The 143,830-nt window shown below is 44.6% G+C and overlaps 3 protein-coding genes across 3 annotated transcripts; all 3 read right to left on the bottom strand.

Moving 5' to 3' along the window:
- Positions 1 to 76,380: 76,380 nt before the first annotated feature.
- EPYC (epiphycan) lies at positions 76,381 to 94,916 on the bottom strand. The gene is made up of 7 exons (XM_009905993.2): positions 94,664 to 94,916; positions 90,595 to 90,775; positions 80,876 to 81,029; positions 79,739 to 79,897; positions 78,972 to 79,174; positions 77,741 to 77,836; positions 76,381 to 76,585 (listed from the first exon to the last, which is right to left on the bottom strand). Exons 2-7 carry the CDS (start codon positions 90,760 to 90,762, stop codon positions 76,415 to 76,417), a joined length of 951 nt encoding a protein of 316 aa, XP_009904295.2. The 5' UTR covers positions 90,763 to 90,775; positions 94,664 to 94,916; the 3' UTR covers positions 76,381 to 76,414.
- A 13,898-nt stretch (positions 94,917 to 108,814) lies between these two features.
- On the bottom strand, positions 108,815 to 114,415 carry KERA (keratocan). The gene is made up of 2 exons (XM_009905991.2): positions 113,525 to 114,415; positions 108,815 to 109,492 (listed from the first exon to the last, which is right to left on the bottom strand). The coding sequence occupies exons 1-2, from the start codon at positions 114,408 to 114,410 to the stop codon at positions 109,320 to 109,322; spliced, it is 1,059 nt and encodes a 352-aa protein (XP_009904293.2). The 5' UTR covers positions 114,411 to 114,415; the 3' UTR covers positions 108,815 to 109,319.
- A 13,613-nt stretch (positions 114,416 to 128,028) lies between these two features.
- LUM (lumican) lies at positions 128,029 to 138,999 on the bottom strand. Its single transcript, XM_054167836.1, has 3 exons — positions 138,780 to 138,999; positions 134,074 to 134,977; positions 128,029 to 129,097 (listed from the first exon to the last, which is right to left on the bottom strand). Exons 2-3 carry the CDS (start codon positions 134,948 to 134,950, stop codon positions 128,943 to 128,945), a joined length of 1,032 nt encoding a protein of 343 aa, XP_054023811.1. The 5' UTR covers positions 134,951 to 134,977; positions 138,780 to 138,999; the 3' UTR covers positions 128,029 to 128,942.
- Between the last annotated feature and the right edge of the window lie 4,831 nt (positions 139,000 to 143,830).

The following is a 143,830-nucleotide window of genomic DNA, read 5'->3' as shown; positions in this document are numbered from 1 at the left end:
GACCAGCCATCTGGTGTCTTTTCAAAGAAAGATCTCTGCTGAAGCCACACAGAGCCAGAAGAAAAGAAGAAAAGATTCCTTGCCTCCCAAAGACAACAGCCAACAGTGGGGTGCTGAAAGAAAAGTAATTCAAGGGGAGCACAAAATAAGGAGACCAAGAAAGAAAATGGTCTAGCCTGAGTGATTTAGGATGGGGATGATTTAGTGCCAGCCTCTTGTGAGCTGAAGTCAGATGACAGTGGACTTGGCTGGCTGTCTTGTTTGATTATTTTCTGGGCTGCAAACCTTTTGAGGAGAGCAATATAAATTATAACAACAGATGTTCATTTCCCAGCATCTTAGCTTTTGACATTTCACAGTTCTGCACAAAAGGCACCAGTCTGAAGCCACCTGTCTTGTGCCACCAACTTAGCAAACACTAAGGCTGGCAAAGGCCTGAGGGGGAAAACAGAAAAACACAAAAAGGAAGGAAGCTTCCTGACCATTCCTTTAGAAGATGCTGCTGAAGTTATTGTGAGAAGCCATTGAATCACAGAATGGTTTGGGTTGGAAGGGACCTGCAAGATGAACTGGTCCCAACCCTCCTGCCCTGGGCAGGGACACCTCCCGCTAGATCAGATTGCTCAAAACCTCATCCAACCTGACTTTCAACACCTCCAAGAAGGGGACATCCACAACCTCCCTGGGCAACCTGTTCCAGTGTCTCACCACCCTCACTGGAAAGAATTTCTTCCTAACCTCCACTCTGAATCTCCCCTTCCAGCTCAAAGCCATTGTCCCTCATCCTACCACCACAAGCGCTTGTAAAGTGTCCTCGCTTTGTCTGGACTGATTTCTCATCAGGCAGCAAGAAGTGCAGGATTAAATAAAACAGTGAAGCATTGAAATGTCCTCAAGCCTGCTGTGCAATGCAAACCCTCCTCTGACCTCCCTTTTTGCTCCTACGAGACAAGCCATTCCTCTAAGCTGCAAAACCTCTGAGGCCTTGACATTAAATCAGGTCCCTGTCTGGAGCTCTCTTAGCTGGGGCAATGTAAATCAGCTGCCCATTTGACTGGGCTGAGGAGGCAGAGCTGCTTTTCTGGCACAGCTCCAGGTGAGAAGCTGCCTCAGGAGTCCAGCAAAGTCCCTTCCAGCACAGCACAGAGAGAAAGATGGGAAACACTTTTCCCCAAGCCATTGTCATCTTCTTCATATCTGCTTCCTTAATGAACCTTAGCTGAAGGGCTCTTTATCAAGTGACGTCTATTTCCTCTGGCCTGAAGGAGCTTGACCTCTTCTGTTGCAGGGAAGGGCACTGATCTTCTTCCACAGGATGTGATTGCTCTGCCCATGCATTGCTGCATGCATCCCCAGCACCATCCTCATGCACTGCTTCCTGGAGATGGAAGCAGTAAGGCTCTGGGCTGGGTCTTAAAAAGGGGCTTAAGAAGGGGTGACCAAGCACTTGATGAAATGCTCCACCTTGATGAATTCTGCTGCTGGGCTGTAGGGGAGCATTTCTCTCCTGGGGGTGCCTCTGTTGGTGCTAAGGGTTTTCTGGCCTGCCAAATCTGTGTTTTCCTAAAGGATTTGCTCCTCCCAGATCTAAAAGCCTCACTTCTGAGTGGTTTTTCCCTCAGTGCTGTACCCTCACATGAACATTTCATAAGAGGGCAATCCTGGTTTTGCTCCTCTTACTGGGAAGGACTTTTCAGAGCAGCTAATGAATTGGTTTATTCCTTACTGGCTATCAATTTGATCCATATTTAGGCAATAAACCATGTTAGATTCTGAAGTTTCAGAACTATAGACAGCAAAAGGAGCACAATTGATCTGAAAAAGCCAAAATGAGGCATAAAGAGAGGAGCAGGGAGAGTTGTAACCTCTTTTATTTAAGAAGTCCAGGGCTTTGTTGGTGGAAGGGCAGTAGAAATGGTCAGGGAAAGGAGCCAGAGGTCCAGGGCTTTTTTTGGTGGAGGGGCAGTAGATATGGTCAGGAAAAGGAGCAAGAAGCCAGCACAGAAATGATCAGCAGACCTTGGGAATTCTCTGAATAAGATGCTCTGGAGAAGACAGAGCTAAGAAAAACCTCTTGAGAAGATAGAGGGGAAGTGGGTAGGTGCTGGTGGGAAAGGACTTGGCATCATGACTAGGGAATTCTAACCATTTTAAGATTTGAAAGGCCAGATTAGAGCACTTCTTCTGCTTCTGCATGCCAGATAAATGTCTTGCTGGAGAGGAGCTGATGCACAGATCCTCTGAGAGGCGCAGAGCTAATTGACCCTGATCTGCCAGGACCACACCTTGGGAAAACAGAAGCAAAAGTTCATTTTTCTGTTATGCCATTTAGTGTGATTTACTCCTTTGATCTGTGCATGACTTTGTCTGTGCTGGGCTAATTTACTTAAGTGTTTGCAAGGAAGGGGCCAAGGGGAAGAAGCTTTCATTAAAACTAGAGAACTGCTGAGTTGTTTGACAGTAATTCTGTTTGGAATTCATTTATTTAAGTACAGGCAAGGTGGGGTTGAGGAGTGAGTGCCTTATTTATTTATTTGTTTGTTTAGTGTTGCTGGAGACAGGATAAATGGTGGGATGGAAACGTGTGCTGACGACTGGAATCGCTAAAAGCTTATCCCTGAGCAAAGTTCACCTAATGCAGCGCTCCTTGGCTGACTTGATTGGACCTCCTTGTTGTGCCTGGCACCCTCAGGCCTGCTTTAGACCCAAACCAGGCAAATAGTTGTGTGTACAGGCAAATAAACATGCAGGAGAAGTCACAGTGAAAGCTTCACCTCCGTGTTTATAGTTGTGATGCTCATTGTTAAGATGCATTTCATTTCTGCAGCGTGCTGAGAGCGTACCAAACCAGCCCACAGGCTTTTCACTTGAGGAGCAGTCTCCTGGGAACAGGTTTCAGTTGCTATTAACCTAAACTGTGTTTAAATCATTGACATGGAGATAAAAGGCTTCATGTCTTGTTCCCAACTCTTCAAGCCATCTGCTCCTCCATTCTGTTGAATAGAGTAGAATTAACTGGATATGAGCTGTGGTGACAGTTTGGGGTTTTCTCTTCTGAGAGGAAAAATGAAGGATAGTGATAGGATGAGAGGGAATGGATAGGAGCTGGAGGAGGGCAAATTTAGACTGGAGATTAGGAAGAAATTCCTTTCAGTGAGAGTGGGGAGACACTGGAACAGGTTGCCCAGGGAGGCTGTGGATGCCTCCTCCCTGGAGGTGTTGAAGGTGAGGTTGGATGAGGCCTTGAGCAACCTGGTTTAGAGGAAGGTGTCCCTGCCAGTGGCAGGGGGCTTGGAACTAGACAATATTTAAGATCCCTTCCAAGGCAAACCATTCTATGAATCTATGACCAAATGCTGAATGTTTGATGTCAAAAAGCCTCTCTGTGCAGAGCAGTTGTGATGTACCTCTGTGCTTTTCCACACTGTTCCATTTAAGAGGGAATTTTGTGTGGTCATTTCTGGCTGAGGTGACTCCACTCAGCGAAAGAAAGAGAGATGAAGGAAAAACCAGCACTGCATCAAACACAGGGCTTATATGATGTCATGGTGAATATCCCACTCAATGCCAGCCTTTTCTCACAGCATCATTAGACCTCTAAGAACACTGAGTCCAACCAGCAACCCAACACCACCATGGCCATTAAACCACGGCCCAAAGTGCACATTTCCTGAACACCTCCAGGGGTGGTGACTCCACCACCTCCCTGGGCAACCAATTTCTAATCAAATAAGAGCTGAAAAAAGGCATTTCTAACAGGAAATTACACCGAGTTTAATCCTTATGGAAGGAAGTCATATAAAACAAGGTATAAAACAGATATTTTTTGATTCAATATATGTTCTTCAAATGCTGGCCTGGCATGATCAAAGTCTCAGTGTGTATTAGCAGTTAGAACTTGAAGCATCAGTTCCAGTGGAGATGGATAAATATGCCACCGTGGATTCTTTCCCTCTTACTGCCAATGAACTTTTGAGTAGTCTAATTAGCACCCATGTAAGCTGAAATTATTATTCCTGTGCATAAGGCTGAAATAATGGAAGCTCTGGAGCTGTTTCAACATACACCTTTTAAAAGCCCTTATTTAGAAGGAGTTTATTTGGGTGGAATTTAAACACCCAGTGATCTCAGGGAAAGGTACAGCTGGTGCTAAATTAAATCAATTAAAACACTAACCCAACAGGCAGTAACTTATTGTAAAGCCTCTGCCCAGCTGCAGGTAGGAACTGTCATTTCTCCCAGGGTGTTTAGAAAACATCAGTTTGCACTTCAGCTGCAGGCCTGGTTTGCATGGGCTCCCAAGGCTCCTTATTTGCTTCAGGAGCAGCATCCATTCATCTTGCAAGCCATTAGCTTTGCCTCAAAGACTTTGAGGTACATTTCCCACATCTGGCTGCATGGAAAGGTGAGGACGTTCCACATCTGGCTGCGTGGAAGGTCAGGATGTCCTCAGCTTTATTTAATGACAACCAGATTCAGGCTGTTTTTCCAAACCATTGAATTTTTGCTGCTGTCTGTCATCCTGCATCACTCTCGAGACAATCTTCAGGCTAAAACTGCTCTGCTGACGGTGATCTGATTTGCACATTAGATTAAAGCACAGCGACACAACACAACAGCAGCAACTTCCATTTCCATCTTGTTCCTGGCAACAGCCTCAGACTCTTTTTATAGCTCCATCAGCAATGGAATGTGCATTGGAGGGGAAATCTCTTCAGATGTTGACACACAATGGTGCAACTGCTTTAGCCAGGTGGATCCCAGCCTGAGCTGCCCTGCTGGGGTCTCTTTTCCCAGGTGCAAGACCCTACACTTGTCCCCATTGAACTTTGAGGTGGTTTTAGGCTATGCCTGTAAAATTTAGTTCCAGATTTCAAGCAGAAAAGTAGGAAAACATAAATAAATCACTATTGGGTGTGATTCTCTGGCATCCAAAAAACAATATTGTCAACAAATTCCTTCACCAATATCTAGGACTACCTGAGGTAACTTTAGCAGGGATATTCTTAGCCCCATGGCAGAATGGCTTCTGGTGTTCCCCATCATAAGAAGGACAGAGAGCTGTTGGTGTAAGTCCAGAGCATGGCCACAAAGATGATCCAAGGGCTGGAGCACCTCTGCTATGAGGATAGGCTGAGGGAGCTGGGAAGAAGAGAAGACTCTTTGGAGACCTTAGAGCTGCCTTCCAATACCTGAATATATCCTAGAGGAAGGCTGGAGAGGGACTTTCATAAGGGTGTCTAGCAACAGGACAAGGGGGAATGGTTTGAAGCTGAGGGAGACTAGGTTTAAACTGGATCTTAGGAAGAAGTTCTTCAGTACAAGAGTAGTGGGACTCTGGAATAGCTTGCCCAGGGATCTTGTGGATGCCTCCTCCCTGGGGGTGTTCAAGGCCAGGCTGGATGAGGCCTTGAGCAACTGAGCCTAGCTGAAAGGTGTCCCTGCCCATGGCCGGCAGGTTGAAGCAGAGGATCTCTGAGGTCCCTTCCAACCTGAGCCATTCTGTGATTCTGTGAGTTTCTGAGCAAAATTGCCTTGTGCCTTTGAAGGGGCAGTGATAAAGAGAAGCAGGAGGGTAGAGAAAGGCACTGCATTTAGATCAGAGGCAGCTGTGTAGGTACCATGTTCATTGAAACGGCTGCTGAGGAGCAACCGGGGCACAGCACCATGTCCTTCAGGAACTGGACATCAATACATGAACTCCCTGTCCTGGCAGCAGCAGGGAAGCAAGCTCATCCAAAGGGAATATTTCTGACAAGTGAAGCTATCTGCTTTCCCCCTCTTTATATTAGACTACAGCTGCTGGGAAGCTGACTGTGCTAGGCCTTGCTGAGACTCGAATAAAAATAAACCCACAGAGAGCATTCTGCCTGGAACGTGGCGGCGTTCCGGAGATGCCTTTCAGCTGTGAATGACTTGATGCAGAATGAGCATTTCCCAGGAAAGCATAAAGGCCACCACCAAACCATATGGGCACGATTTCATTCTCAGGAAACCTCCAAGACCTTGTCTAATAGCATGCTGCAGGAGAATCCCCACTATGCCTTTGTGTAAAACACTGTCGTGACTGTTTCTTGCTATTTCGGCTGCCTTCCTCACTTGTTTGGATTTTCGAGTTCCAAAGGCCAACCACTTCTATCATTTGTGCTTGTTTTCTTCTGAAGTTGCTTTCTCTGCTGTGATTCAAACTTCTTTTGCAGTCACTTACCCCTAAATAGTTTGCTAAGAAGCAGTTAAGCGCTGACTAACTACAAGAGGCTCCGTGCAAACACGTGAGCATGGGGAATAAAGGAGAGGGGTTCGGGAGGTGCACAAACCTGGCCAAACTCAGACATCACAGAGAAGTCTACTTAAGGTGGAAGCAAGGCCAGGCAGCCTAGGAGGAATACAGAGAAACTGCCTGAGCAGCCAGGGATCAGGTTAGGGAAGCTAAAGCTCTGATAGCTCTGACATCTGACAACAAGAAAACCTCCTATAGGAGCTTCAGGGACAAAAGGCAGAGGGAGCAGGGGTTGTGAAGACCTTGGGGGACCTCAGAGCTGCCTTCCAATACCCGAAGGGATCCTACAGGAAGGCTGGAAAGGGAATTTTCATGAGGGTGTCTAGAAACAGGACAAGGGGGAATGATTTGAAGCTGAGGGAGAGTAGGGTTAGAGTGGAGCTGAGGAAGAAGTTCTTCAGCAGGAGGGTGGTGAGGCTCTGGCACAGGCTGCCCAGGGAGGCTGGGGATGATCCATCTCTGGGGGTGTTCAGGGTCAGATTGGATGAGGACTTGAGCAACCTGGTCCAGTTGAGAGGACTTCCTACCCGCCGCAGGGGGTTGGGGTAGATGATCTCTGAGGTCCCTTCCAACCTGAGCCATTCTGTGATTCTAAGCTTTCCACTTTGGTGAAGCTGGAAGTTCAAACCCTTCAGCAGCTGCCTGCTGCCTGCTTCCCCTGTGCTGGATCTCCCAAGAATGAATTTTTCTGTCACTAGCACCACTGATGATTGGGTCCCTGTGCAAGGATGTGGCCACTGCTAAGACAAGGCAGGGGACTTAAGAGAAACAACAGCCTCTGCTGTGAAAACAAACCATCCATTCCCTTGGGAAAACAAACCCAGCAAGCTTGTCCCCCCAGGGCTGACTAATTTCATCCATATCCTTGGGACAGTAGCTTTCAGTTTTGCCTACCCTCCTGCTAGGAAGCTTTGAGTAGGCATTGCCTGTGGCTGTTGTTCAGCTTCCAGAGTCTCTGGGGAGAGATTTAGACAGCAGTTAATGTTCAGCTTAAAGCCTTCTGAAGTCAACAGAGATGAAAACATTTTTCCTGAATTAAGGGCTGGGTTTAGCTTGTTGTACTGAGTCTGTGTTTTGAGCTCAGGGAGAGCAGGGTTAGAGTGGAGCTGAGAAGAAGTTGTTCAGCAGGAGGCTGCTGAGCCTCTGGCACAGGCTGCCCAGGGAGGCTGTGGCTGCCTCCTGCCTGGGGGTGTTGAAGGCCAGGCTGGATGAGGCCCTGAGCAGCTGAGTCTAGCTGAGAGGTGTCCCTGCCCATGGCAGACAAGTTGGAGGAGATGATCTCTGTGGTCCCTTCCAACCTGAGCTATTCTTGGATCCTTTGATTTTTCTAATTGAAAACAAATCTCTCAACTCTTCCTAAGCATTAACCACAGATAAACACTTCTGCACAAGAGCAGACAGAGATTATCAGGGGCACACTTGAGGCTTTGAAGCCCCAGGTGGGAGTCTTTGATGGGAGTCAGGCAGACTGCCTTGAATGCTGTCTTGGAGCTATTGTCCCTCTGGGGAAAGATTCCTCAGCTGCCCAGCTGGTCCATGATGCAGATACACTCCATGGCTCCCAGTTATCTGTTTGTAGATGAATGCTGCTGTGACTCATTTGGTGGCATAATATAGGACACACTAAAATGAATACATGCCCCAGACTTTTGTGTGTGTGTGGTGTCAGTGGCTTGGGCCAGGCTGGATGGGCTGGATCCCAAATGGTGTTCTGGCAAGAAGACAGTCATTTCCAGATGGATCATTTATGCCACTTTCATTTTTCTAGCTAAAACTGTGCCCCTGCTAGCTGAGCATGCTGTGGCTGTTTACAGCTGGAGGGATCAATAGGCCATTTAAGAGAGGAACAGTGGAAGCTTCCCTCAGAATATCCTTCAGGATTCAAGTACACACAACCAGAGAGAAGGGAAAGCCCTTGCTCTGACTTCATCTGTATGAATACCTCATGGAATCATAGAACTGCTCTGGTTGGAAAAGCCCTCTGAGATCTTCCAGTCCAACCAGCAACCCTACACCACCACGGCCATCAAACCATGGCCCCAAGTGTCATGGCCACAGACTTCATGAGCACCTGCAGGGATGGGGACTCCACCACCTCCCAGGGCAGCCTGTGCCAATCCCTTGCAGCAAAGAAATCTTCCCTCCTTTCCGACCTAAGCCTCCCCTGGCACAATTCCAGGCCATTTCCTCTCCTTCTATCACCTGATCCTAGGGAGAAGAGCCCAAACCCCCACCTCGCTCCAACCTCCTTCCAGGGAGCTGTAGAGAGCAGTGAGTCTTCCCTTAACCCTTCTCTCCTCCAGGCCAGTTGGCAATGAAAAAACCAAGAGGTGGCACCAGATTTAGACATCACTGAAAGTCTTCTAAATTCCCTATGAAGCCACATGTGCTCTGATCCCCTCAGTGCATCCAGGGGAGATCACAGTAAGATTAATTTGAAACTATAATTACAAATCACATCAGTTTCATGTGGTGGGTATTAGTTTTTATGATCTCATCTTTTTTCCCCTGAATTGTGGCAGCTACCACTACTCTTCGTAGATGAGATGGCTGGAGACAGCTATAATGGACAAGGTGATTTTCTTGGCCACTAACTGAAATGCTTAGGTTAATTAGATGATCTTTGAGGTCCCTTCCAGCCCAAACCAATCTATGAATCTTTCCTTGCAAGAGGGAGATGTGGAAGGTGACAAGAGGCAGTCAGTATCAGGTGATAGAAAGAGAGGAACTGGCCTGAAATTGTGCCAGGGGAGGGTTAGGTTGGAGTTCTTCAGCAAATCAGCTCTGCTTTGGTTCAAGATCAGGAGTGGTTTCACTGATGACTGAGTCCACATTTCCCATAACATCCTCTGAAGTGTTTTAAGTGACTGCATGGTCAAAGAAGAAAGACTGAGACCTGGGACTGTTTAGCCTGGAGAAGAGAAGGCTGAGAGGGGAGCTCATGAAGGAGGGGTGTCAAGAGGGAGGGACCAGGCTCTTTTCAGTGGTGTCCTGTGATAGGGCAAGGAACAAGAGGTACAAGCTAGAACCCAGGAGGATGCACCTCAACAGGAGGAGAAACTTCTTTGCTGTGAGGGTGCTGGAGCAGGCTGCCCAGAGAGGCTGTGGAGTCTCCTTCTCTGGAAGCCTTCAAAAGCAACCTGGATGTGTTCCTGTGTGAGCTGCCCTGGGTGACCCTGCTTTGGCAGGGGGGTTGGTCTCAGTGATCTCTGGAGGTGCCATCCAGGCCCTACCCTTCTGTGATTCTGTGTCAATTTATTTTGGGAGCCACTAGAGCGAAAGGAAGCAGGATGCTGGTTCATAGTTTCTCCTTCTTTCTGAAACTTTGATGCAAAATGATTAGTCAAAGAAGACCAGCTGTCTTGGCTTTGCCAAGGCAACTGGGTTGGTGGTTTTTTTAAGACCCTATTTTAGCATTTCAATTTTGACTGCAATGTTAAAATGAATTTTTTTTTCATTCCCCCCCCCCCGCTATTAAGCAACTCCCACCCTGAAGTGCCATCTGCTGAGAAACACTGAATGTCTTTTCCATTCCTCAGGACTTCTATGCATTTACAAAAAGGAGAAAGAAATCGTGGTGTGTAGAAGTCTGTGTGTGAGAATGTGTGTGGAGAACTGCAGGAGAGAAAGGAGATGTTGGAAGAGAAGGCTCTGGGGAGACCTAAGCACAACCTTCTAGTACCTGGAGAGAAGGATGCAGAGAGACTGCTTACAGAAGCCTGCAGTGATAGGACCAGGGGCAACGGCTTCAAACTGGAGAAGAGCAGACTCAGACTGGATGCTAGGAAGAGTTCTTTACCGTGAGGGTGGTGGAGGGCTGGGATGGGTTGCCCAGGGGAGGTGGTTGAGGCCCCTTCCCTGGAGGTACTCAAGGTAAGGCTTGACAGAGCTCTGGGCAACCTGATCTAGATGAGGATGCAAAGGGGCTTGAACTAGGTGAACTTTGGAGATCCCTTCCAGCTCAGCCCATTCTATGATTTTGCTGTGGTTTGGCTGTAGGAAGTGATTAATGTGAAGTACTCCCTGAGAAGCTCTGCTCTTGACTGGAGCAGTCTGAAAGGTAAAAAGATATCAGCAGAGAATAATCCATTTGACATCTGATTTATTATCTTTTTTTATATCACCTGATGACTGTCCCTTAACTGTTCGTATAAATATCACTTAACTATTTACATCACCAGTTTCAGAGACACTAAACTTCTTGGAAAGACAGGGAAAATAGGAAGGAGATTGCTGGTGAATGTCACTCAATCTGTCAGTTGTATTTGTGAGTGCATGACTGGCACTGTCTAATGAATACAATCACTAACAGAAAACTCAAAGCAAGAAGAACCACACAGAACTGTCAGGATTGGAAGGGACTTCAAGGATCATCCAGTTCCAACCCCCTAGGTCAGGTTGTCCAGAGCCACATCCAGCCTGGCTTGAAAAGCACCCAGGGATGGGGCTTAAGAAGGCTCTTCCTCAGCTAAGACAACACTCACAGACGTTCTTTGGGGAACTTTGTTTCTGGGGTTCCTCAATTTTGCAAACCTCTGAAGTTCTCAAATTTCATCCTCTGTTCTCATTTGCTGCCACAAATGTTCAAAGGCAAAATATTTCTTTCTGAAATACCAGCAGCCTCAAACAATTAATAACAGCACATCTAACCATCTGGCCCAGGGAGGAACTTCAAGTTGTAGCTTACAGTGCAGAGATAAAACACGATTACTCAGAGAGTCTGAGGAGCTGTTCACACACACGAAATCAGCAGAGAACCCAAAACTTCCACCTCCATCAACTAGTTTCATGGCCCCAGGCAAAAGCTTGAGTTCATAATGTTCAATTTTGAGGATTAAACATGTAAATTAAGAGCATGAAACAAATATTAAAAGGAATCTTATTGAGCACACTTAACCTTTACTGAATTCTCAGGAATTGCTGTTTGCTCAGCTTCTTTGATTCTGCTGCTTCAGTCCATCTGCTCTCTGCAGAACAAAGTCCAAAATAAATAAATAACATTTCCCTGGCAGAGCTCAAGGAAGTAATAATCATCCCAATTCTTTATTATGAGGGTGGTGAGACACTGGCACAGGCTGCCCAGGGAGGTTGTGGATGCCCCCTCCCTGGAGGTGTTCAAGGCCAGGCTGGATGAGCGACCTGGGCTGGCAGGAGGTGTCCCTGCCCATGGCAGGGAGGTTGGAACTGGATGATCTTGAAGGCCCCTTCCAACCTAAACCATTCTATGATCTTTGAGGTCCCTTTCAACCCAATCCATTCTGTGATTCTGCAAGACACATTTCAGAGGTGATCAGCAGCACAGCCAGGTACACAAATGCTGTGTTCAGAATCAGACACAGTGGTTCCACCCCCCACACCTCCCACTGCTCACCCAGACCTGAAACCAAACATGAGCTGGCTCAAACTGTGTTCCTCTGTCCCTCAATAATATATTGGTTTACCACCTCCTAATCTTGAATGTCAAAGACTGCTACAAATCTCTTTCCAGAAGGGTTTCTCCATCTTTTACCTTTAGCAGTCTTCAACAGGAGCTTTTTGGCTGTTCACTTCAAGGGGTAGATACAGAAAAGCTCATTTCTTCCCCAAAATAGAATCCTTGATATCCTACATCAGGATCAGCTCCTCTTGAAATGCCTGAATCTAATCTGTATAATGTTTATTCTAACCTTACTCACAAACCACAGCATCACACAGGATCACAGGATGTTAGGGGTTGGAAGGGACTTCTGGAGATCATCGTCGAGTCCAACCCCCCTGCCAGAGCAGGGCCACAGAATCCAGCACAGGTCACAGAGGAACACATCCAGATGGGTCTTGAAAGCCTCCAGAGAAGGAGACTCCACAACCTCTCTGGGCAGCCTGCTCCAGGGCTCTGTGACCCTTACACTGAAGAAGTTTCTCCTCATGTTGAGGTGGAACCTCCTGTGCTGGAGTTTCTATCCACTGCCCCTTGTCCTATCACAGGGTGCAACTGAGCAGAACCTGTCCCTTCCCTCCTGACCCCCAGCCCTCAGATATTGATAGACATTGATTAAATCCCTTCTCAGTCTTCTCTTTCTCAGACTAAAAAGCCCCAGGTCTCAGCCTCTCCTCACAGTGCAGTGCTGCAGTCCCGTCCTCATACTCATTGCCCTTCATTGGACTCTCTCCAGCAGATCCCTGTCCTTCTTGAACTGGAGAGCCCAGAACTGGATGCAATATCCCAGGTGAGGTCTCACCAGGGCAGAGTAGAGGCAGAGGAGAACCTCCCTTGACCTGCTGGCCACACTCTTCTTAATGTACCCCAAGATCCCATTGGGCTTCTTGGCCACCAAGGCACATTGCTGTCCCATGGAGAACTTCTTGTCCACCAGCACTCCCAGATCCTTCTCCAGAGGGCTGCTCTCCAGCAGACAACCTCCCAGCCTGTATCATCAGATTCTTTCTTTGTGAGTTTTTGTGTGTTTTGGTTTTGTTTTGGGACTTTTTTTCCCCCTGTCAAATGATTGAGGAGAGTCTAAGGGCTGAGTTTTGATTGAATGTTTTGTTGGTGGTGGTTTTGGAACTGAGTTGTTTCATTATTCTTAGTCAAGGGATGAGCTCCTCAAAAAAGAAAAGGCACATTGGAACAACAACAACAACAGAGAAATAGCTTGAAAAGAACAGAAATAACCTTACAGTTAATGATGTTAAAAATACCAAACACTTGTCAGCATTTCATTAACATGTTAATGAAGGGAAATTAACCCTCATCTGCCTTTAAGAGAAAAAAAAAAGGGGGGGGAAAGCTTTAAAAAGAATAAAATCCCAACCTAGTTTGAAAATTGTACACCCTGAAAGACTTGGAGTTTTTTTTTTTCCTCCTCATTAAAAACCTATTAACAGGGTACCTAAGAGTTGCAAAGTGTGAAGAGAAGAGTGAGGCTGATGTTCTCCTTGTGTCCTGGAGGAAAGACTAATTAAATTGAAAGACCATCTATTAATAGACTCATTAGGGCAGGAGATGTGTAAAGGAAGGGAAGGGAAGCTGGACAGCTCTGAGCTGTGGGGTGATTTGTTCCAAATGACATAGAAACTGCTCTCCACCTGCAATGGTTTTTTGTTGTATGGTCTAGTAAGGTAAGGCAGGTGAGGAGTCTGAATCCCAGGCCAGAACTCTCCTTTGATAGTGGAGGGTCAGCAAGACATGCTCTTGGCTGCAGGGATCAGAAAATGTAAGGGTTTAGGCAAGGGGGAATGGGTTGAGACTGGAAGAGGGGAGGGTGAGACTGGAGATGAGGAAGAAATTCTTTCCAGAGAGGGTGGTGAGACTCTGGCACAGGTTGCCCAGGGTGGTTATGGATGCCTCCTCCCTGGAGGTGTTCAAGGCCAGGCTGGATGAGGCCATGAGCAATCTGTTCTAGTGTGAGGTGTCCCTGCCCATGGCAGGGGGGTTGGTACTAGATGATCTTTAAGGTCCTATGGTTCTTGCAGGAACTGAGAGCAGGATGAGACAAGCACTGGTCTAGAAAAAGGCAGCAGCTGCCCTGATGATTTAACAAGGTCATCAAACACTTTCACTCAGCTATTGTGGTGCTGGGATGTTGGTCTTTCACTTCACTCTCCTTCAAGAGGTTACCATTCCTCCTAATTCTTCGAGTGGTGTTCAAAACCTGCAATTCTTCAGCTGCACTGTCAGTGCTACTTAGCTAAGGAAAAGATTGTGGAGGTTCAGGTGGGCAAAGCAGGAAAAAGTTCTCTCTGAAAAAAATGCAATGTTGAGGAGTTCTGATCAGCCTCAGTTCTCTGTGACCTTAGTGAAGGGTTTGGGTTGGAAGGGACCTTAAAGATCACCTAGTTCCTACCCCAACCTACTTTTGCCCATAGTTAGCCACAAAGGGTTCTGTTATTTTCACTTGAAAAACAGCCTAAAACCACACAGTGCAGGGTACTCACTCATTAGTGCCCAATAATGAACAAGTTGCTGTCTCTGCATGTCTCTGCAAGGAAGTTTGCTTTCCTCCAGCATCTGCAGCCTCCTGCTGAGGCACTCACAGCTACCATCCAGACAAGCAAGAAACGAAGGCTTTATTGCTTTAATTTTCCAGACAAGTTCCGTGATGGGAAATAGCAGCACATGAAATACTTTTGGAAAGCTGCAAAGGGAGGCAGGCTTTACATTTTGATGGAAGGAGCTACCTAGGTTTCCAAATAAAAGGCTTGGTTTGGGCTCCAGCCCCGGTGCTTAACTGCTTGACTGCGTTTCCAGTGGTTTAAGTGGTGCAATGCACAGCTCGAGTCGAGCCCTGAGATGCCCAAATGAAACCAGTAAATATCCTAATGAATCCAGAATGCCACTCACAGCCCTTTATGACCCCCAGCAGCAAGTTCCCCAGCCTGCCAAAGCCTCTTGCTTTCAAACTGAATGTCAAAGCTTTATCTATATTTGCTCTTGAGCGCTCTGCAGGAGTGCAATGGCTTCTTTATTTGCAAACTGTAGGGAAGTTTCTGAGTAAATACATAAATTGGCCAAATCTAACTGAATGGAAAAGTCATTATTTCAGTTGCTAGGGGGGTGGTGTACCCCTTTGCTTTTAGCTATTTCTGAGTTAGTAATTAATGGCTTTGTCGTGGAAAGCATTCAGGGCTTGCGTTTCAGGGCACTCAAATGAAGAGGACTAATTTTAGTGAGGGTTCACCATCACCCCAGCTTTACCCAAAGGACAAACAGTGCCATAAGGGATCAGGAGGACAGGAGGTAGTTTAGGAACAACTGAAGTCAGACTTCATTGTGAAATAAGAATGAAAGAATGAAAGAATGATTTGGGCTGGAAAGGACCTCAAAGATCAGCTAGTTCGAGCCTCTCTGCCATGGGCAGGGTCACCTCCTGCTAGACCAGGCCCTGCCCAGCCTGGCTTTGAACACTTCCAGAGTTAAAACCTGAACAAACTGCTCTGGGCAACCTGTACCAGTGCCTCACCACCCTCAGGGTTGAGTTTTTTTGGAAGCCAGTTGAACAGGGCTATGTTTTTGTTTACCTTTGCAGGGACAGCTCATGCAAATTACTCACTGAAGTGGTGCCCATTCACAGGCTCACAGGATGCTAGGGGTCGGAAGGGACCTCCAGAGATCATAGAGTCCAGCCCCCCTGCCAGACCACATAACCAGAGAATCCAGCACAGGTCACACAGGAATGCATCCAGATGGGTCTGGAAAGCCTCCATAACATCCCTGGACAGCCTGTCCCAGTGCTCTGTGACCCTTACAGTGGAGACATTTTTCCTGTGCTGTAGTTTCCATCCATTGCTCCTTGTCTTATCCCAGGGTGCAACTGAGCAGGGCCTGTCCCTGTCCCCTCCCTCTTGACCCCCAGCCCTCAGATATTGATAGACATTCATTAAATCCCCTCTCAGTCTTCTCTTCTCCAGACTAAACAGCCCCAGGGCTCTCAGCCAGTGCTCCAGTCCCTTAATAGAATAGAATAAAATAGACTAGACTAGACTAGACTAGAATAGAAAGAACAGAACAGAACAGAACTGAATTGAATTGAATTGAATTGAATTGAATTGAATTGAATTAACTTCACCATCTTCATAGCCCTCCACTGGACTCTCTTGAGTAGACCCTTGTCCCTTCTGAACTGGGGAGCCCAGAGCTGGATGCAATATTCCAGGTGAGATCTCACTAGGGCAGAGTACCTTCAGTAGTGATGCATTCACTAGGCAAACATTATGCTGATAGGAATTGAAGTTTTTCCCCTGTGTTTGAAATGGAAATGAGTCTCTATACAAGATTTAACTGAAGCAGGTAGACAAACCATTGGGGACCATAAAATAGTGAAAGAAAGGAGCCTGAGCAGGAGCTTGTCCCTGTGCTTGTCAGGGGGGTCGGAACTAGATGGTCTTTAAGGTCCCTTCCAACCCAAACCATTCTATCTTTCTATGATTCTACAACCTGCCCCCAGCTCAGCAGCTCACTGACAGCAATGTCACATCTGTACTGTGAAGCTGAGGGGGATGCCTGCAGGTTCTGTCATCCATGGGGACCATCCACACTGGAAATGCCTGTCTGGTCTCATGATGCTCTCAAGATGTTGCTTTCTGTAAGAGATTATGTAAAGAGGAGTAAGTAGAAGCTACTTACAACATGCTTGCAGCATGAAGAAATGGTGCAATACCTTTTCTTTTCTTTTTCTTTTCTTGCAAGGACAGGGTAGTGATTCAAAGGATTGCTTCATCCAAAGCAGCTCCTGCTTATTGCCAGTTGTGGTTTCAGGACTGAGATCTGGGAGAGAGCAGCTCAGGAGTCCAGCTCTCTGTCCATTCAAGCCTATGTTAGAACTATCTCAAGTGAAGAGGAAAGTATTTCTTCCTTCATCTCCTTCTCAAGTGAAGAGGAAAGTATTTCTTCCTTCATCTCCTTGATATGATGATGAAAAGATCAGATCACTGCTAGCAGGTCAAACTTTGGAACCCATTTAATTAATTACAAATGGACTTTGGTGTGTAGATAACCAAGTGGTTTAAGAGGGAATGAGTTTTCATTTGGGTCTTGGGACTAAAGTGTGAATTTTCAATCACCTTTTCTCATACCCCATACATCAGGGTTTGGAATGGAAGGTGTCAGCCACTAGCAGTGTGTGGACTCTCTGAGGGTGCCAGGAGCTGATTATGTTAAAGAAATTTGTACAAAAAAGGAGAAAAAAATATCCTGTTATTTCTCTTTCTGCTCCTCATTCCATTAGCTGAGATGAAATGGACACAACCTCCATTTCTATCTGCTTACGATTGCCAAAGCAGCAGGAGAGTCAGAGTCATAGAATGGTTTGGGTTGGAAGGAACCTTAAAGATCATCCAGTTCCAACACCCCTGCCATGGGCAGGGACACCTCCCAGCAGCCCAGGTTGCTCAGGGCCTCATCCAGCCTGGCCTTGAACACCTCCAGGGAGGGAACATCCACAACCTCCCTGGGCAACCTGTTCCAGTGTCTCACCATCCTCACTAGAAAGAATTTCTTCCTAATCTGTGGTCTAAATCTGCCCTCCTGAAGGCTCATTCCACCTCATTCTGTCACTACAATCTCTTGTAAGAAGTCACTCCCTAGTTTTCCTGTAGGACCCTTCAGGTAGTGGAAGGCTGCTCTAAGGTCTCCCTGGAGCCTTCTCTTCTCCAGCCTGAACAATCTCAACCGTCCCAGGCTGTCCTCACAGGGGAGGTTCTCCAACCTCTGATCATCTTTGTGACCACCTCTGGACCTGCTCCTGCAGTTCAATGTCCTGATCATCCAGCTCAGTCTTCCCTGATCACCCAGCCTTACTTTCTTTTCTCCTTCCTCTTTCTTTCTTTCTTTCTCTTTTTTCCAGAGGAGCCCAGTGGATGGTGCATATGCTGTTTTTACCACAACATCATCATTTGCCTGAGGTATCTGTTGGGTCAGGGCTGTGAAGAGCACCGTGCAGCACACCTGCACTGCAGTGCTTCTGCCAGAGACATCTGTTCTGGTTCCCATAATTATAAACACATTAATTGGCTTCATCAAGAGGCCACACAATGGCTGAATCTGAGAGCAGCCTCTCACTTTTCATATTGTACCAGTGTGAGTTTCCTACAGAAGCATCAGAGGCTTTAATGAAGCCACCTCTGCAATCTGTGTCCCAGAGCTCCTCAAGTAAGATGCAAGACAGAGCTGCAGATATGTGAAGAGAGCTCACTTTGGCTGACTAAACTCCCTGGAGATCTCAGCCCTTACAGGCAAGCACAGTGCCTGTCAGTTTGCATCAGTTTCTGATCTGAGGACACCAGAAATAACACCACTAGCCTCTTCCCACAGTCTCAGCTTGCTGAGTTCTCAGCAGCCCGTGTGTGTCTTGCCATGAACTGGGACAGAGATGAGCAAACTTCTTTGTCCTTTCCCTTGCCAGGGAATTTTGGGACGTGGTTCAATGGCCTTGGTGGTGTTGGGTTAATGGTTGGACTTGATGATCTTAGAGGTCTTTTCCAACCAAAACAACTCCATGATTCTCTGACTCTCTGATCATGCCTTTGAATAGTAGGAAGTGAACATCAGTGGACGTCTTATGAAGGTGCAAATAAAATGAGTCCTGATGCAGATCATAGAATCAACCAGGTTGGAAAAGACCTCAGAGATCAAGTCCAACCTACTACCTAACCCCTCCTGACAACTAAACCATGGCTCCAAGTGCCACATCCAAGCCTTTTTTGAACAGCTCCAGCGATGGGGACTCCACCACCTTCCTGGGCAGCACATCCCAATGGCCAATCTCTCTTGCTGGGAAGAACTTTGTCCTCACCTCCAGCCTAAACTTCCCTGGCACAGCTTGAGACTGTGTCCTCTTGTTCTGGTGCTGCTTGTCTGGGAGAAGAGACCAACCCCCACCTGGCTACAATCTCCCTTCAGGTAGTTGTAAAGAGCAAGAAGGTCTCCCCTGAGCCTCCTCTTCTCCAGGCTAAGCAACCCCAGCTCCCTCAGCCTCTCCTCATCATAGACCAGTTCTTGAGCCTGGCCCCACTTAGTTTCTTCATGAAGATATAATCAAGAATTACTCAAGCAGCAAAACTCAGTTTACTAGTGAAAGAAAAAAACCAAATCAGAGGAGGTGATGCACACACTCCTGATACCTCCCTCATAAAACCAGAGATCAGCTCCTGCAGTCATGTTTGCCTTCTGAGGAGGAACTGCACTGCTACTGCTACAGGAACATTAAACAAAGCAGAAGCACAAAGGAGCACAGAATCACTCATGCTCGTGGCACACAGATGTCTAACCATGCAGAGCCTGCAGTGTGAGACAGAGGGCAAAGACCCTCAATTATTTACTCATTTCATAATCCAAACAGCTATTGACGTGGTTAAAATTGGTCAATTTCTTCTTGGGGGAGAAAATGGCTCTCTAAAATTAGTTGCCAGGGCTGTCTTTAACCTGAAACCCATGCTCCCTTTTAGGAAGGGCATGCTCAAAGCAGATTGGCAAATATTTCACTGTTTCTTTCCTTTCTTTTACTTGCAAATTCAATGGGAAATCCATATTCTAAACCTGAGGAAAACCCCAACTGGCCAGCAGTGTAAATGTCACACAGGGGCAGGAGAAATGTCATAGAGGTCTCTGCTGAATAATGTCCTTGTTCGAGCAGCTTCTGGTGCAGCATTCTTTTGGTGGTGCCAAATGTTATCAACCACCCTTGACATTCCATTAGAACAGAACAAACTTGCACTGCTTGTTTGGCATTACTCATCAGTTGCTAAGTAATGGAGAGGAAAGCCAAGCTGCTTGTTTTGACTAACACCATTGGTAGGCATCATTTGCTATTCCAGGAGAACATTCAGTAATAAAGACAACTCCTGTGGTCTGCTCTGTCCTCCAGCATGGTGAATATTTTGGCTCTGCTCTGGTACCTTTGAATACACAGGAACTCACATGGAGATTAGTTGACAATTCAGACTTGGTTATGACAATTCAGACTTGGTTATGACAATTCAGACTTAAATATAGCAATTCAGACTTAATTATGACAACTCAGACCTAAATGTGACAATTTAGACTTGGTTATAGAATCATAGAATTGTCAGGGTTGGAAGGGAGCTCAAGGATCAGCCAGTCCCAACCCCCCCTGCCATGGGCAGGGACACCTCACACTACAGCAGGTTGCTCACAGCCACATCCAGTCTGGCTGCAAAAACCCCTAGGGGTGAGGCTCCTACCACCTTCCTGGGCAACCTGTGCCAGTGTCTCATCACCCCCATGGGGAAGAACTTCTTCCTAACACCCAATCTCAATCTACCCACTTCTAGTTTTTAATGTTAATTCAGACTTGGTTATGACTATTCCAACCTCTCTGAATCACAGATCTCTTGGGGAGGAGAATGTCCTCTGTAGAACACAATGAAGGATTGAAAGACATCTTGAGAATAATTTGTTGATGTCAAATATACTTGGTCAAGTTTCTCATACTTCCAGGAGCACATTTTGGCTTCTCATATGACTTTGCTCAAACCAAAATGAGTTTTAATTTATTCTGAACCTGATAGAAATTAAAATGGGGTTAGATAAATATTTCCATAAAATACTAAGAGTGATCCACAAGTTCTCTGATCTATCCCAATAACAAACCCATGTCATTAAGAGTGATCATTCCTATAATGAACTTTCCCTTATCAGTATGAAGGAAGTTGGACTTGATGACTTCTGAGGTCTTTTCCAACCTGCTTGATTCTATGATTCTAAGTTCATCACCAGCATTTGTGGCCTTGTGAGCTTGCAATGCTTTCAGTGTTGGAATGGTGTTGGAATTAGCAAGAGAAAGAAGCAAAAACATGGAAGTAAAAGCAATAAACCCCCCCAATAACTGACTTTCAAACTTTTTCTTGTAGTATTAGTTTGGCATATGTTAACTGCTTTACAGAACTAAACCATAGACTCACGAAGGTTGGAAAAGACCACTAAGATCACCAAGTCCAACCTTCTACCCAACACCTCCATGACCACTAAACCATGTCCTGAAGTGCCACATCTGCTTATTCTTTGGACAGTTCCAGGGATGGTGGTGGTGACTCCATCACCTCCCTGGGCAGCCTGTTCCAATCCCTGACCAGTCCAGCAGCAAAGATATTTTTCCTCATCTCCAACCTAACCCTCCCCTGGCACAATTTCAGGCCATGTCCTCTCCTATCACCTGAGGCTAGGGAGAAGAGACCAAGCCCCACCTCACTGCAGCTTCCTTTCAGGGAGCTGTAGAGAGCCATGAGGTCTCCCCTCAGCCTCCTCTTCTTCAGGCTAAACAATCCCAGCTCCCTCAGCCTCTGCTCATGAGAAATGCTCTCCAAGTTTCCCAGCAAAGCTCCAAATTTCCCAGTAAATAATTATCTAAGTCACAACAGCCACCAAGAAAATGAAGCACTCTCAGGGTTACACTGAAGCATATCTGTACTTAAACCTCATTTCATAATTCAGTTGGACAGTTGGGTGATTAGGCCAGCATAAATGTGGCCTTAATTAATGTAATTACAGAAACTCAAGTAAAAGGCTACATTAATACTCCCTGGATTAGCAAGCTAATTAAAATTTTTAACCTCACCAGTGAAGTTTCCTAACAACTGCAGGGAAAGCCAAGCCTTGCATAGAAACCACAGCAGTGTCCTAGTCCCAGCTGAGTGCTCTGATCACCGGGCTGCAGAGTCAGACCTCAGTTTGCTCACTGCTTTCCTACCCTCTCCCCACCAAAGAGCAAATTTTGTGGAGCTAATGTGTAGAAATGAATGTTTCAGCAGAAGTGGTGAAGGATGTTCCACTTGTGGCTCTGAGCAACCTGATCTAGTGTGAGCTGGACAGCTCTGAGCTGTGGGGTGATTTGTTCCAAATGACATAGAACCTGCATTGGTTTTTCTTTGTATGGTCTAGTAAGGTAAGGCAGGTAAGGAGTCTGAATCCCAGCCAGGTCTCTCCTTTGATAGTGGAGGGTCAGCAAGACATGCTCTTGGCTGCAGGGATTAGAAAATGTAAGGGTTTAGGCAAGGGGGAATGGGTTGAGGCTGGAAGAGGGGAGATTGAGACTGGAGATGAGGAAGAAATTCTTTCCAGTGTGGGTGGTGAGACACTGGCACAGGGAGGTTGCCCAGGGAGGTTGTGGATGCCCCCTCCCTGGAGGTGTTCAAGGCCAGGCTGGGTGAGGCTTTGAGCAACCTGGGCTGGTGGGAGCTGTCCCTGCCCATGGCAGGGGAATGGAACAAGGTAATCTTCAAGGTCTCTTCAAACCCAAACCATTCTGTGTCTCTAGGATTAAATGTCACCTCCAAACCTCTTTAATGCTCATGATCCACCTCTCCTACTTCCTCTTGCTTCAGTGTCCAGCTGGCTTTGATCTTTTTTTGCTTCATAATTAGCAAAGACTTCGTTTAAAAGTGTTCATCCTGTGACATTTGAAGCTAAGATGGGGGACTGCTGTGTATATCAACTGCCTAATTAAAGACAAGATACAAATTCAAATTGATTTAGGTGACTGTTCCTGCTGAAGATGATTAAAAATGTCTTGGTAGGGTTTGTTTCTTTCTGTAGCCATATGAATCAGGGTTTGGGGTAAAACATACCAGAAGCCTCTGTGTAAGAGATGCAGAACTGCTGCAAAAGGAAAGCTGATTAATGGCACCATCAGTGAAATCAGCAGAGTGAGTTTTGGTGCCACATTTTAGAGGCACAAAGGAGTTTTGTTTCTCTCTTCTTTTTTCTTTTCTCTTCTTAACTGCTAGTAAAAGTCCTGTAGTAGCAATTTGAATAAAGAACTAAATAAATACATAGCTCTAATAAATCAGGAACACTTCAGTGATAAGGCCATTATGATTTACTACATCCAAATGATCCTTTTGCACATTTTAATTTAATCCTTGGCTCAGACCCAGTTCACTTACTGGATCTTTGAAATAAACTATCAGAATGTGTGATTAAAACAGAAGCCAATCCTTGACCTCCTCTGCCCATCTCTTCAAATGAAAGTCTAAGCCTCTTTATTCTCTTTAAACTGTTATGAAGCCACCTAGCTTATTTCAGGGCTGAAATTACAGAGCTTAATACATTCAAAGCTAATTATAAAGTCATTCTGAAGCAGAACAGAGACAACCAAAACAGATGGAATCCATTACCAATCATACTCCTGAGACTCTCTGGCATTATTAGAATGAATAATATTTCCATGTAGCAATGTCTCTTTTAATCAGTTTCTCTCTGGGTACCAAAACTAAGAGCTACTTGGTTGAGCTTTACATAGAGGTCACCTGCACTCATTGCAGCAACAGGTGCTAGCAGGCTTGACTCTTTCATTTGAATTAAATCCCAGAATTGTCAGGGTTGGAAGGGACCTCAAGGATCATCCAGTTGCAAACCCCTGTCATGGGCAGGAACACTTTCCACTAGATCAGGTTGGCCCGAGCCACATCCAGCCAGGCTTTAAAAATATCCAAAGGAATTTGGAGATTGTAGAAACATTGAAGCAAAGAATGATGGAATCAAAGAATGAAGGAATCAAAGAATGAAGGAATCAAAGAATGAAGGAATCAAAGAATCAAAGAATGAAGGAATGAAAGAATGAAGTAATCAAAGAATCAAAGAATCAAAGAATGAAGGAATGAAAGAATGAAGGAATTAAAGAATCAAAGAATGAAAGAATCAAAGAATGAAAGAATCAAAGATTCAAAGAATGAAGGAATCAAGGAATGAAAGAATCAAAGAATGAAAGAATGAAAGAATCAAAGAAGGAAGGAATCAAAGAATGAAAGAATCAAAGAAGGAAGGAATCAAAGAAGGAAGGAATCAAAGAATCAAAGAATCAAAGAATCAAAGAATCAAAAAATCAAAGAATCAAAGAATGAAGGAATCAAAGAATGAAAGAATGAAAGAATCAAAGAATGAAAGAATGAAAGAATCAAGGAATCAAAGAATGAAGGAATCAAAGAATGAAAGAATGAAAGAATCAAGGAATCAAAGATTCAAAAATGAAGGAATCAAAGAAGGAAGGAATCAAAGAATCAAAGAATGAAGGAATCAAAGAACAAAGAAATCAAAGAATCAAGGAATAATAGAATCTAAGAATCATAGAATCATAGAATCAAAGAGTCACAGAATCAAAGAATCCAAGAATCAAAGATTCATGAATAATAGAATCTAGGAATCATAGAATCAAAGAATAGAATCAAAGAATCATAGAATCAAGGAATCCAAGAATCAAGGAATCATAGAATTGAAGAATCATAGATCAGAATATGACAGAATCAAAGAATATCATAGAACTTTTGGGCTCAGGAGAGACCTTTGAGATCATCAAGTCCAACCACTCACCTTGAGCTCACAATCTCACCACCACTGCTAAGTTGCTACCACTAAACCCCAGCCCTAGGTGTTTAAATAAGGACACCCCCGCACACTGGAGTATATACAAAGTGTGGGTGCTGCTAGGATAGGGTTAAGGTTTTGGTTTCCTTCACAAGAAGCTGGGAGAGGACACAGCAAAGCCATCCATCTGAGCCAGCCAGAGGGTATTTGATACTATGCTGATCTCTTGCCTGCTATATAAGGGCAGGGCTGGCCAGGGCAAAAGGGGGGACTTTGAGCTTGTAATTGTGATATGTTGATTATTTTTGCTTCTTCACTCTCTTCCCCTTTTTCTGCAAAGGGCCAGGATGAGGCAATTCATGATACCTCCTATTGTTCTGTAAAGCTTTCTCTCTACCTCAACCCACAGGACTTTTCACCCTGCACTTGCAGCACTGCTGTGTTTATTGGCAGAGAAACAACCATGAGTGCATCCCACTTTCATTCTCCCAGAACACAACTGAATTAATGCTGTCATGTTGCTCAGTGTAACAGACTCCCACCTGCGTGTCCTCCCACAGCAGGAGATCAGTGGGACCCTGGAACCTGCAGCAGAAAGAAATGAGAATGTGCACCAAATTGTGGAGGCTTTGATAAAGGAAACACATTTGCCCTTCATGCATTTTTAAGGAGGTTCTCTTTTTTTCCCCCCTTTATGACTTGTAGATGACTCCTCTGTTAGCTGCACAGAGAAAACCAAACCAGGCTTTTTCATCCCTCGCTTCTGGAAGCCTGCGTGGCTCCTGTCCTGAGGATGCTCATGTTTAAGGATCACAGACTGAGCTACCACACTTCCCCGCTCTGAGTCAAGTATAAATGAAGCCCTGATAGATGTTTGGCTCATATGTTAGTCACAAAACCACTCACACAGAGCTTCAACAGCCCCCCAAGCGATGCCCTCTCCTGTTAGACAAATCCTTACAATTAAGGATGTTTTCTAATATCTCATTAACTGTTGAAGCAACCTTAAATTAAACTCATTCCTTCCCCCCACTCCCTAGTCCTAGGCTCTGCAACTGTGGAATGTTACTCATGGCAGTCTTCTTTGTTATAACATTTAACATGCTTGAAACATATTCCTTGCTCTGCTTTCCTCCCTGATGCTGCCCTCCTACCTTTTCCTCTCAAGCTTAGAATCATAGTTATAGAATTATAGAATCAGAGAGTTATAGAATCATAGAATCACAGAATCATTGAATCATAGAATCACAGAGTTATAGAATCATAGAGTCATTGAAGCATTGACTTATAGAATCATAGAATGACAGAAGCATTGAAGCATTGAATTATAGAATCATAGAATCATGGAGTTATAGAATCACAGAGTTATAGAATCATAGAGTCATTGAAGCATTGAATTATAGAATCATAGAATCACAGAGTTATAGAATCACAGAAGCATTGAAGCATTGAATTATAGAATCATAGAATCACAGAGTTATAGAATCATAGAAGCATTGAAGCATTTAATTATAGAATCAGAAGCATTGAATCATAGAATCACAGAGTTATAGAATCATAGAAGCATTGAAGCATTGAATTATAGAATCATTAAATCATTGCATCATAGAATCACAGACTCAAAGAAGCACTGAATTATAGAATCTCAGAATCATTGAAACATAGAATTACAGAATGCTAGAATCACAGAATTATTGAGTCATTGAATCACAGAATCATTGATTTGTTTTGGTTGGGAAAAATAAGATTGAGTCCAACATCAATCCAACACCTCCACGGCCACTAAACTCTGTCCCCAAGTGCCATGGCCACAGGTTTCTGGAACACCTCCAGGGGTGGGGACTCCACCAGCTCCCTGGGCAGCCTGTGCCAGTCCCTGACCACTCTTTCAATAAGGAAATTTTTCCTGCTGCCCAACCTAAACCTCCCCTGGCAGAGTTTCAGGCCATTAAAAGCTTTCACACCCCCAGTTCTGTCAGGCTATAGATTGTTTCCAAATTTCCTTTCTTGCTGATCTTCTCTGACTTTCCCCTTATTTATTTAAAAACACTGGAAGCTGAACTTTATCTACCAGAGAGACCTTGAAATAGATAATTAATGTCTTAACAATAATGCACCTGACAGTGACCTCTGTCTGTAATGGAAAAGGCAGCAAGTTAAAAATACATCTCTGGACTTGGTGTTTCACCACTTTCTGTTTTACTTCTGTAGCATTGTTCTCACCTACCTCATTCTCAGTTTTCACAGAGTCATAAAACAGTTTGAGTTGGAAAGGACCTTAAAGATCATCTAGTTCCAAGCCCCCTGCCATGGGCAGGGACACCTCCCACTAGACCAGATTGCTGGAAGCCTGGCCAGCACCTCCAGGGAGGAGGCATCCACAGCCTCCCTGGGCAACTTGTTCCAGAGTCTCACCACCCTCACTGGAAAGAATTTCTTCCTAATCTCCAGTCTAAATCTCCCCTCTTCCACCTCAAAGCCATTGCCTCTTACCTATCACTACAAGCCCTTGTAAAAAGTCCTTCCCCAGCTTCCTTGCAGCCCCTTCAGCTACTGGAAGGCTGCTCTAATGTTTCCCTGGAGCCTTCTCTTCTCCAGTCTGAACAACCCCAACTGTCCCAGCCTGTTCTCTCCAATCCTCTGATCATCTTCATGGTGTCCTCTGGGACCCTCTCCAGCATGTCCTTGTTGTGTTGGGGGCCCTAGAGCTAGACGCAGTACTCCAAGTGAGGTCTCACCAGAGCAGAGTAGAATATGAAAATAGAACTTCAGTTTTCATCTAAACTACCAGGGATTGTTTCAAAGTCCATCCACCCACCAGAGGTCCTAAACCACTCTTCATTCAGCCCTAACAGTCACGTTTCAGGTGTTCCCATGGCTGTTTCTGTGTTATGCTCTTCTCTTCTGAATAATGAAAGTACTAAGGCAGATTGGCACTCGGCAATAACTGAGGATGGAAAGGTTAGGGAGGTAGTTTAGAAGACAAACAAAGCTTACTGGAGATTTTGGGCAGGTTTGATATAAAAGCAGGCTTGGTAGGGGGAAGGAGAAAATTGCTTCTGCAGAAGTAACTTAGCCACAAGGGAAGACAATGGTCCAGCTGTCTGGTTGCTCTATGACTAAAGAGCATTGCAAATTGATCAAGCTTTTAGAAGTATTCAGGTAAAGGGCATTGCTAATCCTGTGACAATTTCAGTGTTAACATGCTGCTGTGGCATGCAGTGTTAATTATCTCTGGAAGTGTGAAGTTTTCCTGAGAATAAGGTTTGTGCAGACCAGAAAAATAGGCACCTGCTGCTCCCTTCAAATCTTGCAGTTATTTGTCATTGCTTCTGCAAATCCATTTTGTATGCCACAGAAAGCACAACTGGCAGAGCCCAACAGCAGCCCAAAAGGGGAACACAGGAAACATTTTGACTCTCCAGCAGCATCCGTTTATTGCCCATTTCTGGTTCCATAGCTCGACTCCAAGTGTTTGGCAAAAGAAGCAAACCTGAACTAAGCCATGAGTTAAAATCTCAATATATAGAGATAGGAAAATGAAGCATTTCTCTGTCTCTGTTCCATCATCAGAGATATGCTCGAGGCTCTGTTCCTGGAAGCATTCAAAGCCAGGCTTGATGGGGCCCCGAGCAGCCTGGTTTTACAGGCACAAACACAAGCCACTCTGAATTTGAATGTGAAAATTGGCTAGCTAGCAGTTAGCCAGCTGGTGGTTGTGTCACTGCCTGGGACTTGGTCAGGTAGGCAACTCAATGGCAGGCATGGGATAAAAAAGTATGGATCAGGATTTGTATTGTCGATGAAATATGTGGTGGACACTCAGCAGCGGTAGTCCAAACTTCAGCCCCAGGAAGCTGCAGTTGGTTTGGTTTTTCTCCCTGTCTTACTTAGTGAAGCTCTGCTTAGAACTTAAGCCTCTTGCAAGCCCTTTGAAGGTGATGTTCCTGCCCTAGCTAAGAGATAATACCAGAAATGACAGCGTTCATTCTTTCCACTCAGGAGCCTCCTGCTCTGCTCCAGGCCAAGGCAGGACCTGGCAAGAGAGTCTGTGGTTTTTTTTCTGGTGCAATGCTATTAGCTGGAGAAGAATGTGACAAATCATCTCTTAGTCCAATTACCCAACACATGAGTGAGGGGAGGGTTGGCTCAGGCATTCTGTCAATGCTGTGTGGGTGAACACTAAGCAGTGTAATTGTTGGATGACCCTTTCCTCAGCACACAATTCACCTTGAAGAAACCTTACTGCTTCCACAAAACAAAGGCCAAGATTCTCCTTCTGTACCACCTCAAGAAGGAACTCAGTGGTTTTTTTCACTCAGTATATTGAGAATAAAAACTAAGAATAGAGCTTTCTCCTGAGGTTTTGGATGTTTAAAAGGGATATTCCTCTGCTTTTGGCATTCTAATCCAGGTATGGAAGTAGGGGAACAGAAGTAAGGGAATAAGAACTTCTGCTGAACTTCATCTGTAACTCTGTAGACCACAAATCCCTACTTGCTATGGCTTCTCTTGGTTTTCCTACAAAAGTTTAATGATTCCTTTCTGCTTGGAAAGGCTTCAAAATATGGCTCAAAGCAGCTTATGCCAGGAGGCTGTGGACAGCTATGAATGATTTCTGCAATTTATCATCTGGGCTCTGCAGCCCATAAAGGAAACAATCTTTATGGAGCTTCACTGACTGCATTCACAGTTCCTCATTAGAAGATTTCAGAAGCCTATGACAGACACTGGAGCAAACTGTGAGGTTGGAACAAAGAAGGGATGAGGATCTCTTTGAGAAAGAATCCATCAGTCCCTCAGGATGACCACAGCTTGAAGGCTGAAGTTAGGGAGGGCCCTAATTTGGGCAAGGTGAGAAGCATGGAGACAACTCTTAGGACTACTTCCCTCCCCTTGGCTTCTGAGCAGCTGGTTCTGAGCTATCTTCACTGTTAGGCACCTCTAAAACGTGACTGTCTGGGGTTTTCTTTTCCTACAGACTTCTGAAGGAAAAACCTAGGTACCTTCAGCAACCTCTTAAGCACTGGTTGATGCTTGAGATACACTTCTAGAATAGCTCTGGTTTGCCTGAAAATAATCTCAAACAGATTTAGTCTACATACTCAACATTTGAGAATGCAGGGAATGATTTCATCATCTATTTTTAGTGCAGGGTTCAAATGGATTACAAGCAGCAGATAGGATGTGTGGAGTCCATTGATATTTCCCAGTCTGTAAGGACTGCTCCAGTGACAGTAACCAGACCTGGGGCATGCTACTCTAAAAGATGTTTGTAGGCAGAAAAGGTTTTGCATGTGATAGAAGCTGTGAAGAGGTGACCCTGGATCAAGCAGGGGGATTAGTTTTCATGGAATGGTTTGGGTTGGAAGGGTCCTTATTGATCATCTAGTTCCCGTCCCCCCAGCCATGGGCAGGAACACCTCTCCCTAGACCAGCTTGCTCAAAGCCTCATCCAGCCTGGCCTTAGGCACTGTTAGGGATGAAGTTTCCACAGCTTCCCTGGGCAACCTGTTCCAGTATCAGCTAGAAGTATACATCTGGCATGCAACTAATTCAACTAGAATTATTCTGCAGTTCTGATTCTCCTTTCTGTTGTTTGCATGAAGGAGGAGAGCAATGACTGATGCTCCCTCTTCAGCAGAAATGGGTTTCTCAGTTGTGTTCAGTGCATGCTATGAAAGAGTATATCACACAAATGTTCCTGTGTGTCTTGACTGGAATTACTGCCACTAAGCAGCAGAAGCCCTTCCAAATCACACACAGAACTACAAACAACCTGGAGGAAACCAATGGTATCTCAAGGGAAATTAAAACAATCCCCCCCACCCCCTGCATTTACTACCTACACTTAACCTATTTTGTATTGGGTTGTAGGAGAGGTTTTTTAATGCCATTAAGCAAAGGGGAAATAGTGCTGCCAGTAGTTCAGACCCCCAGGCTCCCATCAGAAATGGGCTGCTTTGAAATCTGTATTCAGCAGTGAAGTATTTAAACTGTGCCCAGATCATTATATCAGTATCACAAAATTGGCTCCCAGTGGAAGCCTGAGGTTTTTTTTTCTCTCCTGAGGAGGGAACCCCTACACAGTTCATTAACTTCTTTTCTGTATCCTATTGCAATAGAACAAGGAAATAAGGGGGAAAAAGCCACCCCAAAAGGATTAATTTTAAGTTTCCCATGGCAAGGGGGGAGGAGGGGGGAAGTTGGAACTTGATGATCTTTAAGGTCCCTTCCAACCCAAACCTTTCTATGATTCTATAAAATGGGTTCCACAGAATCAGCCTGTTGGTGCACAGGGGCTGTAAAATGTATACATTCAATAAGCCTTGAAAAGAAATCCTAATTATTTTCCTCAGCAAGCTCTAGTTCAGAAGCAGTTTTCACTCACCTGTGGATAGCCAACTTGATGAGGTGGGAATGAAAAACACAACAAAACAAAAGGTTTCTGAGCATTACTTGACTTCCTGAACCTCATATTTGCAAAAGCCACTAGGCTTAAACCTTAAGTATCAGGAAGGTTGACCATGGTCATTGCCAGTAAACAACCAGCTATCAGTTTGAAATGAAGAATGGAATGGAATGGAATGGAATGGAATGGAATGGAATGGAATGGAATGGAATGGAATGGAATGGAATAGAATAGAATAGAATAGAATAGAATAGAATAGAATTAACCAGGTTGGAAAAGACCTTTGAGATCATCAAGTCCAACCTATCACCCAACACCATCTGATCAACTAAACCATGGCACCAAGGGCCTCATCCAGGCTCTTCCTAAACACCTCCAGGGATGGTGACTCCACCACTTCCCTGGGCAGCACATCCCAATGGCCAATCTCTCTTTCTATGAAGAACTTCTTCCTAACATCCAGCCTGAACCTCCCCTGGCACAGCTTGAGACTGTGTCCTCTTGTTCTGGTGCTGGGTTCCTGGGAGAAGAGACCAACCCCCACCTGGCTCCAACCTCCCTTCAGGGAGTTGTGGAGAGCAACAAGGTCTCCCCTGAGCCTCCTCTTCTGCAGGCTAAGCAACCCCAGCTCCCTCAGCCTCTCCTCCCAGGGCTGTGCTCCAGACCCCTCCCCAGCTCTGTTGCCCTGCCCTGTTCCCTTCTGCCACCTCTGAAACCCTCCTCTCTTCAAAAGGCTTCGTGGTGGCAGCTGTGCAGAGGAGTTTCCCTGGCTGATGAGCTGGCTCCAAAGCCTTCTCTCTTTGTTTATGAGCCCACAAAAGCGACGAGGACGCAGCGAAAAGTGTTCACCTTGCACCTGCAATTGCTGCCCCCCCTCCCCACACCCAGTGCATAACTTTTGCAGCACTCCCTAAACCATTGGACTGTTTCCTGCTAGTGCTGATGATCTGATGCCAATTTTGGTAATTAGATCATTTTTTTAGATGCCTTAATAACAGCCTTCAGTAGTGTACATTAAGCTCCCGCATGGACAACATCATTAATGCCTTGATTTTTTCTGGGTTTTTTTACTTCTTGAGGAAGCAGTAGGCTGGCAGTAAAAGTAGGAATTAGTCATGTTGCCAGGAAGAGTTTTATTTCTGCAGCAGAGAAGGCTGAGTGGAGATCTTATTAATGTTTATAAATACCCAAAGGGTGGGTGGCAAGAAGCAGGGGCCAGGCTCTTTCCAGCGGTGTCCTGTGGTAGGACAAGGGGCACTGGACACAAACTGGAACCCAGGAGGTTCCATGGCAACATGAGGAGAAAGTTCTTTGCTGTGAGGGTGCTGGAGGCCTGGAGCAGGCTGTCCAGAGAGGCTGTGGAGTCTCCTGCTCTGGAGACTTTCCTGTTCAATGTGCTGTAAGTGATGCTGCTCTGGCAGGGGGGTTGGACCTGATGATCATAGAACCATAGAATCAACTGGGTTGGAAAAGACCTCAGAGATCATCAAGTCCAACCTATTACCTTACACCTCCTGACAACTAAACCGTGGCTCCAAGTGCCACATCCAAGCCTTTTTTGAACACCTCCAGGGACGGGGACTCCACCACCTCCCTGGGCAGCACATCCCAATGGCCAATCTCTCTTGCTGGGAAGAACTTTCTCCTCACCTCCAGCCTGAATCTCCCCTCGCACAGCTTGAGACTGTGTCCTCTTGTTCTGGTGCTGCTTGCCTGGGAGAAGAGACCAACCCTCACCTGGCTACAACCTCCCTTCAGGGAGTTGTAGAAAGCAAGAAGGTCTCCCCTGAGTCTCCTCTTCTCCAAGCTAAGCAACCCCAGCTTCCTCAGCCTCTCCTCATCGGGCTTGTGCCCTCTCCAGAGTTCCCTTCCCACCCCTACCATCCTGTGATTCTGTGTTTCTGTTCTAGCAGGCTTGGGTATATAAATCCCTGCTGATCCTGCTGAATACATCATCATAGGTCAGAAGTTTGCAGGATGACTGAACAAGCAAGAGGAGTCAAAGCTCTATAGCTCAGTGATTCAAACACTTATCTGGAAGCACTTTCAAGGATTTCCAAAGCATTTCACACTAAGCTTTACTGGATGAAAGTAATTGCTGGCCTTAATGAACTACAAGAGGATGGATCTGTGAATTTCAATATGACATGTTTGTTTCCTTGTAGGCTAAAGACAAGTCATGAGATATTCATTATGGGAGGATTTAAACCTCCCACTTCTGTTCAGCATTTCACAGATTCAGAGCTTGCACCCTCAAAGGTCATCTTGTCCAACCTCCCTACAGTCAGCAGGGACATCTCTCACTAGAGCAGGCTGCTCCGGGCAAATAGAATCATAGAATGCATGGGGTTGGAAGGGACCCTCAAAAGTCTCTTCAAACCTCTATAGTTCTAAGATCCTTGAAGAGTAACACATTCAGGGGGTTGAAAAACAATCCCTCAAGTTCCAGAGATTCACAGGTTGCATCAGGTTGGAAGGAAGCCTCAAAGATCATCTTGTCCAACCCCCCTGCAGTCAGCAGGGTCATCTCCATCTCGATGATCAGGTTGTTCAGGCCCCCATCAAGTTTGTCCCTGAATGTCTATGCTTAGGGGTTGTGATGGTGAGAAACACAGGGCATAAATCACTTTGTGAGAGTGCTCCTAAATGCTCAAGCCTTCGAGTAGCAGCAAAAATGAGAGCCTGGATAACCAGATTTCAGCTTTGGATTGCTTCTACTGCCTTGCCCAAATTCTGACTTCAGATGTGAGCAACTGATCTTGATGCAGCTTCAAAACCCCCCATCTGTATACATGATCCTTCTCTTTTTTAAAATGAAATGCCTAAAAAGCATCTTTCTGCTGAGGTGAGGATAAATATTTGGTTTCCTAGGGTTGGAAAAGTCCCCTGTGTCTGAGTCATGTTTCTGGTACAAACTCTCCACAATCTGGGAAATCTGCAAGAGTGCAAACAGAGAGGAATTTTCCACAAGCTGGTGCCACTGTAATGTGCACTCTGTAAAGTTCAGTTTACAAACATGTAGGGGAAAAAAAAACCAGCAGCAGAGGTCTGGATGAGGTCCTTGAAAGGTTTCTAAGATAGACAACTCTCTGGAAGATCATAGAATGCACTGGGTTGGAAGGGACATCTAGATGCCATCTAGTTCAAGTCCCTTTCAGTCAGCAGGACATCCACAACTAGATCAGGTTGTTCAGAGTCCCATCGAGCCTGACCTTGGATGTCTCCAGAGATGAGCCTCCACCACCTCCCTGGGAAACCTGTTCCAGTGTCTCAGCACCCCCATAGCAACAAACTTCTTCCTGATCCCCAACCTGAATCTACCCTGCTGTAGTTTCAAACCATTGCCCCTTGGCCTGTCACTACAATCCCTTGTGAAAAGTCCCTCCCCATCTTTCTTGTAGGACCCTTCAGGTACTGCAAGGCTGCTGTCAGGTTTCCCCACAGCCTTTTATTCTCCCTGTGCTCCAGCCCTCTGATCATCTTCGTGACCTGCTCCAACAGCTCCATGTCTGTCTTGTGTTGGGAGCCCCAGGGCTGGATGCAGTGCTCCAGCTGACTTCCCAGAGAGGCTGAATCATCTCCCTTTGATGCAGCCCAGGTCAGGTTTGGCTTTTTGGGCTGCCAGGGCACATTGCCAGCTCATGGCAAGTGCCTCTTCAAATGCCTTGTCCAAACCTAGGTCCTAATCCTGTCTGTGTGCAGCCTGTGAGGGCAGTGCCTTACAGTTGTGTTGCTTTCCATATCTGAATGCCTTTCAAAATGCAGTTTTGCTCTCTGGGCTTAAATGACTGCTTGTTAGAAGATGGTAATTAAACACAATTACAAGGATGTGCACATTCCATGCTGAACCACCACAGGGCCCCTCTCCAGCAACCTTTTTGTTCTTTCCTCAGCATCTGTAATTTTCCCAGCTTCTTATTTAGGCTCCTCAGTTATCAACCAGGTTTTGAGTGTCCCTGGCACATTTTTGCTAGTGTTGCTGCTCTTACAGATCTCCACTACACTTCTCTGACCTGTAAAAGAGATAGAAACCCAGCAAGGTGAGAATCATAGAATGGTTTGGGTTGGAAGGGACCTCTAAAGGGTCATCTAGTCCAAACCCCCTGCAGTGAGCAGGGGCATCTTCAACTTGAATATCTCTAGGGATGGAGTCTCAGCTACCTCTCTGGGCAACTTGTTGCAGTCTTCCATCACTCTCATGGTTCAGGACTTGCTCTTAACATCCATCTAAATCTCCTCTTCTCTAATTTCAAACCATTGTTCCTTGTCCTATCCCTTCAGGCCTTTATAAACAGTGCCTCTTCAGCTTTCTTCTAGCCCCCTTCAGGTACTGGAAAGCTGCTATGATGTCTCCCCAGAGCCTTCACAGCTCTCAGTCACAGTTTCCATTGCCTTTGCCAGCTCCTACTCAGGGTAGTGTTTACAAAGGACCTTATGCAGCCACATAAACAATGTGACTTGACCTAACTGCTCCAGATCCATCATGAAATTGGCAATGGCTTTGTGGGGACAATCCTTACAAAATGAAGGCCACATCTGAGCTGTTAATGTTGGGAGGAAGTTGGCCTCTCCAACAGCTGTGATATTCAAACGTCACAGATGTCAATATCCCAGAAAGGCTTCTGTGAGACAAGGCTGTGTCCCCTTCAAAGAACTTCACTGCCAAACCTGCAAGTCAGTTGGCCAGGTATGGGGTTATTCAACAAAAATCTGATGGGCTCCTGGCACTCATGTTTTTTGTAATGCCATCTGGCAGAAGTAGTAATTTTGTCCCCAAAAAATCCACAGCGTGGAGAAGAGAAAGCAGAGAGGGGACCTGAGCAACGCTTATGAATGGCTGAAGGGTGAGGGTCAAGCAGAAGGGGCCAGGCTCTTTTCAGCCCTGTGATAGCACAAGGGGCAATGAACACAAACTAGGACACAGGAGGTTCCACCTCAACATGAGGAAAAGCTTCTTTGCTGTGAGGCTGCTGGAGCCCTGGAGCAGGCTGCCCAGAGAGGTTGTGGAGTCTCCTGCTCTGGAGGTTTTCAAGAGCCACCCGGATGTGTTCCTGTGTGACCTGCCCTGGGTGACCCTGCTCTGGCAGGGGGGTTGGAGTAGATGATCCCCAGAGGTCCCTTCCAACCCCTCCCATTCTGTGGTCCTGTGCTTCTCTGACAGTTTGCACACTTGCACTCTTCTTTACCCCAGAGTGCATTGTGAAAGCTTTTTATAAGCTCAGCATCCTGTGGGAAGATCACAGATTTTCAAACTAATTAATAACAACACTCATTTAAAACCCAATTAATAATAACCTCCCATTTGCCTCTTGTCATCTCCCAGGCTGTTGATAGATGCTGGGAGCTAAGAGACAGTGCAAACATTGCAACAGGATTCTTGCAGAACAAAATTTGCTTGAAAGTACAGGAAAGGGGAATAAATCTATTTACTTTTGGGTCTCACTTGATTCTGACAAAATATTTAGCTCACAGTGCTGAAGGGAAATTTCCAGAGAAGCTCCTCAGCAAAAGGAAGCATTCAGGTATTGCCTTTGGCTTTGAATCACACACTCAGAAGTCTGCCTCCTCTGCTCACATCATGTTCTAGCAAAAGCTTTCCTGAAACCAGCAGAATGACTCATGGATTAAAGACTTTCTCAGTGTGAATAAAAGTAGCTCTTGATCTTTACTTCAGCTGGTTTCTTGCTTTTTGTGGGCACCCAGATGGACCATTATTTCCTTAGCCTTCAGTTAGCATTGATTAGTCAATCAGAACTTCTTCCTGGGAATGACTTCAGTGAAAATTAACTCTAATAGGTGATCCTGGGCACACTTTGATTCAGGTTAAACAGCCAACTCATCCTGCTTTTCAGTGAAATCACCTACACAAGGCTGTGAGCATGGCTATGTCCCTGGAGTGATCCAGTCACAGGAACCTTAAAAGAGTAAATGCTGAATGAAATTGTGTCTAAACTTTTATTTCTGTTTGGGCAGAACCAGCTCTTTACCTTGAGGGTGGTGGAACACTGGAACAGGTTGCCCAGGGAGGTGGTTGAGGCCCCATCCCATTCAGGGTGAGGATCAACAGGGCTGTGGACAACCTGATCTAGTGGAGGATGTCCCTGCTTAAGGCAGAGCGGGTTGGAGTGGATGAGCTTTGAAGGTGCCTTCCAACCCAGACCATTCTGACTCTGTGACTATGACTCCTTGATTCTGTGACTCTAGGACTCTATGATTCTATGGCTCTGTGATTCTATGATTCTATGACTCTATGCTTCTATGATTCTATGGTTCTATGATTCTATGATTCTATGACTATGATTCTATGGTTCTATGACTATGACTCTATGATTCTATGACTATGATTCTATGGTTCTATGACTCTATGATTCTATGACTCTATGCTTCTAGGACTCTATGCTTCCATGGTTCTGTGATTCTATGCTTCTATGATTCTGGAGAACCATTGGAATGAAACTAAAGAAGAAGTGGTTTTCTTTGAAGAGATTCTTCACTTAAACATAGAAGACTGAGGGGAGACCTCATCACCCCCTACAATTCTCTCAAAGGAGGCTGGAGCAAGGTGGGGATGGTCTCTTCTCACATGCAACAAGTCATAGGGCCTCAAATAGTGCCATGGGATGTTCAGGTTGGATATTAGGAAAAAGAAGTCTTCCCAGAAAGGATCCTCAGGGATTGGCAGAGGCTGCCCAGGGAGGTGGTGGAGTCCCCATCCCTGGAGGGGTCCAAGAAACCTGTGGCCATGGCACTTGGGGCCATGGTTTAGTGGCCATGGTGGTGTTGGGTTGACAGTTGGACTCAATGATCTCAGAGCTTTTTTCCCAGCTGAAACAATTCTATGACTCTAGGAATTTCCATTTCCTTAAGGTCAGCCCTGAACCAGGTTCCATTAGCTGCCATGAGAACATTTCAGTCCCCTAAGAGGCTTCTGAAGCAGACAAAGTCAGAATGGTATAAAAGCAAATAAATATACATGGAGTGTTTGGAGCCAGCTCAGCATTAGTGGTTTCCAATTGCAGGCAGTTGCTCTCAGGCAATAAATCACAGCACAACAGAAAAAAAGGAAATAGAAGAAATTTAATGTGGAGTTGACCTGAGCCAATTCTTTATTTTTCCCTGTGTGTTTGTTTGACAAACTGAAAATACAGCAATTTGGAACTCAGAATTCCTTCTTGGCAATCATACCAATGAGAATGTCCTCAGGAGTCTTCAAAAGTTGCTCAAAAAGTGTTAATATTCCAGATATTTTGGGTGGGGTTTTTATTGGGGGGGAGGGGGGCTGTCTAACTTTGACTGGAAAGAAACCAGAGGATTTCATGAATGGCAGGAATAATAAACTGCACTAAATCCTAGGAAAAATGTTTAGCAGGCTGTGCTCTGATGACACAACCCAAAGGGCAGCAGCCTCCAGTCTCAAACCATGGGATCATAGAATGGTTTGGGTTGGAAAGGACCTTAAAAGTCATCCAGGTCTAATCCAACTGCCATGGGCAGAGACCCCTTCCACCAGCCCAGGTTGCTCAAGGCCTCTTCCAGCCTGGCCTTGACCTCCTCCAGGGAGGAGGCATCCACAGCCTCCCTGGGCAACCTGTTCCAATGTCTCATCACCCTCCCTGGAAAGAATTTCTTCCTAATCTCCAGTCTTAATCTCCCCTCTCCCAGCCTAAAGAGATGGTGCTGCCTTCTGGGCTGCAAGTACACAATGTTGAGTTGTTCATCAACAGACACCCCCAAGTGCTTCTCCTTGAGCCTGCTCTCAGACCACTCCTTGCCCAGCTTGGGATTGCCCTGATTTGTGCTTGGGATTGCCCTGACCCAAGTGCAGGACCTTGCACTTGGCCTTGTTGAACTTCATGAGGTTGGCTTGGGCTCACCCTCTGCACGCTATCCAAATCCCTCTGGATGGCTTCCCCTCCCTCCAGGTACTGATGGTACACTACTGCAGCTAGCTAGGACTTTTCCTTGGATTTGAAAGGGAGCTGGATTTGTCCCATGACCCTGAGAGTGTCAGAGTGCTCAGGATATACTGCAGCAGGAAAAAATTAGATCCTAAGCCAGCGTTCCTGGGAGGGTTTCATCAGCCAAATCTGACAAAACTTCAGCCAGCCAAAAGCATGACTGCCAGACATGGGATGTAACCCCACTGCTTGGATGTTGATGAAATGCTCCATGTCCTGTCTGCTGAGACACATCCTCCTGCTCATCTCTAAAGGTACAAACACCACAGTTGCTATCAGAGATGCAACGTAGCAGACATTTGCCTTAAGCCTTTGTTCTTTACCTTTGTAAAATGTTTATACTCTAATTTGCCATTTACAGTCTCTGTGTTCACCTCAAGAGTGGTCAGGGGTTGGCACAGGCTGCCCAGGGAGGTGGTGGAATCCCCATGCCTGGAGGTCTTCAAGAAACCTGTGGCCATGGCACTTGGAGCCATGGCTTAGTGGCCATGGAGGTGTTGGGTCAATGGTTGGATTGGATGATCTTGGAGGTCTTTTCCAACCCAAACCATTCCCTGATTTTGTGATTCATATCACTCTATTTATTCCAGTTTTCTCCCAGAACATACAGCACAGCCTTAGGAGAGCTGTAGGACAGCTTTTTGCATAACAAAGTACCAGACCTGTTCTGTGAACAATGGTCTCTCTTGGCACCAAGCCACGGCTGCTCAAAGCTTTTATTACAGGCAGATGCTGAACTGGAGGCCTGTACAAATTACCCAGATCTTTGATTCATTTCAACATTCATTCAACATGAGCCAGCAGTGTGAGACTGCAGACCAGGCCAACTGTGCCCTGGGCTGCATCAGGTGTGACCAGCAGGACTAAGGAAGGGACTAAGGATCCAGTTCCAACCACCCTGGGCAGGGTCACATCCCACCAGCCCAGCCTGCTCAAAGCCTCATCCAGCCTGGTCCATGAGCTGTTTGAAACAGACAGAGATGAAGGCAGAAAAATACACACCATTGCCTTCATGGGGAAGGGACTGGAGAATAATAAATCTTATGAAGAGTTACTGAAGGAGCTGGGGATGGTTAGTTTGGAAAAGAGGAGGCTGAGGAGAGACCTCATTGCTCTCTACAGCTACCTAAAAAGATGTAAAGAGGCTCCTGCTGGTCTCTTCTCAAAGGTTATTAGTGATAGAAGAGGGAACAGCTTCCAGCTGCCACTGGGTAGGTTTTGACTGGACATTAGGACATTAGGGTGGTGAGAGCCTGGAACAGGTTGCCCAGGGAGGTGGTGGAAGCCTCATGCCTGGAGGTGTTTGCAGCCAGGCTGGAGGTGGCTGTGAGCAACCTGCTGTAGTGTGAGGTGTCCCTGCCCATGGCAGGGGGCTTGGAACTGGTTGATCCTTGAGGTCCCTTCCAACCCTGACAGTTCTGTGACTCTATGATTCTGAAGAAAATTTTGGACAGCAGGACAGATTTTTTGTGCTAAGGAGAGTGGAATGCCATGAACCAATAAAGGTGATTAGGGTAGCCCTCTGGTAACATTGAGATTTATTTCAGCTGCAAAGTAACTCCAAATCTTTGCATTTTTATTTGTTGGCTTGTATAAAAGAACAGCAAAGAAAGAAAGAGAGAGGAATCAGTACTGAATTGGCAACTAACCATCACAGTTCTGAAGCTTTACCTGCCTGTCCCTTTTTTGTTTCCTATTTAAGCTCTTCATAGAATGTAAGCATTTGAGCAGGAGATTTATGTCTTCCCAAGCTTTTGCAGCAGATGGGAGACGGAAGCATAAATCTCTGTGTGGTTCTGTGGATGCTATCTCAACAGAATCAATAACACAGGGCAGGTTGGTTGAAGACTGCCACAAACAGCAATCTGGTTTCCTGTAATATTGTCTTACCTTGATGATTATGTGGATTGCTTGCTTCCACAAATCTGTTTCCTATCAGAGGAGTGGCCTGTGATCCATGGTTAGAAAAAGTAATAAGCTAAAACTCTAAGACCTTACCAGAAATCTCTTTGCTCAGTCCAAGAAAAAAACTCGTCCAATACATGTCACAGGTTAAAAACGGGCAAATGTTACAGGAAGGGCCTGGGGGTGCTGGAAGGTGTCCAGAGAAGGGCCATGAGGATGAGCAGGGGGCTGGAGCTGCTCTGCTATGAGGACAGACTGAGGGAGTTGGGGTTGTGCAGGCTGGAGAAGAGAAGGCTCCAAGGAGAAATAATTGTGGCCTTGCAGGATCTGCAGGGGGCTACAAGAAAGCTGGGGAGGGACTTTTGAGGGTGTCAGGGAGGGATAGGACTGGGGGGGATGGAGCAAAACTAGAGGGGGGGAGATTTAGATTAGACATTAGGAAGAAGTTGTTCCCCATGAGGGTGGTGAGAGACTGGCACAGGTTGCCCAGGGAGGTGGTGGAAGCCTCCTGCCTGGAGGTGTTTGCAGCCAGGCTGGAGGTGGCTGTGAGCAACCTGCTGTGGTGTGAGGTGTCCCTGGCCATGGCAGGAGGGTTGGAACTGGCTGATCCTTGAGCTCCCTTCCAACCCTTATGATTCTATGAAATATAAAGATGGATGTTCTGTCTGAAGCTTCATGAACAATAGAGCAGACAACCTGGATGTCAAACCTAACCTGTCTTTATCTCTATCTTTCTGGAAGACATATCTATCAAGAGAGAAAAATGGACCAGAAAATTGCTGAGCTTTCTTTTCAGGAAAGGAAAAGAATCTTTTGGTTTAGATTCTTAGCTTTAGCCTAATAAAGAAGAGCTTAACTTCAGAGAGTAGGACCAAAGAGGATCAGTATTAATGAGATTCACAGTTGTGACACTTCACCCTTACATGTGGACACTGCAGCCTAAGCTCAATGTTTCTTAATGAATGGATGAATGTATTTCTGGATGGGTCTTTTCTCAGCCATGTTTAGCATTCAAGGCTGTATTGGAGAAGAGAATGGAGCACACTTTCCCATGTGATGGTTATGAAACCTTCTCTGGATGGGTCTCAGCCATGTTTAGCATTCAGAGCTTGATTGGAGAGCTGAATGGAGCAGACATTACAGAATCACACACAGAATCACACAATCACCAAGGTTGGAAGAGACCTCAAAGATCATCAAGTCCAACCTGTCACCACAGACCTCATGACTAAACCAATGCACCAAGTGCCACATCCAATCCCCTCTTGAACACCTTTTAATGATTCTGAAAACTAAAGTGTAGAGAGATTCTACAGGATCATAGAATGGTTTGGAAAAGACCTCTAGGATCATTGAGTCTAACCATTTAATTCAGCACCACCATGGCCATCAAACCAGGGCTCAAAGTGCCCTGTTCACAGGTTAAGATCCAATAGAAGCTGTGCCTGAAATCCTGCACCATTCTAGTACTTAGGCAATCCAGGTAGCTACTTGGGTGAATACTTCCATGGCAATCCAGGTAGCTACTTGGGTGAATACTTCCATGGCAATCCAGGTAGCTACTTGGGTGAATACTTCCATGGCAATCCAGGTAGCTACTTGGGTGAATACTTCCATGGCAACCCAGGTAGCTACTTGGGTGAATACTTCCATGGCAATCCAGGTAGCTACTTGGGTGAATACTTCCATGGCAATCCAGGTAGCTACTTAGGTGAATACTTCCATGGCAACCCAGGAAGCTACTTGGGTGAATACTTCCATGGCAATCCAGGTAGCTACTTGGGTGAATACTTCCATGGCAACCCAGGTAGCTACTTGGGTGAATACTTCCATGGCAACCCAGGTAGTTACTTAGGTGAATACTTCCATGCTCTGCAATTTTAGAGCCCCAAATCTGTTCCTGAAGATAGAGTAACTGTTATGTGAAATATCTAAGCAGTGTTCACCATCTCTTTCTGGTTTTAAAGTTAGTTCTGCATTCATAGATTCCAGAGCATTCCTTGTTTTATTTTATTTTATGGGGTTTTTTTTGGACTCTAACTATTCTCTCCCCATCATAATCTGACAGAATTGGTTCTTCTCTTTGAATTTCTTCCCATCTGAAGTATCTGATTTCTTCTAACACTTCTGCAGAGGGGGGGGAGAAAAAAAATTCTCTCTTCAAGTTTGCTTCAATACACAAGAGGAAAGATAAATATAAAGCTGAAATTTTGATTTTTGTGTGGGCTTACTATGGCTCTCATTAAAGTAATTCCAACATTCATTTATTCATCTTCCCAGAATTTTGATAAGGTAGACAAGTATTATAATCCTTTTTATAGAGTAGAGATGGTGCTGCTGTCAAACAAGTTAGTCACTCACCCAAAAAGTTTTATAGGCCTGTGAGTAAAATCTGGACACACTCTGCAATGCAAATGTGGAACAATTTAATTCTCCTGGCAAAGAAACTTTCCTCAAGTCCTGAAGAAACTGGAGCAGGGTAGCTCTAGGCCAAGGGCATCCTGGCCTGCATCAGGAACAGTGTGGCCAGCAGGAGCAGGAAAGTCATTCTGCCCTCTGCTCAGCACTGGTCAGGACACACCTTGAGTCCTGTGTCCAGTTCTGGGCTCCTCAGGTTAGGAAAGATGTTGAGATGCTGGAAGGTGTCCAGAGAAGGGCAACAAAGCTGGGGAGGGGTCTGGAGCACAGCCCTGGGAGGAGAGGCTGAGGGAGCTGGGGTTGCTTAGCCTGGAGAAGAGGAGGCTCAGGGGAGACCTTCTTGCTCTCTGCAACTCCCTGAAGGGAGGTTGTAGCCAGGTGGGGGTTGGTCTCTTCTCCCAGGCAACAACCAACAGATCAAGAGGACACAGTCTCAAGCTGTGCCAGGAGAGGTTTAGGCTGGATGTTAAGAACAAATTCTTCCCAGCAAGAGAGATTGGCCATTGGGATGTGCTGCCCAGGGCAGTGGTGGAGTCACCATCACTGGAGGTGTTTAGGAAGAGCCTGGATGAGGCCCTTGGTGCCGTGGTTTAGTTGATTAGATGGTGTTGGGTGGTAGGTTGGACTGGATGATCTCAAAGGTCTCTTCCAACCTGGTTAATTCTATTCTATTGCATTGCATTGCATTGCATTGCATTGCATTGCATTGCTTTGCATTCCATTCCATTCCATTCCATTCTATCAGGAGGGAGTTCTGCACCATGAGGGTGGTGAAACACTGGAACAGGTTGCCCAGGGATGTAGTTGAGGAGACATTCATGATCAGATCCCATGTGGCCCTGGGCAGCCTGATCCAGTTGGAGGTGTCCCTGCTGACTGCAGGGGGTGGTACAAGATGACCTTTGAGGGAACCTTCCAACCCACAGGAATCTGTGAGTCTGTGAACCTGTACTGACAGCTTAGCTGGAGCTCTGTGCACATATTAAAAACATAAATATAATAGCTCTAAATCCTTCATTCCAATTACTAGGGAATTGAGGGATCAGTGGGGTTTAGTCCCTCCTGTGGATTTATTGCCTCTTGTGGATTTGGAGTCTGGCTGGCTAGCTCCTGGTAAAGCACATGGTCACACAGTACTTAGAGTATTGTCTACAGAGGCTACAGTTGGGCACTGAGTAAGTCTGTGCCATTAGTTTTCCTCCAAGAACTCACCCCAAATCTGTCCTACCTAACTTCAGCTCCAGAAAGCTCTGCTCTTCGGGGGCAGGCTTAGGAGGTTGTAAAAGAAAATGGGCAATCAAAGTCTGTCTAACCTAACTTCAGCTCCAGAGAGCCCTGCTCTTAGTGGGCAGGCTTAGGAAGAGGTAATAAAAGATAATGGACAATCACAATGATTATTTATATAGTTCTTGAAATTTATTTGAGGCTTTACAGTGTGCTGGTGTGAGAGCCTCTGGCCAGGAAGTCCTACAGTTAACCAGCAAGGGCCTGAAACAATATGTTCAATTATGCAAATAAAGACCGAGTGGCTCGAAGGAGCAGATGGTTGAATCAGCCAAGTCCTGCACGCTGAAGTGGCAATTTACAGCAGTTGAGGATCTGCCCTAGGATCCCAGCAGACGAGAGGCTTCGCTGAACAGCTGTGTTTGCAGCTGGTTTGTGAGCCAGGGCTGAGAAGTTTCACCAGGAGAATGCTGTCCAGGCACACAGGAGGAGGAAACAGGGGAGGCAAACAGAGTTCACGTAGTAGAGAGGAGGAATCTGTGTGGTGTAATTAGGGACATGTTTGTGGTCACACTTGGTAGGTTTAGAGGAGCTGAGATGTCTCTGCTTTCTTGCCAAGTCCAAGGCTATTTCAGTGCCTTTTAGAAGCTGCCCATTCAAAGGAGAAAAAAAATCATAAACTCTCAGATTTCCTGCAGTAGATTTTGGGTTGGTTTTCTTCTCCTGCAAGATGGAAAAGCTTAGAGGCTCACAGAATCATAGAACTGTTTGGGTTGGGAAAGACCTTGAAGGTCCTCGAGCCCAACCATCAACCCAACACCACCATGGTGGCCATCAAACCATCACAGTATCACCAAGGTTGGAAGAGACCTCAGAGATCATCGAGTCCAACCTGATTCAAGTTTGTCCTTTCATGGGAGGAAGCTGTAGCAGAACCACCTCCCAGCTGTCCCCCAGGGCTTCACCTAGGGTCAAGCTTGGCCAAGACACAAGCTTTCCCACTGCTCTTCAAGGGTTAAACCACGTCCCAGCGTGCCATGGCCACAGGATTCTTGGACAAATCCAGGGACAATGTCAACAGAAAAGGAGTCTTTGCTAACTGAGAATTTAGCTGGCAAATACAAGTGTCACTATTTTAAGCCTCCTATGAAAATCCTCTTAATTGAAAAAAAAAAGAAGATATATATCAAAAGTTAGAAGGAGCTCAGAGGAAAAGATTAAGGAATTGATAAATAATTGCCATCTGGGTTGATTTGATTGAGAAGAAATTAACATTACAGAACTTGGAGTGAATGTCACTAAACAGACAGCAAATGGGGGAGGCTCTAAATACCTGTAGGTAGCAAAACCAGTGGGAGGAAGACAAATGCTTGCTTTGTGTTCTGGAACCAGCTCGCTGGAGAAGATGGGTAGAGGCATGGCTGCAATGCAGCTTCTTCAAGAGCAAGAAAGATCATTCACTTCTCTTTCTGAAAGGTAAAAAATTCAGAGTTGGGAAAGTAAAAGAGTATTTGTTTTCTTTAATCTTACATAGTCCTTTGAGGAGATTTACACTGATTTTTCTCAGCTCACAAATTATCCTCATAATTTAAACACAGCAAAGGGCAAGGTCCTGCACCTGAGTTGTGGCTGTCCCAGGCACAAATCCAGCCTGGGCAAGGAGTGGCTTGAGAGCAGCCTGGAGGAGAAGGGCTTGGGGGTGTCAGTTGGTGACAAACTCCCCAGGAGCCAGCAACGGACCCTGGCAGCCCAGCAGGCAGCTGTGTGCTGAGCTGCAGCCAGAGCAGGGAGAACAGCAGCACAGGGAGGGGAGTCTGCCCCTCTGATCTGTTCTGCTCAGACCCCACCTGCAGCACTGCCTCCAGCTCTGGGGCCCCCAGCACAAGAAGGACCTGGAGCTGTTGGAGAGGGTCCAGAGGAGGGACACAAAGATGATCAGAGGGCTGAAGCGACACTGTTATGGGCACAGGCTGAGAGAATTGGAGCTGTTGAACCTGGAGAAGAGAAGGCTCCAGGGAGACCCTAGAGTGGCCTAGAACTGGAACTAGCTGATCTTTGAGGTCCTTTCCACCTCCAGCCATTCTATGATTCTGTGACCCTGATTCTATGATTTCTGCTCTTTTCTTCTGGGAGAAATTCCTTTCTATTTGTCTTTTTTCTGGACACAGGCACAAGTTCATTCACAAGTGAGCACAAGAATAAACCAGGGATTCACTTAGAAATTTGTTCTGAAGGAAGGATTAAGGAAGGGGAAGGCATTAGGGAGAAGGTAGGTGCAGAACAGATGCCTTTGGCCATGTGAGGAGAGGCTAAGACCAGAGGTCTTCTCACTCTCCAAACTTGGCAGCTGAAATCTCTCTTTCTGCCTCTCTGCATCCCTTTGTCTGTCTCCTTCTCTCTTCTGTGCCATTAGTGCCCAAGCTAAGACAGCCTGCTGCCAATCAGTCCCTGATAGATCACATTACTGTAGACAAAGTGCCACGTGAGTGGCTGCTTAATCAGCCAGGCAAAAGCAATGGATTCACAGGCACAGGCCTGGGAAAGCAAGGCTTTGACCCAAATACTGCAGCAAGGTAAACACCAGGGAGAGAAAATTAACATGCCCCAAGAACAATATTGGCACAACAAATATCAATAAGCAGATCTGGGAAGAAGAATGAAGGTAAAGATGAAACAAGTTTTGCAATGACCTTCAGGTGAGTACAAAGTCTACTTCACTGCTCTCCACAACTTCCTGAAAGGATGTTGTAGAGAGGCTGCTGCTGGTCTCTTCTCACAGGTAATTAGTGACAGAACAAGAGGGAATGGCCTCAAGCTGCCACTGGGTAGCTTTAGACTGGAGATTAAGAAGAATTTTTTCCCATCAAGAGTGGTCAGGGACTGGAATGTGCTGCCCAGGGAGGACTCCCCAAGCCTGGATGTGTTTAAAGGTGGTTTGCATGTGGTACTTGGGGATGTGGTTTAGGGGTGAGCCTTGCAGAGTAGGGGCAATGGTTGGACTTGCAGATCCTGAGGGTCTTTTCCAACCTGAATGTTGTTGTGAATCTGTAATTCAAGGTGAAACTTCCTGTATCTATCTGTGGAATCCTATGAAGCCTGTGGCAATGGCAAGCTAGACAAAATGCTGAACTAGAAGCCCCTGGGAGTCCTGCACAAACACTTCTAGCAATGGATTTTAACACTGGACATAAAGGAAGACTTACTAGCATTAGCTTTCATTAGACTGCATAATAACACCACATTTAAGCTGGGGCACTGCACTTACTTATTGCATCAAAAATACAGCTGGATAAAGCAGCTCTGGAACCTACCAGCTGGAAATTGCTTTTCAGGATCAGATAAATTTTCTTCTGCTGGAAAGAATTCCCCTTCTTGAGTTTTATATCTATACCCATATATGTATGCAGTGCTACAGGCTGGGGACAGAGTGGCTGGAGAGCAGCCAGGCAGACAGGGACCTGGGGGTACTGGTTGATAGTAGGCTGAACATGAGCCAGGAATGTGCCCAGGTGGCCAAGAAGGCCAAGGGCATCCTGGCCTGCATCAGGAACAGTGTGGCCAGCAGGAGCAGGGAAGTCATTCTGCCCTGTGCTCAGCACTGGTCAGGCCACACCTTGAGTCCTGTGTCCAGTTCTGGGATCCTCAGTTTAGGGAAGATGTTGAGATGCTGGAAGGTGTCCAGAGAAGGGCAACAAAGCTGGGGAGGGGTCTGGAGCACAGCCCTGGGAGGAGAGGCTGAGGGAGCTGGGGTTGCTTAGCCTGGACAAGAGGAGGCTCAGGGGAGACCTTCTTGCTCTCTCCAACTGCCTGAAGGGAGGTTGTAGCCAGGTGGGGGTTGGTCTCTTCTCCCAGGCAAGCAGCTCCAGAACAAGAGGACACAGTCTCAAGCTGTGCTAGGGGAAGTTTAGGCTGGAGGTGAGGAGAAAGTTCTTCCCAGCAAGAGAGATTGGCCATTGGGATGTGCTGCCCAGGGAGGTGGTGGAGTCACCATCCCTGGAGGCGTTTAGGAAGAGCCTGGATGAGGCACTTGGTGCCATGGTTTAGTTGATCAGATGGTGTTGGGTGAGAGGTTGGACTGGATGATCTCTGAGGTCTTTCCCAACCTGGTTATTCCTGTATGCTGTATTTTATTGTCTTGCTTGTCCTTTGTGTCTTGCCTACAACACAGTTCACTGGACCTTGCCAAAATGAACTCTTAATCCATTTCCCTCTCCCTTTTTCCCTCTGGGTCACAGATTGAATTTACTGAAATCTTCCTGAGTTGTTGGAAGAGAATTGGATTTTTTCCCTGGAGCAAGGACCTTAAAATCTGAGTGGAATATGAGTCAGTGTGATAGCAACAACATAAACCCTTCCCCATTCGATTCTGATTGTTCTGGATTGGAAATGAATGGAGAAAAGTTAGAGTTGATACAGCATTCTGGTGGCAATTACACCAATTCTGCCTCAGCAGGGCTGTGGGGTTCTGTTATGAAATAAAAGAAGGGGGAGCATCAGAGGAGAGTGATGTGTCTTTAGGTGCTGCCTGTTAAAACAAAATGAAAAGAATAATGTGTTAAATAGGATTTATGAAAATCAGATTATCAGGCTTTCAAGTCAGGCAGCTTTCCAGAGGTGCAAAGAAAAATGGCCCTCTGTATATCCAAGTAATCAGCTTTTGCTTGCAGACTCTGTTTGCAGATTCTTGTAGGAGACATTCCACTTTGCTTCCCAACTCAGCTAATTACTTTAAAGTTCTGGATCAGTGGAAAATAATTATTCTAATGCTTATTAGCTTGCTTCAGCTTTGCTGGAATCATAGAATCAAGCAGGTTGGAAGAGACCTCCAAGATCATCCAGTCCAACCTATCACCCAGCCCTAACCAGTCAACCAGACCGTGGCACTGAGTGCCTTATCCAGGCTTTTCTTGAGGATCTCCAGTGATGGTGACTCCACCACCTGCCTGGGCAGCACATTCCAAAGGCAAATCACTCTCTCTGTGAAGAACTTCTTCCTAACATCCAGCCTGAAGCTCCCCTGGCACAACTTGAGACTGTGTCCTTACTTCTGTCTAGTGGAGGTTCTAGTGGAGGGTGTCCCTGCCCATGGCAGGAAGGGGGGGGAATTAGATGAACTTTAAGGTCCCTTCTTGGCCATCTGAGCATCCTGTTGGCTCATGTTCAGCCAGCTGCCAACAATCACCCCCAGGGTTCTTTCTGCCAGGCATCTTTCCAGCCCCTCTGCCCCAAGCCTGGAGCTGTTGTCACCCAAGTGCAGGACCCAGCACTTGGCTTCATTAAACCTCATACAACTGACCTCAGCCTGGCCAGGTCCCTCTGCAGATCCTTCCTACCCTCCAGCAGATCAACACTCCCACCCAATTTACTGTCATCAGCAAACTTGCTGAGGGTGCACTCAACACCTTCCTCCAGATCATTGATTAAGACAGATGGTTCCATGATTTTTGGACTGGCCAAGTGCTGCTTTCCATTTGTATCAATAAAAGCCTCCTCAGTATGACCCTGGAAATGAAAATGCTCTCCACTGATCATAGGAGGGAATCATAGAATCAACCAGGTTGGAAAAGACCTCAGAGATAATCAAGTCCAACCTATAACCTAATCCCTAACACCTCCTGACAACTAAACCATGGCTCCAAGTGCCACATCCAAGCCTTTTTTGAACACCTCCAGGGACGGGGACTCCGCCACCTCCCTGGGCAGCACATCCCAATGGCCAATCTCTCTTCTTCCTCACCTCCAGCCTAAACCTCCCCTGGCACAGCTTGAGACTGTGTCCTCTTGTTCTGGTGCTGCTTGCCTGGGAGAAGAGACCAACCCCCACCTGGCTACAACCTCCCTTCAGGTAGTTATAGACAGCAAGAAGGTCTCCCCTGAGCCTCCTCAGGGGATGGAGGAGCAGGGGATGGATGGATGCAAAGCATCCATCAGTGGAGAATCAAAAGCGTTGTCAGAGCATGAAAACTCATTTAAAAAACCCCCAAACAACAACTCTGAAATAACCAAACAGTGGAAGCAGTGTGAAGCTGCTTGAGGTCCTGGTAAAGCATACATATAATTCCAAATAGATAAGAATTGAGCCCTGCAATCTTTCACAGTCAAGGGGCAGATATAAAAGATGTCAGCATCTCTGCAGATTAGTGCTGCAGTTCTGCTCTGAGCAGAATTCTGATCCCTGAATTAAGTGTTGAGGACCCTTCACATTAAAAAAAAAGAGAGACTCAGGAGAGGTAGATTCTTGAAGACAGCAGCCCATAAATCTCACCCAAGGAAAGGGAAGCCAAGCAGGGCGAAGCACTGGGAAATGCTGCCTGTGGCTGACATCTCAACCCTTGCAGAACCAAAGTGAAATGCTGTCTCCTGAGGGGGGTCCTGAGCTTAGCTTTTCCACCTCACATTTCCAGAGAATCATAGAATGATTTGGCTTGGAAGGGACCTTAAAGAACACCTAGTTCAACCCTCCCTGGGATCATCCAGCTCCAACCCCCCTGCCATGGGCAGGGACACCTCCCACCAGCCCAGGTTGCTCAGGGCATCATCTACCCTGGCCTTGAACACCTCCAAGGAGGGGGCATCCACAGCCTCCCACAACAACTTATTCCAGTGTCTCACCACCCTCAGGGTAAGGAAATTCTTCCTTCTTTTCTCTTCAGAAAGGTTTTCTGCAGAGTTACCCTATGGAGGGAGTTAAACCCAGGAAAGGACAGAGGTACATTGCTGGTCCTGCACTGTCCTAACACAAAGAGCAGCTCAAATCGGTCCAAGATTGTATGAATGATACAACACAAGACTTCTACAAGGCAGGTTGTGATGCTGCTTTCTCTCTAGGCACTCTGGGCTTGCTCTGAGAACCCTATTTGAGTATAACTTCTGCAGCACTATTTTTTAGGTCTCAGCTCAGGTCCTTCTGCTGTGGCTTAAATCCTATACTGTCACCTTATGCTGCCAAAGCAAGAGACTGAATCCAATTTTTCTTTCAGTTGAAGCTGGAAGAGGATAAATTCAGACTGGAGATGAGGAAGAAATTCTTTCCAGTGAGGGTGGTGAGACACTGGAACAGGTTGCCCAGGGAGGTCATGGATGCCTCCTCTTTGGATGAGGACTTGAGCAGCCTGGGCTGGTGGGAGGTGTCCCTGCCAGTACCAGGTGGGTTGGAACTGGATGATCTTCAAGGTCTCTTCCAGCCCAACCCAACTTATGAATGTATGTATTGCAAAACCTTACAGCAGCACTGAGAGTATGTAGTGAGATGTCTGCTATGGCCATGAGCTCATCTGTCAGAGCCTGCATGGAGTGTGCATGCTGAGTGCTGCTCTGTCTGACTCATCTGGGGATGCAAATGCAGACACTTACTCAGCTTTCCAAAATCCCAAATATACATCTAGGGCATAAAACACAGCTCTGTCTTAGGTGCCACCTTTGGACCCTCAAATCATCTTTCCAGAGGAGATGCTGCTGACCACTTCTGAAGCCTTAAAATAGCCCTGGTCAAGGCACAGAAGGGTCCTGTGGCTGCGATTTCTGCTGCAGCTGATCCAAACCCCAGCCTGTGAATGTCAGAGGGGGATGAAATGTATAATTATTGCAGAAAGACAATAACAGTGATGGCATAAAAGCTTTAAATACTCACAGTGCTTTTCTTACTTGCATGTCTCTAGCTGTCACCTACTCACTCAAGATAAACACAGCTCTGAGGTGCAGCTTTTAGTGGCTGAGTCGAAATGCAGATCTTGGTGGGTCAGGGGCACTGTGTTCAGAAGTTAGACCTTGACCTGGCACTGTTCATTTGCTGTTTATTTTTATGAAGCCATTCTAATCACGCTTTAAACTTTGTGTTCCTCTTGACAATGGCTTGATGACAGCTTCCTGAAAGACCCTAAGCTAATTAGGGTCCAACAAAAGCACATTCAAAGGATTTTTAGCTCCAACTGTAAGCTTCTCCCTCCTTACTCCCTCCAGATTTGTGACGGTTCGTGACATTAGCTTTGATTCCCTTGGATTTGTTTCTCCTTATACATTCTAATATTTGCTTAGCTTGTACAAATAACTCTGATATTTGCCTTGAAAATTCCTCATCCTAAATGAAAATGGCCTGCTGGTTCTTTATTTCACATTAAAAGCTTTTAAAGGAATTATCACCTGGGCTAGGGAAAGCTACCCAGCTAACAGAGGAGCGACCTCAACCCTTTCCAGAGGTTAGAGAAACTCGTGCCTGTGCTGAGCTTTTATTTATTTGCCATTTAGGTGCTTCTTTGCAGTGCTTTCAGCTTTTGCTTTGAGGAAAGAGCCACAGGCAGACATGCAGTGGAAATGATTCTGCCTCCGAATTTCCTGAACAGATTAAACCAGGAAAGACTGAAACACAGGGGAAAGTCTGTTCCTGTAAGGCATCCAGGATGACTCTGCTTGACAAACTCATTTTTCACATTTACTTTTATTTCTTTAAGCACAGAGACACAGACTGCTGTGCGCTCTCCAGAACCTCTTGGGCTTTTGGAGTTTGCCATCTCCATAAGGTGATTTCACTTTATTTCTCCTGCTCAGAACGCAGCAGTACGTATTGCTCCCAGTGCTCAGAAGGATGTTTCAGCTGCTTATTGGGGGTCAGGATATAGCTGTGCATGCTGCAGCAGCAGGAAGGATTCAGAAGACAAATGCTACAGCTGTAGAAAGAACAAACACACCAACAACCAGGATTAAAGGCACAGAATCACTTTGCAAGTGTTGCTTGTATGGACTGGATTGCTATTGTATGTGATTTTAATTTTAAGTTTAGTTTAGTTTTTTATTTATTTCTTATTTTTTTTTATTTTTCTTTTCTTTTAATTTTATTTAAAATTTTTTTTTCCTTTTCTTTTCAAATTTCTTTTTAAATTCTATTTATTTATTTTAAATGTTATTTATTTTTGCATTTTGTTTGTTGAATTTCTTTCTTTTATTTTGTTATTTAGCTTTAAAAGTTCATTGAATTTACGTTATGTTATTGATTTTTAAATCTCATTTTATGAATTTAATTTTATTTATTTAATGTGTTTTATTTTATTTCTTTTTTAATGGTATTTTATATTTTATTTTATTTTATTTTATTTTATTATTTTATTATTTTATTATATTTTTAAAATTTTATTTTATTTTATTATTTTATTTTATTTTTAATATTTTGTTTTATTTTATTATTTTATTTTTAATATTTTATTTTATTTTATTTTATTATTTTATTTTATTTTATTTTATTCTATTTTATTTTATTCTATTCTATTTTATTTTATTGTACTTGCTCTTTGTGGCCAATTTAAATGTTACCTGGACCTATAATCAGATCTGGCTTACCTTCCAGGTCCCTGAGGGCATGCCCAGTCCTGACTGACTCTGCTCACAGTGCCCCAGCACCTCAGGCCTGGGGAGCACACAGCCCTCAGTCACAGAGTCACAGAATCCCCATGGTTGGAAAAGACCTTTAAGGTCAAGTCCAAGCATTATCTAACTCCACCAGGGCCATTACTACAGCACACCCTTGGGCACCACATCTGGATGGCTTTTAAACCCACCCAGGGATGGGGATTCAAGCACTTCCCTGGGCAGCCTGTTCCAGTCTGTGAGTTTTTCCTAATGTCCAATCTGAGCCTCCCCTGGACTTACTGGATGCCATTTCCTCCAGTCCTGACAGCTGTGACTTGTGAGAAGAGACCAGCACTCAGCTCTCTACAACCTCCTCTCAGGGAGTTCTAGATAGCAATGAGGTCTTCTCCCAACCTCCTTTTCTTCAGACTGAACAACTCCAGGTCCCTCAGCTGCTCCTCACAAGACTTATTCTCCAGACCCCTCCCCAGCTTCATTGCCTTTCTCTGGACACACTCCAGCACCTCAATGTCTTTCTTACAGTGCAGTGCCTAAAACTGAACACAGTACTCAAGGCACAGCCTCAGCAGTGCTGAGTACAGTGGGACAATCACCTCTGTAGTCCTGCTGGCTGCACTATTCCTCATGCAGGGCAGGATGCTGTTGGTCTCTTTGCCCACCTGAGCACACTGCTGGCTCATGTTCAGCCACTGTCAAGCAGCACCCCCAGATCCTTTTCTTCCAGGCAGCTCTCCAGCCACTCTGCCCCAAGCTTGTAGAGTTGCCTGGAGTTGTTGTGACCCAAGTGCAGGACCCAACACTTGGCTTCATTAAACCTCATACAATTAGCCTCATTAATTGTATGTACATCACACCTCAGCCCATGGATGCAGCCTGGCCAGGTCCCTCTGCAGAGCCCTCCTACCCTCCAGCAGATCAATATCCCATCCAGCTTGGTGTCATCTGAAAACTTACTGGGGGTGCACTCAGTCTCCTGAGGAAGATCATTGATAAAGATATTGAGGAAAATTGGCTCCAAAACAGAACCTTGGGGAGCACCACCTGTGACTGGCCACCAGCTGGAGTTAACTCCATTCCCTACCACTCTCCAGGCCTGACCATCCATCCAGTGTTTGATCCATCAGAGCATGCCTGCCCAGACCTCATTCCTGCAGCTTACCATACAGCCAAGAGCTATCACAGTGGCGTAGGGGAGAAATGGAACCAGTCCCCAGTGCTTACTGTAAGCACTTCCCTTTTGTAATTTCAGTTCCAATCAAGAGCTTTCAGCTGGACTGCTTACCTGGGGAGGGACTTTTTAGGGGGGCAGGTAATGATAAGACTGGGGGGAATGAAGAAAAACTAGAAGTGAGTAGATTAAGATGGGATGTGAGGAAGAAGTTCTTCCCCGTGAGGGTGGTGAGAGCCTGGCACAGTTTGCCCAGGGAGGTGGTGGAAGCCTCATCCCTGCAGGTTTTGAAGGCCAGGCTGGATGTGGCTGTGGGAAACCTGCTGTAGTGTGAGGTGTCCCTGCCCATGGCAGGAGGCTTGGAACTGGATGGTGCTTGAGCTCCCTTCCAACCCTGACAATTGTCTGATTCTATGATTCTATCTCTTTACATTTTGCCTGCGACTGACCCTGGTAAATGCCAGGTAGATAGATGGAAAAAAATGGAATCTCATAAAAGAAGGTATTACCTGACAGTGAGAATGGACAATCTTTATTAGGTAGTGATTAGGCAAATAAATATGTGGGCTTGCTTCTTTATTTCACATAATGACCTCATCAAAGCTTTCTCTATGGTTCTGCAGGCAGGGAAGGAGGGGGAGCGAAAAACAGACACCAGGAAGAGCTTTATGTGAAGCAATGATTTCTACAGTAGCTGTGGCTGAAACGGAGTGACAAGAAGACAGGACAGTTTGAAACTTGAAAAATAAGGAGAAAAAAGATCCAAGGTAGACAGCCCAAAAATGAATCAGGGATCATTGGTGTCTGCCCAAAGCTTAAGGGCGTTGTTATTCTGTCTTAAGACTAAGCTGCTGCTTTTCACCCTAAAATAATGTTCCTGTTGCTGTGCTTTGCCTTAGAGGTATCTGACTGCATTCTTCGTGCCCAAGCCCTCACTGAGCAGCCTTTAATGATCACTCAGGAGGCTGACTTTTGGCTGCCTCTCCCACTGCACACTGAGTATTAAAGCTTTTGGAGCCTCAGTGAAGTGCAATCACGGAGCCTGTCTTTGGGCTTTTATATATGGTGTCTTGAAGGTCCTCTGTTTAACATCAGCCTTGAGGATTAGGAATTTCTAATCTTCCTGCCAAGCTCCCAGGACTAATGTCTCTCCTCCAGACACATACCCTGAGGGCACTCATTTTCCAGAAGTCCAGGCATGATTTACAGTGCACCTCTGCAGGGATACAGAGTAATTGAAGCCCATGTCAAGGGGCTCAACAATTTCTACTGCTGTTTCCACAGTTAGACCAAAAGCAGAGTGCAGAAAACCCACACATCCTCCTCTTCTTTATTTTCAGAGAATCACAGAATGGCTCAAATTGGAAGGGACCTCAGAGATCATCTACTCCAACCTCCCTGCCACGGGCAGGGACACCACTCAGCTGCACTCAGCTGCTCAAGGCTCCATCCAGCCTGGCCTTGAACACCCCTAGGGAGAAGGCACCCACAGCTTCCTTGGGCAGCTTGTTCCAGAGTCTCACCACCCTCATACCGAAGAACTTCTTCCTAAAATCCAGTCTAAACCCACCCTCCCTCAGCTTCAAACCTTTCCCCCTTCTCCTGTTGCTAGACACCCTTATGAGCAGTCATCTCCAGCCTTATGACAGGAGCCCTTCAGGTATTGGAAAGCAGCTCTAAGGTACCCCCAGAGTCTTCTCCTCTCCAGGCTGAACACCCCCAGCTCCCCCAGCCTGTCCTCATAGCAGAGCTGCTCCAGCCCCTGGATCATCTTTGTGGCCCTCACACTATGTCTTGTGTGGGGTTTTGTCTTCTGAGGTGTACAGGATCAGCCTTTTCTGCTGGGTCTCACTCTTCCCTTATTGTCCCTTCTTGCAATCAGTGACCTTTTAGTCTCTGTGAAGTGGCTGCTGCTATCTCCTTCCTTTCATGTGAGGCTTTCAGGTAAGTCTGATCAATCTCAGCAGCTGATCAAAATGCATAACTGCTTCATCTTGGTTGGCTCCTTCTTTACCACATGGACTGGATAGCCTTTGCAGCCCTGTTAAAAAATGCATGATCCTCAGCAGTTCACCCATCTGATCCTCCTCCAGCCATATGAAATAAACATGCCTGCCTATTATTCATCTGTACCCCACTTCCAGGTGGAGTATCCTGGGCAAGGTGTTAAAAACCTTTGAGGACAGGCAGCAAACAGAGCAAGGTCGGAAAGAGAAAATGTCAAGGATATACTGAAAGGTTAATTCAATTTACTGGGTCACACTTTACATTGTAACAGGAAAAAACCCCCACAGCAATCCTGCCTTTTGTTCCATGCATTGTGAAAAAGAGCAGAAAAAACCCTTTAGAGTGGTCAAGATTACTGCTTGCAGGGGATGGTTAATGAAACAGAGAGTTAGCTGAAGCTTATCACAGTGACAGATGTTTCATACTCCATCAGGAAAGGTAACAAAACTGAGAAGAAAGATCTTAGAAGAGACCAAGAGGGAAGCCTTCTAATCCACTCTGTTATCACACTTGAATTACCCACTGAGCTGAACTGAAATGCTCCAGTGCTGCTCTGCTGCAGCCCACATCGCTTAAAGCATCAGTTACCTACACAGCCATGGTCAGCCAAGGAAAGGTAATTTCTCCTTCCTGAACAAACCATTGATTTTTCTAGGGTCCTTTTTACTCAGGATCCTCAGACTGTGTCCAGCAGATGGAGGGAGGTGCTCCTCCCCCTCTACTCTGCTCTGCTGAGTACTGCATTCAGTTCTGGGCTCCCCAGTTCAAGAGGGACAGGGATCTGCTGGAGAGGGTCCAGCAGAGAGCTATGAGGATGATTAGGGGACTGAGCACTGCCTGGTGAGGAGAGGCTGAGACCTGGGGCTGCTTAGTCTGGAAAAGAGAAGACTGAGAGGGGATTTAATAAATGTCTATCAATATCTGAGGGATGGATATCAGGAGGGAGGGGACAGGGACAGGCTCTGCTCACTTGCTCACTGTGATAGGACAAGGAGCAGTGGATGTAAGCTGCAGCACAGGAGGTTCCACCTCAACACAAGGAGGAACTTCTTCACTGTAAGGGTCACAGAGCCCTGGAGCAGGCTGCCCAGAGAGGCTGTGGAGTCTCCTTCCCTGGAGACTTTCAAGCCCCATCTGGATGTGCTCCTGTGTGACCTGAGCTAGATTGTATGGTCCTGCTCTGGCAGCGGGGGTGGACGGAATGGTCATTTTGGGTCCCTTCCAAGCCCTGACATCCTGTGAGCCTGTGATCCTGGCTCCACTGCAGAAAATAAGAGTTTTACTAGTATCTTTGATGTGAATATGACTTCTCACTAACATTGCAGAAATTTGGTGGGATAGGAACTATTATTTTGGAATATGGGGAAGTAATATTGTGTAGAGCACCCAGTAGGGCTCAGATGGCTTCCAGCTTGCAAGATCACAGAATCACAGACCATTAGAGGTTGGAAGGGACCTCCAGAGACCATTGAGTCCAACCCCCCTGCCAAAGCAGCATCCCCTAGGGTGATGAGTAAAAAGCATTCTACTTCCTTTGACATGTAAGGAAGAGCAGCACCACAGGGGCATTTCTCAGTCTTAATAGCTGCTATGAAGGAGAATTGGGGTACAGTGTTCCCTAAGGGAAGCAAGGACCCCTCTCTGTGTCACTTAGGAACGTGCTGCAAGGTGTTTTGGACACAGGCTGTGACCACAAAGAGGGCAAACTTCAGCCTGTGATGATCTGCTAAAAGAGAAAGAGGAAAGGTGGTAAAGCAAGTTGCTTGCATGGGCTTTGGAAATGGCTTGTGAGAAAAGCCAAAGCCAGCAGTGCTGCTTTGAAGACTCATTCTAAGGGGGTCTCCACAGGGTTACGATCTTTAGAGCACTCTAAATCTGGATGGAAGTTTACTGAGTTTATTGAGGATGAGAGGGAATGCCCTGAAGTTTGAGGAGGGCAGATTTGGTCTAGGTGTTAGGAAGAAATTCTTTCCAGTGAGGGTGGGGAGACACTGGAACAGGCTGCCCAGGGAGGTTGTGGATGCCTCATGCTTGGAGGTGTTCAAGGCCAGGCTGGATGAGGCTTTGAGCAACCTGGGCTGGTGGGAGGTGTCCCTGCCCATGGCAGGGGGGTTGGAACTTGATGATCTTTAAGATCCCTTCCAACCCAACCCATTCTATGCTTCTGTGAGTTTTCTGATTGAGAACAAAACCCCCACAACTTGTTTATAGATTCTGCCTGAACCTTTTCTCCAGCATTCTTCATGAGACTTTTACAAGGTCACGTAGTGATAGGATGAGAGGGAATGAATTGAAGCTGGAAGAGGGGAGATTTAGACTAGAGATGAGGAAGAAATTCTTTCCAGTGAGGGTAATGAGACACCGGCACAGGTTGCTCAGGGAGGCTGTGGCTGCCTCCTCCCTGGAGGTGTTCAAGGCCAGGCTGGGTGAACCCTTGAGCAACCTGGGCTGGTGGGAAGTGTCCCTGCCCATGGCAGGGGGGTTGGAACAAGGCGATCTTGAAGGCCCCTTCCAACCCCAACATTCTGTGATTCTATTAGATACATTGCTCCAAAGTGTTTGTAACCTCAACAAAAACAAGTACAGAATGGCAAGAGGATTGAATTTGCTACCAACTCTCCAACCCATGTGTCAACAGAAGATGCTTTAGGACTAAAGCCTTGAGGCTGACCCAAAAAGAAGTATCTGCATGACAACAACATGCAAGGAAGAAAGTCAGCATAGTTCCCACTTGTGACCTAAAATGCAGTCAGTTCCAGCGCAGCTTTTAGTCCCCTTTTAATTAACTGTTTTTATCAGTGCTCTATTTCATCTCCTCCTAACATCCTGCTTCCCTATGGAAGGCCTTAGCTAATAATCACAATGATCATTTTCTAAATAGAACTCTATTTTATGTGAGGTTTTTTTTTCCCCCCTCAAGTAATTACTACAGCAAAGGGAGCTGGAGCTGGATTTTTAGGGCAAATACAGAGGAAACAAAACAAAACAAAGCAACAAAATAAACCAAAACAAACAGAAGGAAATGTCTAAAATTCATGGAGGATAAAAGCTACTTCAAGCCTGAGAGGGAGACAGTGATTAAAAGAACTGTCACAGCAGTGGGCAGAGTCAAGGGGTGGAACTGGTGTAAGAGAGAGCTTTAGGAACAAGGCAAGATGAATATTCATCCAGCAGCAGCCTGGTACATAGCTGGAAAGGAGAACTTTGGCAAGGGGTGCAGTAGAGCAGAAGGTATTTAAAGCCTTTCTCAACTGCAGGCTTTAATAGCAAAAAAATTCCACTCACCACATGCATGTACAGGGGGAAAAATGATAGGAAAATAACAAACCAGAAAGCCTCTTTGAAATGAAAGTTGGACACACTTTGGCAGGAGAAAGTGCAGATCTTCGGGTGAGGTTTGAAATGAACTACTCAAGTTTATGCTTTGTGGTTCATTTTGGCTTTTTTTAATCATTATTGTCTGAAACAATGCACTTAAAGAAGGCAGAGGGGGAGAAATTAGCTTAATCTGCTGCTTTGATTCATCTTTTGTCATATTTAGCAATTAGATAGGGTTGTAACTGAGCTGTGCCTCCCATCAAAGCAATGTTGCAAACCATCTACTCTGTGAGATCAAATCTGGAGCATTGTGCCCAGGTCAGGGCTCCCCAGCTCAAGAGGGACCAGGGAACTACTGGACAGAGTCCAAGGAAGGCTACAAGGGATTGGAAAATCTGTGTGATGAGGAAAGGCTGAGAGCCCTGGGACTGGTTAGCCTGGAGAAGAGAACTTTACTGAGAATGTGAGGCAGTGCCTCAAAGTTTGAGGGCAGATTTAGACTGGAGATTAAGAAGAAATCCTTTCCAGTGAGACACTGGAACAGGTTGCCCAAGGAGGTTGTTGCTGCCTCCTCCCTGGAGGTGTTCAAAGCCAGTTTGAGCAACCTGGGCTGGTGGAAGGTGTCCCTGCCCAAGTCGGAGGGGTTGGATCTGGATGACCTTTAAGGTCCCTTCCAACCCAACCCATTCTATGAATCTATGAATACTAGAATCTGATGTGCTGAAAATGGAGTTTAGGAGTTTCTCATTAGAAAAGCAAATAATGTCCCAAGCTCACAACTCTGCTACAATTTTCAGGGCATTTTTTTCACAAATTGCCCCAAAACTGCAGCTATGGTTTCAGAATTTCTGCTAACTGCAGAGTGGGTTGGAGTAGGTGACCTTTGGAGGTCCATTCCAACCCAGACCATTCTATGATTCAATGATTCTGTGATTCAATGATTCTATGATTCAATGATTAAATGATTTAATGATTCTATGGTTTAATGATTCTATTCTATGATTCTGTGATTCTATGATTCTATTATTCTCTGCTTCTGTGATTCTATGGTTCCATGATACTGTGATTCTGTTATGATTCTATTATTCTCTGATTCTATGCTTCTGTGATTCTCTGATTCTATATAATTGCCCTTAACTGGGCATTAGAAAGTGTACATGAGGGAAATAATAGAAACAGGATAGGATAGGATAGGATAGGATAGGATAGGATAGGATAGGATAGGATAGGATAGGATAATAGAATAGAATAGAGTAGAATAGAGTAGAATAAAATAGAACAGCATAGCATAGCATAGCATAGCGTAGAATAGAATAGAATAGAATAGAATAGAATAGAATAGAATAGAATAGAATAGAATAGAATAGACCAGACCAGGTTGGAAGAGACCATCCTATAAGAAGAAAAAAACCCCAGGTTGCATTTTGACCCTCTAAATTATCACCACAATTACATCACTGAGAACCTAAATGCTGCCCAGGTGTCCTTACAGTGATTTCCTTCAAGAGAGGGAAGCCCACCAACGTTTATAACAAGCCAGTGCTGCCACCTATAGCAAAAGAGACCGTGGCTTTGAGCCAGTGTCAAGCACAGTGCAAACTGAGTTTATGTTGGGAGGAAAAGAATCTATAGACTTGCAAAAGGGAGGTAGAAAGTGGGTGATGGATGAATAGAAAATAGTAGATTAAATCTGTGTGCAAGGAGAATAATCATTCAGAGAGGTTCCTCTTCACCAACTCAGCTCCTGGCTGTCTCAAAAAAGAAAAGTAATGGTTTGCAAAGCTGTAGTAATTGCATTCTTTGCCAAGTCACACAATTCACAGTCTTCAGGACAATCATTTTAAAATCATAGAAAATAATCATAGAAAGGTGTGGGTTAGGGTTAGGGTTAGGGTCAGCTAGTCCAACCCCCTCTGCAGTAAGCAGAGGCATCCTCAACTAGATCAGATTGCCCAGTGCTTCATTATCATGATGACCCCAAACATGCCCTTACCACTGGGCTAAAACTTACTTCCTCACTACATATTTCAGATGTCCTCTTCTAAGTTGTCTGGATCTGAGCTGAGAAAGCTTAGAGTTTTCTAAGTTGTAAGAACATGGGTGATGCAGGATAACAACAGTAAAGAAAAGATAATTGTTACATGGAACCATAGAATCATAAACCATAGGCTTTTGAATTAACTCTCATCTAAATTAATCAAGATGTGACCTCAGAAGCACTTGACAAGCAAGTGAAGTTAAGAAGCCACAGGGAGGTTTGAAGACTGAAATGCTGAGTGTTGGCAGGGTCAAGCATGGTACTTCTACTGTGTAGATCCCTGAGGATATGCTATTAATTATGTCAGACCCACAGACTTTCCAGCATGAGCACTATTAAACAACAAAAATATCCATGATAGCTGATAGGGGAGAGTTAAGGAGCTCCACTCTAAAATACATATATGAAAGACTACAAAAATAAAAAGCAATCAGTCTTTAGAGACCTAGGAATGGCAGTGACTTTCAGGCACATAGAATCAACCAGGCTGGGAAAAGACCTCAGAGATCCTCAAGTCCCACTTATTACCTAATACCTAACACCTCCTGACAACTAAACCATGGCTCCAAGTGCCACATCCAAGCCTTTCTTGAACACCTCCAGGCACGGTGATTCCACCACCTCCCTGGGCAGCACATCCCAATGGCCAATCTCTCTTGCTGGGAAGAACTTTCTCCTCACCTCCAGCCTAAACCTCCCCTGGCACAGCTTGAGACTGTGTCCTCTTGTTCTGGTGCTGCTTGCCTGGGAGAGGAGACCAACACCTATCTGGCTACAACCTCCCTTAAGGGAGTTGTAGAGAGCAAGAAGGTCTCCCCTGAGCCTCCTCTTCTGCAGGCTAAGCAACCCCAGCTCCCTCAGCCTCTCCTCCCAGGGCTGTGCTCCAGACCCCTCCCCAGCTTTCTTGCCCTTCTCTGGACACATTCCAGCATCTCAACATCTTTCTTGTTCAGCTCTCATTGGTGTGCATGGCTGAGTTCAGACTCCATTCCAAACTAGAAAGTTAGCTTCCACAGTAATTGCCATAAGGCAGGGTTCATAGTATGGGGTAAGGAGTTAGACCATAGAAGCTTATAAAGAGTTGAGATCATCCAGTTCCAATCCCCCTGCCATAGGCAGGGTCACCTCCCACCAGCCCAGGCTGCTCAAGGCCTCATCCAGCCTGGACCTGAGCACCTCCAGGGAAGGGACATCCACAGCTTCCCTGGGCAACCTGTTCCAGTGTCTCACATAGTCCCTAAAGCATATAATGAGGATCCCTGGGAGCACTGGAACTCTTGTTTACTACTTCAGTCTGAAACACAAGTTCAGCACTCATGCAGCTCTCTGTGCATAGCTTCTTCTTTTTCCCCAGGCTTTAAGCTAGGTAGACATGATTTCACTACATCAACTTCAGAAAAGAACAAGCTCCACAGCTGATGCACTGCTACCTTCTCTGTCAAGCAGATGTCATTCCATAAGCTTCTCCTAATCCTCCAGTCAGACATGGAATTGATTTTTCCTTTTTTTTTTTGTTTCTTTCTTTTCCCCTCCTTTTTCTTTAACACAGCCTTAGGGCTTGTTGCTTAAGGCAAAAGTGTCAGAATTGTGCTGTCTTCAAGCTGTTTCTCATGTATCTCAGGACATGTATGAAATATAAGCTACAGTTCCCCAAAGGTAAGGAAGTACACAAAGAGAGTTTTCTCAGTGAGGACAGTGATCCCTGCAAGGTGGCTTGGATGAGAAGGCCTTTGAGGGTCCCTTCCAGCCTGATGCATTCTGTGACAACACCACACTATGACACATCCCAAAATACACTCTCAGCTGGTGCAATCTTTTGTACCTCCTGTATTCAAAACAGAGAGATGTCTTCCTTGAGCAGGCAAAAATGCATCAGAGTAGGTTACAGACTGGTGCATTAGTTGGTTGTTGCTCCTTGGGTGTGTCTTCAGTAACTGGTGCACAGCTGAGATGCTACCATAAACAAAAATGGTTCCAAATTACAGAATCAGAGAATTGTTTTGGTTGGAAAAGACTTCCAAGATCATCCAGTCCAACCATTAACCCAGCCCCACCATGGCCATCAAACCCTGTCCCCAAGTGCCTTGGCCACAGGTTTCTTGAACACCTCCAGGGATGGGGACTCCACCACCTCCCTGGGCAGCCTGTGCCAATCCCTGACCAGGCATACAGCAAATCAATCTTTGCCTAGTCTCCCAACCTAAGCCTCCCCTGGCACAGTTTCAGGCCATTTAGAAGATGTTCCATCAATTCTTCACACCTGAAACACTCACTGAGTTTTTCACCAACCATTAGTATGGTTGCATCTTGGCAGCCTTTACTGCCTCAAATCCTTCTTCCTCCTCCTTTCCCATTCCTTCCCTTCACCATACATATTTTTGTTCTCTTGAGAAGAAAACTCTTCTCAATGTGTCTAAAAATCTTCCTTATCATTTTTCCACTGGGGATCCAGTGCTACCTGCAGCCAGGCATCTCAGCACATGTCCATGATTCGACACCTTGGATAGCTCGGCGCTGGCAGACATGTGCATGCCTGCTTCCCACTGAATTTACTGCAGGGACAGTGTGCAAAATTAGTCCTCAATGAAATTATCTGCAGGCCTGGCCACTGGTTTCAGTGAAGCAGAGTTTCACCCTTAACTTCCACATATAACTTCAGTCAGAAATGAAAAAGAGAACATTTCATTTATTACTGTGACCTTTCCAGTCTCTTTTTCTGTGGCCACTAAGTCTGTTTCCTAAATCAGTTTCATCCAGCTACCTAGCACATAGATTCTTTCCCTAGGGGTTGGAAGACTGATCTTTTGCACTCATGATCAAAGTTTTAATGGTTCAGCTCTGATAGTGCTTTCTGACCATATCTAAGTGCACTACTGCTCTTGAAAGAACTGGCTAAAGAAAGTAAGGGTCTACACTGGGTTCAGTTTTGGGCCCCTTGCTGCAAGAAGGACATTGAGTTGCTGGAGCAGGTCCAGAGAAGGGCAACAAAGCTGGGAAGTGTCTGGAGAACAGGGCTGGGGAGCAGCAGCTGATGGAGCTGGGGGTGTTCAGTGTGGAGAAGAGGATGCTGAAGGGAGACCTCATTGCTCTCTACAGCTATGATCCTGCACTGGCAGGGGGGTTGGACTCGATGATCTCCAGAGGTTCCTTCCAATCCCTTACATCCTGTGATCCTGTGAACTCCCTGAAAGGGGGTTGGAGTTAGGTGGGGGTTGGTCTCTTCTCCCTAGTCTCAGGTGACAGGAGAGGAAATGGCCTGAAATGGTGGCAGGGGAGGGTTAGGTTGGAGATGAGGAACAATTTATTTACTGAAGGAGTGGTCAGGGATTGGCACAGGCTGCCCAGGGAGTAGGTGGAGTCCCCACCCCTGAAGGTGTTTAAGAAAGACCTATGGCCATGGCACTTGGGGACATGGTTTATTGGCCATGGTGGTGTTAGGATGATGGTTGGTCTCAATCTCAGAGGTCTTTTCCAGCCTAAACAGTTCTTTGATTCTATGATGTATCAAATGTTAGTTTTTCTGACTACAGCAGGGTGATTTTTTTGCCACCACCACTGGTCAATAACAAGGTCTTAAGGAATGACACACATGGGCATGTTTATTTACTGGAAGTTAGGAAAACACATGGAACTGGTGACAGAGCATAAACATCCCTGACTTAAGCAGCCACACAGAAGGTATAAATGAGTAGGTTCATTATCCTCTGTTGTGAGCAACCATGTTGTTACAGATAGCTGCCCAAGAGCTATAGCCCAGGCAAAAAGGGAGCATCTGGGTCCCCAGAAGAGACTTCAGTGGTACACATTGAGGAAGGTTTGGGAAGCAGAGACTGCCAGTCAGAGAGAATAGAGACCAAGACAAGGAAAAGCTGAGAGACCTGGAGACCAAAACAAGGAAAGGCTGAGAGACCTGGAAACCAAAGCAAGGAAAGGCTGAGAGACCTGGAAACCAAAGCAAGGAAAGGCTGAGAGACCTGGAAACCAAAACAAGGAAAGGCTGAGAGACCTGGAAACCAAAGCAAGGAAAGGCTGAGAGACCTGGAAAGCAAAGCAAGGAAAGGCTGAGAGACCTGGAGACCAAAGCAAGGAAAGGCTGAGAGACCTGGAAAGCAAAGCAAGGAAAGGCTGAGAGACCTGGAAACCAAAGCAAGGAAAGGCTGAGAGACCTGGAAACCAAAGCAAGGAAAGGCTGAGAGACCTGGAAACCAAAGCAAGGAAAGGCTGAGAGACCTGGAAAGCAAAGCAAGGAAAGGCTGAGAGACCTGGAAAGCAAAGCAAGGAAAGGCTGAGAGAACTGGAGACCAAAGCAAGGAAAGGCTGAGAGACCTGGAAAGCAAAGCAAGGAAAGGCTGAGAGACCTGGAAAGCAAAGCAAGGAAAGGCTGAGAGACCTGGAAAGCAAAACAAGGAAAGGATGGTTAACCTGGAGAAGACTGAGAGGGGATCTGATCAATGTCTATAGATACCTGAAGGGTGGACCTCAAGAGGAAGCAGCAGCAGTTAGGCTCTTTTCAGTCATGTCCTATGATAGGACAAGGGGCAATGGACACAAGCTGCAACCCAAAAAGTTCCCTGAAGTGAGAAGATCAGCCCCAAACCTGTTCCTGTGAAGCTGCTATCCAGCCCTGCTTTGAGAAGCTATGAAGAGTGACTTCTAATAAATAATGTACTGGAAAATAAGACTCTTCTGCTGTACTGGAACAGATGCTTCACAAAGGTAAGTCATTTTCCACTTCACAACAGTACTGAGTCAGCCTCTTTTTCTCTCTGAAATCCAGTGGGAATATAGAGACTGAAGGGCTAATTGCATAGTTTCTCTGCCTGTGAATCTACTTTTCTTCCTTTTTGTGTCAGTATGCAAGCAGAAATTTGCATGTGAGCCTGCAGCTCTTCAGTGCTGGGTAGTCAAAATGAAAATCTCTTTGCAGTCGAGACAGCTATTTTGAAAAGATCTTCTCACATGTAAAGCATTGGGTGTGAAACCCAAGCCTTGGCAAATCTATTGGCCTCATTTCTTTGAGATGCATGTACTCAACAGAAGAGCACTTTTCAGTGGGGAAGGAAGTGAGCTGGAAATGGAGCTTTATGAATAAAAGCCTTAAACATTCTTCATAGAACCAACCAGGTTGGGAAAAGACCTCAGAGGTCATCAAGTCCAACCTATCACCTAATACCTAACACCTCCTGACAACTCAACCATGGCACCAAGTGCCACATCCAAGCCTTTTTTGAACACCACCAGGGATGGTGACTCCACCATCTCCCTGGGCAGCACATCCCAATGGCCAACCTCTCTTGCTGGGAAGAACTTTCTCCTCACCTCCAGCCTAAACTTCCCCTGTCACAGCTTGAGACTGTGTCCTCTTGTTCTGGTGCTGGTTGCCTGGGAGAAGAGACCAACCCCCACCTGGCTACAACCTCCCTTCAGGGAGTTGTAGAGAGCAAGAAGGTCTCCCCTGAGCCTCCTCTTCTCCAGGCTAAGCAACCCCAGCTCCCTCAGCCTCTCCACACAGGGGCTGTGCTCCAGACCCCTCCCCAGCCTCGTTGGCCTTCTCTGGACACATTCAAGCACCTCAATGTTCCCTTACCCTTGTAAATACATTGAACTAATTCAGCTACAGCTTATGCTTGTCTTCATCTCTCTTCTGTTGATAACTATCTCAAGGATAATCTCTTTCCTTGGCATTCCTGGACATTACAGTTGTACTTAGCAAACTTCATATACAAATGGAATGCACTTGATTAATTTGATACAAGAATGGCATTCAACTACTCCGTTGTTCTGAGTAAGCTTTTATGACCTATGAGATATTTATCACATTAAGCACTGTCAGGAGCAATTCACTCATTTAGCTAATTTCCTGCCTTCTTCTGTGCACCATTCATTCTTCAGCCTCAGCACTATCAAACCATCAAGTCTGGCTGTGAGATGTGCCTCTTATAGCTGCATTTTTATGGCAGTGCACTACAGAATTTCTCTCTTTTAATAAACCCTTACAGAACTGATTGCAGAAGACAGAGTTTAGCTGGAGGCTTTTCCAATGCCATTGTTCACTGTGCTTTCTTCGAAGGGCAGATGCTCTGTTTGGCTTCTTGCTAGAATTTGAAAGGGCATTTTATTGTCATTATACATCTACAGTCCAAGTTTCAGTCCTTGCTGTTGTTTGCCTTGATGTTTCAAGCTGCACATTCCAGTGGCAGCAGGATGCAGGCAGGTGAAGTGAGGAAAAGCTATGGGGCAATAGCACATGAATAACCTGTGGGGGTACTTCAGATGTCTCTGAAGACATGGTGGAACTAATGAGCTACTAATGTTCTCTGCTTTTCTAAGACACATGTTTAAAGCCATATCTGTCTTGTGGATCAATACTTCAGAGTGACAAGAAAAAGGGGGAAAGAATTTCAATGATGAGACCAAAAATCAATTGCCTCTCTGTCAGGCTTGATTTATAGCAGGAAGATCAATTGAGATGCTCCAAAATGTAGACAGGGTATCTCTGAAGAGAAGCCATAGCCAAAATAAAACACTGGAGCTTGACATGGGAAGATGACAAAGCCATCACTGATTGCCATGTTAAAGTAGAGGAAAGCCCTTTATATTTAGCCTTGTTTGTGTTTGAGCTTCCATTCATAGATGCACTTTTTAGTGGCTACTGGAGTGGACTCATTTAGAATCATGGAGCCATAGAACTGTTGAGGTTGGAGGAGACCTTCATGATCATCAAATCCAACCACCCACCTGGAGCTCACAATCCCATCACTGCTGCTGAGCCACTGCCACTAAACCACATCCCTCAGCTCCACATCCATGCATCTTTTAATTACCTCCAGAGATGGTGACTCCACCACCTCCCTGGGCAGCCTGGGACAATGCCTGAGAAGAAATTCTCCTAACATCCAACCTGAACCTCCCCTGGCACAACGTGAAGCCATTTCCTCTTGTCCTGCCACTTGCTGCATGTGAGAAGAGACCAAAATCCCATCTGGCTCCAGCCTCCTTTGGGGTAGTTGTAGAGGATGATGAGGTCTCCTCTCAGCCTGCTCTTCTCCAAGCTAAACAGCCCCAGTTCCCCCAGCCATTCCTTTCAAGACTTGAGCTCAAGTCCCTTCACCAGTTAGTTGCTCTTCTTTGGATGTGCTCCAGCATCCCAATGTCCTTCTTGTAGTGGGAGGGGCAATGTGTTCATTTTCCTGTTCTCCTCAAAAACCTTTCCCAGCAGCAATTCCAGCAGTGCTGTAGAAAGCCATCATTCAGCCCAGAACGAGCACGTACCAGCACCTGCTCTTCCATGTTGGAAAAGTCTTGGAGGCAAGAAATGAGGCTCCCTCTCATGTGAATCCAAGGATTACTCAGCAATGCCTGCTGCTGTCTTGAGCAAACACATTAGTCTGCTGCTTAGAGCAGATGCAGGTCACGTTCTCTGGGCCAACAGGCACAGACAAGACTGCTGAATTACCATCTGTGCTTAATCTGTCACCAAAGAGCAAACAAGGGTGTTGCAGCCTTGCAAAGGAAATGCTGACTGGTAGGAACATGTGCTGCATTAGAAAGCCCTCTAGTCACAGGGCTTGCTCCAGTTGTGCTTTCTGTTTGATTGCTTTTTTAATTCTTCTCCAAGGCACCTGGCTTTCTCCTGGTGTGTTATGATGCTGCTCATCTTGCTTGGTGTCTTCCAATCTCTTTTTATTACCTCCTTCAAGACATAAGGAATGCATTATGCCCAGGGAGGTGGTTGGGCCCCCATCCCTGGAGATATTCAAAGTGAGTCTCAGCAGGGCTCTGGGTAACCTGATCTAGTTGAGGATGTCCCTGCTGACTGCAGGGTGGTTGGTCTGGATGAGCTTTGGAGGTCCCTTCCAACCCAGACCCTTCTGTGATATGTAATCTTAATCTTACAGAGAATTCTTCTCAGTAAAATGATAACTCAAACATGACTCTGCCCTGGTCAGCCTTCATTCTGAGCACTGAGTGAATGAATGTCAGTTGTAAACAGTTTTCAAATGGAGACCTAAGAGCAGCCTCCCAATACCTGAAAGGGGGCTACAGAAAAGCTGGGGAGGGACTTTTTGTAAGGATTTGCAGTGATAGGATGAGAGGGAATGGATTGAAGCTTGAAGAGGAGAGGTTTAGTGGAGATTAGGAAGACATTTTTTCCAGTGAGGGTGAGGAGGCACTGGCACAGGTTGCCCAGGGAGGCTGTGGATGTCCCCTCCCTGGAAGTGTTCAAGACCAGGCTGGATGAGACCTTGAGCAACCTGGGCTGGTGGAAGGTGTCCCTGCCCATGGCAGGGGTTTGGAACTGGCTGATCTTTAAGGTCCTTTCCAACCTAAAGCATTCTATGAATTTGACAATCAGGCACTTCTTTTGGCCAAGGTAACCCTCTTAAATCACCTAGGCAGTTGCAAGATTGAGTGCTAAAAGAAATTAAATAAAATAGTCCCAGAATCCCAGAATGACCTCAAGGATATACTGATGCAACCTTTCCAGGTGAGAGTGGAGATGACATGAGCTGGCCCAGCATCCTGGCAGACTGAGTCTTCAGACTGTCCAAGGGAGGAGAATCCACCACTTCCCTTGAGAGATGATTCCAATATCTAACTGAATAACAATAATAATAATAAAGATATGAAAATCCCCTTGAATTCCCCCCCCAGTATATTGCAGCAGTCACATAGTTCCTGCCCTCCTGTTTTAATCAGCTAGCTTCTTGTTCAAGAAATCCCAGGGCTTAAGCCATGCTTTGATGAAATGTGTGCTTAGGGATGTGAAAATCCACCAGAAGTACTTCCAAGGTCTTTTATCTCAAGACTGGATCTGAGGGTTTGGGCTTGGTTTTTTTTCCTCAGAGACAATTCACACCAGAGCATGCTTGCAGGAGCAATGTGCTGCCAAAACCATTGGTTTGCCAGCGGAGTTTTCAGCTCTTTTTTTCTTTTCCACACTTAGATATACTTCTGTGGATCAAAAGCAGGCTTTGCCTTGCCAAAATCCATCTCTTCTCTGAGTCTCTCCTACATATATCTATAAACTCATGCAGCTCCCTCTATCTTATTGCCCATCAACCAAGCAAGGATGCAATTTCACAAACCATGTTATTATGACTCAGCTACTGTAGCAACTAGGGAGGGGGATAAAAAAAACCAACCCAGCACATATTAAATTACTTTCTCTCTAGAGGTAAGACATCTCTGATAATTAGGCAAGGCAGCAGAGAAAGTTGGTGAAAACAAGCCCCAGCTAAATCTCTCTGGGTTTTAAATAACCTGGATGAGATATAGATCTTGTGTGAAGGGAAAAAGAGTTCCCCTGATTTAAATGACATCCTTATCATTGCAGCTGAGGGATCAAACTTGCTGTGTTTCGGGGTGGTTGTAATGTCGCTAACAAGCTGCCTGTCGTGGCTGTGGGGGCAGGGAGAGAAGATCAAATATAAATAGGCAGGCACTTAGAGGGCCTCCCAATGGAGTCACTAAAATAGGAGGAGGAGAATAATCATAACTTTGCTGCACCTTCCATTGTGCTGAAATTCTAACAGCTAACTACGAGATTTCCTCCCCTGTGAAGTCTGCATGAGCTTGGATAGCTACCAAAGAAGTATACTGGTGACAGCCAGCTGAATAGTGTGCTCAGGTGGCCAAGAAAGCCAACAGCCTCCTGGCCTGGACCAGCAATAGGGTGGCCAGCAGGAGTTGGGAAGTGATTGTCCCCATGTGAGCACACAGCTTGAGTACTGGGTTGGGTTTTGAGCCCCTCACTACAAGGACATTGAGGTGCTGGAGCATGTTCAGAGACAGGCAGTGATGCTGGTGAACAGGGCTGGTGAGGAGCAACTGCTTTGCTAGATTTAGCCTGGATAAGAGGAGGCTCAGGGGAGACCTTATTGCTGTCTACAGCTACCTGAAGGGAGGTTGCAGCCATCTGGGGGTGGGTCTCTTCTCCCAGGCAACTAGCACCAGAACAAGAGGACACAGTCTCAAGCTGTGCCAGGGGACGTTTAGGCTGGAAGTGAGGAGAAAGTTCTTCTCAGCAAGAGAGATTGGTCACTGGGACGTGCTGCCCAGGGAGGTGGTGGAGTCACCATCCCTGGAGGTGTTCAAAAAAGGCTTGGATGTGGCACTTGGAGCCATGGTTTAGTTGTCAGGAGGTGTTAGGTATTAGGTATTAGGTTGGACTTGATGATCTCTGAGGTCTTTTCCAACCTGGCTGATTCTATGATTCTATGGAGACAGAAATTCAGCATCTAAACCATGCTCTGCCCTGTCAGATCTCTACTTGCTTTGCTGCTTCTCTCTGTATACCACCCTAGCCCATAACAGTTTATGAGATCATCTCTTTGGCTATGTCAAGATATGGGAGCTAAAAATAAGGATCTCTGCAACATAAGAGATTTGCATACTGCTAAATATTCATGCTCTAGCGTTTTGAGAGGCTTTCTATTAATTTGCAGTGAAGCAGAAAGCAAAGGAGGAAAGCAAAAAGTATTAAAGCAGACTGTGAGAGAGTTGGGATTATTCAGTCTGGAGAAGAGAAGGCTCTGAGGAGACCTTCTTGTGGCCTTCCAGGATCTGCAGGGGGCTCCAAGAAAGCTGGGGAGGGACTTTTGAGGGTGTCAGGGAGTGATAGGACTGGAGAGATGGAAATGATAGGTATATTTGTGACAGTCCTCTTAAGAAGCCTTTTTCTCTTGACCTTGAGCATTTGCGACAGGTCGGGATGCACGGTCCACAAATCCACCCTTGAGTTTCCCATTCCTTCATCTTTCATTAAAGATGAAAGGGAACTAATTGTGCCTGGGGTTAAGCTTATCAGACAGAAGCAGTCACGTCGACCCTCAGCGCTCGGCGTTGATAGCAATCGCTGCTACCCACCAACACACGATGGCAGTAACGGTCTGCGAGATGGTGAACTGCACATGCACAGGAGAGAACCAAAAGCTTTCTTCATTCACTTTTTTCCTTCTTCTAGAGACAGCTACAGTTTTTCTTTAGGAATCTTGACAGTTATCGAGCTCAGCTCCACAGAGGAAGGAGAAAAAGAAAACAAACAGACAAAAAGCAACAACCAACCCAAACAAAATAAAAAAGAACCCAAACCAACCCCAAACAAAATGACAACCAAAAAAACCCGAAACAAAACACAAAGCAAACAACCAAAGCCCCCAAAATACCCCAGACTGGGAGGAAGGCAACAAAACCCCAACCAAACAAAATCCAAATAAACAAAAAACAAAGAAAACAAACCCCCAAATGCCAAAACAGGAAGGTTTAAAGGCTTTGCTTAATCAAAGTGTCCCTAACTGTTATTCCAGCTGGAGTTTGTGATCTCAGACTCACAGAAGGTATCAGGTTGGAAGCTCTGGGGCCTCCAACACAAGAAGGGCATGGAGAAGGTCCAGAGGAGGGCCACAGAGATGATCAGAGCATGTCTCCTACAAAGAGAGGCTGGGGCTGTTCAGCCTTGAGAAGTCTCTGGGAAAACCTTAGAGCAGCCTTCCTGTGCCTGAAGACTGGAAGACTGAGAAGGGATGGTTTAGAAGGGCTTATAATGATAAGACAAGGGGCAATGGTTTGAAACTGGAGCAGGAGAGATTTAGGTTGGACAGCAGGAGGAGGTTCTGCACAATGAGAGAGGTGAGAGACTGGAACAGGTTGCCCAGAGATCTGGTTGAGACCCCCATCCCCAGAGACACCCAAGATCAGACTTGATGTGGCTCTAGTTGGAGGTGTCCCTGCTGCCTGCAGTGGGGTTGGACAAGATGACCTTTGAGTGTCCCTCCCAACCCAGTGTGACCTGCTGAGTTATACATTCACAGACAAATTGGCAGGCAAGTTTCTCCACGCTACAGAAGGCACCTGTGGGTCTTCTCAGCATTGCAAAGAGCAATCATTACTGCAAAAGTATAAACAAAGATTTTTCTGTCCTTTTTTGGTGTAACCTGAGACAACTTGAAGCTCTGTATTTCATTACTGGCTCAAGGAACAGTTTCTGCTTGCTAAAGAAAACGTAATCTTTTAGAGTATTCCCTGTTGGTTTGCCAAAATCCAGAGATCCAGAGGCCTTGAAGGGAAAAAAGAAAAATGAAGTAGGAAAAAGGTGTGAGATCAAAATAACTAAACAAAAGAGGATAAACATTCAATTGTGGACACATTTTATTTGTTTATTACGTTATAGCAATATTTTGGACATGTAAAATAATTTCACTTTAGAATTCATCCATTAGCTCTGAGTAACAGATTAAAAGGGGATAAATACTCAACTGTGGACACATTTCCTGTGTATTTAGCATGTTTTAACCTACAATGGACACATTTCCTTTGTATTTCCTGTTGCTTAACATGCAAACCCATTAAAGTTTAGGATTCATCCATTAGATCTGAGTAACAGGTAAAAAGGGGGATAAGTATTTGATTGTGGACACATTTCATTGGCATTTAGCATGTTTTAACATATGAACCCATTTAACTTTAGAATTCATCCATTAGATCTGAGTAACAGATTAAAAGGGGATAAATACTCAATTGTGGACACATTTCCTGTGTATTTAGCATGTTTTAACATATAATGGACATATTTTACTTGTATTTACTATTTTTTTAACATATAAGCCCATTTAACTTTAGAATTCATCCATTAGATCTGAATAACAGGTAAAAAGGGGGTAAATATTTGATTGTGGACACACTTCATTTGTATTTAGTCTGTTTTAACATACGATGGACACATTTTATTTGTGTTTACTATGTCTTAACCTATAAACCTGTTCAAGCTTAGAATTCATCCATTAGATCTGAGTAACAGATAAAAAGAAGATTAATATCCAATTGTGGACACTTTTCATTTGCATTTATTATGCTTTAAGATATAATGGACACATTTCATTGGTATTTAGCATGTTTTAACATATAAGGGACATTTTTTACTTGTATTTACTATTTTTTTAACATATGTGCCCATTTAAGTTTAGAATTCATCCATTAGATCTGAATAACAGGTAAAAAGGGGATAGATATTTGATTGTGGACACACTTCATTTGTATTTAGTCTGTTTTCACATACAATGGACACATTTCATTGGTATTTAGTATGTTTTAACACATGAACCCATTTAACTTTAGAATTCATCCATTAGATCTGAGTAACAGATAAAAAGGAGAGAAATATTTGACTGTGGTCACATTTCATTTGTATTTACTATCTTTTAACATCCAAACCCATTTAACTTTAGAATCCACACCTTAGATCTGAGCAACAGATAAAAAAGGAGATAAATATTTGATTGTGGGCACAATGATTTATTTTCATTTCCTATATTATAGTTTTATTTAGCATATAAAATCATTTAACATTGGCATTCATACATGGGATCTGAGCAAGGGATGAAAAGAGGATAAACGATTCAATTGTGGGCACACATTTTGCTTCCTATGTTATCATTTTATTTAGCAGACACAAATCATTTGACTTGAGAATTCATACATGGGATCTGAGGAAGAGATGAACAGAGGATCAATAATTCAGTTGTGGAGACATATTTTGGTTACTAGGTTATAGATTTATTTAACATACACAACTATTTCACTTTAGAATCCATACATCAGCTCTGAATAACTCAGTTAAAAGGGGATAAATGGCCAATTGTGCACACATTTGGCTTTTATTATGCTTAGCATATAAAATTTTGCTTGTCTTATGTTCAATATATGAAATTATTTAACCTTAATATCCATACTTTAGCTCTGAATAATAAAAGGGGATAAACAGCCAATTGTGGCTTTTCTTATGTGTAATAGATGAAATTATTTAACCTTAGCATCCATACCTTAGCTCTGAATAATAAAAGGGGATAAACAGCCAATTGTGCACACATTTTCCTTGTCTTATGTTCAATACATGAAATTATTTAACCTTAGCATCCATACCTTAGCTCTGAATAATAAAAGGGGATAAACAGCCAATTGTGCACACATTTTCCTTGTCTTATTTTCAATACATGAAATTATTTAACCTTAGCATCCATATCTTAGCTCTGAATAATAAAAGGGGATAAACAGCCAATTGTGCACACATTTGGCTTTTCTCTTATGTTTAACACACAAGATCATTTCACTTCAGAACTCATTGGACCTGAATACATCAGCGCAAAATGTGGCATTTGCATTGATCATTGAATGCCTTCAGCCCGGTTTTTAAAGCAGGATATTTTTCTTGGTGTCTCTCTCTCTAGCTTAGAGTAGGCTAAGATAACAGAGTTGGCTTTTACCATTTCCTCTCATGCTTTGTATGGTTTAGTCATGGGGTGTTAGGTAATAGATTGGACCTGATAATCTCTGAGGTCCTTTCCAACCTGGCTGACTCTGTGATTCTACGGTTGTCAACCAATCAATTTCATGATTAGCTATAAATATTTCCCAAACTAATGAGATTTGGAGGGGGGAACAACAACAACAAAAGCTTTATTGTGGCAGTGAGTTCATCATTTCTCTGGGAAGGCTCTTATAGTGTAGGGCTTCAGTGTTGGCTCCAGAGGAAGCTTAGATGAGGTTACCCACTGGCAGGCGGGGGAGGCACATGTAGGCATAGGGGGTTCTGCTCAGGTTGATGGGGTTGCCATCCAGCCTGATGTCCTCGAGAGCCCGACGTACGTAAGTCAGGTCTTTCATCTTGCAGAAGGTGTCTTCATGCATTTCTTGAATGTTGTTGTTCTAAAAAAACAACCACCACCAAAACCAAACAAAGAAAGAAAAGAAACACACCCAAAGCCATCAGAATTGTTGCTGAAAGGAGTTTTTTGTTTCACTCTTTGAAGAGCAGATTCTGGATGCATTTTCATTTTCATCTCATTCATGTTCATCTCTTTCAGTGCTTAGAGAGAAGAGATGTGTTAAAGCAAGAGACTAGATTGTGACTGAGAGATCTTCCAAGCAGAGAGAGAATGTCTTGGCTCTGTGCAAAGCTTCAGATCCAAGTAACTCAAACCATGGTGTGGAGGCTGAGTTTGCAGGAGGGACTTATAGAACATAACAAGAGGACACAGTCTCAAGCTGTGCCAGGGGAAATTTAGGCTCAAGGTGAGGAGAAAGTTCTTCCCAGCAAGAGAGATTGGCCATTGGGATGTGCTGCCCAGGGAGGTGGTAGAGTCACCATCCCTGGAGGTGTTCAGAAAAGGCTTGGATGTGGCACTTAGAGCCATGGTTTAGTTGTCAGGAGGTGTTAGGTAATTGGTTGGATTTGATGATCTCTAAGGTCTCTTCCAACATGATTGATTCTATGGTTCTATGATTCCCTCCTATGATCAGTAGAGAGCAATTTCATTTCCAGGGTCGTACTGAGGAGACTTTTATGAATACAAATGGAAAGCAGCACTTGGCCAGTCCAAAAATCATGGAACCATCTGTCTTAATGATCTGGAGGAAGGTGTTGAGTGCACCCTCAGCAAGTTTGCAGATGACAGTAAATTGGGTGGGAGTGTTGATCCGCTGGAGGGTAGGAAGGATCTGCAGAGGGACCTGGCCAGGCTGAGGTCAGTTGTATGAGGTTTAATGAAGCCAAGTGCTGGGTCCTGCACTTGGGTGACAACAGCTCCAGGCTTGGGGCAGAGGGGCTGGAAAGCTGCCTGGCAGAAATAACCCTGGGGGTGATTGTTGGCAGCTGGCCAGCAGGATGCTCAGCTGGCCAAGAAGGGACCTTAAAGATCATCTAATTCCAACCCCCCTGCCATGGGCAGGGTCATCCTCCACTAGACAAAAGTAAGGACACCTCTGGAGAAGCAGAAGGCACAAAGCAAGAGAATAATTGTCCTTTCCAGTTTGGCTTCCTATTGGAACATGATCTACAGAACCATTAGTTTTGTAGCCTACCTGAAGATGCAGAGCTTGGAGGCTTTCAGGGAGTGGCAATGGAATGTGGTCCAGGTTATTGTCAGCAATGTAAAGATGCTGCAGATGCTGCAGATCCTAGAGGAAGAAGGGAAAAATAAAGGCAGGGGAAAAAAGATCTTATTTAAACCTCTGGCACTTCAGTTTGGAATCTGTAACTGCAGTGAGGACCAGTGGATGCTAACACAGTTTATAGAGTTATAGGATTGTTTCCCTTGGAAATGACCTCCAAGATCATTGAGTCCAAGCATCAGCCTAACACTACTATGGCTGTTAAGCCACGTCCCAAAGTGCCATGCTCACAGGTTTCTGGAACACCTCCAGGCATGGGGACTCCACCACCTCCCTGGGCAGCCTGTGCCAATCCCTGACCACTCTTGCAGCAAAGAAGTTCTACCTCATCTCCAACCCAACCCTCCCCTGGCACACTTTAAGGCCATTTCTGATAGAGATTTCTTTTGCCTGGTAGTAGGGAGAAGAGACCAAACCCCACGTCACTGCAAGCACCCCTCTGGGCAGCCTGGATCAGTGTTAAATTACAGAAGCTCCTCCTCGTGTTTAGATGGAACTTCTGATGCTCACATTTGTGCCTGTTACCAAAGTTCTTAGGTTACCCAACCTCCAGCACAGTCATGGTTCCTATGATCTTAACTACTGTAAAGGTTTACTACTGTAGAGGGACACAAAAAGCATACAGAATTAACCAGGTTGGAAAAGACCTTTGAGACCATCCAGTCCAACCTATCACCCAACACCATCTGATCAACTAAACCACGGCATTGACTGTCTCATCCAGGCTCTTCTTAAACACCTCCAGGGATGGTGACTCCACCACCTCCCTGGGCAGCACATCCCAATGGCCAATCTCTCTTGCTTGGAAGAATTTCTTCCTAACATCCAGCCTGAACCTCCCCTGGCACAGCTTGAGACTGTGTCCTCTTGTTCTGGTGCTGGTTGCCTGGGAGAAGAGACTAACCCCCACCTGGCTCCAACCTCCCTTCAGGTAGTTGTAGACAGCCACAAGGTCTCCCCTGAGCCTCCTCTTTTCCAGGCTGCTCTTCTGACCACATCCTCTGGAGAAAGGCAGAACAGACTTTGCCATGAACTCCAGACCATAAAAGTTTTACTGCTGTAGAAGGACTCTTAGGCTGCTCTTCTGACCAAATCCCCTGGAGAAAGGCAGGAAAGCTTTTCCCATGACCCTCAGACTTACTTTAAATGCCTCATTAGGGATTCCTTTGCGACCAAGCCTGTTCTTGCTGACATCAATGAATGTCAAGGTGGGTGGTAACTCGGGCAGTTGCCTGATCCTGTTGTCACGAAGCACCAGCTCCTCAAGTTGGGGCAGTCTCCAGAAGGCATCTTCATGGATCTCTGATATAAAGTTTGCAGTCAAGTCAATCCTCTTTAAGTTATCTGGCAGAGAAAGGAGAGGCAGGAAGTGTGTAAGAATGTATTCAGGTATTGCCTGGAATTTTTAGAAGAAGAATAAAAGCCAATGGGTTATTCAAATTAGAGGTAGAATGTCTTGAGTGTGACCCATTCCTGACTCACTAGGTGACAGCTCTGTGTGCATAGGTAACACAATGATCCATACTCACACACAGAGAATGTGTGGGGTTGGAAGGGACCCTCAGAACAATTCCTTATCCACTGGACAGTCCACCCTTCCAATCCAGATCTCTCCACTTGTGAAAGAAGGATGCTGTGGGGCACTGTGTCAAAGACTTTACACAAGGGGTGACATTTCTTGGCCTTCCCTTGCCTACTGATGTAGTCACACCATTGCAGACAGCTGCTTGGTCAAGCAGGACTTTGAATCACAGAATTGTTAGGGTTGGAAGGGACCTCAAGGATCATCTAGTGCCCTTGCTGAAGCCATGCTGGCTGTCTTGAATCACCTCCCTGTCCTCCAACCTCTTGGCTTTACTTGCAGTTGTTTCTAGCTCAATCCCATTGCAGCAACACTGCTCTCCATACTTAGGTGAGCAAAGTCATTCCTGTTGATCTTCCTGATCCTGTTGTAGCGGGAGTAGAAGTAGGCGGTTCTCTTAGGCAGTGGTGGGACAGCAATCAGCTCGTGGTCATCACAGTAGACTGTGGTCCCCAGGCACGTGCACAAAAGGCAAGTAGGAAGACCTAGCAAGGAATTGAAAAGCAAACAGAGTGTTGCCAAAAACCAGCACCAAAACGACACAAATCACTACAATGAAATGCCCCCCTAAGCACACTTATGATTTTGTCACTGGTAGAGTTCACTCTCGTTCTGATTTGATCACCACACCAGCCATTGAAACAGGCTGGCCAGGGAGGTGGGGGAGATGCTGTCCCTGCAGGTGTTCAAGAAATGTGGACATGGCACTTTGGGACATGGTTTAATGGCTATGGTGGACTTAGGCTGATGGTGGAACTTGATGACCTTAGAGGTCTTTTCCAACCCAAACAGTTCAATGAGGCTGTGATCATATAATTCACAGATTGCATTGGGATGGGAGGGACCCTCCAAGGTCATCTTGTACAACCCCCTGCAGTCAGCAGGGACACCTCCAGCTAGAGCAGGCTGCCCTGGACCACATCAAGTCTGCCCTTGAATGTCTCTAGGGACAGGACCTCAACCGCATCCCTGGGCAACCTGTTCCAGCACCTCACCACCTTCACTCTGCAGAACTTCCTCCTGACATCTAACCAAAATTTATCCTGCTGCACTTTCAAACCGTTGTCCCTCAGCCTGTCCCCACAGGTCCTTCTGAACAGCCCTTCCCCAGTCTTTCTGCAGGTCCCCTTCAAGTATTGAAATGCACTCTAAAGTTTCCCTGGAGCCTTCTCTTCTCCAGGCTGAACAGCCCCAACCCTCTCAGCCTGTCCCCATAGCAGAGCCTCTCCAGCTCTCTGATCATCTTGGTGGCCCTCTTCCTGGCCTGCTCCATCAGGTCCATGTCTCTCTTGTGTTGGAGGCCCCAGAGCTGAACTCAGTAGTCCAGATGAGGCTTCACCAGAGCAGAGCAGGAGCAGAATGATCTCCCTCAATCTGCTGGCCAGGCTGGAAGCAGAATGGCCTTTACTGAAAAACAAAGCTACTCACACAAACCTCTTTTTTCCCCTCTCCCCCCTACTAACCATCTTGAGTTTGGGGTCCTAGAACCCCAGACCCTTGTGCTGAAGCCCCGTCAATTAATTTCGGCGTCGATGCTTCCTCCTCAGGCTCTTCTATCAGGGGTGCAGAAGAATAACTCTCTTGAACTAGAGCTGGCAGTGCTGTCCCAATCTCTGTCTGGGGAAAAGTGAAAGGGAAGAGGAAATGTTACTGCTCGCTTCCACTGGCAGCTCTTTCTCTCCCAAATCCTCCTCCTCTCCCACTAGAGGTCACAGATGGGCTGAGGCTCGGTGCTTGAGCTGCCTTTTATTTGGCAGCTCTGATGAATTCTGATGGTGTGGAAACTCCGACACTCTCCAAGCTCCCTTTTCCTCTCAGTGTTTTAATTTCTCTGCTGTATGCTCTCATCCCTTCAGTCCTTCATTAGCCACAATATGTCCTAACAAACTGCTTTCCCCACGCTGATTTCAGTTAGATTTGTGATAAAAATTGATTTGTTCTGCGTGACAAAGGGAAATTTGCTGTGAAGCATCAAAAACCCAAACCCAAACCCAAAGGAACTGCAAGTCTTTTGGATAGAAAATTGGAAATTGTTCCAGCAGACATCAAATCCAATGGAGCTTTGCAGGCTTTGTTTTCAGAGCACTAACATAGAACCATAGAATTGTCAGGGTTGGAAGGGACCTCAAGGCTCAGCCAGTTCCAAGCCCCCTGCCATGGCCAGGGACACCTCACACTACAGCAGGTTGCTCACAGCCACCTCCAGCCTGGCTGCAAACACCTCCAGGCAGGAGGCTTCCACCACCTCCCTGGGCAACCTGTGCCAGGCTCTCACCACCCTCATAGGGAACAACTTCTTCCTCACATCCAATCTCAGTCTCCCCACTTCTAGTTTTGCTCCATCCCCCCCAGTCCTATCACTCCCTGACACCCTAAAAAGTCCCTCCCCAGCTTTCTTGTAGCCCCCTGAAGATCCTGGAAGGCCACAATTAGGTCTCCTCAGAGCCTTCTCTTCTCCAGACTGCACAACCCCAACTCCCTCAGTCTGTCCTCATAGTAGAGCAGCTCCAGCCCTCTGCTCATCCTTGTGACCCTTCTCTGGACACCTACCAGAACCTCCACATCCTTCCTGGAACAGAGGCTCCAGAACTGGACACAGAGCTCCAGGTGGGGTCTCACCATGCTTTAAAAATGTTATTATCTAAGAATCCTGAAGTCTTAAGTTCACATTCTACTTGCTAATGTGCTGGCAGTGGGGTTTGTCATGGGCTTTAATCAAAAGCAAAGCTACCTGGAGAGAGGCCAAGGGAGGCTACAAGGATGCTGAAGGGACTGGAACCTCAGTGTGATGAGGAAAGGCTAAGAGCCCTGGGGCTGGTTAGCCTGGAGAAGAGAAGGCTGAGAGGGGGTCTGAACAATGTTTATAAATATCTGAAGGGTGGGTGTCAAGAGGATGGGGCCAGGCTTTTTTCCTTGATGTCCTGTGATAGGACAAGAGGCAACTGATACAAACTGGAGTACTGAAAGTTCCACCTCAATGTGAGGAAAACATTTCTTTCCTGTGAGGGTGCTGGAGCCCTGGAGCAGGCTGCCTAGAGAGGTTGTGGTGTCTCCTTCTCTGGAGACTTTCAAGAGCTGCCTGGATGTGCTCCTGTGTGTCCTGCCCTGGGTGATCCTGCTTTGGCAGGAGGGTTGGACTCGACCTTCAGAGCTCCCTTCCAACCCCAACCATTCTGTGATTCTCTGAAATATTTCACATCAGTTAGTTTCCCTGAAGACAGCAAATATGGAAGCAATGGGAACCCAGGAAGCACTGGACCTTGCAGATTCAGGTTTTGACTGAGGATCTTCAGATTCTCTGTGTGATCTTGAGGTGTTTTCCAATAAGCTACAGTTATTTTTGGTGTGTATGGAAATGCCACGGTATAGTCACCACCATCCCTGGCTAAATGGCCTGGAATTGTGCCAGAAAGAGGTTTAGGTTGGAGATGAGGAAAGATTTCTTTGCTGCAGGAGTGGTCAGGGATTAGCATAGTCTGCCCAGGGAGGTGGTGGAGTCCCCATCCCTGGAGGTGTTCAAGAAACCTGTGGCCATGGCACTTGGGGACATGGTTTAGTGTCCATGGTGGTGTTGGGTTGATGGTTGGAATCTATGATCTCAGAGGTCTTTTCCAACCCAAACAATTTTGTGATTCTGAGGTCCATGGTAGTGAACTTCAGCTGAACTATGACTGAGTAACCTGCTGGTATAAGCAAGAGTAAGGATGCACCTTGCTGCTTCGTGCAGACAAATACACATTGTTCCCATCTGCAGCACTGACAGTGAAACAGCTTAACCAGGAATGGAGTTGGGGACAAATCAAAAGAAGACTTTGGGAACAAAGGAAATGGGGCAGATGTTCTCTGGAGGGAGGAAGCCTAGAGGGAGAAATGCATTCCAGGCTTTTATTGACCCAGGGTAGTACTGCACTAAAGTGCTTGCACATGCTGGCTGCTGCTTCAGCAGTGTTGTGGAGCTCAGATAAGAGTCCCTGTCCTGACCTTTGGTCGAAATCTGGAGATCAGGGGCTGTTTAGTGTGGAGAAGAGACAACTGAGGGAATTTGATCAATGTCTATCAATACCTGAGGGGTGGGTGTCAGGAGAAGGGGCCCAAGCTCTTTTCAATGGTGCACAGTAATAAGTCAGGGAACAATGGATACAAACTGGAGCATAGAAGATTTCACCTCAGCATGAGGACAACCTTCTTTGCAGTGAGAAGTTCTTTACAGGAGAACTTCTTTACAGTGACAGAGTCCTGGAGCAGGCTGCCCAGAGAGGTTGTGGAATCTTGTTCTCTGGACATATTCAAAACCCTCCTGGATGCATTCCTCTGCAGGCTACCCTGGGTGATGCTGCCTTGGCAGGGGGTTTGCACTCAACCTCTACCATCCAGCGATTCTGTGATTTGGAGACCTATCAATGAATCCTTTTGTGGTAGTTTTGCTGAAAATAATGTTCTGGAGAAGCACATTTTCAAGATGCAAGTTGCAAACAGACTCCAGATCTAAGATTCTTTTTCCTCTTGGTGGGATTTGGGTCGTCTACACTTGGTGCCACTTCCCTCAGTATTTGAGGGCATCCTTTATGGAATTGACTAGCTTGGGATTTGGGATTTGCTCTCTGCTTTCTCAGCTGCTCTTACTTGATTCATCACTGTAGCTGCTGGGTACCAAAGCAGAGGAGTTACCTCTAGGAGTTGCTTCTTTTAATTCTGTTTCTACTAGTGTTATCACTCTCTTGTTACAGGATGCTAACAGGGTTGCCCGGTTGGAAGCCTCCCCATAGTTTCCTTGCCAATGTGCTAAAACTGTGCTCTGGAGCAATCAATCCAAGCAATTACTTTTATCTATTCAGTCTCCTGCCCAGTTGTTAAAGTCATTAAACCCCCATGCTATTATTCATACATTCACAGAATGATTTGGGTTGGAAGGGAGCTTGAAGACCATCCAGTTCCAACCTCCCTGCCATGAGCAGGGACACCTCCCACCAGCCAAGGTTGCTCAAGGCCTGATCCAACCTTGAACACCCCCAGGGAGGGGACATCCACAGCCTCCCTGGGCAACCTGTTACTGATGATAACTAATTTAATGGTATTTCCATTTTTCTTACACTGGTACCAAAGTAGGAATTCCCTGGTAGTTGTGGATCACGTAGCAAACCCAGAGCATGAGCAGTATTTGTTTGCTGTACATAGGATGGACTTGAACCAGTGACCTGAAAGTCAAAGTCTGTTTCCCATTATTGGTCATCTGATCCCTGCAGATGGATAACTTGTCCATGTTTGATAAATAATGCAAGGCTGTAACAAGGCAAAGATGTTCCTTGGACTCTATATTGTATAGAATGATCCTCCAGCTTCCAGCTGTTTGTTTATTTTTGGCAACATCCACTTCACTAAATAAAACCTGAAACAGAACTCATTCTCTATCACTTAATGCTATTATTCTCCATAAGGGTTGTGGGTTTTTTTTTATTGGGGGGTGAGGATGGGGCTGGATTTCCTTTCCTACTCTAAGTAATATTCTTCATGTAAAAATCACAGAGGAGGAGAAGGAATATTGCAGAGAAAGACAATAAAGAGTGTGCCTCTTTGCCAAGAGTTGCAAGTCTTGGAATCATGAACAGCCTCCCAAGCCAGATTTAATACCTGGCATAAGGCTGCACTGAAAGGGATTCACAGCACCTACCTGCAGCTACTGAACTGTATGGTTACAGAGTCACTATGCTTGGAAAACACCTTCCAGATCATCAAGTGCAACCATTATGTAGCTCTACCAGGACCACTACTACATCATCTCCTTGACCACCATACCTAGATGGCTTTTAAATGCATCCAGGGATGGCAATTTTACCACTTCCCTGGGCAGCCAGTTCCAGTTAATACTTAGAGAATACCAGTGCAGAAGAGACACCAATGCTGGAGAGAATCACAGAATAGAGCATCATAGAATCAACCAGGTTGGAAAAAACCTCAGAGATCATCAAGTCCAACCTATTACCTAATGCCTAACATCTCCTGACAACCAAACCATGGCTCCAAGTGCCACATCCAAGCCTTTTTTGAACACCTCCAGGGACGGTGACTCCACCACCTCCCTGGGCAGCACATTCCAATGGCCAATTACTCTTTCTGGGAAGAACTTTTTCCTCACCTCCAGCCTAAACTTCACTACTCATCTACTTCAAACCTCATCTACTCCACACAAACTTCATCTACTCCACCCCCCCTGCCAGAGCAGGTGACACAGGAATGCATCCAGATGGGTTTGGAAAGTGTCCAGAGAAGGAGACTCCACAACCTCTCTGGGCAGCCTGCTCCAGGGCTCCAGCACCCTCACAGCAAAGTTTTTCCTCATGGTGAAGCGGAACTTCCTGTGTTAAAGTAATAAAATGCAAAAAACAGATATATTTATGGAGATAAATGGCAAGGCTGGAAGCCATCAGTTGCACCATGAGGTGGTGTAATTCCAGGGGCAGATGTTTTATCTACTTCATGTCTGTATCTTTCAGGATCAAAGCTGATCTAAGACACACAATAAATTGAAATTGACAGGAGAATATGAAGTGAGTCCTCCCTCAGAGCTCCTTTTGCTGCAGAAACCATGCTTAAAAACACAAACAAAAGCCTGGTTCTTAAAAAGAGACCTTATAAGCTTAAAGGGGCAGCTGCGCCACACGCTGGCCCATCAAAAGGAACCACTTTTCCCCACATCTGGACAGAAACTGCCAAAGGCTCACAAGAAAGTGCCTAATTATGGTGGAGGGTTTGGGTTTGTTTGCCTTTCCAAAAGTGGCTCATGGTTGTTTTCCTCAAATTTTGTATTTCAGGTCCTTTTTTCCCCCCTCTCATTGTTCTGTCTTAAAACCAGAGAGATCTGTGAGGCACTGCCTGGTAATGCAGTAAGTGCTCAGGCTGTGAACAATGCAGCTCAGGTGAACGGCCACTTCTGGGTACAGGGCTACATAAAGAAGTGGTGTAGAGAAAGCAGTGTGATAAAAGTTGCCAGGGGATGGGGAAGGAAAGCATAGAACAGAATTATGGAGTTGTTTTGATTAGAAAAGGTCTCTAAAGAACTGAGGCCAGCCATCAACCTGGCACAACCATGGTGCCTTGTACACACATTTCATGAACTCCACCACCTCCCTGGGCAGCCTGTGCCAATCCCTGACCACCCCAGCAGCAGAGACATTCTTCCTCATCTCCATCCTAACCCTTTCCTGGCACAATTTCAATTTCTTGTTCTGTCACCTGATGCTAGGGAGCAGAGCCCAACCCCCACCTCACTGCAACCTCCTTTCAGGGAGCTGTAGAGAGCAGTGAGGTCTCCCTCAGCCTCCTCTTCTCCAGGCTGCACACCCCCAGCTCCTTCAGCTGCTCCTCCCCAACCCTCTTCTCCAGGCCCTTTCCCAGCTTTGTTGCCCTTCTCTGGACACTCTCCAGTTCCTCAATGTCCTTCTTGGAGTGAGGGGCCCAAAACTAGACACAGTGCTTGAGGTTCAGCCTCACTAATGCCCAGTACAGAGCCACGATCAATCCTTACTCCTGCTGGTCACAGCATTACTGATCCAGGCCAGGATGCTGGTGGCCTTCTTGGCCACCTGGGCACACTGCTGGCTCATGTCCATCTGGCTGTCAGCAGGCACCCTCAGGTCCTTTTCTGCTGGGCAAACTTTCCAGCCACTCTGCCCCCAGCCTGTAGCATTGCCTGGGGTTGCTATGAGCTGGCACTTAGCCTTTTTAAACCCCACACAATTGTCCTATATTTTCCTTTCTTATTTTTCTGACAGTAATGTTTCCTACCTGAAGGCAGCTGGAATGGTGGTGTGGAACAGGCACTGCAGTCAGAAGCTTGCAATATGATTTTTCTTACACATTAGTGGTTGATTTACACAAGAATCTCTCCACAATTTGTTTTTTCTCACTCATTATCCAAACAGTGTCTTAGTTTCAAGGAGCCTTCTGTGTTTGCCAGGGAGAAGCTTACACAAGAAATGCCTTTGAGAGTCTGGTGTGGTGCTATCCACTTTAAAGAAGGAAATCTGACTGTGTATAGCTGTGCAGAGCAGTTGGGACAATAAAGACCAAGGGTTGGCTGGGGCCTCTGGACCCTATTGTGATATAAATATTCATTAAAAGATAATAATGAACCTCAGTGTGAAGAAAAGGCTGGCAGTGCAGCTGAGGTTTATTCTGTGGTTTCAGAACAAAAATCCAACATGAAAGTTGTACACTCTCTGGCTCTGACATTCCCTTTGTAGTCTCTTTCTCCTTTAGGACCTTGGAATTTCACCATGAACTGTGAAAGGCTTGGTCCTGATGTCCCCAAAGTCTCTACACTTTTTATTTGTGAGTGGTGTATTAATTAAGGTTTGGTTTGGTTTGGTTTGGTTTGGCTTGGCTTGGCTTGGTTTGGTTTTCCCCCAGTAACTATTTGCCTCTGAATTCCAAGCTTTAGCCAGGCCTTCCATGTCTCACTAATCTGGGAACTTGGAAAGAACAGGTTTTAGAGCCCAAATTTGACTCATTTTAGTGATGATCTAGTTGATGTGGTGGTGTTAGGCCACAGGCTGGGACTTGATGACCTCAGAAGTCTATTCCAGCCTCAATAATTCTGTGATCTAATAGATGTCAATGCAGAGCCTTGATTGAGGATTCAATACAGATTTTATAGCCCAAATTTAACCCATCTTAGTGACATGGTCTGTTGGTTGTGGTGGTGTTAGGTCACAGGCTGGGACTTGATGACCTCAGAAGTCTATTCCAGCCTCAATAATTCTGTGATCTAATAGATGTCAATGCAGAGCCTTGAGTGGGGATTCAATACAGATTCAAATTTGATCCATCTTAATAACATGGTCTAGTTGATGGGTGGTGTTTGATTTGGGATTCAGTGCAGTCTTGCTCTTTGTCTGGGTCCCTGTGTGGTATTCCTCACCCTTTAAGCTCTGCATAATGAAAACTAACCTGTGTCTTTGCATGAATACTGTGCCATGCACACAGAGCCACTTGTGTAGCTCCCATCCTACCATAGCAGGGCAGAAAATCACAGCCACCCTCAAGGCAGCAGATGTATTCCGTTTCAAACTTGAGTGACATCCATAATGTTTGGTGTCTATAAAGATAACTTGTAAGGCTGATGTGCATGTCTATAAAAGCTGCTTCATTTCTCCAGCACTGACCCCTCTGGCCTCTCTTGGGCTTAGGGAAATTGGCAGTGCTGATGTTTCTTTTGCTTGGTACATGGTCAAGAGGAATGTAAGCAAAAAGGTTTTGAGCTAAACAGCTAGTGGGGGGAAAAAAAGCAAGATCTCCCAGGGAGGTCCATCCATATGCAAAGTAAGCTGCCTTCCAACTGCTTATGATGGATGACCTTCTCTTGATGAATCAGAGAATTGTCAGGGTTGGAAGGCACCTCAGGGATTAACTAGTTCCAAACCCCCTGCCATGGGCAGGGACGCCTCACACTAGATCAGGGCTTCCCAGAGCCCCATCCAGCCTGCCCTTAAAAACTTCCAGGGATGGAGCTCCCACTACCTATCCGGGCAACCTGTTCCAGGGTCTCACCACATTAAGGGTGAAGAAGGCTGCATGTGAAGAAGGCAGCTGGAAGAGGTCATGAGTGGAAGACAATCCTGCCCTGCAAAAGGTGTTTCCAACACAACAATAGGCAACACATTTTGTTGTCTCTTATCTTCTCCCAGGCAACCAGTACCAGAACAAGAGGACACAGTCTCAGGCTGTGCCAGGGGAGGTTTAGGCTGGATGTTAGGAGGAAGTTCTACACAGAGTGATTGCCCATTGGAATGGGCTGCCTGGGGAGGTGGTGGAGTCACCATCACTGGAGGTGTTCAGGAGGAGACTTGACAGGGTGCTTGGTTGCATGGTTTAGTTGGTTGGGTGGTGTTGGATGATAGGTTGGACACGATGATCTTAAAGGTCTCTTCCAACCTGGTTTATTCTATTCTATAGCATCCTAGAATGGTTTGGGTTGGAAGGGACCTTAAAGATCTTCTAGTTCCCAGCCCCCTGCCATGGGCAGGGACACCTCACACTAGATCAGGTACTCAAAGCCTCATCCAGCCTGGTCTTACAACAGAGCTTTGAACAGTTTTTCTTTAGTAGTCTTTGTTACTGTCCTGGGATTTAATTCTTGTGCTTTCCCTTTCTTTTTCGTCTCCTTCTGCCCACTTTTCCAACACAAATTACAACCACCATCATTGTATGGCTTGGAATACTTGTATTGAACATCTCAATTATTATAATCACCCCCAGAAACAGCATTTTGCAGCCTTGTTTCAGGGGGCATGCTGGATGTCTCATCTCAGCCACCTCCGTGCCTCCTCCAGACATGTAAATCACCAGGACAATCCCAAAGAGAATTGGTGGCAATACAAAGAGACCTGAGGGAAAGATTCTCTCCCTCTACTCTGCTCTGCTGAGACCACACCTGCAGCACTGTGCCCAGTTCTGGAGCCCCTAAATCAAGAGGGATCTGGAAGTGCAGAAAGGTGTCCAGAGAAGGGTCACAAGGATGAGCAGAGGGCTGGAGCTGCTCTGCTATGAGGACAGACTGAGGAAGTTCAGTCTGGAGAAGAGAAGGCTCTGAGGAGACCTAATTGTGGCCTTCCAGTATCTGCAGGGGGCTACAAGAAAGCTGGGGAGGGAATTTTGAGGGTGTCAGAGAGGGATAGGACTGGGGGTAATGGAGCAAAACTAGAAGTGGGTAGATTCAGATTGGATGTTAGGAAGAAGTTGTTCCCCAGGAGGGTGGTGAGAGCCTGGCACAGGTTGCCCAGGGAGGTGGTGGAAGCCTCATCCCTGGAGGTGTTTGCAGCCAGGCTGGATGTGGCTGTGAGCAACCTGCTGTAGTGTGAGGTGACCCTGCCCATGACAGGGGGGTTGGGACTGGCTGATCCTTGAGCTCCCTTCCAACCCTGACAATTCTATGATTCACCTGTTCTCAAAGATTGCCACCAAAAACCCCAATAAACATCCACCCCCCCACACACACCCAGTAAATCAGGAAATATTTTGGCCACATTTGTAGATCTAGAAAAGTGTGAATGAACTGTGATGTGCTCTCAGCACAGAGAAGTTGATGAACCAAATGAAACAGCAACCAAATGGAGTGGATTTGGCTGATGACCATTTCAAAGGCCACTGCCCTTGGGAGGAAGAGAATCAGTGAAGTTCTGCTTACCTCCAGTTGGTCAGACTGCTTGCTCTCGTCGTAGTCAAACGGGTGAGAGAGCTCTCCGAGCAGCAGGTCATAGAAGTCAGAATCATAAATCCCAGTGTCAGTGAGAGGCACAGCTCCAAGAGGCCCCAAGAGGAACAATCCCAGGAAAATATTTACAAAAGGCTGCATTCTGCTTTCTTTCCTGGAAGAGAAGGAAGTGGACAGGAATGTGGCTGTTTGCAAGGAACCTGTGCAAACTGCACCTTCTAAGTGCAGTGTTTATGCAAATTTCACCTTATAAATGCAGTATTTATAGATATGGAGCAGTATTTCTGATGCCTAACTCATAGTTTATTCATGTTGACTCAGTAGTTGCTTCTGTGAGAGTCCCCCAGATCTGAGAACGTCTGCAGGCAGCTTTGGTCATGCTAACATTTAGAGAATTTAAGAAAGAGCTTTATAGGTATAAAATGAAACAGAACTTCAAGAAGAAGTACCTGGAAAAGTGAAAAGATAAATCACAGAATGCATTGGGTTGGAAGGGACCCTCCAAGGTCACCTTCCCCAAACCCCTTTCAGTAAGCAAGAACATAGAATCAATAGGGTTGGAAAAGACCTCAAAGATCATCAAGTCCAACCTGTTACCCAAGACCTCCTGACTACTAAACCATGGCACCAAGTGCTACATCCAATCCCTTCTTGAACACCTCCAGGGATGGTGACTCCACCACCTCCCTGGGCAGCACATTCCAAGAGCTAACAACTCTCTCTGTGAAGAACTTTCTCCTCACCTCGAGCCTCAACTTCCCCTGGCACAGCTTGAGACTGTGTCCTCTTGTTCTGGTGCTGGATGCCTGGGAGAAGAGACCAACCCCCTCCTGGCTACAACCAGCCTTCAGGTAGCTGTAGACAGCATCCAACTCGATCAGGTTACTCAGGGCCCCATCAGGATTGAAATGAGTGTGTCCAGGGATGGGCCTCAAACCACATCGCTGGGCAGTAAATATTCATCTTTTTCCCCCTTTCATCTAATTTCACCTATTCCTACTCCACCATAGATACAGAACTTTTGAGAAGCTAGTAAAAAGTAATGCATTATATTATTTGTACCTATCACAATGAAACTCTTTTGTCTTTCTCCTTTGCAATGAAATAATAAGCCATAAAAATAAGCCAACATTAGGATGTTTGTGTTTGTTATCATAATAAAACTCTTTTTTTCTTTCTCCTCCACCAGAACAAAAAAAAACCAAAACCAACCAAAAACACAAACCCACAAATAAATTAGAAAACATTGGAATGTTTGTTAGCTCTGGATGAGAATAATGGAAACACTTTCCATCCATTAGTTGTTCTGCCAGGATGTCATTTTTATTGGCTGAAGGCTGTGTGCTGTATTTGGATCATCACTTCTGCAAAAGTCTGAGGAGTCTGGGGAGGAGAAGGCTCCCAGGAGACCTAATTGTGGCTTTCCAGTATCTGAAGGGGGCTACCAGAGTGCTGGGGAGGGACTTTTTAGGGTGACAGGGAGTGACAGGACTGGGGGGAATGGAGCAAAACTAGAAATGGGGAGATTCAGATTGGATGTTAGGAAGAAGTTGTTCCCCATGAGGGTGGTGAGAGCCTGGCACAGGTTGCCCAGGGAGGTGGTGGAAGCCTCATGCCTGGAGGTGTTTGCAGGGGGCTTGGAACTGGCTGATCCTTGAGGTCCTTTCCAACCCTGACAGTTCTATGATTTTATGATTCTGAAAAGTAGCCCTGTGGCAGTGGTCTCCATTCCTTTATTATTCCACCCAACACCATTTCAAAGGTAGTGGAAAATGGTAGCATGATAGAGTCATCTGCTCTTCATGGGGAAGGGAATCATAAAGCATAGATCATAGAATCATAGAATTGCTTGGCTTGGAACAAGATCAACTCCAGCCATCAACCCAACACCCCCATAGCCATTACCCATTTCCCCAGCTGCCATATCCACATATTTCTTGAACACCTCCAGGGTTGGTTACTCCACCACTTAAATCCAATTATCATCCATTTAAAATTCCCATGGTTCAGTAAAACAGTAGAAAGTCCACTGAATATTAGTGTTTATGCATTCCCTACTCCTTCTAAGTGAGGTGGTCACTCTTGTCCTCTAAGATGCCCATCACAAAGTTGTAGTTAGCTTTTCCTCACACCTTGGTTTAGCTGCAGCCCCCAGAAAGCACAGGCAGTGATGATGAGCAGTGTGAGAGCCTAAGAGATTGTACTCTTGATGTGATGAGCCTTATAACTTGTACTCCTGATGTGATGCCGTAGTATTACACATAGGAATATTGTATGCTAGAGGAATTCTCTCTGATTGGAATATATAACATTTTTATATCCCCTGGAACAGATGCACTTCAATATTTCAGTTTTCAGCTTAAATCTTTCAGTTTTCAACTGCAGCTATTTAAAATAGATGGAGTCTAAGAAATCCTTGAGGCAGTTTTGTACTGACCGTGTGTGCCGAGGAGCAAGCTTCATGAAAAGAGGTCTTTATGAAAGTGGTTGAGGCATGAGGATCTGAAATCCCTCAGGGGATGGACAGCAAGACAAGGAGTTCATTTTGCCTTCATTTGCTTGCATTCAAAAAGACTTTTCAGCTGCTTCTGGGGGAAGCCAGTCACTTGGGCTCGTCTTTGAGAAGACTTGGTTGAATTGCACCTTTCAGTAGTAGCTTCCACTACTTCTAGAAGTACTCTAGTTCCTTACCCCAAATTGAAATGAAATGCAACCAATCTCTGAAATAGTCTGAAGTACACTGGAGCTTGGGGTTTGGTTTTTCATTTTGCCTGTCCTTATATTATAGTTTTTGGAAGGATTATTATTGGTCTTGCTTTCACTTGCATGCCATTTATCCCAAATAATTCAGCCATAAAGGAAGTTATCCATTAAAATGACTAAAGAGAAAAAATAATTCACTTATAAAGGAAGTTATCTATTAATATTACTGAAGAAACAAATAATTCAGCTGTAAAGGATGTTCTCTATTAACCCCAAAATGGTTCATCTCTAAAGGATGTTCTCTGTTAACCCCAAAATGGTTCATCTCTAAAGGATGTTCTCTGTTAACCCCAAAATGGTTCACCTCTAAAGGATGTTCTCTGTTAACCCCAAAATGGTTCATCTCTAAAGGATGTTCTCTATTAACCCCAAAATGGTTCATCTCTAAAGGATGTTATCTGTTAACCCCAAAATAGTTCATCTCTAAAGGATGTTCTCTGTTAACCCCAAAATGGTTCATCTCTAAAGGATGTTCTCTGTTAACCCCAAAATAGTTCATCTCTAAAGGATGTTCTCTATTAACCACAAAATGGTTCATCTCTAAAGGATGTTCTCTGTTAACCCCAAAATAGTTCATCTCTAAAGGATGTTATCTATAACCCCAAAATTACTAAAGCAAACAACAGCTTCATCTCTAAAGGATGTTGTCTATTAATCCAGAAAATTACTGATGGAAAAAGATCTGACCCAGCCATAAATGATGTTATCAATTAACCTAAAACCTCTTAAATACAAAACCCAATTCAGCCATTTATTAACCCCAAACAGTTACTGAAGAAAAAAACATTTACTCCTTATCCAAAATTATTTTCATTTCACGTTGCCTAGTAAAAAAAATAAAGAAAGGATGTGAGGCTTGATAAATATTTCATTTTGCATCCAGAGAGACAAATACAACAACTCTAATGATAACCTCTGGGAAAAGAAACTCAGTATTTAGCTAAGGCTGTGATACCTGCACTGATTTGCAGAGCTTGCATGCCTCTGTACTTCCTTTCTGTGTAATATATTGGGCCACACTGTAAGGATATTGGCATCTGCAGGAGCTAGGTAAGATCAAATATTTTGATGAAGATTAAGTACTCCTCTCACAGGAAGGAGCTAAGAAATATCCCTGGGAAAAGAAACAAAAACAAACCCAAGAGGAATAGTGCCACAATCTGCAGCTTTTGAATCAGTATTAAGCCTGATAAAATGAAACAAATCCTATCCAAATATTTTCAGCTTTGTAAAAAAGAGATCCAATGAACTGCTCAAAGAGAGAAGTGCCCAAACTTACCTTTAGCTGCCAGGCTCTCAAGTGGGATGGAGTTACTCCGATTGCAGAGCCACAGCTGTTAGACCCTGACCAATGGCAGTGCTATTCAGGGGCTGTGGGAGGTGGTACAGCTTCCTACCCTCAACTGGAGACCTCAGCCCAGGAAGTCTCTGGGACTTCAAACACCTTTGAATTTGATTTGGCTGAAGTGAACTTGTGCAAAGTCAAACAAAGGTTTGTTGTAAGCAGAGGGCTTTTATTTCACAGCACAGCTTTTCACACACCTTCCTCTTCAATTTCTGAGTCACAGAACCAGCACGGGATCACAGAACGGCGTGAGTTGGAAGGGACCTCTGGAGATCACCTAGCCCAACTCCTCCTACCAAGATATACAACAATAACATTCTCAGGCACACCCTGGACACAATCTCTTGAGTGCCCTGCTCATCTAGAAATCCATATCTTCCATCTTCTGTCTTTGCTTATCAGCCAAAATCAAACCTTAAGCAAATAGTAATGGATATTTTTTTCCTATCTTGAACAGTTCTGTTTGGGATCTCATTGGATGTGGTCATTTTGTAAGGCCAGGCTGGACGTGGCTGTGAGCAACCTGCTGCAGTGTGAGGTGTCCCTGCCCATGGCAGGGGGGTTGGAACTGGCTGAGCCTTGAGCTCCCTTCCAACCCTGACAATTCTATGATAGTGTTTAATGAATTTCCATCTCTTGTGGGTATTATCTGGTATGGATTTAGAGGTCTCTTTGTTGTTGTGCTTGGCTGTTTCACAGATTCATAGAATTGTTTGAGCTGGAAAAGACTTCAAAGATCATAGAATCATTGAATCATAGAATCAATAAGGTTGGAAAAGACCTCAAAGATCATCAGGTCCCACCTGTCACCCAACACCTCATGATTACTAAACCATGGCACCCATCCAATCCCCTCTTGAACACCTCCAGGGACGGTGACTCCACCACCTCCCTGGGCAGCACATTCATCAGGTCCAACCATCAAACTAACACCACCATGGCCATTAAACCATGTCCCCAAGTGCTGTGTCCACACATTTCTTGAACACCAGCAGGGGTGGGGACTCCACCATCTCCCTGGCCAATATTTAAGATTTACTCCATGAAACCTTCACTTCTAACAGTTCTTAATTTACCAAACCCAAATAGGCTCAGTGTTCACTGACCTCACTCATAAAAAGCCCCCAGTCCTATTTTCTTTACTGGAGGAAAAATCTTCTCTACAACAAACACTTCATAATAAAGTTTCAAAATCATATGAATTACTTCATAATAAAAGGTTTTAATCATCAAATACTTCATAATAATATTTTTAAATCAGTTGATTCAGGCTTACTGTGACTTAGGGCCTGAAACTTTTGATGTTTTGTCCTATAAGATTCATTTTTGTTGTTGCTGTTTTATTAAGCCAGATGAAGCCCTTTGGCTCTGATGCTTAACTTAATCTGGATTTTGGTGGCTTGCTGTATTCCTTTCAGACCACAACATGCTTTTCTGGTCTTGTTTTCCAGAGACATAAGCAAGGTTTGGAGGGGTTTGAAGCACAGCTCTATGAGGAGAGAGAGGCTGAGGGAGCTGGGGTTGCTTAGCCTGGAGAAGAGGAGGCTCAGGAGAGACCTTCTTGCTCTCTGCAACTACCTGAAGGGAGGTTGTAGCCAGGTGGGGGTTGGTCTCTTCTCCCAGGCAACCAGCACCAGAACAAGAGGACACAGTCTCAAGCTGTGCCAGAGGAGGGTTAGACTGGATGCTAGAAAGAAATTCTTCCCAGCAAGAGATTGGAATGTGCTGCCCAGGGAGGTGGTGGAGTCACCATCACTGGAAGTGTTTAAGAGGGGACTGGATGAGGCCCTTGGTGCCATGGTTTAGTTGAACAGATGGTGTTGGGTGATGGGTTGGCTCTGTGGTGTATCTTTAGGGGACATACCTTAGTTGATTCTGGAATTTATGGTTGGTGTTTTGCTGCAGCTTGGATGCTATGAACCCTAGACTAGCTAGAAACCTGAGAGACCCAATGCTGAAACAGCTTGTGAATGTTCTGTCTTTAAAAACAAAGGAGAAGAAGGTAGTCTACTTATAGGCCTGGTGGTGCTGCTGAGCAGAAAGGCAAGGGTTTAAAAAAGCTCCCAGAAAATCTGTACTTGAGCTAGGGACTGATCCAAAACACTGCTTTGTGCTTTCTGAATCCTGTTATCAGAGGAGATAATGAAATTCCTCAGCCTGACAGAAGGACATTTGGGAGTGAGCTTTTCATGTCCTCTAATTAGTTCCTTCACTGACACTTGGATTTTTTCCAGGTGCTCTGGCTTTGTGCAGTTTAATTTACTGTCTTGCAAACTTCCTCAGTTGTCTCTGATTTTGCTGCCTGCCTTACTAACTCGGGTTTGATTAAAAGCTCACCCAAGTTAATGGAGAGTTCTAACACATCCAGTGGTTTTTGGAGCATGACTTCAGCTGGAAGCATACCCAGCTGTGGCCACTGCCTAACACGTTCCTAGCTAGAATGCATTCCCTTTGCACAATTGCTGGCAGAGCTAAATGAATTAATTTATCCCTTTGTTTTTCTTGAGTGGGCTTTGTTTCCATTTCAGTTCTCCCAGTTCTTGGAGGTGCAATGCTCCCAGCTGCGTTCTTGAATTCCTTGCCAAAGCCTCAGGGTTGTCTTACTCTTGTTTTCCCCAAATCTTGATTATAAAGCACTCAGCCTTTGACTCAAACTGTCAGCATCCACTTGGTACAAATGCAGCTATCAGCTCTGCTTTGTTTTCTTTTGGGCTTCACAGGTTCATCCCCAGCAACTTCTGATAAGAATGAGTGGGGAAAATAAATATCAAATTTGCCATAAAATGAAGAATTCCTTCTGCCCCTCATCAAGAGTTGGTCTATGGCACCACCTTTGCTTCTTGGCACCTTCTCAGTCTGCCAGCATGGATGGAAGAACAGATCTACAGTTTGCTGCATCAGCTCTGCAAAGTTCTAGTGCTGATTTATAACAAGAAAAGTAAGGTAGTGTCCAGCTTTGCCCCAAAATGAGCAATTTACCTGGTTGTTCCTGCCTGTGCCAAGGGAGGTGCAGGCTGGATATCAGGAAAAATGTCTTCACAGAAAGGATTATCAAGCACAGGCACAGGCTGCCCGGGGAGGTGGTGGAGTCATCATCCCTGGAGGGGGTGACCATCAGACCATGTAGCAAAGTGCCACATCTAGCCATTGTTTGAACACCTCCAGGGAGGCTCTGAGGATGCTGAAGGACTGGAACATCTGATCAGGAAAGGCTGAGAGCCCCGAGGCTCTTTAGGGAGGGCTGAGAGGGGATCTGAGCAATGTTTACACATACCTGAAGGGTGGGGGTCAGGACGGGGCCAGGCTCTTTTCAGCGGTGTTCTGTGACAGGACAAAGGGCAACGGACACAAACTGCAACCCAGGAAGTTCTGCCTCAGCATGAGGGAAAAATTCTTCAGTGTGAGGGTGCTGGAGCCCTGGAGCAGGCTGCCAGAGAGGCTGTGGAGTCTCCTGCTCTGCAGAGTCTTTCCAAACCTACCTGTGTGTACTCCTGTGTGAGCTGCCCTGGGTGATTCTCCTGTGGCAGGGAGGTTGGATTCAATGATCTCCAGAGGTCCCTACCAACCTCTACCACTCCATGATTCTATCACTCATGTCTTTATTTGTTCTAAGGGCACAGTGAGAGGATGGACAGGTAGGAATCTGCTTTGATAGATCCCTTGCCTGTCTCAGCATCATTTGCATTCCATGGTTGTGGAGCCATGTTCACCTTAGGACCCTGAGCAAAGGAGTTCGTCTTATGAACCTCTCTGGGAATAAGAAACAAAGGCTAGAGAGCAGAAGAATAAATGTCTCAGAGAGAAGGAGAAAGGAAGGAAAGCATGTGTCTGCAGAAGGGATTGGCATTTTTATTTTGCTCATCAGAGTTAAACAAAGTACAAAAGAAGGATTTAGAGGGTTCCAACTGTTCCATCCCCTGTGCAAATCACCATAAACAGGAGGGGAAAAAGAGAGTTAAACAGAAAATATGAGACAGCTAGAGTTGTTTTGAACCACTAAAGTCTTGTTTAGGTTTAATTATTTCTGCAGAAAGAGGGAATGCAAGGAATAAAGAACAGCTTTTCAACGAGTCACAGAAAGAGCTAAGGAGTCATTATGTGTAGAGCAACTCAAGTGCCTCATTTCTCACCTCACTTTGTCTGTTCTGGGTGACAGATTCCCTTTCAATGTGCATCCTCTTTGAGGCTGTTATTCTTTTCCTTTAATGGCCACAGAGCTGTTGGAGCAAGTCCAGAGGAAGGCCACAAAGATGATCCAAGGCTTGGAGCACCTCTGCTGTGAGGATAGGCTGAGGGAGCTGGGGGTGTGCAGCCTAATTTTTTGGTTTGGTTTGGTCAGAGATAAGATTGAGAATGGCAACAAAACTGGTGAAGGGTCTAGAGAACATGTATTATGAGGAATGGCTGAGGGAGCTGAGGTTGTTTAGCCAGGAGAAGAGGCTGAGACCTCATTGCTCTCTGCAATTCCATGAAAGGAGGTTGCAGTCGGGTGAGGTTGGGCTCTTCTGCCTGATATCAGGTGATAGAAAGAAAGGAAATGGCCTGAAATTGTGCCAGGTAAGATTTAGGTTGGACACTAGGAAAAATGTCTTTGGTGCAAGAGTGGTCAGGGATTGGCAGAGGCTGCCCAGGGAGGTGGTGGAGTCCCCATCCCTGGAGGTGTTCGAGAAACCTGTGGTCATGGCACTTGGGGCCATGGTTTAATGTCCATGGTGGTGTTGGGTTGATGGCTGCACCCAATGATCTTAGAGGTCTTTTCCAACACCAACAATTCTGTGTCTCTATTGTAGTAAGGTAACCCTTCTCTTCTGAATGCTGAACAAGCCTACAGTAGGTCAGATGTTTTTCTTCCTCATTACTGATCCCTTCCTACTTTCGAAATGAAGAGTGACAACAAACCTGCATTGTGTGCTTCCTTGGCAAGCACACACAGACCTGCACAGGTTCTGCTGTAGCAGCCTCAGGAATTCCCAGCGAGGCCAAGGCTGGGAGGCAGAGCTTTGGGCTCACATACTTGGCTCCTACTCCACTCTCATTAGCCAGCCTGCCATGCTTCTGAAACCAAATGTACAGTTTGCTGTTTCAGAGGGGTAATTTGCATCAGTTTTGAGAAGGAGCTGGGAAAGAAATCTCTCTTCTTTCTTTAATCATAGCTGGACATAAGATAGCACTGCTGAGTGTGCATGAATGTGGTGTCACAGAATGGGTTTTGCTACCATCCAGGGCTACTGTCTGCTGTGCCAGCCCAGCCTGTGGACTGCTGCTGTTAGACCCTTTCAGGAAAATGGAGCTTCTCAGAGATGGGAAAGTTCAGAGTGGTTTTTGCTTAGCTAAATAAATATAGTTCAGAGCTGGGTTATCATATTTATGGCTATTTGATGTTTTGCTTGGGGTGGAAAAATAAAAGCAAGGTTCAGTTAGGATTCAAGGCTTTGAAATTCACTGGGGCACAAGCTTTGCATTGGATGTTGTGTGGTGACATAGCTGTTTATTCAGTGTATGCTGATTTCATGGGTAGAGGCTGTAAAAGGTTTTATGTAGCATGATGAGAGCCATAATATCCTCAATATCCTGAGTCGATGTTCAATTGAGGTCAGGAATGAAAGTTGTTATTCTTTTCTTGCTAGCCTAAAGGTTATGCAGTTTGAGTAGGAAATTGCTTGTGTGTTCGTGGGTTTGCATTCTGTACTGCAGATTTATACCCCCTGCATGTGCTTCCAAAATGCTCCAGAAATGCTTGTAAAGAGGGTACCATCAGTGCTGGCATTTGAGTGCCTTCTTGTTACAGCTGGAACACATAAAATGCTCTCTGGTTCTGCTGAGTTTGTTACAAGGTGCAGGACATCAATGACTTGCTGCATCTTGCATTTTACAACATCAGTGCCACTCACTGGAAGGTAATTCTCACCTCCAGTGATCCAGAGAACCTGAAGAACATAATTGTGAAATTATTAGTGCAGGGTAACCTGATCTGTTTTCTCCTCTCACTACAAGGAGGATGGATAAGATACCATTCAATGGCCCTTTCCAACCCAAACCAGGAGATCTCATTGCTCTCTACAACTCCCTGAAAACAGCTTGTAGCCAGGTGGGGGTTTGTCTCTTCTCCCTATTACCAGGTGATAGAAAAAGAGGACACAGTCTCAAGATGTGCCAGGGGAAGTTTAGGCTCAAGGTGAGGAGAAATTTCTTCCCAGGAAGAGTAATTGGCCATTGGGATGTGCTGCCCAGGGAGGTGGTGGAGTCCCCATCCCTGGAGGTGTTCAAAAAAGACTTGGATGTGGCACTTGGAGCCATAGTTTAGTTGTCAGGAGGTGTTAAGTATTGGGTAATAGGTTGGACTTGATGATCTCTGAGGTCTTTTCCAACCTGGTTGATTCTGTGATTCTGTGAGGAAATGGCCTGAAATGATGCCTGGGAAGGTTTAGGTTGGAGGTTAGGAAAATTTCCATTGCTGCAGGAGTGGTCAGGGATTGGCACAGGATGCCCAGTTTGGTGGTGGAGTTCCCATCCCTGGAGGTGTTCGCGAAACCTGTGGCCATGGCACCTGGGGCCATGGTTCAGTGGCCATGGTGGGGTTGGGCTGATGGTTGGGATCTATGATCCCAGAGGTCTTTTCCAGCCCAAACAATTGATTATAAACATTTGGCAAACATCTTTCAAGCAATATTAACTTGTAGAAAACATCAGAGAGCAGTTTGGGAAGTGCAGGTTGCTACTCAGCGTGACAAGAAGGGAACTCATCGTTGATTGAAGGGTGACTCATGAATGTCTCTCCCAATTGACAGAGCAGGCATTAGTCACACTTCAACAGACAGCTCTCCATGAAAGACACCTAAATGAATACTTTGTGATTCTCTTTGGTTGAGCTGAAAGATGAAACCCTTACGTTTCAGTCTGTAGTTGCAATGTATGTGGTGTTCCCCAAAAGTGCTTTTCTGTTGTGTGCACACACACCCCGGTACAGACAGACACACAGACAGACTCTGGTAGCGTCACACAACCTCAAGGTTGTCCCCATCCCTGGAGGTGTTCAAGAAGTGTGTGGCCATGGCACTTTGGGACATAGTTTAATGGCCATGGTGGTGTTGGGTTGCAGGTTGGACCTGATGATCTCAAAAGTTCTCTTCCAACTGAAGGAATTCTGTGATTCTATGATCATTAAAAGGGAATCCTGCGGAGGGGACTGCTCCGTGTGGTTACTCGGTGTGGTGCCAATGGCTGTCCCTGTAGCTGCTAGAGAAAGACCTTTGTTCCTGTAGGACTTCACTGCAGCTGAGTTGGAAATGGCTTTGTTTGAGACTCTGGGTCCTGTAGCTGCAACTTTAGATCAGTGAATGGAGATAAGAAAAGGGAGCAGAGAGGAGAGCTGCCCAGGATATTGTCTGAGAAGAAGAAGAAGAACCAAAGGCAACAAAAACTTTCCCTTTGGCAGTTAGTTCCACCCCCCACCCCCCCCCCCACCCCCTTTTTTTTCCCTCCATGAAACATGAGAACTTTTATTATATAAAACTGTGCTTTCTTGTGAGTTTTTCCTTCAGGCTTGCCAGTGAGAGATGATGATTTAATTCTTTCCAGATATTCCATTGATTTAATGTAATTTCTGTCATGTGGAACAGACTGGGACAAATGGGAACAGCTCCTAGAATATCTGTACTGCTTCTCTTTTTTTTCCTTCACAATTCCTTGAGGGCACATTTTATGGAATCACAACATTTCTGGCATTCAATTCCTGCACTAATTACACAGCCTGTGCCTTGAAGATCCTGTGGTGCTTGTCCTGTGTGCTTCACCCTGGAGTTCTTCTTTGTTTTAATGGACAGAGATGTATGCCTGAATCGAAAATACTATTTAAGCAGACAGATTTGAATAACAAATCCCTTTGCCCACGTTCTCCAGACACAGCTGTTACTGCAGCACAGCCAGAAGCTTTCATGTACATCATTCTCATCTCATTTTCTCTTGGATTATTTCCAGACTGGCTTGAAGCATTGATTATGGTTAAAAAGCTTCGTTTTCATTTTCTTTCTTTTCCCCCCCCTAACTAAAACCAGTCTCACAAAAGCCTTCATTTCATAATATCTTCACTTCTGGGCCTCTTCCTCTGCCCTCATATGTAGGTATGCAGTGGTTTGTGTGCATGCAGCGTGCTAGACATATATTTAATTGGAAGACAACACACTCAAGGGTGCACACGTAGCACTCCATCATGTGCTGCTGACACAGAGAACAGCCCTACCACTGGGAGATCCTGGCAAGGAGATGTGGAGATGTGGAGAGGGATGCAAGATCCAAAATAACACTCACTTTTCTCCCAACCCCTTAACTAGATTATGTATTGAAATAAAAATGCTCTTAAGGGTGAGCCAAAAAGTAATACTCTGGGTAGAAGGATTCGATACAAGAGTTATGGAGTCCTTTCTCCTGAGCTTTCTCTCCTGATTGTCACAGAACTTTAGCCCTTAAATTTAATATAGTTTGGTTTGCTTTGCTTTGCTTTGCTTTGGTTTGCTTTGCTTTGCTTTGCTTTGCTTTAGTTTGCTTTACTTTGCTTTGTTTTGCTTTGCTCTGTTTTGTTTTGTCTTGTCTTGTACTGCTCTGGATATTGTTAGAGTAGAAAAGAACCTGGGGAAATTCACACAGTTTCCTTTCTTTTGACTTAATGTTTCTTAATAGGATCACAGGATTAGAGGCTCACAGGATGTTAGAGGTTGGAAGGGACCTCTGGAGAACATCAAGTTCAACCCTCCCTGCCAGAGCAGGAGCATAGAATCCAGCACAGGTCACACAGGAACACATCCAGATGGGGCTTGCAAGTCTCCAGAGAAGGAGACTCCACAACCTCTCTGGACAGCCTGCTCCAGTGCTCTGGGACCCTCACAGTGAAGAAGTTCCTCCTCCTGTTGAGGTGGAACCTCCTGTGCTGTAGTTTGCCCCTTGTCCTATCCCAGGGTGCAACTGAGTCCATATGGTCACCCTCACTGGCAGGAAAGGACTCCTTCACTGACTTCATAGTGCAGAGTGAGAGAGCAGCTGAATTTTGTTGCTGTTGCTGTCACAACCATTCCAAAACAGTGCTGCTGGTCTTACTGTGGACGTGCTGAGCAGAATCCTTGGGGGACCACCCCATCCCTATCTGTCCACGTAAGGAGAGATTCACTCTTGGATTCCTGCAGCCCCAAAGGATGTAGGATCAGACCTTTATCTGCCATTACAAACAAAACAAAGCAAAACAAAACAAAGCTAACCCAAAATAATAAATAAGGAATCCTGAAAAATGCTTCTCAAGCAAAGTAACCTACTCCCCAGTGACAAAATTCCTGCTCTGGAATTCTGACACTCTCCAACCTGAACTTGAGTTTGAGTTTGGTCCATCTTGGTCAAGAGGAAGTGTTTGGTTTTCTGCCTCTCATGAAAAACAAAAAGATGAGTTTACAAACCCCATCCCATTTTCAACCAAGGAAAATGTCAAAGATTTTACAATCAGCCAATGTTGGGACTCTAGTCAGAACTTCTTTAAGCATTGTTTCTTACAACCATTCAATGCTGGCTTTTCTCCTTCAGCACAGGCACTCTTTTCTTTCTGCTATTCCTAGGAAAAATAAAAAGAGGACTTTTTCATTGCATGATGTTTAGTGGAGGCTAGCAAGGCTGGAGCAGCTCTGCTATGAGGACAGGCTGAGGGAACTGGGGTTGTTCAGCCTCGAGAGGAGAAGAATCTTGGGCGACCTTAGAGCTGCCTTCCAATAGCTGAAGGGGTCCTACAGGAAGGCTGCAGAGGGACTTTTCCTGAGGGTGTCTAGAGCCAGGCCAAGGGGGGATGGTTTGAAGCTGAGGCAGAGCAGGGTTAGAGTGGAGCTGAGGAAGAAGTTCTTCAGTAGGAGGGTGGTGAGGCTCTGACACAGGCTGTCCCGGGAGGCTGTGAATGCCTCCTGCCAGGGGATGTTCAAGGCTAGGCTGGATGAAGCCTTGAGCAGCTGAGTCTAGCTGAGAGGTGTCCCTGCCCATGGTGGGGAGGTTAGAGGAGATGATCTCTGAGGCCCCTTCCAACCTGAGCCATTCTGTGATTCTGTGAAGATTTAAAACTTTGCTTTTGAACTTGTAGTAGATCTGAGCCACGCTTCAGCACCTGGAAGTATTTAAGGGGCCACAGCACTTCTGAGCAACTCACTAAATTAGTGTGCCACTGGAAATCAGTAGTCCATGGATCTTATATCAACCAACGCCTGCAAGCACTCACTGATTAAACTGAGCACACAGAGGAGCATATGGGTTACAGGATAAAGCTAAGCCTGAGAGCCCTGCAGAGCTTATTTGCCACCTGCCATTGCCTCTTCTTGTGGCTTCTAACAAATCTCTGCTGAAATTCACAGCTGTGGCACATCACCACGCTCCTTCTGGAACTCATTGTGGAAGGCAACTCCCCATCAGCACGGAGGAGTGCACAGAATACAGCAGTGCATGATCTGAAGAAAGCTCTTTGGGTGTTGTTTTCCCACTGGCACAGTTCCTCTGGGTTTGGATAGGGCTCAAGTGTTGGACTGTGTATTAATCACAGTGCTTCAGACAGCATTACAAATACTAAGCACTTACTATTGGCTGTTGCTGTCCTCCCAGCCAGTCTCAGGTGTTCATAGAACTGTTTCAGTTGGAAAAGACCTCTAAGGTCATCAGCTTCAGTCATTATCTGTTTTTACCAAGTCTGGTCCTTACACAAACAAAGCAGTTGGGGTCTCACTAAAGCAGAGGGGCAGAATCAGCTCCCTTGACCTTCTGGACACCTTTTGATGCAGCCCAGGACATGGTTGGTTTTTTAAGCTCCCAGCACACGTTGCCAGCTCATGCCAAGCACTCCTCAACCAGCACCCCCAAGTCCTTCTCTGCAGGGCTGCTCCCACTTATAAAACCATGGAGTCTTCTGAGAAACCCAGTTCCCAGCCTCCAATCAAGCTGGCAGTCGTGGCAGAAACATCTGAGACTTTCTCAGCTCTTGAACCTCTCACTTTCTTGCTTTTCTTTCCAGAGCAACTGTCTCTCTGTCCCCTAGGCTGAGGAGAGAGCACATCTGTGTTACAGAGCAGAATTTCAAACCAGCTCACAATAATAAATAATGTGGACTTCTGGCAGAGCAGTAGGTGCTTGTGGTTTGCTTAACAAATGACCACAGCTGAAAAGAGCTGGAGGTGACCTGCTTGGTTCTGAACTCCTCCTGTTTGCAAACATCTTTGTTTCTGGCCAAGGTATTCCATTCAGAACTGTTTGTGATCTGCTCTGACAACTAAGTAAAGCAACTGTTGGCTGAATGAAGGCAGCTGTGGATTTAGACAGGACAGCTGAGGGGCCTGGTCCTCCCTTCTTGCCATGGAAGAGACTGCAGGTTTTTTATCAACATAAGAACATATCAGTGGGGAGTCTTAGGCCAATCTTGGGTTGGGAAGAATTAACCCCAAACTTTTGAGCACAGCAACGATTTCTGCATTGTTGCAGGGACCCTCTTCATAGGGAAAGGAAAATTGTGGTTTAGATTTTCTTACATAGCCTTCTGGCATAATGAAGGGACTGAATGTGGCTGGAAGCCTCCATTGTTTAGTTCCACATAATAATGCATTTTAAGCTTGCTGTGGTAATTGGAGGGGGAAATTCACCAGCTTTTCCAGCATGTTTAAGAATATTGGCAAAGAAGTAGATGTGCAGTAAAGCAGCTCAAAGCCCAGCCAAGGCTGATTTATCCTCTGAAGCTCACTGCAACAACATAACTGCTTTTCATTCTGCTTATCACAGAATCAGAAAATGATAGGATAGTTTGGGATGGAAAAGCTCTGTATCGTTGAGTCCAACCATCAACCTAACACCACCATGGCTATAAAACCATGTCCCCAAGTGCCTTGGCCACAGGTTTATTGAACACCTCCGGGGACGAGGACGCCACCACCACCCTGGGCAGCCTGTGCCAGTCCCTGACCACCCTGGAGCCTTCTCCTCTCCAGGCTGCACAGCCCCAGCTCCCTCAGCCTGTGCTCAGGGCAGAGCTGCTCCAGCCCTTGGATCATCTTTGTGCCCCACTCTGGACTCTCTCCAGCAGCTCTGTGTCCTTCTCCTGCTGGGGACCCCAGAACTGGAGGCAGGATTGGAGGTGAGGTCTGAGCAGAGCAGAGCCCAGGGGCAGAATCCCCTCTGCTGCCCTGCTGCCCACCCTGCTCTGGCTGCAGCCCAGCACACAGCTGCCTGAGGGCTGCAGGAGGGCACTGCTGGCTCCTGGGGAGCTGCTCAGCAACCCACACCCCCAAGGCTCTTCCATCAGAGCTACTCTAAATCCAAGAGCTACTCTCAACCCAAGAGCTACTCTGGGGCTGCTCTTTGTTTAAAGCAGAAATTCATTTCCAAGTGCAAGCACAAAATCATTGTTATAATTTAATTAGTAATGTTGTCACATAATCCTTATTTTTTTTCCAAGTCAAAATAAATTATGATGCCATTAGTGAGTAAAGGACATAGATAAACATGCATACATATTGTACAAGCATTTAGAATATGTTGGGGTTTTTTATATAGGGTGAGCACAGAGGTAAAGAAAATATTTTGCTAGAAGGGCAGGAGTTTCTCAGTCAAAAAAACAAAGAGCTGTAAAAGATAAATGGTTGGGTTTGGGTTTTTTTGTGTGTGTTAGGATTTCCTGAATGGGTTACTTCTATGCTGGCTGATGTCCACAAATGCACTGGAGCAGAATAAGGCTTGGTTTTTCAGAGGCAAAGAGTCTGAATGTTAGAGATTGCAGTTCTCAACCCTTTAAAAAACCTACTTCTTAAGCAAATGCTGCTTCTGCAAAGGAAAAAATATATACCATAAATGTTTGTTACTGAGGCCGGTCTTAAACTGTTAGAAGCAGGTGAAAGCCACCAAAGAGCAACTAATTGCTTCTACCTACAACCAGAAGCAGCCTAAAATAGTGTGGCTGATGTAGAGTGTCTCTTGAGCTGGCTATCAGAAGTCAAATGATCATGTTCTCCCAAGGAATAGGTTAAGGAATAAGTTCTCCACCATGAGAGTGGTGAAGCCCTGGAATGGGTTGTCCAGGGAGATGGTTGAGGGCCCGTCCCTGGAGGTGTTTAAGAGCAGGCTGGATGAGGCTCTGGCCAGCCTGATCTAGTGTAGGATTGGAACTAGATGATCCTTGTGGTCCCTTCCAACCCTGACTGATACTATACTACTATTAATATTCCCTTTGCTCATTGCAGTGCCAGTATTAGCTTGCAAAAATAGGCACAACCCAACCAGATTTCATCAGGAGAGGTCCACTGATACCTCCATGGTGAGTGAATTGGGAACTTGGTGTGTGCTTCACTAGCTGGACTTGTCTCGAATCCAGAGTTGTCATCTGGCAGCAGATACAGCCAAACATTGCTCTGAGTGGATTGGGTTTGCTGAAATCTCTAACTGATACAATTCCTATGCAAAAACTGTGGCTAGGTCGGGAAATGTCTGGAAGAGGATGCATCTCTTAATGTCTTTGTTTCCTCTTCATTACCATTCTGTTAATCAGGCATTCTAGTTTTTGTGAAGTACCTAGGCTGTGAAATATGCAACCTTGCTCTTCTGGGTTTTGTTTCTCTGTAGATTCATATATTCATAGAATGGTTTGGGTTGGAAGGGACCTTGTAGATCATCTGGTTCAAATCCCCCTTCAATGGGCAGGGACACCTCCCAGGCTGAGACAGCTGGGGCTGTTCAGCCTGGAGAAGACAAGGCTTTAGGGAGACCCCAGAACTGCATTTCAGTATGTGAAGGGGACCTAGAGGAAGGCTGAGAAGTGGCTGTTTAGAAGATCTTGGAGTGATAGGAGGAGGGGCAAGGGTTTGAAGCTAGAGCAGGGGAGATTTAGGTTGGACATCAGGAGGAAGTTCTGCACAATGAGAGTGGTCGCCCAGAGATGTGGTTAAGTCCCCATCCCTGGAGACATTCAAGATCAGACTCCATGTGGCCCTGGGCAGCCTGATCTAGCTGGAGATGTCTCTGCTGACTTCTGGGGGGTTGGTCAAGATGACCTTTGAGGGCCTTTTCCCTCCCAACCCTCTGGGAATCTTATTTCCCTGTTGAGTGGTCGCTCACCATTAGTTGCTGTCTTGAAGGGGCAGCAGCAGTTCTACTAACTAGCACTCATGCAACTCAGGATTTTTCTAGCATATATATTTAACTAAGTGCACCCAGAATTGTTTATGTTAGTTACAATGCAACAAGATAAGGACATATGATCTGTCTGAAGCAATGATGTTAACAGGATAGACATTTGACAAGCAAGATGAAGTAGACAAGGACCTGCTTCAGAATATTTGGGAATCTTACACACATAAATTTGTGTTAGGAATCCTTGGGTGGAGTGTTAAGCAAATGTTTCCTGTCCATCCAAAACCTTCTCTGAAAGAAGAATGATCTCTTCAGCTGCAGGAAAGATGTAAGCAAAGGAAAAAAGAGAGGGGGGAAAAAAAAAATCAAGTGAAGCTTTTACTTCTTGGTTTAGGAGTTAGAACAAGTTTCAGTCCAGCAAAACTTGTGTCTTAGCACCCTCAACAGCAAGGGTGACACTGCAAGATCTTTAGATGATAACAGCTTGGAGTAATCTGAAACAGACCATGATGTCCAGAGGGATGGGAGGTTGAATTTCATTTCCATCCAGGCGAAGGTATCGAAGGCGAGGACTGTTGCCATGAAACCCATAGTCTTCTGCTAGGGCAATTGAGACTGGGCATATCTGAGTCCCATTGACACCTGCAAGGGCAGATCAACAGGTTAGGTAGTTCCTGTGGGAAAGGTTCATGAAGAAAAACAAAAAAAATCATCTAGAAAACAGATCAAGGAGGTTTCCATTGCTACTGCAGAGTGCTTGGTATCCTTGGGAGAAACAAGCTGCAACTTATTTTTATGTGGGAAGCTCTGGGACAGGAAGCTTCAGAGTTCTTAAAAGTTTTACAAGGGAAGCAGCACTATGTGGCAGAAAATATTTTGCCTTTTTGGGCCAGCACTGCTGTCCTTTGGGGACAAGATGGCTTCAGGTGTGTTCTGAATCTCTGTAGTCCCTGCCCTGGGAATTATCCCAGGACACCACTTTTCCCTGGGTTAATGACTCCAACTTCAGAGTGAGGCAGCAGTTAGGCAGCAGTTATCTAACCACAGGCCACCTAGGAAGAAGTTATTTCCTGATGATGTGTGGTATGAAGTGGTCTGGGTTTGTTTTTCACTGCTCTGTTCCCATGAACAGCAAATCTTAACCAAACTGCCGGAGGAGTCAAAACCTTTCTCCCTCCTCTTTCTGTTGCAATCCTATTCATGGATACGATGCTTTAGCAAGAGCAGTAGGACAATCCACATCTACGTAGTTGCAACTCACGTACCTAAACTGATCCACAAAGAGAGCAAGTGCCAGTGCAAGCAGACCCTGCAGACACTGTTTGTAAACTCTGGAGAGAGATGAACATTTCTGCAAGGTGATTCACAGCTCCTTAGGATGGGATGGTTTTCCCTCTGCAGTTGTGTATCTCTTCCCACAAGCTGTGTAGGTGGTCTTTAAGACTAACCCAAACTACATCTAGGATGTTTGATTCAAATTCCACCTGTTGTCAGCAGGCAAAGTGGTTAAGTGGTGTCATACTGAAAAATGAGAGGCTGGGCCCATAGGGCAAAGCTGCAGAAGAGTTTCTCATTACTGCCTGATGGACTTTATGACTGCTAAAAACCTGCAGAAAATCCTGGTCCTTTTCCAGCAGATCTCGTGGTTTGGAAACACTGAGAAATTCATTGCATCTCAGACTGGTAGGGGTTGGAAGGGACCTCTGGAGACCAGAGCTGAAGGAGACCTTGAGCAACCTGGGCGAGTGGGAGGTGTTCCTGCCCCTTGCAGGGAGATTGAAACTAGATGAATGTAAGGTCCCTTCCAGCTCAAGTCATTCTGTGGATTGGCAGGATGAGCAGGGCCATCTCAGAAGTACTCCACACACAAAGGTAAACTTTCAGGAGGACTCTTTTGTGGAGAAATTTGAAAGAGGCTTCTACAATTACTTTGCTTTCAAATCTTTGACAGTGGTTCTCTTCAAGCAGTCACTGATCATCAACTGTGCCTGAGTTTAAGAAGCCAAAACCAATCTGCACAATGAATGCCACATCTTATTACTCCTGCCTGATGGAATTACATTCCTTGGTTGTGAACCTAAGGGCCCTTTGAGATCCCATCAGAGCAGGGACTGATGTCACCATCCATAACCTCAGCCACAATTATGCTGTGTAGTAGAACGTTCCTTACATGATACCTTAGTTTTATTTAACATGTCAGCTTTGGTTTGGACTTCTTTATAGGTAGACATTAAACATTAAAAAATAAATAATTCATTAATTTCAGTTGTGCTTAAATCAGTCATGGACTTTGAATAGTGGTTAAGACATAAAGCTCTTGGAAAAACCCCTGTGATTGAAGCTCCTGTCATTGGAAGTGAGGACTTCAGCCTGCACATGCACTTAAGGTTCAATTTTCCTGGGTTTAACCTTCTTAAAGGAAATCATACAATTCAAAAGAATATATATATAATATATATATCATTTATATCATTTTCTTAAATTATTGTGTCCTTCTTATAACCTTATATTCTTGTAGTCTTATGAATATGAATTAATTAATAAGAATATATCAACATATTATTTAGGGAGAAGAGAAGAGAAGAGAAGAGAAAAGAGAAGAGAAGGGAAGAGAAGGGAAGAGAAGAGAAGGGAAGAGAAGGGAAGAGAAGAGAAGAGAAGAGAAGAGAAGAGAAGAGAAGAGAAGAGAAGAGAAGAGAAGAGAAGAGAAGAGAAGAGAAGAGAAGAGAAGAGAAGAGAAGAGGAGAGAAGAGGAGAGAAGAGGAGAGAAGAGGAGAGAAGAGAAGAGAAGAGAAGAGAAGAGAAGAGAAGAGAAGAGAAGAGAAGAGAAGAGAAGAGAAGAGAAGAGAAGGAGAATGACTATAACATAACAAATTTTGACAGCTCTTTAAGTACTACCTACACACAAAACCCTTCTTAAACTGGATAGGTTGCATTCCAACATAGTGTCCACTTAAAAGGACAAGAGATAAAGCCTTCACCTGAGGCCCTGCAGGGAAGCAATGCAAATAAATCCCTTTCTAACCAGGGGGCAATGAAATCTGTTCAATAGCAACACCTCACTCTAATTAACTGTTAGACTTCTCCTAAGCCACTTAAATAGGAGCCAGCTCTAACAAATTGAGGTTTCCTTACAAGTTTTCATATACTTGTTGTGCCAAAGGCAGTCAATTAACCTAAATTATTAATAAGCATCTTCCTTTGCTATGTCCTTGATTCGCTCAGAGGCCAAACAAAGCATTATTATTAGTGGATCTGTGAACACAACACAAGAGTAAGGAGTCATTTATTTAACTAAATCATTCTGACAGCAAGGCAAATGTAGAGATTTGGTTACCTTCTGTGCAGAGATGAATGGAAAGCCCTGACTTTAATGTTGGCTTTTGGCATGAAACAAAGGATTTGAGGACTGCTGAGCAGATACTTCACCCAGTGTCCCTAACCACCACATCCATGTTACACCTGGATGAGTCTGGAAGCAGTGCTAGAAGCACAACTATGACATAACAAACGGCTTCTCTTGCCTTGGCTGCAAAGTTTTCTCTCATTTATGTAAAGTGGAAAATGTTAGAAGACATTGGAGGAGCTAAGTCTTAGAAGGGCAAATCTTAGGTATTGTAAAGTCCATGAGGAGATTTGTTAGGTATTAGGTAATAGTTTGGACTTGATGATCTCTGAGGTCTTTTCCACCTAGTTGATTCTATGATCAAACCCAAGTGGCACCATTGCACTTGGGGACATGATTTGATGGCCACGGTAGTGTTGGGTTGCTGGTTGTACTCAATGATCTTAGAGGGTTTTGCCAACACAGACAATTGTATGATTCTATGCTTCTATCATTCTATGATTCTGTGATTCTATGGTTCTGTGATTCTATGGTTCTGTGATTCTATGATTTTGAGCCCAGCAAACCAAAGTTGGGGAGGATATTCAAAGCCTGAAATGTTAAATATTCACAATTCTAATGAGTCATATTTGAACTAGACTGTGCTGAGTACAGACAACATTTTAGTCTATTTTAAGCCTGCCTCATCCAAAGCTCCTCCTTAGATAAATTAGTTGGGCAGAGAGATAGAAGGACTGAGTGGAGAGCAGTTCTCTGAGTTTAGTCCTTAAATTGCTCAGGGGGTTATGAGAATCCAAATCATACAGATGTGGGCTGAATATCTCCATGATCTCCAGAGGTCCCTTCCAACCCTCAGCATTCTGTGATTCTGTGATCCCAGCTTGTTGCATACAGCTTGTTATTGGAGTTTCTTGCTTATTTCCTCCTACCCTTTCTGTGGGAAACTTAATTTGTTCCACCACCACCCCCCACCCCCCCCAAAATAGAAATGGTTCCTGGCATGTATCTAGCACAATGTGAATGCACAAAATTCTCCTCAGTCCACTCACATTTCATAACTGCTTCCAAAGTGGTTTGGTTTTGTTTTCTGTTTGCATGGGAAGATATTTCACATGTGGTGTCCCTCCCATGCACATATTAGCTTGTCATATATTAAACCTGACTTAAAAACTGGCCTGTGGGAGGCCTTCTGGCTCACCTCCCTATAATCTCCAGCATGTTTTCACTCTATTGCAAAGAGAATTTTTGGGGGTTTGGGGGGAGATAAATAGACAATGAAATAAATCATTATATCTTGGTAGGAATCCACATTGACAGCACCCACTTACTTTTGATTTTGTTGTGATCAAGGTGAAGGTGCTCAAGATGAGCGTTGATGGGTGGAATTTTGGTGAGCTGGTTGTGAGACAGCTGTAGGTCTAGAATAGATGAAACGTTAAACCCACTTGGGGGAATGCCATCGTCAGACAATTTGTTGTAGTTCAGCCGCAGGAAAGTCACTTTGGGTATGGTGCTGAAGTAGTTCTCTGGTATCACTTCGATGGAGTTGTTGTCCAGAAACAGCTGCAGCGTGTTTGCTGGGATGCTCAGAGGCATTTTCTTGAGGGAATTCTTTGCTATGTTGAGTTGCATCAGATTGTTGAGTCCTTGGAAGGTGTCGCTTTGCAGAGCGCTGTCCAACAAGCTGTTCTGGTGCAGATCTAACATGGTGAGGTTCTCCAAGCTGCTGAAGACTCCTTCTGGGATTCTGGAGATTTTGTTTCTAGCCAGCCTTAGCTGCTCCAGGCCCACTGGTAGTGGGGCAGGTACCTCTTCCAATTCATTATCTTCAAGGAATAAGTAAAGCAGCCTTTTCAGCTTGCTCAGCGCACCACTCTCAATCCCACCGTTGGTGATCTTATTCTTGTTCAGATTTATCCATCTCAGATGAGTGGCATTCACAAAAGGCTTCTCTGAAAGGGTTTCAATTAGATTGTTTTGAAGATAAAGGTACCAAATTCTTGCTGGGATTGGAGGTATTTCCTTAAGTCCTTTGTTGTCACAGTATAAGGCATTGGGGAAACTAGGAGGACAAAAGCACTCTCGGGGACACTCAGAGGTGTAGTGAGACCAGTGCTCAGGATCCAGCTCATCATAGACTTGTCTCACAGTTCGGGTCCACACAGAACCGACCAAGAATAAGAGCAAAAGGCTTGTACAGACTTTTAGGGCCATTGTGTGCCTTGGAAAGGGAGAAAAACAATTAGCTGTCTCTCAAGAGAACAACTCCAACAGCACGTTAGGTTAAGGAAGCAGCGCTGCACAACAGAGCAGTATTGCACAGCAAACATTTCCTTCCTGAGCAGCCACATTCTGCCTTCTGTGGTACTGAATGGTAAGGAAAAACTGAACAGTAACGCAAAAAGCTTTATGCTTGCTATATGCTGGATAATATTCTCCTGATTCAACATTAGCCACAAGTTTAACTGATGTTCAAGCTAAACAACCTCAAAACCTGGACCAACTTTCTGTCGTTAAATCCATGCTACTTATAAACTTGTTTATGCTTTCCAACCAAGAGCTACAAACTACTTTGTATAAGGTCCTAAGTTCAGTAAAGCTATCATGGTGATATAAATGCTGTTTCACTCAGTGTTCCTCCTCCTCAAATCAATCATCCCCTCTTTTCTGGTTTTCCTCTCTCTGAAATTCTAATGGCATCTGGATCAGATTTTCCAGGGTCTTTTCTCATCACAGAAGAGTGAGGGATCAAAGAGTGTTTTAACAGCTGTTTGTTGGGCATGTTCTTAAAGAGCTTGGAGGGAATATGTTTGAGTAATCCATTCCCCTCTCTCATTCACCCTCTCGTAGCCAAATTTATTAATTTCTTTCTCTGAAAGCAAAGAAAAAAAATAATCAAATAAATCAACCCAAATGTCTGCTTTTAAATAGTACCAAAAATAAGACCTAACCAAATCATAGGCATCATAGGCACTCATGCCTCTTCTATCTGTTTCACCTGAGCAGTTATTGGCTTTGTTTAGCCTCCTCCACTATTAAGTGGTGAATAGAAATCCTCAGTAATTCATTCCAAAAGGAAATATTTGTGTAGCACAAATATCATCTTGCTTATCTGTTATCTTGCTTGCTTCCTGAGAAAGATTAGCAAGAATTTCGCTCTGCAGAGGCAAGAGACTCCTGGCTGAGATTTCTGGCCAAAATTGGGAAGTCAGTTTTTGGCCAAAACCAAGAATAGAAAGTATTTAAAGAATAAAGTCAGTTCTCTGATAGAGTTCATCCACCAGGAAGGTTAATAGCTCAGAGGTAGGCATTTCATAGTTTTCAGCACAGTTCTGGGCAATAACAAGTGCAGCATCCTACAGATCTTCCAGCCTCAAGAACTGCTGGGTGAAAGCATCCCAAAACAAAACAAAACAACCCCAAAAAAACCCCTGAACAAACAAACAAAAGGCTAAGAAAAACTCCCTGAGGAATAACATCTCTAATTTACAGGGTGAGTGGCACCTTCTCCCTCTGTAAATCTTCATAACATCAGCAGCTTGGATTCACAACCTAAGTAACTTTTTGCTCATCAGCTTAATAACTGAGTTTCATAATATTAACAGCTGAAATTCATAATCTTAGGAACTCAGGTTCATATTAATAACTTCATTTTATAGTATTAGCAGCTTCAGTTCACAATATCAATCATTTCATTTTATAGCCTTAGTAACTTCAGTTCATCATAGTAACAATTTCCTTTCAGGGTATTAACAACTTCAGTTCACAATATCAATCATTTCATTTTATAATCTCAGTAACTTAAGTTCAGAGTATTAATAACTTCATTTGATAGTATTAACAACTTCAATTCACAGTATCAATAATTTCATTTTATAAGCTTGGTAACTTTGGTTCAATGTGTTAATAATTTCCTTCCATCTATTAATAACTTAATAATATCAATAATTTCATTTTATAATCTTAGTAACTTAAGTTCAGAGTATTAATAATTTTCTTTTATGGTATCAATAACATCAATAATTTCATTTAATAACAGTAATAACCTAGGGTCACTATATTAATAACTTAGCAACATATTAATAGCTTAGTTACATATTAATAACTTATAATAAATAGTCATAGCTCATATTAATAACCTTAATAACTTCGTTCATTATATTAATAATTTCATGTAATAATATTCATAACTTAAGTTCATTGTGTGAATAACTTAGTTTCATGATATTCATAGCTTAGTGTCATGATATTCATGGCTTAGTTTCATGATATTCATAACTTAAATTCACAGTCCTACTACCTAAAGTTCATGGCATGAACAACTCAGCTGCACAATGTGAACACCTTAAATTAATAAGATGAATAACTCCAACAAAATTAAAACAGAAAGGAATTTACCTTGTTAGTCAGGTTCCTGCAGCTAGCTGCAGTCAGAACTCACTGTAAATTCCCAGCCTTTGGCTGCTCACCCCTGGGTTTGCTTCCTGTCCTCCTAAGAATTCATAGCATAATAAAACTTGAAGCCCATGCTAGCATTCCCAGATGTATTCCCATGCACACCTTGTTAGCTATTGTTTTTAATTTGACATTGCTTCAGAGCCTGGGCTTACCTCAGCTTTCTTGGATCTTCTTCTCTTGCTATTGGTCACTGTTGTTAGACTGTAATAGCTTGAGTCAGGCTACAAGCTGTGTTCTATGAATACAACCTAATATATACGCATCACTGGCTACAGCTTTTAACCCCTCCAATAACTAAGGCACCTCAGCACCTAGAGAGGAAAAGGCAGCGAATCCTGACTTGAATATCAAGCAGCCGCAGAGCTGAAGGCGTGAGATCGTTTTGTACCTTTTAGCAAGGGGTCTAGATGAAACAGGTAAGACAAAAACGTACCTTTGGGCCAGGGGTCTTGCCAGGAGATAATTTACATGCAGAGCTCGTGTGCATCGTTATTCATCCTCATAAATACCCACAAGTGGCCACAGAGTCTTGAAACCAGTGCCATCCGTCTCTACGGAAACATCTGATTGGATTTTTATCAGATGCAGATGCAGCCATGCCATAAAGACATAATTCTTGAGAAGGAGGAGGAGGAGGAGAAGGACAGCAAAAGCATTTGCTAAGAATTTTTGTAATAAAGGGAATTTTCATTTCTTGGAAGATTAAAGCTTATCTTTTCCCTTTTTTGGTTGTTTTTGTTTTGTTTGTTCAGAGAGATATTTGCATATATTTCTGCTAAGTTATCATAGTTTCCAGTGCCTCCTACAGTGAGGTCTGGTTTTAATTATCAAGGCACCAACTAGTTATAGAATCATAGAATCATAGAATTGTTAGGGTTGGAAGGGACCTCAAGGATCAGCCAGTTCCAACCCCCCTGCCATGGCCAGGGACACCTCACACTACAGCAGGTTGCTCACAGCCACATCCAGCCTGGCTGCAAACAACTCCAGGCTTCCACCACCTCCCTGGGCAACCTGTGCCAGTCTCTCACCACCCTCATGGGGAACAACTTCTTCCTCACATCCAATCTCAATCTACTCGCTTCTAGTTTTGCTCCATTCCCCCCAGTCCTATCAATCCCTGGCAGCCTCAAAAGTTCCTCCGCAGCTTTCTTGTAGCCCCCTGCAGATCCTGGAAGGCCACAATTAGGTCTCCTTGGAGCCTTCTCCTCTCCAGACTGAACAGCTGCAACTCCCTCAGACTGTCCTCATAGCAGAGCAGCTCCAGCCCTTTGCTCATCCTTGTGGCCCTTCTCTGGACACCTTCCAGCACCTCCAGATCCTTACTGTAACAGGGGCTCCACAACTGGATGCAGTACCCTAGGTGTGCTCTCACCAGATCAGAGAGGTGGGATCTCACCAGAGCAGAGGAGAGGGGGAGAATCACCTCCCTTGACCTGCTGGCTATGTTGGTTTATCAGTGAGCTCTCCAGCCAGCTTGCTATCCAACGCATAGATGCATATTTCTCACATTAAGTATTTTTTAGGAGCTCTGTTTGAATTTTCAGTCCAAGCTTAAAAAAATAACAATTTCATATCAAGAAAACTAACCACTTTCAAATCCAGAACATGGGTGTAAGTTTTTTAAGGGAAAAGCTAAAAAGAGCACTGAAAACACAACTCTCCTGTTACTTTTCACGAGTTTACCTTAGGTTTAAAATTTGTTTATTTCATTTTAACCTCTCCTACCCAGGCCAGGCTGAAGGAGCTGGGGTTGTTCCACCTGGAGAAGAGAAGGCTCCAGGGAGACCTTAAAGCAGCCTTCCAGTACCTGAAGGAGGCTACAAAAAGGCTGCACAGGGACTGTTTCCAAAGGGCTGCAGTGATAGGATGAGGGCCAGTGGTTTAGAATTAGAGAAGAGTAGATTTAGATTGGATGTGAGGAACAAGTTCTGTGCCATGAAGTTGGTGCAGCGCTGGAAGTGATTGCCAAGGGAGGTAGTTGAGATCCCATTCCTGGAGATATTCCAGGTCAGACTGGACAGGGCTCTGGGCAACCTGATCTACTGGAGGATGTCCCTGCTGACTGCAGGGGGGTTGGACTGGATGAGCTTTGGAGGTCCCTTCCAACCCAGACCATTCTATAATTCTATGATTATTTAAGTTAGTTTTGTCTCATTTATTTGTCCAATAAGACCTCTAAGAAATTATTTCATCATGATTGACACTTTGCTTCCTGAACTAAGAATGTCTGAAGCTTGTAAAGTCTAACAGTCATGTACAGGGAGATGTTAGGCTATGCTTGGACTCAGTGATCTCAAGGTCTTATCCAAACAGGTGATTCTGTGGTGTTATGAATTTATGATTCCATGCAGTAGACAAAAAAGATAAATAATTAAAATGTCAAAGAAAGAAACAATTAAAGAAGGCAGCTTCCACTGACTTGAGAAAAGTTAATGTTGTATATGTCATGTCTTTTTTTCTCCCCCCTAAGGATTTGTTTGTACTACTTATTGGTTTGGGTTGGTTTTTTTTCTGGAGGACAAAAATAGATCTTTGCCACCAGTAGCTTAAATATGTGCTTAAAACCAAACACTGAAGTGTTTCATCCTCCTGGAACTCCAGACCCCAGCTAAAGACAGTTAGGGCTTTCTTATGGGCCAGGTATAAAATGAACTCCTTCATATATGATAAGCTGAAAACCTGAAAAAATGAAATTCATTTACATCAATATCTAAACATAAAGGTTCTAGCAGATGTGTGAATTATAAGCACAAAAAATAGATGTAACATATTAACCTTTGCATCATGAGCCTGACTTTAAATGCCCGAGCCCCAAAACATTTCCTTTGACCTCCCACAGCACAAGTCAATATCATACAGTAATCAAGAGGAGGTTTAACAACTGAAGTCTGCAGAAGACAGAGGAGGAGAGGCCAAAGCACCACTGTATGAAGGTTAAAATAGTTGTGTGGTTGGTTGTGAGATGTGGACATGGCACTTGGGGCCATGGTGCTGTTAGGCTGATGGTTGGACTCAACGATCTTGGAGGGCTTTTCCAACCCAAACAGTTCTATGATTCTATGGTTGATTCTTTGATTCTCTGATGCTTTGGTTCTCTGATATCTGATTCTTTGATCCTTTGATTCTCTGATGCTTTGATTATCTTATTCTCTGATTCTCTGATTCTTTGATCCTTTGATTCTCTGATTCTTTGATTCCCTAATTCTTTGATTCTTTGACTCTTTGGTTCTCTGATTCTTTGGTTCTCTGATTCTTTGGTTCTCTGATTCTTTGGTTCCCTGGTTCTTTGGCTCTTTGATTCTTTGATTTAAGCAGGCTTCACCAAAAGAAGTGCATCTATGATTCTTGCAAAAGCAAAGCCGGCTTGTATTTGTGCAGCAGTCTGTAGAGAGGATGTAGAGTGTGTACAGTGTGAGTAGAGAGGATATAGAGACACTGAGGTCTGGTCACCATTAAAAGAGAAGCCAAGACCTTCACAAACATTATACTAAAGGTTTCAAAATAATGGGTCCAGGTGTTGGACATCTGTTATGACACACCAGATGCTTTATATTCAACAATAATCAAGACTGATTTATCTTATGCCTCGTGGGGGGCTGAAGTTGCCCTTTAACCTGCTGATTGTGTACAGATGTTCACTGTATAGTCAGAGAAGTCACTGGCAGAGGGACTTGCTGCTTACCTTGGGGACAAGCAGTGGGACTGTTTGTGTAGTCAGTCTACTGTCTGTGGATTTGGAGGACAGGCATTTGAACCTTATCAAACATATGCTGCCATCACATTCCAAGGAGCAGTTCTTCACCAGGAGAAGAAAACAGCCAAAACATGTGCTAGGACTTTCTCAGTAACCTGAATTTTCTTTCAAAACCCAGGAATAAAGTGTGTGATGGCTCTGTTCTCACATGCACTCCAAAACTCTGGAAAGATCTCTTCAGGAACAAGTGCTTGCTTGGGTGCCCAAGCAGGCTTTGCAGAGAGGGCTGCTTTCCATGAAACCTTCCAGACTGCCCATGTAGTCTCCAGCATGCATTGGTTTTGTTCAGTCCTCCATCATCCAGAGTCACTATTTAGTCTTTAAAGGGTGCAATATATGCTGATAAAGTTTTACAGACTAATAAAAGGCCACAGCCATGATTTCCAAAAATGACTAATGGCTTGAGAAGCTTTTTGCTTCAAGCATCCAACCTGAGACTTTTCCCAGGGCCTCATTTTCAGTAAGAGATGGCTAAGAATCTTGTGTTTGTGAGGTCACTTTGAACTTCTGAAGCTAAGCAATCAAAGGCAAATTTCTTTGCTGCAAGAGTGGTCAAGCACTGGAACAGGCTGCCCAGGTTGGTGGTGGAGTCCCCATCCCTGGAGGCGTTCAAGAAACCTGTGGCCATGGCACCTGGGGACATGGTTTAGTGGCCATAGTGGTGTTGGGTTGATGGTTGGACTCAATGATCTTAGGAGTCTATTCCAACCAAAACCATCCTGTGACCACTGAAGCAAAAGCTCCTCCTGAGAACATAACCAATCTCCCCAAAACATATCAGCATGCAAGGCATTTGCATGACAGTGAAAGGAAGTGGAATAAATATTGCAGTAAAAAATATGGTGATTTTTTGAGACCTTTTAAAAGATACCATTGAGAGTCTTCCAGTTTGAGGAAGGTCTCTCGGGCTATTGCAGGGTTTTTGCTCCATAGGTCTCCTGGCAGTCCAAGTTAGTAAATAGGAGAATCTGTTTTCCAGAAGGATCAGTGAGGAACACTAAGAACTGCAGAGGATGGTAACATCTCCTTTGAGAGAGTGATGTACATGCTTGAGACTAGAACAGCCAACAAGCTTGAGAGGGACTAGAAGGGATAAAAATATAGACTAGAAAGGCCCACTGGGAGGAGATATGGACAACTGGGAATGCTGTAAGAGCTGTTGTTCTGTTTCAGCATCAAAGCTGCTGACAGTTGGGAAAAAAAGATGCATTGCTTGCTTTCAATAATGGCTGCCATGTGTCTCAGATTTAATACAAAGCAAGATCTGTTAACCATCAAGCATGTGTCTAGTTCATCACCAGCAAACCCAGGAGCATACTGCAAGCAGAGAGAATTCACCAGCCCTGTGGATTGCTCTTTAGCAAAGGCTGCACTACAGTGTGTTGAATGTAGTTACTCCTTCATTAAAGTGCTAGGGGTCTTGCTCCAAAGGACAAGCAGTTTATGAGAAACATGCTCTTAAACTCCATCCCTGATGACTAGAGAAAATGCAATGCCTCAAAACCTGAAATAGAATTATGGAATCATGGAATCATAGCATCAAGGAATCATAGCATCATGGAATCATAGAATCACAGAATCAGAGAATCAATCAGAGAATCATAAATAGTTTGGGTTGGAAGGCACCTCCAAGATCATTCACTTCCAACCCCCTGCCATGGGCAGGGACACCTCCCACCACCCCAAGTTGCTCAAGGCCTCATCCAGCCTGGCCTTGAACACCTCCAGGGAGGGGACATACACAACCTCCCTGAACAACCTGTTCCAATGTACAGAATTTCTTTCTAATCTCCAGTCTGGATCTTCCCTCTTTCAGCTTCAATCCATTCCACCTTGTCCTGTCACTACAAGCCCTTGTAAAAAGTTCCCCCCCACACACCCCTTTATGTACCCTTCACCACACACTCTACTGTTCACTCCCCACAGCCATGCAGACCACTTCGGTGTTTACATTTACTCAGGTTTCAATTTTCCTCCTCCACCTCTGAAGACTTGCATGTAGTGATGATCTTCCCCTCTTTTGCACATTGCTTCTCAAAACAGAGAGTAGGAAGCTGTAAGTTTTGTTCAGAGTCAGATAGACAAACCCTCTAATTCCAAACAGTTCCCTGATTCCTTCAAAAAGGAACCACAAAAGGTCAGCAGGACTAAAGAGTCTAAAATAAAGCAGATGAGTGAACCCTTCAGGCTAGCCCAAAGGGAGAGTACAGAGAGATCAAAGAGGCCAGCACAGATGTTCCAGACCCTGCTTGCATGGACACATTTTACTCAACATCATTCCTGGGGAAAACAAACCCAAGGAAACAGACAAAGAAAGAAAAAAAGCGAACCAAAGAAAGAAACAAAAATGACCAAAGAAACAAACCAAAACCCAACCAACCAAAACCAACCAGAAAACAAACAGCAAACCAAACAAACCCAAGACCAAACAAACCCAACCCACTCCTAAACCCCAAACAATAAACAAACCCAAAAAACCCCAACCCCCAAGAGATTTAGGAGCAGTAACCCTGCACCTCTCCTAGAACCTTAGAATTTCCTTCCTAGAACTCTCAAGGGAGGAGCTGCATCTCTTATTTAGAGGCATTTCTGTGCCTCTGCAGGCAGCTAAAGTATAAGGACTTCATCTGGGCAGCTTTCAGGTTGGATTAGGAGATATCCTTTCAAAGAAAAGAGTTGAGCTGCCTTAATGTGGGAAATGCAAATATCACCTGAGCCCTTGGTTATATAGCGTTTAGGAAGAGGAGAGCCTCTTCTAAAAGCCCAGATATAAAGTTCTGGCAGTTTGCTTTCTGCACATCTTTGCCCTCTTGTGAAAAAAAAAACCACCACAGGGAGACCTGAGTAGCTCAGCTGAAAGAGATCCTTGCACAGCAACATATTTCAGGACAGAGTAACTGGAAAAAGGTTCAGCTTTTATGGGAAATGTGGGGCTTGCCTGAATATGCTTCATTAAGGAACTTTTTGGCTCTCTGTTCCCTTTCCCTCTGTATTCTGAGCTCTTTACCACAGTGACACCACAAAGATTCCACATCCCAGGGCCAAGATCTGGTATTTCTCTTGGCTAGCTCCATTTAGTTTATCTACTATGTAAATGTGGCTGCTAGTCTCTTAGCTTAATTTGGTTTTGTGCTTTCAACACTGAAACAAATCCATTCTACCCAGGGCCCCAATTTTCAAAGTGCTAGGTGTAGAATGAAGGGGAGCTGGTGACAATGACCTTCAGGTGGTCCCTTTCAACACCTTCCATTCTATGATTCTGTGATTCTGTGATTCTGTGATTCTATGATTCTGATTCTATGATTCTCATTCTGTGATTCTATTATTCTATGATTCTATGACTCTGTGATTCTATGACTCCATGATTCTGTGATTCTATGACTCTATGATTCTATGTGATTATAGGATTCTAGGATTCTATGACTATGACTCTATGATTCTATGACTCTATGATTCTATGACTCCATGATTCTATGACTCCATGATTCTGTGATTCTATGACTCTATGATTCTATGTGATTATAGGATTCTAGGATTCTATGACTATGACTCCATGACTCCATGAATCTATAATTCTATGATTCTATGACTCTGATTCTATTATTCTGTGATTCTGTGATTCTGTGATTCTATGACTCTGATTCTATGACTCTATCATTCTATTATTCTGTGATTCTATGAAATGAAATAAATGAAAATATTTTTTGACTTATTAATGGCAAAGCAAAGTAAGAGGATGGAGTCATAGACTCATGGAATGGTTTGTGTTGGAAGGGACTTCCAAAGATACCAGATCAGTGTCACTGACACCTCACAGCCTGTTTTCACTGTCTTTTTGCCCTCTTGAAATATTTAATCCATGATGGTTTCATCTCAAAACTTGCAGATTTAGAGAATGGGCACTGGGTGACTAATCCATGGTTTAATTTACCATGACCCTTACAGTAAAGAAATTCTTCATGTTGAGGTGGAACTTCCTGGGCTCTAGTTTCCATCCATTGCCCCTTGTCCTGTCACAGGGCACAAGTGAGCAGAGGCTCTCTCTGTCCCTCCCTTCCTGACCCCCAGCCTTCACATATTTATAGACATTGATCAGATCCCCTCTCAGTCTTTTCCTCTCCAGACCAAACAGCCCCAGGTCTCTCAGCCTTTCCCCATAACTGTAGATGCTCTGAGCACTGACCTCTGGGTTTCAAACTCACTTTGAAATAGTTACTCAAAAGCTTCCTCTTCCATTCTGCATCTCCAAAGTGAGCACTCTGACTGAATTCCTGCTGCTTTTTAGCAACAGCACATTTGACATTCCCATAGCAGGATGATGAATCCTAAGAAGCTTCAGACTTCTAGAACAATCTGTCCTCTCAAATACACAACAGGAGTTTCACAAAACTTCGTAACAAGAATTAATTTAGTCCCTTTGTGTAAGAAAGCTCTGCTGCAGGGATCATGCCAGATGAGAAACTCAAGGTGTAGGTGCTTTTACAGCATTCCAAGAAGAAAAGCCAAATGGCAAATTCTTCTTAATTGTAGTATTTGGGAGGGGGAGGTCTAATTTTTAATGCAGATATTCCTGGGAAAAAAACCCTGGAATCAAACACACAGAACTATGTGATTTTCTTTGGGGTTTTTCTTCCCTTTAACTGTCATGTTGGTTATAATTTCCCAGAGCTGGCATTTCCCAAAGCCCTCGAGTTTTCTTCCAGCTAGAATCTCACACACAATGAATACTGCAGTCACTAATTATCCTTTCAGATGGAACATGTTAAAAGTAAGCTTTTATACAATAAAGCCCTTGAAGCTCAGCACTTTGGGTCCAGCTGACAGCACCTTTTTGTTTCAGGAAGGCTCCAGGGAGAATTCCCACATCCATGCCTATCCAAGCAGGGTGCAGCACTCCAGAGGCCTTAGTCATGGTTGTGCTCCAGCATTGCCTGCCCTTCACAGGCTCACAGAACAGGAGGGGTTGGAAGTGACCTCTGAAGATCATTGAGTCCAACCCTGCTGCCGGAGTAGGATCACCTAAAGCAGATCACACATCCAGATGAGCCTTGAAAGTCTCCACAACCTCTCTGGGCAGCCTGCTCCAGTGCTCTGTCATCCTCAAAGTAAAGAAGTTCCTTCTCATGTTTAGATGGAACTTCTTGTGTTCAAATTTATTCCATTTACCTCTTCTCCTGCCCCTGGGAACTGCTGAGAAGAGCCTTGTCTTAGATGATTCCCCACTCCTCACAATAGTTGCTGTGAACCTGCCCAGAGAGGGTGGTGGGATGCTTCCTGCCATTCCAGCACGTGGGAACAGGGATACAGTTTCCTGTTTCTCCTACAACATCACCTCTAGCTCAGAAGCTGTTGAGTGTGGTGTGTTAAAAGGTGCTTCAGCCTCTTCTTTTAAGGCTACTTTGTTTTGCATAAAGAAGGTGTCATTCACCCAGGAACTCGAAGCTGACATTCTTCCAGTCAAGATGAGTGTCCTGAAGTACAGAGTTATCAGAATCATAGAATTCCTTTAGTTGGAAAAGACCTCTAAGACCATCCAGTTCAACTGTCAACCCAACACCACCATGGCCATCAAACCCTGTCCCCATGTGCCACGGCCACAGCTTTCTTGAACACCGCCAAGGATGGGGACTCCACCACCTCCCTGGGCAGCCTGTGCCAATCCCTGACCACTCTTGCAGCAAAGAAATTGTTCCTCATCTCCAACTTAATCCTTCTCTGGCACAATTTCAGGCCATTTCCTCCCCTTAGATTTATAGAATCATAGAATCAACCAGGTTGGAAAAGACCTCCGAGATCATCAAGTCCAGCCTATTACCTAATACCTAACACCTCCTGACAACCAAACCATGGCTCCAAGTGCCACATCCAGGCCTTTTGGAACACCTCCAGGGATGGGGACTCCACCACCTCCCTGGGCAGCACATTCCAATGGCCAATTACCCTTTTCTGATTCTTTCATCTGATGCTAGGGAGAAGAGACCAACCCCACCACACTGCAACCTCCTTTCAGGCAGTTATAGAGAGCAATGAGGTCTTCCCTCATCTTGTCCTTCTTTTCTTTCTCTGTTGAACTGCTCACACTAAGTGGAAATTGTTTAAGGTAGATGTATCCATGGAAATTGCATAGCCTCCTGATTTCATCATTTTCTTACAGGCTGAGAGTCTTTTACCCAACATCTGTATCTGCAAAACAGTTCAGCACCGAAATGTCTGCCATGCACTTCCATGTGGTAGGAGTCCATGGGTTGCTCTCCCATATTCATGTAGAAACCTAAGCTTGTTAGCCAGTCCCACATGGAAGAGTTAAACAGGATGGATCTCGCTGTCAGCACTCAGCAGCTCACAAGTGTCAGAAGCAGATTTGCACCAGACAGTTGTAGACTTCTAGGCACTGAGGGAAAGTTTCCATCGTTTTTACCTATGGAATCTCTGTTCAAATGTTAGCTGAGCCATGGTTTTGTGAGTGTCATGGGAGTCTGAAGTACGGACTGGAACCTGAAACACTGAAGTTTCCACGGGAATTCAGTGCAAGACTCTTCAGCTGCAAAGCTGCTTATTAAGAGATTTATTGTCCCCCATTGGTTACTGGCATTCTTAGAACAACAGATTCACAGAAAGTATAAATAAACTTGGAGGAGCATCTGAGGGTCACTTAGTTCAACCTCCTTATAAAAAGAAGGCTAAATTCAAAGCCAGGTCAGTTGCACAGTGCACTGTCCATGAAGCATGATGGTTCCACAGCCTCCGTGGGCAATCTGTGCCGGTACTTCACATGCCACCTCTTCTCATTCTGTCATCTGTTGCTAGGGAGAAGAGACCAAGCCCCATCACACTGCAGCCTCCTTCCAGGGAGCTGTAGAGAGCAATGAAGTCTCCCTCAGCCTCCTCTTCTCCAGGCTGAACAAACCCAGCTCCCTCAGCTCCTCCTCCCCAGCCCTGTTCTCCAGACCCTTCTCCAGCTTTATTGCCCTTCCCTGGACCTGCTCCAGTCCCTCAACATCCTTGTTGGACTGAGAGGCCCAAAACTGAAGCCAGAATTTGAGGTGCAGCCTCACCAGTGCCCAGCACAGGGGCTCAATCACTTCCCTGCTCCTGCTGGCCACACTATTGCTGATCCAGGCCAGGATGCTGTTGGCCTTCTTGGCCACCCGAGCACGCTGCTGGCTCATCTTCAGACATCTGTCTATAACTTTGCTTTTTAATCTCCCATTTTCTGCTCTGTTCAGCCTGTGCTTGCTGCAGCTGAATGCCTAACAATTCAGAGTGCCTTTCTTAATGATGTGTTGCCTTCTTGTTCCCAGTTTTCTAAACAATCTGATTTGTGCTCAGCAACTCTTTATTTCTTGCCTTCCAGTAAAACTGAAGCTTTGTGAGTAGCCCTTGCCAAGTCCCTTGCACCAGGACAGCTGTAATCAACCACTGCTGACTCCTTGCTTGATCCATTTGGCTATGCATGTCTCTATAAAGCAACAAAGGGCATGGAGGAAGATTGCTGCTTGCAATGTATGCCCAGAAATTCATGTGAATCACTGCCTGTTCCTTCTAGAGAACTTCTCTAATTGAATCTAATCAGTGGCCAGCACATGATGGTTACAAAGATGTTGAAACTTGAAAGTAGACAAAACAGTTTATTTAACCTTACAGTAAACTTTAATCAGAACAGAACAGCTCAGATTATCTTGCCTTAACCTGAAATATTTGGGGTGGGTTTGTTTTTCAGTTTATAAAAGACTGAAACATAGTTGACAACAATATGGACACACACACACACACACAAAAGGACTACTTGCTATGCTTTATTTTTCTACAATCTGGTTAAAAGTAGCATGCAAAGTAATTGAGTGAAAAATACTTCCATATATGACTTACTTTGAACTAACAGTTCTACCAGAAATGGATAAAAACCTTAGCAGGAATCTTTAACTGAAAGCAGGACAAAAAGAACCTGAACAAAACGTTGCTTTCCCTCTTACCTTCCACACATTCCATTAATTTACTAACCTCAGGGGCTCTGAAAAGATATTTTCATGCATTTCAAATTGTTCTTAATCTTGATAAAGCATAATTATTTTTCCTTTTAATAATAATAATGATATGAAAAAGGTGTGAATAATTAAGAAAGCTGGAAGGATTGGAAAGGATTCTTCTATTTACACAGGCCAGCACTGTGCTGAAACCCAGCTGACTTCCACCTAAGCCTGGCACCAGCTGGCAGGTCTTGCATCCATGGGCACAGATTATCTGTGAAGCTGAATGCTTTGCCTAGCCAGATGCAGGCATACTCTTTTTTTTTTGCTCCACATTTTGGTCCTCCTTGTGCTTTCTAGGTACAACAGGTAGTAAAAACACACACACAGGGTTTCCTGAAGGCTGCCAAGCGTGTGCTAGACATTAACCGAGAGGATGGATAATATACAAACTGACTCTTCTTTGTTTGCTTGCTTTAAGGCATATCCTAATTTTAAAGAGCTACCACGATGTCATTCCTCTAGCTACTGCCCCCAGAAGGCAGCTGGATGCTCCCAGTTGTCTCACTCCAGGGAAATCTCAGCAGCCACCCGAAGGCAGTTGTACATCTCCTGGGGCAGGTCAGCTCGAGTGAGGTTGTTTCCGTCCAGGCGCAGGTGTGTGATCTTGGAGTAGGTCGTTGGCCCAACAACCTTGCAGAAGCTGCTCAGGGGGAACTCTGCAACAAAGGAAACGTGGAGAAAAGGAAAATTCTTAGGAAATACTAGGGGGAAACAAATTATTAACTGAAAGAGTGGTGTGTTGCCCAGGGGGGTGGTGGAGTCGCCATCCCTGGAGGTGCTCAGGAAAGGTATGGCCATGGCACCTGGGCACATGGGTTGATGGCCATGGTGGTGTTGGGTTGATGGTTGGACTCAGTGATCTTGGAGGGCTTTTCCAACTGAAATAATTCAATGGTTCTATGATAATTTCCAATAAATGAAGGCAGTGATCCAGAAATTAAATGACATTTTAACTACCAGTCAGAGGTCATGCAGGGACCCTTCAAACCACTGATGATTATTGACCTTTTCTGCAGGGCTGTTGAGTCCTCTGAGAAAATGTGATGACCTACATCAGGATGTAGTACTAAAGGACGTTGAGGAAATAACTTCTGTATCTGCACTTTTATAGAATAGAATAAAATAGAGTAGAATAGAATAGAATAGAATAGAATAGAATAGAATAGAATAGAATAGAATAGAATAGAATAGAATAGAATTAACCAGGTTGGAAAAGACCTTCAAGATCATCCAGTCCAACCCATCACCCAACACCATCTAATCAACTAAACCATGGCACCAAGTGCCTCATCCAGGCTCTTCCTAAACACCTCCAGTGATGGTGACTCCACCACCTCCCTGGGCAGCACATCCCAATGGCCAATCTCTATTCCTGGGAAGAATTTCTTCCTAACATCCAGCCTAAACCTCCCCTGGCACAGCTTGAGACGGTGTCCTCTTTTTCTACCAATGCATTATTTTAGGGAGGGACTGAAGAAATGTATTTCAAATGTTAGATCTTGAATACCAATTTGATGACACCAATTCAGTTTCCTAGATTTTGTACATCCTACAGCCCTCTTTGGGAAGAAGGAGAGAGAAGATGCATCCCTCATGGTGCATTTATTGGGCAGTCCATATTTCAGTTTAATATCACTTTAAGAATGCAAACATGTTCTGATAATCATAGAATCATTGAATCAATAAGGCTGGAAAAGACCTGAGAGATTTTCAAGTCCAACCTGTCACCCAAGACCTCATGACTACTAAAATCTCCCTATTCAGAATGCTCCAGCTGAAGTGAACTGATGATTCCTGCAAGTTGGAGAAGAGAAGACTCCAGGGGACCTTACAGATGCTTTCCAATGCCTGGAGGGATCCTACAAGAAGGTTGGAAAGGGACTTTTTATAACAGTGTCTAGACACAAGCAAGGAGAATGGCTTGAAGCTGAGGCACAGCAGGGCTAGGCTGGAGCTGAGGAAGAAGTTCTTCAGTAGAAGGCTGCTGAGCCTCTGGCACAGGCTGCCCAGGGAGGCTGTGGCTCTCTCCTGCCTGGAGCTTTCAAGGCCAGGCTGGATGAGACCCTGAGCAGCGGAGTCTAGCTGAGAGGTGTCCCTGCCCGTGGTGGGGGAGGTTGGAGGAGGTGAGCTCTGAGGTCCCTTCCAACCTGAGCCATTCTGTGATTAGGTATCTGTAGAATTTTGCTGCATGAAAACAGAACTTCCTGACATTTAAAACTCATCTACTTGGCCTACAGACTACACCATTTACTCTTTAGGCTCAGTTTTCTACAGAGAGCTCAGGTGTAATTGGTAACAATTAAAATGAACGTTAATTCTGCTCTTTGGATTTGTTTACACCCCACTTTTCTTGTTATTGAAGAACATGGTGAATGGAATCTAAATCTTTCTAATTTTACTGCTTTGGTTTCCTGGGGTTTGTTTTTCTTTGGTTGCTTGAGTTTTTGGTTTGGTTTGGTGTTGTTCATTGGTGGTGGTGGTTTGGGTTTGGTTCTGATTTGTTTTGCTTTGCTTTGCTTTGCTTTTCCATATGGTTTATTTTGAGCATAAATACTACTACAGGGTTGCAAAACAAAGTATGCTCATGCAAGTTGAAGAGATGCTTAACTACTCAAAAGGATGCAGACTTCATGCATGTAAACTATGACATTTATCTGTGTTGCCCAACTGCTCCTCTGTGCTCACTGTTTGTGAGACTGAAACCACTTTGGAAGTGGAGGCAAATCTGGTCCTCAGAGAAGGCAAGGGAATCTGTCATGGACTTCAGGACTCTGCCATGGACTTCAGTGGGTTCTGGCTCCAAGCATTTGGCTCGCATTGTTTGTATTTAGGTATCAATTTTTTATACAGTTCATATCACTGTCAGGTTTCAGAAGCATACTAAAAAGAATTGTTTTCCACTTGTAGTTTCCACCTGCAAAAAAATAAGATAATTTGGGCTTAAGAAAAGAAGGCTTAGAGGAGACCTTGTTGCCATGGACCAGGACATGAAGGGTGGCTACCAGGAGATTGGGGACTCCCTTTTTATAAGGAGTCACATGGGAAAATCAAGAGGTGATGGGGGACAAGTTACTGCTGGGGAGATTCCCATGGGACTCCAAAAGAAAGTTTTTCACCATGAGAATCATCTCCCAAGGGGAGAGGTGCTCAAGGCCAGGTTGGATGAGGCCTTGAACAACCTGGGCTGGTGGTAGGTGTCCTTGCCCATAGTGAGGGGGTTGGAACTGGATAATCTCTAAGGTCCCTTCCAACTTTAAGGCATTCTGTGAAGAAACAGATCTCAGTATAAGTGAAAACTTCAAGCTATGCAAGCAGAAAGATTATGCCCTTTGTGCACTTTTAGGACTAATTATCATCAACTCTAATAACAGAAGTCTCTCACTGAATATTTGTTCCCTGGGCCAAAGGAACGGAAGGGAAGCTGGGCTTGTTTGCAGTCATCTTTGCACAAATCCCTTGCAAATGAGGATATTTTAGTTGATAATAATAAATAAAGAAGCCAGTAATTTGAGACTCAAATATTCAAAGGTCAACCAACTCAGTTTTTAGAAAGACTAAGTACTCAGCTGTAGGTCAGGAGTAATGAAGAGTGAGTTGCAAAGGCTTTGATCTGATGCTGTGTTGAATCGAAATGCTTACTGCTAATGAACTTTTGTCCCACAGCAAACACAATATTATGCCTGTGGAGTCAGATAGTCAAGGAAATTCATTACTGAAGTTGGCTGGTTAAATAAAACCCAAAAAATCAGAGCTCTCTTGTACCAGTCCACGGGGTAGCAAAGACTGAGTAGCAGCAGCTGGTGCCCACCAACTCCTTACACCACCACCCCTCTGCTGCTTACCCGGACTCTGGAAATCACAGAACCAGAGAATGGTCTGGGTTGGAAGGGACCTCCAAAGGTCATCCAGTCCAACCTCCTCTGCAGTAAGCAGGGACATCCTCAACTAGATCAGGCTGCCCAGAAATACATCTTTCACTGCAAAATTCAGTTGGTGTCACAGGGCTTGATTCAGAAGTCCTTGGAAATGTGAATAGAAATCATGCCCAGTAGCCAGGTAGCTTCCAGAAAGCTCAGAGACAGCACTCTAAGCAGGGAAAATTGCCTCTTCATATCTCATGAGAAATGAAACACCATCATTGTTAGACCTTTTAGGGAGAGTATCTCATAAGGGTTCTACAGGTCGCTGTATGTGGTGTCTCAGGTGGGAAGCATCGTTGCTTTCCCTCATCAGTGAAAGGAACTGAGATGTAATGGGATTGCTCCAGTGGGGAAAGCCCTCCAAGATCATTCAGTCCAACCATCAACCAAACACCACCATGGCCCTAAACCGTGGCCCCAAAGTGCCATGGCCACAGATTCCTTGAACACCTCCAGGCATGGGGACTCCACCATGTCTCTGGGCAGCCTGTGCCAATCTCTGACCACTCTTGCAGGGAAAGAAATTTTTCCTGATCTCCAACCTAAACCTAAGGGAGAGAAAAAAAGAAGCTCTTTTGTGGTATCTTTTCCACTGTGCCTTGTGCCACTGTGTCTTCTTCCACTCTCCTCCATTCAGCACTTTCCCTATCAGCCTACCAAAAGGTTGCACATAGTGCAGGCAGATCCTCAGGTGATATCTGTCTGGGTTTCTTGCCTTCCAAGTTGTGAATGTATTCCACACTGATCAAACTTCTCCTTCTCTTTTATCCTCAGTTGTATAAGAGAATTTCATTGACTTCTGTGGAGCTGCTCTACAGGAAAATTTGACCAATACTGCCCACAGCTTGAAAGAAAAAAATTCTCTCCCCCAGGTATATTTGAGTAGCTATCAGCTAAACATCTGTCTTTTAACATTCATGTGGGACAACAGCCAGAGAAACAGGTTGCTCAGGGAGGTCATGGATGCCCTGCTCACTGGAGGTGTTCAAGTCCAGGCTGGATGAGGCCTTGAGCAGCCTGGGCTGGTGGGAGGTGTCCCTGCCCATGGCAGGAGGTTGGAACTGGATGATCCTTGAGCTCCCTTCCAACCTAAGTCATTCTATGAACCAATGGAAGCCTGGAAGTTTTTAAGGTCAGGCTGGATGTGGTTGTGAGCAACCTGATCTGGTGTGAGGGGTCCCTGCCTATGGCAGGGGGGTTGGAACTGGATGATCCTCAAGGTCCCTTCCAACCCCAACAATTCTGTGATTCTGTGTGAGATGTCAGTTTCCTGAAGGTTTAACCACCACAGCACCTTCAGGACTGGTTGATCTACCTCATTCAGATCCTTGCACTGACCCTCAGCATCAAGTCTCAAGCTGCACCAGGGGAGGTTTAGGCTGGATGCTAGGAAGAAGTTCATCCCAGAAAGAGAGATTGGCCATTGGAATGTGCTGCCCAGGGAGGTGGTGGAGTCACCATCACTGGAGGTGTTTAGGGAGAGCCTGGATGAGGCACTTGGTGCCATGGTTTAGTTGATTAGATGGTGTTGGGTGATAGGTTGGACTGGATGATCTCAAAGGCCTTTTCCAACCTGGTTAATTCAATTCAATTCAATTCATTCAATTCAATTCAATTCAATTCAATTCAATTCAATTCAATTCTATTCTATTCTATTCTATTCTATTCTATTCTATCCCATTCATTAACGGAAGCACTCAGAGTGAACTCACTGTTAATTTTGTTGACTTGGAGGTAGAAGTTCTCAAGGTTCTCACTGACAGTTGGGATGCTCTTCAGCTGGTTGAAGGAGAGATCCAACTCAACCAGGGAGGTGATGTTGAAGACATTGCCTGGGATCCCAGAATCAGTTAATTTGTTGTGAGACAAACGCAAATACTGCAGGGCTTTAAAACCTTGGAAGTACTCATCTGGGATGTTGGAGATCTGGTTGTTGTCAAAATACAGCATGAGCAAGGAGTGAGGCAGTCCTGTTGGCAGCTTTGTGAGGCCATTGAAGCTCAAGTCAAGATACAGAAGTGAATTCAGGCCTTTGAAGGCTCCAGCAATCGAATCTGCTTTCAGCTGGTTGTTCTGGAGGTGGATGATAGTCAGATTCACCAACCCCTCGAGGGCACCAGGGTTGACTTTCGTGATCTTGTTGTGACTCAGCTGCAGGTCGTCCAGCGTTTTGGGGAGAGGTCCCACAGCTTCGGTCAGATTGTTGTAGTTAATGTGAAGTTTCTTCAGATTCTTTAGCTTGGTGAAGACTCTTCCCTTAATCTTTGAATTCTCCAGGTGGTTGTGATCCAGGATCAGCCACTGCAGGTCTGTAACGTTGTCAAAGGCGTTCTCCTCGATGCCCTCAATCATATTGTTTCGGAGATAGAGGTATTTTATTCCACTTGGGACGATGGGGATGGTTTTCAGCTTCAGGTTGTCACAATACATGGCAGTAGGGTAGCTGAGAGGACAGTTGCATTCTGGGGCACAGACTGCTGCAGATGGCCCGAAAGGATCATAACCATAATCATCTGCAGGGCCGTAGTCATACTGGCCCAAAATACCACTAATTAGAACCAGAAAGATGGGGAGGGAGCTTAAAGGCATCTTTGCAATGTGTCTTGTCCCTCTGTGCTGAAAGGGAACAAAGAAAGAAATAAACAAAAGTTACCATTTCATTTTCCAATCTCTTTCAGCAACCTTTGAAATTTTCCCACAGAAGGGTCAAAAGGAAAAAGAAAATAATATTAAATTAATAAATTATTTTTAAAAAAAGTAAAACAAAAATGAAATAAAATTAATAAATACAATTTTTTAAAAAAAGTTAAAATTAAATAAAATTAAATGCAATAAAATGAGACAAAATAAAAATAAAGCAATAAAAATAATAAAAATAAAATCGTTAAATGAAAATGAAAAATAACAAAACAAAACAAAATAAATAAAATAAAACAAAATAAAAGAAAACAAAACAAAATAAAATAATATAATTACTAATAAATTCTCTCTTGCTCCCTAGGTAGACATCATGGTGGAAATGTTGAGGCTAGCATCACTGCATTCAATGAGCTTTGATTTTCACCAGCAAAAGACAAGCTCAAAGTGTTGTCAGCTACTGTTCAGAGAGTGAGAGGATTAAGGCAATCCTTCGAACCTTCCATGTGCTCAAGCAGTTGCAGAAGGTATGGGAAGCCTGTAATCAAACCACCAGATGTGGATCTCAGACCTGGGCACTCTTCCAGCAGAGTAAGCCTGCCTTGCTATGGGCATTGTTTAGTGTTACCACAGAGCAGAAAATCTTCCCTAATTCTAAATTTCCTTGCTCTTATTGACTACAAAAGCCACATCAGGGCTAAAAATTCTCAACTAAAGTACCTCTAGGCAGGGCCAATTGATTTCATGCAGCACAACATAAAGATTATGTTTTTAAGCTGTTCTGATGTTCTCTCCAGTCAATCACCCACAATGTCCTTCTGCTAGATGTTAAGTTGCTGTCCCCTGAATGAGGAAGATTGCAATCTCTCTTCCATGGTCCATCACATTTACTTAGAGAATGGAATGGAATGGAATGGAATGGAATGGAATGGAATAGGATAGGATAGGATAGGATAGGATAGGATAGGATAGGATAGGATAGGATAGGATAGGATAGGATAGGATAGGATAGGATAGGATAGGATAGGATAGGATAGGATAGAATTAACCAGGTTGAAAAAGACCTTTGAGATCATCCAGTCCAACCTATCACCCAACACTATCTAACCAACTAAACCATGGCACCAAGCACCCCATCCAGTCTCTTCTTAAACACCTCCAGTGATGGTGACCCCACCACCTCCCTGGGCAGCACATTCCAAAGGCCAATCTCTCTTTCTGGGATGAATTTCTTCCTCACATCCACTCTGAACCTCCCCTGGCACAGCTTGAGACTGTGTCCTCTTATTCTGGTGCTGATCATAGGGTACAGCAAGCCTTGAAATATGAGTTATCAGAGTAATTTCCTTTGTCTGCTCTTCATTACTGCATGAGAAGGTCTAAACTCAACCTTCAGTCCCCTGCTGGTCTGAATAAATCCAGCTCTTCTGAAATCAAAAGCACTGCAGTGACACAATTCAGCTCAGAATCTGATCCTGTTTAGGTGCTAAGCATCAAGAGTGGGGGGACCAACTGCTTCTGCATTCCAAGTACAAGGCAGAGCCTGATGAGCTTCTTGAGGTTATACTTTTTAACCTTACAGTGTCATTTTTACATATCTGCATCAACAGAGAGAGCAACACAAACATCCTATTTAAAAGTCAAATTCTGTTGTTCTTCTAGTTTCAAATTCTATTTGTAAGGCTAAATGTTGTTCTCAGTATCCTTCTAAATTGCTGTCAATATCATAGGACACTTCCTTTAAAGAGTGTGTGATGGGTAACTGCTCTGGAGAGCCCTGGGAGTAATGAAAAAGCTAGACAGCAAACATTTTAAATGACTTTATCAACACATTTGCAGGTGGCAATTCTGTAGTGCAAGAGGCTAAAATAACAGAGTCAGGTACATGAGTAGTGCTGGTAACTTGACTTATTCCTGGATTTCTCATTCATGTACCTGAATATTTCCTCTGCCAGAAGTGTAAAAGATAACTAGATGGCTGCTTGTGAACCATGTTCATCCAAGAGAGAAAAATCAGAAAGCATTCTCTGATGTTTATCTTGTAAGCATGCCTTAACTAATTGCCTCTGTTTGTCCTCATCAGTGATGTTGTCAAACAGTCTGTGAAAACACTTCAGGCAACCTGCCAAAACCTACTAAATGGCAAAGCCATGGTGGTGGAAAAAATGCTTCCTACAGTGGGGTAGAAAAACTATTCAAACTATTTTGGAGTTAGCCTGCACTGCCTTGAGCCTCAGTGCTGGTGTGAAGCCAGATACAGAGAAGCTTCATCATTCAGTCAGCCTTAAACTACATATCCCTTAATCCTGCAGCACAGCATCTTAGCTTGCAAAAGATTGCAGGCTTCAAAGTTTCAGCATATGTTATTTATGTATTTATAGGTGTTTGATGTGTGTATATTCAATATATGATAGATATATTCATATATATTTGACATAGGCATCCAATAGATGCTCTGTATTTGTAAGCATTTGCCATGTTCAATATATGATATATATGTGTATGTATTTGAGGCACAGATTCGATATGTGCTCTGTATTTATATATGTTTGATATGTTCAATATATAAGGCATATTTATATGTATTAGAGAGATAGATTCAATATATGATAGATATATATTTGATATATTCAACATATAAGGCATATTCATAGGCATTTGAGATATAGGTTCAATATATATTTGATGTATTCAATATACAAGACATATTTATATATATTAGAGATATAGATTCAATATATGATAGATGTATATTTGATATATTCAATATATAAGGCATATTTATAGGCATTTGAGATATGGGCTCAATATGTGATAGATGTATATATTTGATATATTCAATATATAAGGCATATTTATATGTATTTGAGATATACATTCAATATATGATAGATGTATTTATGCATATTTGATATATTCAGTACATGTATTTATATATTTGAGATATATATTCAACCTAGGATAGATATATTTATAGCTATTTGAGATTTATAGTCAATATGTGCTATGTATTTATCTATTTGAGATACATAATCAAGCTAGGATAGATATATTTATATCTGTTTGAGACATGTAGTCAAGATGTGCTATATAAATCTATATTTGATCTATGCAGTATATGTTTTCATATCTTTGATGCATATATATTCAATCTATGCTGGATATGTTTAGATGTATTTGATACATGTAGTCAATAGATGATCTATAGATTCTTGCATAGTCTTTATATATTCAATCTGCCATCTGCCTCCATTTATACATATTATACATACACGTGCTTTAAACTGGACTGAAAAATTCATGGTGCCTAGAAATTTTCCTCTCATTTTTCTTTTACTTTGTGACTTAAATATCAGAATTGAGTTTTCATGTATTTTTTTTAAAGGGATTTAGCAATTAGAGACAGTGGAGGTCTTGCTGAGAGATGCTGAATGAGCAAGCAAGCAGTGAGCAGCCACACAAATGCCTTTGTACTCTACATCAGCTCTCTTTCTGAAGTGGAACGAAGCAGGCTGTGAAAAAAAAAAGAGCAAAAGTGCCACAAAATATGGGAAGCTGTTAGAAGGAAACTGGGGGGGGAGGGAGGGAAGAAAAAGACAGGAGAAAAAAAAAAAAAAAAGAAAATGGAAAAAAAACCCCAGCAAACCCACTCAGCAACTGCTGATTTCTGTTCAATTTACCAACTGGCAAACTGCTCCTGAGAAGGTTTTCACGTTCCCATTGCAGCTACAGCTACAGAGCTGAACATTAGAGTTAAAACATGCAGCAGCACTTCACTTACCTTCCTGCCTCGAAGCTGCTTTCCCTTAATTCCCAGAGCAGAGGCAACAGGGGACTGTATCCACCAATATATGCTGTAAACAGTGTCAGGAGGTAAAAATCTGCCAGATCCTCTGTGTTACAGCAGGGGGAAAAAAAAAAAAAGGAAAGAAAAGCCCTAGTCAGGCTGTTGTGTGAAGCTGCTATGTCATCATGGGGATCTTGTGGTGTGGCATGGACAAAAAAATGCAGCTCTAATGAAGTGCAGGTGGATCCCATATTTTGTGTAAGGACAACCCATCTGTTATTCCTGTGGGATGGAGAGAATGATCAGTGCTTCCCAGACTTGAGAAAGTTTACACCAGCAGCCATCAGAGCTTTAGACCAAGGGATGATTTTTGTATGTGTTTGTGTGTTTTAGAGAGAAAAACCTTGTAGGTTGTAAACCAAATTGCAAACAGACTTTTGTTTCCCAACATATTTTATCCTGCTAGACACGAGCTAACAAACAGCACTCCGAACCCAAGGCTGCTCTGCTGCTTCAGCCAAGTGACTCATTCATTTCTCTGCCTTTTTTCCTTTAACTGTCTTATGGCCACAGTCAAACATCCTCCAGGAAAGTTTTATCTTCGGCAGCAGATCCAAGGACGTGGGATTGTCTTTGAATCCCTTTTACACAGCACTAAATACCCAGCTCAAAGTTCCTTCTGCAAGCCTCGGAATTTATTTGGTCTGGAGGTTTTCTTTGGTGATTGAGTGTTTGCTTAATAAAAACCCAGCCCAGGAACTGGTGGTCTGGGGTTTTTTTTCAGCAGTTACTGTAAACTCAGTTCATACTTTTGTTCATTTTTTGCACTTACAGCTTTCTCTTGCTTCTCAGAATCTGGAACTACTCAGCTTTACGTTGTCTGTTTCTTATTCCATGGATGCAGTTCAAGAATGCATCTTAAGGCCTGGATGAGATGTTATTTTCACCAGGCAATGCCAGAAAAAATGATGCAGGAAGACAGCAACAGTTTAAAGTGGGTCTTAATGTTTCCATAAGAACCTCCCCTTATCTCCAAATGGTGGATGTCTTCAATTTCGATGGGACATCATCTCCTTCTTGTACAGTTGGATGGAGACCAAGGCAAAATGTGGCTGTAGGAAGCCATTTTAAAGTCTTCTGTGTTCAATTGTGTTTTGCTGTGATTGTGGCTGCAGACTGGGGTGGTGGTGGTGGTGTCTGTTATCAAGTCTCTAACTTTATGAAGTCATGGCTGAACTGAATAAACCCTAGAAGCTTCCTAAGAAGGGGAGCCTGGATGTGGGCTTCCCCCGTCATCTGCTGCTGCAGAATCCGGGCCTCCATGCCCAGTGAAGTCCATAGGGATGGGGAAAGGGCTGGCATCATCCAGTGCCCTTCAGAGAGAACAGGAACAATGCCAGATGATTACAGATCTCTGAACTCCTGCAATAACATCATTAACAAACAAATTTGCACAAGACAGAGTGCCAAGTGGGACTGCTGGCCAGGGAGAGCCACTGGTGGTACTCTGATGTTCTCACATCAGCTCTGTCCCCCTGCTGTGGGAGAACCATTTGGACATTAGGAAAGAAGATAATCTTAGAATCACAGCACGAAGCATGGAGTGCAGTGGGTTGGAAGGGACCACTACAGGTCATCTAGTCCAACCCCCTTGCAATAAACTGGGACATTCCCAACTAGACCAGGTTGCTCAGAGTCCAACCAAGCCTAACCTTGAGTGTCTCCAGGGACAGGACCACCACCGCCTCCCTGGGCAACTCATTCCAGTGCTCCACCACCCTCACAGTAACAAACTTCCTCCTAATGTCTAATCTAAATCTACCCTGCTCTAGTTGAAAGCCATTGCCTCTCACCCTATCACTACAAGCCCTTGCACATAGCACATCTCTGGACTCACTCCATCAAGTCCACGTCCTTCTCATGCTGAGAGCCCCAGAGCTGGGCACGGTACTGCAGGTGAGGTCTCAGCAGAGCAGAGGGGCAGAATCACCCTTCTCAACCTACTAGCCACACTGCTTTTGATGCAGCCCAGGATGTACTTAGCCTTCTGGGCTGCTTCTCATCCACCAGTACCCCCATGTGCCTTTCTGCAGGGATGCTCTCAATCTTATCATCCCCCACCCTGGATTGGTATCTTAGGCTGCCCCAACCCAGGACCCTATAGGACCTTGCACTTTCCCTTCTTGAGCTCCATGAGATTCTCCTTAGCCCACTCCTCTAGCCTTCATCTTGTCTGTTCAACTTCTATAGCTAATTTAAACCACTCAGCCAGCCAGAACTAGGGAAATGGAAAAGTCTCAGCTGAACTGTAGGGGACCCAGGCTTTTACCATATGTTAATTGCCAAACATCATCAGGTTTGCTTAACCAGCTCTTGGAACAAGTTATAAAGATGTGCAGGCTTTGTGTTTCTGCTGATAGAATGAGAAGGGGGATGTACAAGATCTACAGAAATCACTCTCACAAACATCTGGTGCATGAATAACTCCGCCAGAAATATCTCCAGCCCTTGCTCTGCTGTGCTTGCAGGCAGTGCCCAATCCTGTTTGTGCTTCACATGTAAAACTCCATCTATCTAACACTGAGAGACCAAAATATCTACCAGTGTGTTGTAACAGTGAGCTTCTCCTGCCAAACAAATCTTTCACCAGACAAAATACAACCAGTGCTTTTCCTGGGAAGCTGACAATTCTCTTTGCAACTATTAGCAACTATTACTCTTCATTGCTCAGCTTGCTGTGCTTTCCTCCCCAGAGGAAACCTCAGCCCCTCCTTAAGGAGCATCTCTTTCTGTACAAAAAACTAAGCTTTACTCTGTCTTGCTGAATGCTTCTGCTTGTTTGCCCATTTGAAGTCAAGGTTACCATTTAGGTTTGTCTTGGTCTGCTGAAACTGATGAAGTAATTTCCAGATAAGTATCACACTGTGCCTGAGAAGCTCCATCTGGTCTCCAGTTGTCCAGAGGCAGCAGAGGAACAGCTTTGTCCACTCCTCCATTTCTATTCCTAACACCCTGGAGAGCTGGAGCAGGCTGCCCAGAGAGGTTGTGGAGTCTCCTTCCCTGGAGGCTTTCAAGACCCCTCTGGATGTGTTGCTGTGTGACCTGTGCTGGATTCTATGGTCCTGCTCTGGCAGAGGGGTTGGACTTGATGATCTCCAGAGGTCCCTATTATGACAAGATTATGTGTTGATTCATTATGACATGATATAAAGAAGATAATATATTTATATTGTAATAATACAGCTATTGGTAGAATTGAGAAGATATGAGGTTGAGCCAAATCTGCACTAGTAATTAAAGGTTATATATTGATATATCATAATAGAAGATAAAAGATGAAATATTTACATGATAATAAAATATATCTTGATATACTTGATAAAACCTGAGACTGACTCCAATCTGCACTAATAATTAAAGTTTATATATTTAGATAGCATAATGTAATATATGAGATGAAATATTTATATGATAATAAAATAGATATTGAGATAATTGAGCTGGGATTGTTTAGGCTGGAGAAGAGAAGGATCAGAGGTGGCCTCATTGCCCTCTACAACTATCTGAAAGGTGGTTGTAGACAGGAGGGGGTTGGTCTCTTCTCCCAGGCAACCAGCACCAGAACAAGGGGACACAGTCTCAAGCTGTGCCAGGGGAGGTTTAGACTCGAGGTGAGGAGAAAGTTCTTCACTGAGCGAGTCATTCGTCATTGGAATGGGCTGCCCAGGGAGGTGGTGGAGTCGCCGTCCCTGGAGGTGTTCAAGGGGAGATTGGACGTGGTGCTTGGTGCCATGGTCTAGTTGTGAGGTCTGTTGGAACAGGTTGGACTTGATGATCCTTGGGGTCTCTTCCAACCTTAGTTAGTTACTGTGATAATTGATAAAACCTGAGACAGAGTCGAGTCTGCACTAATAATTAAAGATGATATATTGATGTATCATAATATAATATAGAAAAAGAGGATGTATTTAGATGATAATAAAATAGATCTTGATATACTTGATAAAATCTGAGACTGACCCAAATCTACACTAATAATTAAAGTGATATATTGATATATCACAATATAATACAGAAAAAGGACTTTATGTTATAGCAAAATATATCTTGATAGAACAGCTAAAATATGAGATTGATCCAAATCTGTACCAATAATGAAAGATTACATATTGATATTTTATAGATATGAGATATTTTATATGTAAAAAGATTTTATATGTATAAAAAGATATAATATATAAAATATATAAATATAAATATGTACACACATAAATAAATGAGTATATATAAAAATACATATATAAATACATCTATAAAATACATATATATGTATTTATGTATATAAAATGCATATATGTATTTATATATTATATATATAAAGTATATAAATATATATACAAATACAAATATAAATATAAATATATATAATACATATAAAATATATATAAATATAAATATACATATAAAATATATATATATACACACACATAAATATACTTATATATATAAAAAAATATAAGGGACTCAATGACCTTTGAAGGTCCCTTCCAGGCTGGACCATGCCCTGACTCTATGGTTCTGGTAAAATAGACATTGACAGACTTGAGGCTGACACAAATCTGCACTGACAAGTAGTTAAAGGTGATATATTGATAACATCATAAAATAATATATAAAAAAAGATTCTGTATTTGTATTGTAATCAAACCTGTCTTGGTTTAACTGGCAAACCTGATGCCAGTTCGAGCCTGCACTAATAATTAAAGATCATTTATATTATAATAAAACATAGAAGTATAGAATCAGCCAGGTTGGAAAAGGCCTCTGAGATCATCAGGTCCAACCTATTACCCAATACCTAACATCTTCTGGCAACTAAACCACAGCTCCAAGTGCCACATCCAAGCCTTTGTTGAACGCCTCCAGGGACAGTGACTCCACCACCTCCCTGGGCAACCTGTGCCAGGCTCTCACCACCCTCATGGGGATCAGCTTCTTCCTAACATCCAGTCTCAATCTCCCCATTTCTAGTTTTGCTCCATCCC

Source organism: Dryobates pubescens, chromosome 15, assembly GCF_014839835.1.
Source record: "Dryobates pubescens isolate bDryPub1 chromosome 15, bDryPub1.pri, whole genome shotgun sequence".
NCBI classification, from domain to species: domain Eukaryota; kingdom Metazoa; phylum Chordata; class Aves; order Piciformes; family Picidae; genus Dryobates; species Dryobates pubescens.
The sequence above is the reverse complement of the archived record's forward strand: the minus strand, read 5'-3'. Positions and strand labels throughout refer to the sequence as shown.

Coding starts and splice junctions, on each gene's coding strand:
- LUM (XM_054167836.1), bottom strand. CDS start 134,950: ATGCCTTTAAGCTCCCTCCCCATCTTTCTGGTTCTAATTAGTGGTATT. Junction 129,098..134,073: donor CCAAGTCAACAAAATTAACA/GTGAGTTCACTC, acceptor CCTTTGTTGCAG/AGTTCCCCCTGAGCAGCTTC.
- KERA (XM_009905991.2), bottom strand. CDS start 114,410: ATGGCCCTAAAAGTCTGTACAAGCCTTTTGCTCTTATTCTTGGTCGGT. Junction 109,493..113,524: donor TGATCACAACAAAATCAAAA/GTAAGTGGGTGC, acceptor CTGCCCTTGCAG/GTGTCAATGGGACTCAGATA.
- EPYC (XM_009905993.2), bottom strand. CDS start 90,762: ATGCAGCCTTTTGTAAATATTTTCCTGGGATTGTTCCTCTTGGGGCCT. Junction 77,837..78,971: donor TCCCTAATGAGGCATTTAAA/GTAAGTCTGAGG, acceptor TTCTTCCTCTAG/GATCTGCAGCATCTGCAGCA. Junction 76,586..77,740: donor TCCAAGCTCTGCATCTTCAG/GTAGGCTACAAA, acceptor TTGTTTTTTTAG/AACAACAACATTCAAGAAAT.